This window comes from Ictalurus furcatus, chromosome 25, assembly GCF_023375685.1.
Source record: "Ictalurus furcatus strain D&B chromosome 25, Billie_1.0, whole genome shotgun sequence".
NCBI classification, from domain to species: Eukaryota; Metazoa; Chordata; class Actinopteri; order Siluriformes; family Ictaluridae; genus Ictalurus; species Ictalurus furcatus.
Window position 1 is genome coordinate 8,532,005 of NC_071279.1, and position 144,017 is coordinate 8,676,021.

At 37.1% G+C, this 144,017-nt stretch overlaps 4 protein-coding genes across 5 annotated transcripts; 1 reads left to right on the forward strand and 3 right to left on the reverse strand.

Moving 5' to 3' along the window:
- The first annotated feature begins 1,941 nt into the window (after positions 1 to 1,941).
- Positions 1,942 to 35,389, forward strand: si:dkey-71h2.2 (low density lipoprotein receptor adapter protein 1-B). The gene is made up of 10 exons (XM_053614389.1): positions 1,942 to 2,387; positions 13,099 to 13,241; positions 15,253 to 15,365; positions 23,041 to 23,155; positions 24,119 to 24,191; positions 24,424 to 24,504; positions 24,699 to 24,823; positions 28,095 to 28,129; positions 32,499 to 32,531; positions 34,769 to 35,389. The coding sequence occupies exons 1-10, from the start codon at positions 2,303 to 2,305 to the stop codon at positions 34,869 to 34,871; spliced, it is 906 nt and encodes a 301-aa protein (XP_053470364.1). The 5' UTR covers positions 1,942 to 2,302; the 3' UTR covers positions 34,872 to 35,389.
- A 5,707-nt stretch (positions 35,390 to 41,096) lies between these two features.
- On the reverse strand, positions 41,097 to 68,766 carry fndc4a (fibronectin type III domain containing 4a). The gene is made up of 6 exons (XM_053614640.1): positions 67,515 to 68,766; positions 54,592 to 54,707; positions 52,827 to 53,031; positions 47,026 to 47,115; positions 43,353 to 43,486; positions 41,097 to 41,177 (listed from the first exon to the last, which is right to left on the reverse strand). The coding sequence occupies exons 1-6, from the start codon at positions 67,588 to 67,590 to the stop codon at positions 41,136 to 41,138; spliced, it is 663 nt and encodes a 220-aa protein (XP_053470615.1). The 5' UTR covers positions 67,591 to 68,766; the 3' UTR covers positions 41,097 to 41,135.
- A 14,643-nt stretch (positions 68,767 to 83,409) lies between these two features.
- Positions 83,410 to 94,812, reverse strand: blk (BLK proto-oncogene, Src family tyrosine kinase). Of its 2 annotated transcripts, none has more exons than XM_053614372.1 (14): positions 94,301 to 94,812; positions 93,606 to 93,708; positions 93,296 to 93,380; positions 93,127 to 93,154; positions 92,684 to 92,777; positions 92,409 to 92,507; positions 92,197 to 92,300; positions 90,226 to 90,375; positions 89,425 to 89,577; positions 87,033 to 87,212; positions 86,853 to 86,929; positions 86,137 to 86,287; positions 84,634 to 84,765; positions 83,410 to 84,466 (listed from the first exon to the last, which is right to left on the reverse strand). In XM_053614372.1, exons 3-14 carry the CDS (start codon positions 93,377 to 93,379, stop codon positions 84,264 to 84,266), a joined length of 1,455 nt encoding a protein of 484 aa, XP_053470347.1. In that variant the 5' UTR covers position 93,380; positions 93,606 to 93,708; positions 94,301 to 94,812; the 3' UTR covers positions 83,410 to 84,263. The 2 variants fall into 2 exon arrangements, with proteins under 2 accessions (XP_053470347.1, XP_053470346.1); XM_053614371.1 differs by having other exon boundaries at positions 93,606 to 93,746.
- A 15,645-nt stretch (positions 94,813 to 110,457) lies between these two features.
- Positions 110,458 to 120,492, reverse strand: rp1l1b (rp1 like 1b). The gene has a single exon (XM_053614890.1). The coding sequence runs from the start codon at positions 120,232 to 120,234 to the stop codon at positions 110,458 to 110,460; it is 9,777 nt and encodes a 3,258-aa protein (XP_053470865.1). The 5' UTR covers positions 120,235 to 120,492.
- Positions 120,493 to 144,017: the final 23,525 nt, after the last annotated feature.

Genomic DNA, 144,017 nt, shown 5'->3' on the forward strand with positions numbered 1-144,017 from the left:
CTTTTCCATATGGTCTCCGTTGATGCAGAGTGGGGCCGGGTCTGCACTACGTCTCCTGAAGTCCAGAATGAGCTCTTTTGTTTTATTGGTATTCAGTGTCAGGTTGTTACATGAACACCACACTTCCAGTTTCTGGATCTGTGGCTGATTCATCCCCTCCTGAGATAAGTACAATAACTGCAGTGTCATCCGCAAACTTAATGATGGTGTTGGAGGGATGAGAAGAAGTACAGTCATATGTGTACAAGGAGTAGAGTAGAGGACTCGGCGCACAGCCTTGTGGTGAGCATGATTGTTGAAGAGAGGTAGGGGCCAAGCTTAACAGATTGTGGACGGTGTGTCAGGAAATCCTTTATCCAGGTACAGATGGGAGGAGAAAAGCCCAGTTTAGCTAGTTTGCTTACTAGCATATCTGGGATGATTGTGTTGAACACCGAGCTGTAATATATGGAGAGCATCTTTACATAGGTTCCCTGGAGTTCAAGGTGGCTCAGTGCAGTGTGAAGGATTATGGTGATAGCGTCTTCCGTAGACTTGTTTGCTTTGTACGCAAACTGATGTGGGTTGAAGGTGGAAGGAAGGCTGGATTTGATGTGCTGTGAGACCATTCTCTCAGAGCACTTCATGATTATTTATGTAAGTGCAACAGGTCTGTAGTCATTCAGGCTGTCGATAACTGGCTTTTTTGGAACAGGGATAATGGTAGCTGATTTTAAGCAGACTGGGATGGTGGCTAATGTCAGAGAGATTGAAAATATTCGTGAAGACCCCGGTGGGCTGGTTGGCACAGGCTTTGTGTACCTTACCAGATACACCGTCAGGGCCAGCGGCCTTCCTTGTATATATCTATCTAAGCACCCGTCTCACCTCATGTTCTTGTAGGGTGAGATGGCAGGTGCTGGGGATTGATGGAGGCAGTGGGTTTGTGACGGGCCTTGGGTTATTGTCTGTAAGATGAACTGCAATATTCCTCTTGTAGGCCTCCTGGGTGTGTTTAATGCCTCTATTCAGGTTGGTTCTAGCAGTGTTATACAGGGCCTTATCATCAGACCAGGCCGGTATTATTGGTGTCAGTCATACTGGTTCTCCTGATTTGTTGTTGCCGTAGTATCCAAAGCATGAGCTGTAAAGGCACAGCCCTCTTCTGGAAAGAGACACATGAAAACAGCATGTTTTTGCCTCCATCCAAAAAGAGGTTTACAGCATGGTATAATAAATGATCTGTGGGGTATTTTGAGCTGAAACGTCACAGACACATTCTGGGAACACCTGAGACTTATATTACATCTTGTAAAAAAGGGGCATAATAGGGCTCCTTTAAAGAAGATAACACAACAATAAGGCCAAGGTCATTCCTATGTTCCTAGGATCCATGTTCCCCAGTTCAGTATTCTGTTAACACACATTAAGTCAACTTTTCAAAAGGACCCATTTTCCCAGGGCCCTATTACCTTTTAACGTTAAACACCAAAGGCCCATTTAAATGAATAACCTCATACATTAGTTTATAATCCATCCTTCATCCACACTTAGAATATATGCAAATTATGATCTTGGAAAATGAACTAGTTTGCACATGCTGAACCCTCATTTGTGCTGCTCTAAAAATAGCTGTTAGTCTTTATTCATACAGTTCAACTCCATACATGAACAAGAGTGAAATGTATACACTAAACTGAAGAACATGCCATACTGTAGCCTGTAAAACGTGGCAAACGGTCATAAAATGAACAAAATGTTAAGTATGAACATGTCCCAGCTCTCACTTATTCTGAAGTCTAACTCCAGCTTTAAATCACCACGTGTTCATTATGTGCTATATAAATCTGGGGAACATAGGACCCTGGGAGCATGGACACGCTCCCCTTGACCAGTAACTGGGCCTGTGTTTTGTCAGCTGGAAGCTGGTCAGACCAAACTGGAGCTGAATTTTCAGCAGGCTTAGCCTATTTTTATTTGATTTTTTTAATTCCACCTTTGATTAATATGAACTGTTAGCTATTTTGTCAAACAGTGAAAAATTATTCGGCCAATATCTTTATCGTACAGTTATTTGGGGGATTTTTCAGGATATACACGACTACAGACTAGAATCCTCCCGCATCACGTCGCCGCCTTATCGCGTCATCCTGGAAATAGGCGTTGTTGTGTGCACGCGCACCTTTCCATCCGTATCCAGGCAGCGCACGCGCAGGGACGCATGGCTTGGTCCCACTCCACTGTTCAGAGAGGCGCAGCTCCGTTTAGCGCAGTTTCCTCTGACGCATTTATCACGGAGTAATAATAAACTACACACCTGAGCATGGACGCGTTAAAATCAGCCGGGAGAGCCATAATAAAAAGTCCTGGAGTTCCGCGGCACACATGGGGAACCGCCAAGCACGAAAGTAAGTCTTCAGATGTTTAAGAAACTATATGTATTAACTGGACATCCGAGTCTGTGATGCCTCATGTGATCACTGTATCTTGTATATTCTTGTATATTCAAAACTGAACGTGATAGCCCTTTATGACAGCCTTTGTAAATGTTTAGTACTGCAAGTAATGCAAAATTAACGGGGTTTTTTAAATGCAAATTTAACATTTCACTTATTATTTTGTCTTCTCATTTTATTATGCAAAGCTGATTTGATAGTGGTTCCCATCATTAAAAACTTTCCTTCAATGCCTGTTATTTCTTGGGAATTTAATAATGAGATATTCTTAAACTCATTAGATTCATTAAAGTCACTTAGAATTGTACATCTTTGACCTTGGTTCATCCATTACCTAATGACTGATCTGAGATCATCAGGTCTTTGTGTGTGAATGTGTTCTTGGCTTGGAGAGGAGAAGCAGAATGGTACCCTGTGTATTGTGGAAATCATTTATATAAATAAATCAATATTCAGAAGACCAGATCTATGCCAAATAAGTCGAGCTTTAGTGCAGTATTGCAGCTGGAGAGATGAGCATACACACACAGTATACCTCCACACATCTGTACCCACCAAGACAGGTGAACCGTTTATATACTGGTTGCATGGACAGGTATAAGCTCACAACCGCTCACTAAAACACACACACACACATGCACACCAAAGTCCACTTATACACACAAATGGCAGTTAGTTACCAGCTTAATACAAATCCACAGGAAATCCTTAATACAAATTTCACACAACTGATTATTGTATGTAGTGCAAATGATTAATTATTGAGCATCACTTAACTCTTATGCAGATAAATGCATTTTGTAGTTCCACACAATGTAAAGAGCTAGCTTAGGAAAGGGACTGTGTGTGATACAGAGTGATATTATGTGTTTTTGTGATACAGTGAGCTGGTGACATGTTGCCTGCTGTCCAAAACAGTCACATTAATGTGTCCGCTACGAGTCATTCTCTCATAGGAAATGCATATGTCCTGGGTGACACGGGGATTATTTTCTAAGAGACACATTGGAAAACTTGGACCTAAAATGAATTCCACTTTCACAGGATTTAATTTGGAATGATTTGCTAGGGTAACAAACAACTGTCACACAGTCTGTTTAATTGCTGTCGGTACAGGTTACATTGCTATACAGGGAGTCTCTTAACTGCTCGTTAGCTTACAGGTATTTAGCGGATAAACTCTTAAGGGCATGTTTGTTGCACTACACAGACCTCTGGCAGTCTTTAAAAATTTAATTGGGTCATAACATTACACCATTCTGAATGTGTGAAGCAAAAAATAAAACAATATAAAAACAATACTGCTGTTCATCCTCTCTGTTGTGCCCAAGCAAGGAAACCACCTCTATACATAGAGCAGCTTTAGCTTGTCTGATATATAACAGGGAAATAAAAGGCAGTGTGCTAGCATATGTGCACCATCTCCAAACTGTCACTTTTGACAGCTGAATGATCAAACTCAGGAATGTCAGTTTTGACAGCAGATGATGAAACCTAGTCCCTCCAAGTCAAGAGCTGGTTGTCATCTGCAGTCGGCTTACAGAAGCTGAGCGGATGCTGAGGGAATAACCTGAAAACCTCAATTCAACAGTTTAAATATCTGCATAGAAATCATGAATATACAAACTCCAGCCATGAGTCAGAACTGAACATGGCACCAGTTTTTCCACCCCAACTTAATAATTGCAGCTAGTGCTTATTGCCTTCGCAAACTTCAAAGCTGTGAAGTCCAGTGCCAAGAGAGAATATGAAAGCTGAACGTATCCTCCTGGTGCTCCTGATGGCGCTCATCTGTCGAGGTCATGGAGCTGGCATACAGTATGCAGTAATGAAGGGGCATGAGCTCCTGGAGAAGAGCTTCTGTCCCTTCTGATTGTATCATGGAATTGTGAGTGACCTTCAGAGGTTAATTTAACTGACATGCACGGTAGAAAAAACAGAGTTTGTTTAATATAACTTCATTTACAGTTGAGGTCATAAGCTTACATACACCTTGCAGAATCTGCAAAATGTAAGATCATAAACATTGCATTTAGTTTTTTATTAAGTACTGCCTTGAATAAACTATTTCACATAGCTATAGTACATATAGTATAGGGGATGAACAGGATGATTGGTGTAAATATATATTATTTTTGTCTTCTGGGAAACATGCAAATATATTATGCCGTTTCTGAAGGGCAGTACTAAATGAAAAAAAACAAGATCTTTAAACAAAATAATAACAAATTATGTTATTAATGTAAACTTATGACCGCAACAGTATGTAGCTATTAAATCCTTAACCAAAATAAAAAATGTTCTGCTGTGTGAAATCACACACTAAATATTTATGTATCATTTAACCCAAAATAATATTGAAAGTATAACTAGTGTAAGTATTAAATTAGTGTTAGAGGAGGAGTTACAGTTGATTTATTTATGTTTTCTTATTGCTAGCCTGCTACATCATATTACTAAGAGGTGATATAGTGGGTGACTGTGAATAGGGTGAAGGAGATTTTTTGGCTTTTATGAGGCAGAGGTTGACACACTGTTGTGTGGTCAGAGGCAGTTTTGAGTTTTGATGGTAATCGTATTAATCATGAACATGTGACTCACTAGTACTTTGTTAGTTCTAGGCAGAATGATACAGAATTGCATTCGGGACATATGAAATCACTCTGTGTTTTCTTTTCTTGGTTCCAGGTCCCCAAGTCTTGCTCACGCCAGCATGTCTGCTCTTGTACATTTGTATTTATAAGCTGAAGTTGTCCCTTGGCACCCCTAATATTGTCCTTGAAAGCTGAATGTGGCTGAATCATTTGAGGCTCTGGGAAGACAGGAGAGTCTGTACTAGATGGCAGATTTACAGAGTCGTCATGCATTTACAGTCCTGTAAAACTGTGACCAGCCCTGGATTTGCACATTTTAGTGTTTTCCTGCTCTAACACATCTACTCCAACTCAGTTATATGACTATTTTTTATGTGATATTATTAAAAGCACTTGTGTTGTTGGTTTAATACTCTGATGGAATGTGAATCTTTCTCTATAAGAACAGTACTGCACCTGTATGGACCTTTTTCCGCACTTCCTTGTTGACAGATACAGAAGCATAAGTAGTAGCGTTTCAATATGTCTGGTGAGATAATGCACAATGGTGGATCAGTGCAGTGTCTCTTAATGCACAAATAATTAAAGCAAACATTCATAATTGAGCTTTCACTTCTTTTCCACCAATATAGATGCAAAAGTTCTAACTTGCTTTTTACTGATGACCTTTTGATCCAAAATAGACCTCTAATAGATGGGTTAGTTTTGCTGTCACTCATTCATTTCAGTTCCCAATCAATGTTCAAAGTGACAACAGGAATGCTACTCTTCATTACAGGATATGACAACACAGTGGTTGTGAAAAAGATGCATTCAATTAGGCTTTTTAAAACTTCAAACAAAGTACAGATGTAGGCACTCTGTGGATTTCAACCCTGTACTCTTACAAAAAATATGAACATAAGAAGGAAAGTAACAATTCTGCCATCTGTTTGATAGACTTTCTTTTTATTCTTTGCCTTTTGTCACAATATTTTTTTTTCTCTCACATCAAGGTGTTCCTCTGAAACATAAATATTAGTAGTAGTATTCTATTTTTTCTTTTTCCCTCCTTATTTCTTTCTCATCTGTTTTTTCTCTTTCTCCATCTGGGCTATTATGGTTTTGTTCTAGTGGCTGGAGCCATCGGGGACCCCCTGCAATTTATCCCCTGCAGGCAGCGTATAAAAGAAGAAAATAGGATTCCGGAGATAATCACAGTGGGATACCCATATCTGCCAAACACACAGACATTAAACCAAGGCAAAGCTTCATGAAGATTAGACCCATTAGACTCAGGCTGTGAGATTAGAAACAAGCCAAAGACAACTTAATAGGGAGAGGTGCCACTCACTTTAAAGTCAAAAGTTCATATTTAACTAGATTTGTATTTCCTCAAGTTGATACACAATGATTGAAAGAAAGAATGAATGAAAGAAAGAAAGTAAGAGTAGTTGAAGGACAAATGAAGAAAACAGAAGGAAGTGGAAAATAACTAAGCAGTGGGGGTTGAATGGAGGGGGAAAAAAGAGAAATTAAGGAACAGTAATGGAGAATTTATGGGAGAGACAAAAAATGTGAGAAAAGAAGAAAAATAAAATAAGGGAATGGAAAAGAGAAACCAGTAGAAGAGAAACATAAATGGATACAAGATGGAAACAGAGTGTGAGGAAAATGAGAGATAAAAAGAGAGAAGAAAAAAAAACCAAAGATAAGCAAAAGATAGAAGAAGAAATATGGAAAGAAAGAAAAAAGAGAAGGAGACAAGATCGAAGAGAAGCAGATCCTACTGCAAATCTTTGATGGACCTAAATGTGAATTGACGTTCAGATTCCTGTTGTTTTCTTAGAATCCAGCAATTTCCAATAGCATGTAGCTTAAAATATTCAGAAAAAAGAGAGAGCTGAGTACAAAGTTTGAATAAGACTTGAAACTTTAATGACTTGTTATAATGTGAACCATACTTGAAGCCACAAAACTCATACAAACTCATATTTTGTCAAAACAATAAGATACTTAAAGAGAAAAAGAATGTATGTTCACGTAGGTGAGATTAGTCCTATATGAAAATCTTAAAAATGATGGTTTCAGGTAATGGACCTTAATGGAAATTGACTTTGCATCAGATTCCTGTAGATTTCCATTAGGAACCTCTGATGGCTGAACTGAAGTGTGTGCTGATGTTTCAGCACAATGGACAGTGACCGGCTCTACTGGATTGATTTCTCTTCTTTTATCATGTTTTCTTCAGTACTTCTGAGGGAGGTTGCTGAGAGAGAATCCATTATCTAACGTGTGCCAATATTCTACTCAGTCAACTGATGGTGCTTGTTAAATATTTTATGCAAATCTCCCTCAGTCAGATCTTACAGCATTGTGGAGTTGCGTGAAGGAGTCGAGTGAATTATGCACTCCAAAATAAATCATTCAGATTTCATTGTGCTTCAGTGCTGCAGCTGCTTTGTTTAAAAGGAGGACCCTTTAAGCCTTTCCTTTCTTTACTGTTCAGGACAGCTGTCAGAGACATATAGCACAACCCTGCCCGTTTTTCTCCTTTTCATTTTCTCAACTTGTCTTCTTTGCTCAGGTATGATGGGCTCAGCCTCCTCTCTCTTTGAAGATGCACCCTACTGTGAAAGCAGTCTTTTGATTCCTACCCTCCATTAGTTCAAGCAGTGGCTGTCCTTTGGACGGTTGAAGGTCTACATTCTCCACCCCTTCCTTTTTTGTCTCGGTTTCTTTTATTCTCTGACTTGCTTTTATAAGGAGAAGCCTTTATCATACTCAGGAAGCTCAAAGTGAAGCTCAAACTTTACTTATACCATCAAATACTGCATGCAGAAGACAAACATTAAACCGAAAGGTGGAATTTAAATAAAATAAAATAAAAATCTGGCCTCTAAAATACTTACATTGTAGTTCAAAAGAAGGTCTATCACTTTTTACCTCTTAATTATCTGCATTACGAAAGGCCCAGGAAATGTTTTATTGAATCTGTCTTTCATTTGCTTTTAAAAATAGTCATTTTTAAAAGGGGTTAAATGTTTGAATATAGCCTTCTTCTGTTGCTAAGTGGGGATCTATAGTGAGCAATTCCAGCATTATGGAGTTGACATTTGCAGTCAAAATATAAATATAAAATATAAATTCTCAGAGAATGTATTTATCAGTATATTTTCCTAAACCCCTGAGGATAGAATCCAGACTTCAGAAAAATATCAGTCTACACATTTTCTGTTTTAGATGAGGGACATATACCTGCATTACGGAAGTGACCAAAAAAGGACACGCCTTTTTGGGAGACAGCATACTTTGTACGAATTCTGTTAATTAAAATGCACAAACCAGAAGTAATAATACAAACCGAATGGAGAAGAGTTGGCTTTCCACAGAACATGAAATATTTATTTTATTTTAATATTCGTTTTCGCATTTATGATTAAAAACCATTGTTAAGGACGTGACAGTCAACACTTTACACTGAAAAATGTTAACAGAGATCTCTAGTGGGTATTTAAACCACGAAACCTCTGAGACATCAGTATGGTAAGGCCCAGGCAATGTTTCATTGCACCTGTCTTTCCTTTAAATTGCTTTTACAAATAATAATCTTTACAAACGATAAGTGATTCTGAATACAGTATATCCTTGTGTAGCTAAGTGGTGATTTACACTGTTGACCATAGCCACATCAGTGATACTGGCTGCTAAGGAGGCAACTTTAGTTAAGTGTAGACATGTAGTGCTTTGATTTGTGATTTAAGAACATTGCTGTACTTTATTTAGGCCTGTGGTGCTACTGTGTTGTGCTGCAATGGTCATGGATAAATAACAGTTCAAACTACACTGTATGCCCAAAGGTTTGTGGCCACCTGACCATAATACTAATATGTTCTTGTTGAACATCCCATTCCAGATTTAGGCCCCCTGTCCTGGTATAATAATGTCTACTCTTCTGTGAAGGCTTTCCACTAGATGTTGGAGCATGTAGGGATTTGCTCATTCAGCCACAACAGCTGAGGGCTCTTGTCAGGGCTCTGTGCAGGCCACGGGAGTTCTTCCACTCCAACCTTGGCAAACCATGTCTTCATGGACCTCACTTTGTACACCTGGACAATGGTATGTTGGAACAGGTTTGGGCTTCTTAGTTCCAGTGAAGGGAAATTGTAATGCTACAGCATACAACGACATTCTGTACATTTGTGTACTTTCAAGTTTGTGGCAACAGTTTGGGGAAGAGACACGTATAGCATGGTTGTGATGGTCATGTGTCCACATACTTTTGGCCATATAGCAGACTTTCTGTCTGCGAGGTCAGATTAAGCGTCACTATGAGCCAGGTGCAGTTTGTATGGTATTACTGCAGAGTTTTATTGCAGTCTATCTTACCATATAGTACTATGGCACTGGAAAATAAGTTCACTGGCAATACAACAATCCTAAATTCACCCGTGGGGTGGGTAATTTGTGCCTGTCACTTTTTCACATACAAGTAGCCAGTTGTAATATGATATCAAAGAGCTAAATGACTATTTATTGTTCTGACTCTTAAAATCTGGGTACTTGAGTTTCCTAAACATTAGGGATGGTTGATGACACTCAAAATGTACTAACAAACCATTTATGCTTGTTGATGCTTGATGTGCATTATATTCACTGGGTTACTAAATCAAACAGAAAGACTAATTAAGGATTTTGAAAAAACTCCTTTCATCGGCTAGAGTCTTATTTTCCCAGTGATAGGATAAATCTTTTATTTCTGTTCAATAATTGCACTTGTGCAATCATCTAGCATAATCACAGGCCTCCTGCAGGTATGAGTTAATTGAAAGTGTAAGAAATTAATTGGAATTTGAAATGAATTCAAATATAATAGCCGTCTACCCCTAAAGTATATTATCTGCATGCAATGAAATTGCGTTCTGGCTCTGGCATGACTCTGTGGATAGTTGTATTGATATGAGGTCTGGGAAATCGGATCACTGAATCTCTGATTGAACAAAGCTAAGAACATTTGGGTGAGAGGTGAGGAAATCCCATCTGTTCTCCTTCCGAAACTGGTGAAGGAACAAAGGCCTGGTCCTGGAAATTCCTACAGAATTTGGGTCCAGCATTAATGCAATACACTTGCTTCTGAATTTGGAGGGAAGTTAGATCTTCAGGAACATGGCTGGTGATCAGTAGTCTGAACTGACATATTGTACTTTAGCATTTTCTAGTACCAGGCACAAAATAAGAGAATTGATGAGATAGAGGTTGGCTGTTTGAAAACATTTGGTCTCCATTTACACCATTTCAGAATACGATTCCATTTTTACATTTACATGTACTCATTTGTCTAATGCTTCAAAGTGACTTACAATTGAGACTAGGTACAACTGAGAATTTGAGGGATTAAGATTGATCAAATGGCAGCTTGATGCTGGGATTTGAACATACAGTATGATCGTCCAATCAGTAGTCCAATGCCTTAACCTATGAGTTAACTCTACCCTAGTTGCATAATACAAAATTGGAAACTACCCTTCCTCGTGGTAAGGGAGTTAAATTGGTGTAATGTTTGTATCATATTTATACACATCTACATTTAAGTGCTTGTTTCCCATTTGGACGCCTAATATAATCTAATCAGTTCTTACAGGAATTGTCAACTCTAGCACATAATTGCATTTGTTGCTAAGCAGCAAAGCATGGTCAGTTTACTTGGGACAGCAGAATGCACAGACCAAAGAAGGGTGTAGAAGAAGAAGACCATTCAAAGAAGACCCTGCTTTGGTCTGTGCATTCTGCTGTCCCAAGTTAACTGATCTGACAGAGAGATGGAGCATATTAACCAAAAAAATGTTCAGTATATCAGGCTCAGTCTGTTTCTTTCCCTTTGCCATAGTCTCATAATGTCACCAGCATTCAACCCTTACTGAAGGGCTAATCACTCTGAGTTATTGATATCATTTCACTTGCACATGATAGAGGCTTGAGTTACTAAAATTAAATCAGTTTTGCCAATCAACTTGCTGCCCCCCATTTCCACCTTACTAAAGCCTCTTTATGTCCTATTTTCAGTGATGTCCTAGATACATTATTTAGAGATTTTAAATATCAGGGGATAGACACTTATTAGGTTTTTAGATTGTGGATTCGAAAACTTTTAGCATATTATTTGTTTCTTTTTTTAAACATATATTTTCCCTATGTGTTTCCTATACATTGAAATCTGAATTATATTGTGGTTCTGCTACTAAAATTGTGAATATTGGCAATGAAAATTCAGCCCCTGGCCATTTCACATCTGAGATGTTGGTTGCTAAGGGCAACAGTTTCATGGCTATTTGCAAATCTAAGTGTATTCCTTAAGCAAATCTGTCAGCATAAAAGATCCATCATTAGATCTGTGATGAGAATCACTGTTGCTTTCGAGTGCAAATGAGACCATCGAGCATTGTGAACTGTGGCAGTGACTAAATAAAAATGAGTAATCACTACTCAGATGTTTTTAAACGTCTTATTCATTTATCTGAATTAAGTTATGAGAACTCATTTACTGAACGTTGTTTGAAGAACTCATTTTTGTTGTTACTTCTTTTGTGTGTGAAATTTTAAGTACAACTCTCATGATTCAAGTTTTAATTACTCAAATAATATTAGTTGAAACCTAGACCTTGGCATGTTCTTTCACCTAACCTCAATTCAGTTAGTTAACAAATCGTGAGCAATGTAGGCCAGAGGTATTCAGTTAAAATGTGTAAATAAAAGTCCAATTTCATAAAATTCCTGCCCTCTTAAGGACTTGATAAGCGAGCATTATGACTGAAGGGTGACATCAGGTTACCTTTAAGGCTTGATTAATAATGATTAGTAAATGGCCAATAATCAAATAATACATGCGGCACTGTTGTGCAGGGGGAAGTGTTGCCTCCTTACAGCTCCCTGCTGCTCTTTATGCTATACTGCTTACAGTTCCACTATAGCAAATCAGCTTGCACCACCACATTTGTCTAATACAGACACAAGTATTCTTACAGTATGTCTCCTCCTTTGTAATCGTGCTTCATGTTTCAGCAAATTAGAGCTCTCTCTCTCTCTCTCTCTCTCTCTCTCTCTCTCTCACACACACACACACACCAACCAACCCAGATTCTCTTAAACCTCACTTTTCTCCTAATGCAGTCTACAGCAACCTTCTGTCTAGGCCAGTTCAAATCCCATTACTGTCTTTCTGATCTGTTACTGTCATTTACCCTCACTCAGTTCTTACAAACACATTGCCACAGACCAAGATTAGGAAAGGGTTTTGAAGTGTTAGTTGCTTCTGGGAGTAATTAATGGCCTGGAGCATCAACATGGACCTGTTGTGGATTTGTCAGGAGTTCATTTCTGGAGACTGGTCTAAGTGAGATAGTGCCCCTCTAGCTGCGAGGAAGAGTAATTTAAGGGTTCTCCATGCTTTTTCTGTAGCAGTGTTTTCTTGGCCCAGATTTTCCATGAGTGAGCATTTTGGGTTGTAGTGCAGACAACGTACAGGCAATGGTGGCTGAAAATAGAAATGGCTTACATGTCTGGTATAACTTTGGTTTATAATTGTTTTGGCCAGCCAGTCGTCTCACTTTTCTCAGGACCACAGCACTTTTGGAATGATATGGCAGTGGATAATTAACTTCCAACAGAGCAGTGATGGGAAGTATCATTTCATACTGCAAACAGCTGGTGCAGGCTGGCAGAGACAGATAGACACAACACGTCTCTATCAGAGCAACACAAAAATATACTCAAGCATTATTACAGGCAGACACTTTACTGCTATCTGCATGCTACTGTGCACATGCACAATATATACATTCCTTTATCACCACATGGCTGTTTCCTACACTTAGAAATCAGTCCACTAGCATGGATTCTCTATTTAAAGCTTGCCAAGTGACACAAAACCCCCATTTCTCCCCATTACACTCACAGTAAAACTACACCTAAATGGAACATATAATTAAACATTTGTTTAACTGATTAGGGACTTCAGTCTTTAGAGCCAAGAACTCTTGGTACTTTGTGCATTACACAAATTAGTTTGTAATTTTCACTCATTGTTTTTGTAGAGCTTCCAGAGAACTGGACGGACACTAAGGAGACCCTGCTGGAGGGAATGGTGTTCAATGTGAAGTACCTGGGCATGACGTTGGTGGGTCAGCCTAAAGGAGAGGAAATGGCTGCTGCAGCCATCCACAGGATTGTCTCAATGGTTAGTTTCCATCAATGAGTGAAGCTTATATATCCAGATGTCGTTTAAATTTGTACTTAAGAAAACCTGAATGGAAATGTAAGTTATCAGCTTTGTTCGAATTGTTGATCTTAAGAGGAGATGCTAAAAAAATTATTTAACCAATGACGGAGTACAAAACAGTAGTAACTAGGTGCAACAATTATTAAGACTTTAAACATATATTAAACAGTTTTAGATATCAAGCCATTTCTAAAAATGACATTTATTTTTCCTTTCTAAATAGCAAGGTACTTTCATTAGAACCACATGTTAAATATTACGTGAAGTAAATGAGAACTTCTAATAATACCAATTTCTTATTACACTATAAAGCTAATATACTGTATAGCCATCAGTAATGTTCAGTTATGTGTCTTAAACATTGAAGTGTAATTAATTTTCTCTTAATAGTGGTGACAAATTTGTTGTTAATTACTTTGCAGCATTAGTTTGCAGCAGTATCTCAGAATCGTATTGTTCAGATTTCATCAATGTCAAAGACTATTTGCTAGTATTTCTGTGAACTCCAGAAACACAATCTCACTCACACCTCTGTTGAACAGTACAGGATTTTGCAGAGTTCTTTTGTGATTGTTGCAGCCAAAAATGCTTGATTTTGCTGCAGTTTGTTTTTCAAAATTTGTGATGCAATTTGGAGTTTTTTGTGCATTTTTTTTGCGGAAAACTCTGAATTGGCGAAATTGCAGTTGCACGAAATGGTTTTGCACGGTCTTTCGCAGTGACGTTTGTTGGTAAATAAGATTTTGGAGCTGTAGTCATGTTCGACACGTTAATCGAAGAGGGGTTTGGCTAAATGCATGTTGTGATGATGTCGCATGACGTGTTTTGGCCCAAATCTGCAGATAATCTGCGGTAATTTTGAAAAATTGCAAGCTCCTTTGAATATCACTTGATTTTGCATGAAGATATAAAATTACAACACTGCCGTCTTCTTTTACTGACGTTCAGTTACGTAGTGACAAACGGCTGCAAGTGGAGAATTATTCGGGGCTAAAGAAAAATTTTTTGGGACAAAATGTTATTTTAAAAACGCATTTGACTTAATATTATTTTCTTAACAATAAATTTGTAATGCAAGCAATGTAATTTTATTGATATCAGTAACTGTAATCAAATTACACACATTTAAAATGCAATGCGTTACATTACTGCGTTATCAGAAAAAGTCATTAGATTACAGTTACACCCAACTCTGACTGAGAGGGTCTGTGGATTTTATGTTACACTTAAAGATGTCCCTGCCTACAAATTTGAGTCCCTGAGTCCTGCTGTAGTTAAAAGCAGAACTAAAGCTTAATGGTACAAGTTACCATTTTAAAGCTTACCTGAATATGAGGTTAGGATAGCATTGATCCATTTTAGAAGGAAAACCAGACAAGAATGTGTGTTCCTCAGTTGTGTCCCTCTTCCCATGGAGACACACCTTCTGAATGGGATTACATTACTTATTTAGAGCGGGATTCAGGACTAAGCAGAATGCATGCCAGAAGCAGATTTGTTTTCTCAGTGTGGTACAGCTGAATCCATGTCACAGAAAGACATTTTTTATGTCAAACAGACTCATGCTGCTAAGATCTGACTCCCAGAGATTACACACTGGCTCGAGTCTAGCTGCTAGCTAGTTTTTCCATTCCCGCACATTGACTGTTGTCTCATGGGCATAGTAAAGGCCCTCCAGATATAGTTTGCCTGATTTCCTCATTTTCTTTTGTCCTTGAGAAAATTCTCTCTATCTCTGTGCATTGAAACACACACTCCTTCCCCTATGCTCTATGGTACTGTTAGCGCTTGTGTATCTCAATAAACTGTTCCAGTGGGTTTTTAATTAGCTCACTTAAGCTTCTTACCGGCAGATTTGTACATACAAGTGAGGTGTTTTTGCTTAACTGAATTTGACAATCAAAAGATAACGCAACATATAATGTACTTATATATTCAGGCATTAGATTTGTTTCTCTGACTTTTACAGGCTCGATCCAGTGCAAAGAAATTTCGGAAGGTCACCCTCACCGTTTCCCCAAAAGGGATCATCATTACAGACACAGAGTCCAGCGATCTCATAGAGAACGTGTCTATTTACAGGTAGTAATGTATCGTTTCTTATAAGGGACCCTGTTGTAAACACCATGTTACATTTTAGAAACTAACAATACAAGAAATAGACAGCTCCAACCTGTTACAGTGGTTTTGAAAGGAAGTTGTTCAGTGTACTGATTTGCAGCACTTGCAAGTTTAAAAAAAGGAATTTATATGCTAGATAATTTATTCGAAGCTCGTCCTGGTTCTTCCGTGATTAATCATTGTGTTGTGTTCGAGTCAAGCTTCCGTCTATGATGTTTCTGGTCAAAATTGACTGTGCCCTTTTTAAACTTTTTATGAAGCATTTTAAAAATATGAATGATCACATTGTTACATTACACCCATTCTCATTAATTATTACAAGGTTTGCATTGCTTTTTGGAATTTGTATGTTTTATGTTTGATTGGTTTGGGGTACTGTAGTACAGAGACAAGAGATAAACCTTGCTGAGTAATTATCAAAGACTGATATTATTAATAAAGCTATTATACTTTATTATAGCTATTACACTTTATTATACTTTAGCTATTATACTTGCTTTTTAATCATTGCAAATTTAATCAGGTTAAAAGGTAAAACTATACGCCAAACACTCACCTAAAAAGCAAAAAGATTTTTATTAATCATTTAAATCATCTTAGAACTCGTAGCCATAATGTTCTTATTTGCTTCTTTTTATATTATTAGTTTTTAAAAAATTATTTGTTATTTATTTTATTTATCTTAATTATTTATTATTATAAAATTTATTTATTTTATAGTCAGCTCAGTTTTGTCCAGTTGTCTTGATTTGTTAATAATAAAATGTTTATATTACTTTGTAGGTTTTACCATTACACACTGTGTAATAAAGTAATGTATTTTAATTTATGTTGTTCAAAAGCATAAAAAAAAATAAATAACGATAATAAATCTATCACTATGGCGTTTCATCACACTGTTTGAGCCAAAAATGTTTATTTCAGTGCATCTGTACTTTTCTGTGATCACAATCATACAATGTTTTTATGTGCTGCTGAAGGTGTGGTGCTCTGGTGTTGTTTTCCACTGCAGGAGCTGAAGGAATATAGGAGCCTGATGCAAGAAAGGTGCTTGTGTGTGTAGAGATACTGTAGGTGTTGAGGAGTATTAAGTGGAGAGCAGGTCTCTGACTGCTGCTATGCTGATGTTTTCTTATCAGCGGTACCAGAGACACAGGGTGCTTCTAATTTCTTTAATCACGCCTCTTTGTTTCCTGTTTCCTTGCTTCACTTCCTCGTTTCTTAGCTCCTCTGTCTGAGGATGCAAGGAAAGCAAACAAGGTCAGGAGGACTCGAGGACCAATTAGTTTGTTTAATGTGACATCACTCTAAAGTGATTGACTTATTGATGATGTGCTGCACAGAGCATAAAGAGTCTGCGCATGCACAGCACCATGTTATTACCCATGCAAGAAACATCAATTAAAACAGCATTGCATGTGCACATCACATATTAAGTGTTGATGTTTTAGTCTATACAGTATTGAACTGGTTTCTCATATTTGCATTTTTAGGCTACGAATTTACATGTGGGGCGCATGGTGGCTTAGTGGTTAGCACGTTCGCCTCACACCTCCAGGGTCCGGGGTTCGATTGATCGGCCATGTGTGTGTGGAGTTTGCATATTCTCCCCGTGCTGCGGGGGTTTCTTCCGGGTACTCCGGTTTCCTCCCCCAGTCCAAAGACATGCGTGGTAGGCTGATTGGTGTGTCTAAAGTGTCCGTAGTATATGAATGGGTGTGTGAGTGTGTATGTGATTGTGCCCTGCGATGGACTGGCACCCTGTCCAGGGTGTACCCCGCCTTGTGCCCGATGCTCCCTGGGATTGGCTCCAGGTTCCCCTGCAACCCTGAAGAAGGAGTAAGCGGTAGAAGATGGATGGATGGATGGATGGAATTTACATGTATACCCGAGTAAGCTTGGGTATACATGTAAGCTTGGGAGAGATGAAGCATTTATGGTCATGTCCCTCACTACAATAAAGAAAATACCTCTTTGTAGGAAGCAATTGAGTTTATCATAAATCCAGAAGCATCCTTCATTAGCATCCTTACAAATGACAGACTTTGATCGATTTCCAGGTCAGAGGGTAACGAATGTATAGGAGTGATAAGAGATTAGTGTTTTCCCCCTCCCCCTCCATCCTGGTCATCACACTAGCTACACTCCTGTTGGTCACACCATGTGTCCTGCCAGACTCTTCACTTTTCTGTGGTCTTCTCTCTGCATTATTAATAGTCTAAGAAAATGAAAGGAGTGGAGTTGGAAATACACATAACTAGCCCCTCTAGATGTTTTTCTTCTCTTTTGCACTTGGCTTATTAGGATCCTCTCCTGAGGGAATGCAACACTCCCTGGAGCGCTGGATTTCTGTGTCAGATGCGGCCAGTGCAGACTTTGATCCCGGACTCAGCTAGATTTCAAAGAGACTTGAAAAGCAAGGTTTATTATTTGTTGATCAGTCAGAGAGGTACTTTGTCAGTCAGTTGGAGAGTAATGGTACAGGATATGTACTGCTGTACAAAATAATATTAAAATAATGTTAAAATATTACTAAAATACTATTGTTGTCCTGCCAAAAGTAAAATATAAATAATAATAAAAAAACAAACAAACAAAAAAACACCCATTAGGAATGTTCTGATGAACAATGACTAATTGATAGTTAATAGTAGAAAAATACATATAAGGGAAATGAATACATATACTGCATCCATGCAGTTATTCAAGCAAACAAGCCAGTTGGAGAGAGAGAGGGGGTGGGAGATTCCAGGAAAGAGCTTGGCTTTAATGATCTGTTTATGCATCCTTCTTCCTATTTATGTATCCAGCACCCATCTCTCTTCCAAAATAGTGCTTGCAAATAAAAGGCAAGAAAACAATTCTTTCTGTTTTTTGGCCAAGAATAAACTGTCTGTGATCTTTTTCACTTATGCGTGATATTTGTTTATATAACACAAGACTTCACATTTTCATTTTTTAAAAATCGCACCGTTTAGCACTTCATGATGTAGCATTGTGTTTATGGTTGTTTGCATTTATTCATTATTTATTCATAACTCTTTTATATAAGGTCTTTGTAGATTAAAGTAATTTGTTGGTGAGGTTGCGTATTGTTTGTTTTTTCCTAAAGCCTGACGTCTGCTCAGTGTTTGTGTAATGAGATTTGGCATGGCTCTCTATCAGCTGTGTGGGATTTCACTGACAGGTTAAAACTCGCTTTGGCTTTGCTCCCACTGTGCCAGTGCTAATGTATTCAGCCCTACTGTGTGTAACAGAACATAAGCAGGCAGACTCCCACTTCACTAAAGCAGTTAAACCTCTGCTAAAGCACACAAATCCTGTTCATAAATCTTGTTTTACTTTTGTTTTATGAGTAACCTGGATTTTTATTAAGATTAAAAATTCCTCAAAGGTCAATCCTGAAACACTGACAAAAAAAATTCCCCCCACATCTCCTTATGTTGATTCCTGAGGGAACAAGATACCCCAGTTTCTCAGTTTTGCAGCTTAGTCAGAGGTTTACTAATGCAAATCCGTTTGTGTGTCTTTATTGTTTATGACAGTTCTGCGTCGACTCACATGCACACCAAATGTCACTGTGTTGTGGCTGAAATTGTAAACACATGCCTTCCTGCCTGAAATCTGTGAATTGTTTTTTCCATTTCAGTGGAACATCACATGGGGCAGTTTGAGCTTGGCAGTTAAGGCTCTGGGTTACTGATCGGAAGGTCGGGGGTTCAAGCCCCAGCACTGCCAAGCTGTCACTGTTGGGCCCTTGAGCAAGGCCCTTAACCCTCTCTGCTCCAGGGGCGCTGTATCATGGCTGACCCTGCGCTCTGACCCCAACTTCCTGACATGCTGGGGTATGCGAAGAATTGAATTTCTCTGTGCATATGTATATGTGACCAATAAAGACTCATTATCACATGAAGTCAAATGAGAAATTTTGCTTACTTTTTGATGACTACCCCTCTTTTTCTGCTGTCAGAACAGCCTCAATTCTTCATGCCATGGATTCCACAAGGTGTTGGAAACATTGCTTTAAGAACCATGTTGACATGACTGCATCACAAAATCATTGCAGATTTGTCAGCTGCACATGCTGTGTGTCTCCCATTCTACCACATCCCAATGGTGATCTATTAGATTCACATGTGGTAACTGAAGAGGCCATTGAAGTACACTGAGCTTGTTGTCATGAAACCAGTTTGAAATTTGTGCTTTATGAAATGGCATATAACCATGCTGGAAGTAGTGATTGTGGCCATAAAGGGATACACATGATCAGCAGCATAGTCAGATAGACTGTGGCATTCAAATGCTTGATTGGTATTAATGAGCACAATGTGTGCCAAGAAAACATTCCCCACAACACCAGCCTGAACTGGTCCATACAGTAGATTCACACAGTTGATGCCAAATACTATCTGACCTTACTATCTGCATGTCTCAATAGAAATCAGACCAAGAGATGTTTTTCCACTTTTCAATTGTCCACTTTTGGTGGGCATGTGCCCACTGTAGCCTAATGTAGACTCCTGTTCTTGGCCGACTGGAATCAAACCCAATGTGGACTCCTGCTGTTGTAGCCCATCTGTCCCAAGGTTTGATGCTGAGTGGATAATTGCATAAATAAGCAGGTGTTCCTAATAAATTGACCAGTGCATGTAATGTCGAATGTCTGAATCTGAACTCCAGGACAATGTTTCCACTAAATTATTCAACAGGATTTGAATGGATATCATTTAAAATTCCAAGAGAACTTCAGTTAGTTAGGTGGAGAAACTTTATTTGGAATTTTACCCCGCCCCCTTGCTGTTTATAAAGTTTAGGACTGCATTACTGATGAAGATAAATAACAACTTGCCTCACGCATCATTACATGAAAGAAGAGTGAAAGAGGATGAGAAGGAGAGAGAATGAGAGAGATTAAGAGGGTGTCTTTGGCATTGCTATTTAGGTCGGATATCAGTAATAACGCAGGACGGTTATATATTGTGACCGGGAGAGCTAAGCCCTGGATTGATACACCAAATAGTTGACTCTTGCCTTTAGTGGTGCATCAGTTTTTCACCCCTATTTTATAGAAAATAGTTTGTGTATCCTATCAAGTGTTCCAGAGGCCTTGGAGGGAAAACGCCCCACATCACCACAGTTCCTCCACAATAATTAATAGAGGAGTTCTTTTATGAATAACCACCCTTGCTTTTATGGCATCTTGTTTTTTGTTGTATCATCTGACCATAGAACTCAATTTAAGTCAGATGCCTATGTCCAGCAAGAACTCCAGATTCTTACATTTGTGGTTAGATGAAAGAAAAGGCTTTCTTCTTGCATCAATTCCAAATATTTTGTTGGCATGGAGGTGGCATCCAATCCCAGATTTTGAGACTGGGTGACCCCCGAATGCTACAGTTTTCCACAACCATGCTCCTTGGAGAAGCTCCAACCACCCTCTTCACTGTGTGTATGGGCAATTTATACTTACATCCTCTTCCAGACAACCACATCATTACAATTTTTTTTTCTCTAAGAATGATTATCATTTTCAGTCATATCTATATGTGTCATATGTGTCACCTCATATTTATACTCCAGTGATGCAGGAAGCATCATAATTGATACATGTGGTTTAAAAATATATTTTCAATGAGATTTAAAAATAAAATTTTAAGATACATTTTTAATAAATATACATTAATTATAGGTTAGATTCTCTCATTTTCTCGCATTTAAGTACCCACAAGGTATTTTTTCATAGCCATTTCCTTCAGCCAAGTCTGACAATAATGTTGGAGTTGACTGAATGTTGACCAGAGTTTTCTCTGCTGATCATCCCAGCATCTCAAAGACATAATCCTACTTTATATTTTAATTGCACTATAGTTGGATTTAAAAGACAGGAAGGTAGGTCAAAAGTATGTGGACACCTGACCACTCACACCCACATGTGCTTGTTGAACATCCCATTAAAGATTCGGTCCTCCTTTACTGTTATAATAGCCTCCACACTTCAGGGAAGGCTTTCCACTAAATTCTGGAGTGTGGTTGTGGGGACGTGTTCATTCAACCACAAAAACATTAGTGAGTTCAGGCACTGATGTCAGGCGAGGAGTCCTGGGGTGCAGTCAGCATTCATTGGGGTTGAGTTCAGGGCTCTGTTCAGGACACTCGAGTTCTTTCACTCTAATCTTGTCAAATCATGTCTTCATAGAGTTTATTTTGCACTGTGATGCTGGAACAGGTTTAGGCCTTTTAGTTCCACTGAAGGGAAATTGTAATGCTACAACATGCAAGTACATCTAATACAGTTGTGTAACAGGGAAATTAGTGATATGATGTTCATGAATGATTCATTCATTTTGAATGAATCTTTATTATGACTCAAGAACAACGAGTTGTCAGAGAGTGATTCATTTCCGGACGGACAGACAGACAGACAGAGAGAAAGAGATTTTAATTATAGTCTCTGAAATGAATGAAAATGACTCGAAAAAATTTTCGTTCATTTTGCTGCACAAGATTCAAAGATCCGAGTCAGTAAAATGATCCAAATTTTCCATCACTAAGGTAAATCATATTTACATTTTAATTAATTATTTAGTTTTTACAATGAGAGCTTGGAACACTAAGGAGGTGGCTAGAGGAGCCAGAGGAAATGTTCCCAAGAAGATTACCAGCAAAGAATTGCACACCAGCACACAGCAAGTTTGACTCAAGACTGAGCATTGAGTGAGTGGAAAGCTGTTTTTAAATAGACTCAGCACAGGTGGTGATGATTCCCACTGATTATAATTAAGACCTTGCTCTCTGGCTCCCTCTGGTAACAGGAACCTGTCACCCAATATCTTTGGTTACTCTCTGCATCCCTCTATTGTTGGCACAACTGCGAACCAGCTGTCCCATGACTAATTGTGTGCGTCCAACTTTGTGGCAACAGTCTATGGAAGGCCCACTTATGGGTGTGACAATCAGGTGTCCACAAACTTTTGGCCATATAGTGTATAACTGGTATGTCTAGTGAGCAATCTGAAAGAATATCTTCTGTGGATTATATTCTATGGATTAGAGCTACTCCCAAACACAAGGTTTGTTGTTGATATTGCATTCATCACATTGCAGAAACAATGGACAAGTGGACTTTGTATGTACATGCTTCAATATAATTTACATTCTTATATTATATATCTTACATGATGAGTACAACAGGATTTAATGTGACTTTATACTGAGGACGTGAATTGGATATGTATGATTTTTCACCAAGGATCTTGACCTTACACATTATTTCAGCATTTATTTAAAAGTAACAGTTTTTTAACAGTAGTGATGAAGGACAGTTTGTCAAAGGCAGATTGCAGATGACAATCTTTTTATGTTTGCAAATCAATCAAATCTGCGTATACAGATATGTATGGGACACATACAGTGTCAGTGACACCCATCATGATTGGTAATCCTCATAATGAAGAAATCCTCAATTCTGTATTATTACTTGATCTTCTGGAATAAAGACAGACCTTCAGATAAGCCTCACATGTACACATAAACATCACTGTCTCTTTCAGAAGGATTTTCTTTACTCCTGTTATTAATTTTCTTCTTATGTACTAATTAATTACTAATTAATAAATGTTATTGCTTTTCTTTGTAGAATCTCCTACTGCACGGCTGATAAAACTCAGGATAAAGTCTTTGCCTACGTCTCACAGAGTGAGTTCAGTGAAACTCTGGAGTGCCATGCCTTCCTCTGCCAAAAGAAAAAAATTGTGAGTCTGTGTCTCAGATGAATGTGACTACAATTTGAGTGCAAAAGTTAATTACACCTTATTATAATTTATTGCCCCAATTATTATTTGTAAATTACCAGATAATGTATCATTATGTGTAAACACACCCACATGTACATGCAAATTACTTCTCTTTAATTGGGATATTGGCAAATTACTGTGTTTATATAAGAAACTGTACAACAATATTAGTATAAAATTGCCAAAGATATCCTATGTTAAGATATATCAAAAGTAAAAGGAAACAAAATATTACCAAAGTTAGTTATTTAATTTTATTTGAACTTCTTGTTGCACTAGATGTCTTGTAGATGAATTGTCAAATTTTCCTCTTTTTTTTTAAAAAAAAAAAACAACAGAAAACTCGTCTATTCCATTTTATTAAAATATTTCATCGGGGGTTCGATTCCCACCGTGGCCCTATGTGTGCAGAGTTTGCATGTTCTCCCCATGCTGTGGGGGTTTCCTCCGGGTACTCCGGTTTCCTCCCCCAGTCCAAAGACATCCATGGTAGGTTGATTGGCATGTCTAAAGTGTCCGTAGTGTATGAATGGGTTTGTGAATGTGTATGTGATTGTGCCCTGCGATGGATTGGCACCCTGTCCAGGGTGTACCCCTGGGATTGGCTCCAGGTTTCCCCGTGACCCTGAAGAAAGGATAAGCGGTATAGAAGATGGATGGATGGATTTTGTTACTAAGTTATGTAAATGAACATAAAAAGAATCACATTTTATATTTACTGCTGTTTCTTTTCCCCTGCCAACACTACTACTAGAGCTACAGAGGCAGTATACAGGAGTCAGTACTGAGTATTTATTATCAGGTGGACCGCTGATGCAACACAGTGTAGTGTGCTTTTCCTTGTGCTGTCCTCATGTGCTTATTTTCTCATACATTCTCATGCGACGAGGCTAATACTTCACCATGTTGTGTCTCCTGCAGGCCCAGGCAGTCACACTTACAGTAGCGCAGGCTTTTAAAGTTGCCTTGGACTTCTGGGAAATTGCCCAAGAAGGTAAGGACTTGAAATGATTATTATTATTATTTTATTTTATTTTTTTAAATATTTGAACCTTTTTGACATCATGGTCTCTGTTAGCACACTGAGATACAAAGCATGTAGAGTTTTGGGAATAAAAGTAAACATCTTTTTAATTAAGTTCTATGACGTATGTAACATGGTCTGTGATGCTTATGAATTCTGAACAGTAGTGACTTTACGCCTAATGTTTTGAAAATCTGTTCAGACAAAAGTAAGAAGGCTCGCACATGCTGTTCCTGTTCAGGCAGTGATCTTCATGTGGAAACACAACCTCACTCTGCTTCAGGTACTATAAATCTCCTGTTCATTATCCTATTCATGTTTCAGTTGTGAAATGGTCTATGAAATGTAATCAGTAACTTATGTATAATATGAGCCTTGGTGGAGGATTGGTTAGAAAGAGCAGTCTTATTTTAATGGTGTCTGTGTATATATTTATGTGTGTGTGTGTGTGTGTGTGTGTGTGTGTGTGTGGGACAGAGGCTGAAAAAACCCAGGCTCTGATGGAGCACAAACTACAGAAGCCCTTCCACTCCTCTTCCATCTATTCACCATCTCCATGCAGCAAGCTTGCCAGGAGACGGCCAGTTAAACAGGATTCCTGGGTATGACACTTTATAAGGAACACCTGTACCCCCGCTCATTCATGCAATGGTCCAAATGGAAGGCTATGGTATCTCACATAAGCGCTTTTTACAACCATGGTGAGCAGAAAAGCATCTCAGAATACAAAACACATCGAACCTTGAGGCAGAATCTGATGCTACATGAATCTTGATTTCTGCTGTGACATGCAGATGGTATGGTTAGAATTTGACATCAACAGCATGAATCTATAGACCCAACCTGCCATGTGTGCTGGTGGTATAATGGTGTGGGGAATGTTTTCTTGCCACACATTGGGCCCCTTAATAACCTTCAAATGTGAATGCCACAGCCAGGTTCCATGAACATAACAATGAGTTCAATGTACTTCACTGATCTCTCCACTCGTAGATTTGAATCCAATGGAATACCACCTGAATGGGGTATAACATTTCTTCTTTTTGAGCCATTCCTTGGTGGATTTGCTAGTGTGCTTAGGATCATTATCCTGTTGAAAGGTACACTTTTGATTAAACTTCAACTTACCTCACATTACCTTCAAGCACTCTTTGATATGATGCAGAATTCATAGTTGAATCAATGAATGCAATCTGTCCAGTCCCTGAAGCAGTGAAGCAACCCCAAACCATAACATTTCCACCACCGTGCTTCACAGTTAGTATGAGGTGCTTCTCCTGAAAAGCTGTTTTTGGTCTGCGACAAACATGTCTGCTGTTACTGTGGCCAAACAACTTTGATTCGTCTGTCCAGAGCAAATTATTCCAAAAGGCCTGGTCTTTGCCTATATGCTCATTGGGAAACTGTAGTCTTGCAAAGGCTTTTTCCTGACATGCCTCCCATGCAGGTCAAATTTGTGCAATCTCTTTCTGATTGTAGAAGCACGCACTTTGACACCAACAGTTGCAAGACTTACTAGCAGATCCTGTGATGAAATGTTGGGGTTCTTTGAACTTCTTTTTGCATCAGACGGTCTGCTCTTGGGCTGAATTTGTTGGGACGGCCAGTCCTGGACAAATTGGCAGTCATTTGAAAGCTGCACCATTTGTAGATTATTTTCCTTACAGTGGAATGATGTATTTCAAATCATTTGGAGATCTTTTTAAATCCCTTGCCAGACTCATAGGCATCCACAACATTTTTTCTGAATGCCTTACAGAACTCTTTAGATCTTGGCATGATGACACCACACACCTCAATAGCAAAGGAAACAACAGACACTAGATATGTGAGAGGAATAAATAAGACAGGTTCCACCTGCACTCCCTAAGCAGGTTCTAATCACTGGCACCCAATCTTCAACACCTGTTGTTTCTAATTTTATGGATTTGAAGGTGTGATAAATGTAGGGGTGTACTTATTTTTTCCATGTGAATGATCTGTTTTTTGTTCATTTAAATTGTGAAAATTACTACAAAATGTCAATTTTGATAGAGTGTATCACCTTTATTAATAGGCACTGTTTCAATGAGGATCAAACGTTTGCGTGTGCAAATATGTCAAAAAAGCCAACAATTTCCATGGGTTGTACTTATTTTTTCACACGACTGTGTGTGTGTGTGTGTATATATATATATATATATATATATATATATATATATATATATATATATATATATATATTACACATATGGGATCAAACATATAATGCTGCTGCTATAATTAACATTGTGAACAGTTTCTTATTAATATATATTTGCCATGACATACAGATGTACATCTGTACAAATTGTACTTTGTTCTTTCCCATACTCAAATTCTTGCTGAAAACAATGGATGCGTTTTTGCAGGTTGGTTCCACCAGGTGGTGGTGACTCTCTGCATGTTATAGTTAAGGTTTTTCTGGAGTATGCATTTAAACCACTAGGTGGAGACCTGAACTACTCCGTTCTCAGATTATACATTCATTCATTTATTCATACTGAGACTCATTTTCAGAGGTGCCCTACATATTGAAATACTATTAGGGATTTAAAACCTACAGCATATTATTGGACCTGGAGGTGATGATTAATAATTCAGCATTATTTAAAAAAATAATCAATAAAAAAAGTAATATTATTAGTATCTTTGAGGCTATTAGTAATTTTATTAATATACTGCCTATCATTAAAAGAAAAACATTAAATAATTTTTTGCACAGGTCTTGGCAGTTTTAAAGGTATGCGGTTTAAAGGAACTCCAATTTCCCGACTTGGAGAAATGTGAAAATTCATAAATTGTCTTTGAAAAAGTATGGATATGTTATTGTGATGTGATTGTATTGCAAGTCCTCTAAATCATAAGCTTTAAAATTCATTGTCTAAAAACCAACACAGCCTCCCTAATGCACTACCACAGCCTCCCTAATGCACTAGCACAGCATCCCTAATGCATAATGCCATTTCATGTTTTCCCTTTTAACGATGAAAAAAATGACCTTGTAAAACGAACAAAATAGACCATAGATATAATAGAATAGGATTGGTCCAAAATCATGTAATTTAAAATTAAAAATCAAACCCCAAAATAATTAAAACATGGATACTCATGCTTAACAGACCTGTTAACTGTAACCTGTTAAATAAATGATACTGTGATGTTTCGGTTAATTCTATTAATTATCTTCCATTTTATACAAAAATCAAGTTCCTCATGCGGGAATCTGCGGGGTTATCCAATCCTATGTGCAGGTACCATCTTAGTGATTTCTATATGAAGAAGGTTCTGTATGTTTTCATTTTCACTAGCATAACCTTGCTCACAAAAAAGAGAGAGTGCATTTGCCTCTGGATGTTTAGAGAGGAAAAACCCTCTTCCCTATAGAGACCAGAGTGATGCCTGGCCATTCTGTCACTTTTGATACAACAGTGCATTATGAAACGATGAATCGAAAGGTTTTACTATTGAGGGTCCGACCCGCTCATAAATAAATGAAGGGCAGACTGGCTTTAGACTCAAGCTGCAATATAATCACTCACCACGGAGTCCTTATACAAGATTACATTGATCAGCTACTTCAGCTGTACTCCCCGATAGACTCTCCTCTTGTTAATTGAATCTTTTTATGGTGATTGAATTCCCTTTATGGAAAGGACAGGAACTTGTTTACAATACAACCTCAGTCTGTAAAACACAGCATGATGTGCATGTAACAGTTAAATCACAGCGAGATCAGGCCATTCTTTATTGAGTATTGTGCTGTAGGTAGAACATATGATAGACATTTGCATTGCCATCAGAGCCTAGATATGTCAATGATAGCAATTCTCAGAATATCATTTCTTTTTTTAGGATATGGAAGAAGAAGGCCTCAACACATTCTCAAGGTACGTCCATTAAGTCTTCTTCCCAGTATTAGGAAGAGTTGTCTATACAAGGACTGCAGTACAAACTTTAATGGTTATCCATATATGAATGGTAGGAATATATTCATTGGTTTGAAATATTAATGCAATTGATGTACATTTTCTTTAGAAGAATAACATAATATGAAAGAGTGCATGCACTGATTAGTTCTCTTGATCACGTCCAGTGCTGTAAGGCTTGAAAGAATTTTGCGTACGACTGCAAAGGCTAATCCCAAAGCTTATTATTATCGACCACACGTTTAAGCTTGAGAGCATTCCAAGTGCAACACAGTTCACAAATTCACACTGTACAACTGTGATATTCAGAATGTTTAATGCGCCATATATGAGCGGTGTCTTTTTTTTCTCCCCAGGGAAAGTGATATGTCACTCTAAACACTTTTTTTTAATAATATGCCGCATAAACAGGCTTACAGCTTACCTGGGTCATGTGCAGTTATTTTCTTGTTTAGTATCAAGGAATGATGGGCCATATTGTCTTATTTTCTCCCTTAACTGGTGAGAGAGAGAGAGAGAGAGAGAGCGAGCGAGAGAGAGCAAGAGATTTAAAGCATCAGACATGAAGAATGTCTCAGTTTATTTGAGCATACCAATGCAAATCATCAGTAGCTTTGAATGAAAAAATATATGGGGTGGGTTTTACAGTATTTCAGATTCTCTCAATAATTTCTTGTTGCAAGTGTAGTATGTAGAAGGAGCGTGAAGGCTCTACAATTCGATGAACCTTTTTGCAGTTCGTCCGTGAATGTGAGTGTAAGCAAAATAGCAAAAGCCCATTTCCTTTTCTGATGGTTGCTATTACCATTGTGCACACCCAACAGGCAACATAGTAATTCCCCCATCTGGAAAAATCAATACTTTTAGGATAACTTAAACAGCACACATTCTTTAATAGCACTTTCCAAACTCTTGGAGTCAGACATTTTGTAAAGTGCTGTATTGTATTCTTTGTTTTTTAACAACACTGTATGATATGAAGCAGGCGCATGATGTCAATAACCTGATAGACTGATGATGCCACTTTAATTTATGCCCTTTCAGTTATGAAGCTGCTACATTACCATGATAATATAACAGATGTCTTTTCATGACTCCTTAAAAACAGCTCCTGTATGCAGTCATTTAAACATGAGAAATCTTTGCATCTCCTAAATGGTTTTCAGAGGTTTCTTCATAGAGCAGTTTTAGTGAAGTGCTTCATGTCAGGACTCATATCCTTACATACTGCACCTGCCAGCTCTAATATACTTACCTAATTGTAACTTTTCCCCATTGCAGTGGTGAATAAGATGCTAATCGTAGAGTTTGAGTTAGAGTTTGAGAAAGCCTATAGGGCAAAAAGCATAAATCCTACGAACACAATAAGAGCAAAGTGGTTCTGCTAAAATTGGGCTACAGTGTGTTTTAACAGTTTGCATAACCTTGTGCCTCGGGCACAAGTGGGGGAAATAAGTATGAGTATGATAGCATCAGCTTTTTTTCAGTAAATATATTTCCAATGAGGCTATTCACATGAAATTTTCTCCAGACATCAGTATTAATTGTATAAATCCACACACATAAAGAAATCCAAACATTAGAGTCGATAAATTAAGTTATGTGTAATAAAGCGGAATGACACAGGAAAAAAGTATTGAACACACTAAGTGAAATTTTATTTAATACTTAGTGGAGAAGTCTTTGTAATGACAGCTCCAAGATGCTTCCTGTATGAAGAAATTAATTGGCCGCAAGTCTGATTTACAGGTGTGATTTTGGCCCGTTCTTCTAAACATATTGTCTTTAAATCTTGTTTAATTGAATTCAAATCAGGTGATTGACTGGGCCATTCTAACACCTTGATTTTTTTTCTCTGAACCCAATTGAGAGTTTCCTTTGCTGCATGCTTTGGATCGTTGTCCTGCTGGAAGGTCCACCCACGTGTCATCTTCATCTTCCTGGTGGATGGCAGCAGATTCTTCTCAATAATCTCCCGGTAAAGGGCTGAATTCAGTTAAATGAAGTCTGCCAGTACTATGTGATGAAAAACAGCCCCACATCATGATGCTTCCACCTCCAAACTTCACTGTAGGTATAGTGTTTTTAGGGCCATGTGCAGTGTCATTTCTTCTCCAAACATGGTGTATAGTATGACATCCAAAAAGTTCATTTTTACTCGCATCTGACCAGACTGCATTCTCCCAGTATTTCATAGGCTTGTCCAAATGAGTTGTAGCAAACTTTAAACAAGCTTCGACATGCCTTTTCTTTAGTAATGGAGTCTTGCGGGGTGAGCGTGAGCAGTGGAGTGCATTGCCTGTTGTTTTCTCTGTGACGATGGCACGTGATGCCTCCAAGTGTTTCTGGAGCTCTTTCCGAGTGGTCCTTGGCTCTTGGGCTCTTCTTCTGACTCCCTGGTCAGAAATCTTCCGAGGAGCTCCTGTGCATGGCTGGTTGGTGATGGAGTGATGTTGCTTCCACTTGTGGATAATGGCCCCAATGGCGCTTACTGGAGGATTCAGAAGTTTTGAAATACGTCTGTATCTGATTCCATCAATATGTTTTGCAACAATAAGGTTGTGAAGGTCTTGGGAGAGCTCTTTGCTTTTACCCATCATTAGATGTTTCTTGTGTGACACATTGGTAACGAAAAGCCTTTTTACAGACCATCAATTTACTAAGCCAGCTGATATTAATTTGCACAGATAGGGGGTATAATTACTTATGGATTTCAGCTGGTTCCTTGCCTCACCTTGCCTTGGAGAACTGCTTTTTCTTAGTGTGTTCAATACTTTTTTCCCCGTATCATTCCACTTTATTGCACATAACTTTATTTATGGACTTTAATGTTGTGAATTCTTTATATTTCTGGATTTCTTGAGTTAATACTGATCTCTGGTGAAAATTTCATGTGAATAGACTCACTGCGAATATATTTACTGAAAAGAAATTTTGATGCGTTCAATACTAATTTCAATTTACTTATTATATATGTATAACTACTGATTGTGAAGAAATACATAAAGTCTATGTTCTACCAAAGTATGTTCTTTTCAATTTTTTTTTAATAATGAAAATGACATTCTTCTGCAGAAAAAATTATTGGAGAAGTCATTTAGATGAGCCGTTCTCACTGCTTTATTAGAAATGGTTCAGAAATTCTCTCTGTTAACTACTTAAAGTTGCAGGGCCCATCAGCATATCCAGACTTTCAATCCTCACTCTCAGAACTACATACCATTCTTATTAGTTTCACTGTAGTTACTGAATAAGTCACAGTATTTTATTAAATAATATACACTATATGGCCAAATGTATGTGGACACCAGACAATTACACCCATATGTTCTTATTGAACAACCCATCCCAGATTTAGTCCCCCTTTGTTGTTATAATAATTTCCACTCTTCTGGGAAGGCTTTCCACTAGATTTTGGAGAGTGGCTATGGGGATTTTATTTTTAAAATAGTTTTCCATGTATTTTAACAGCTGGATGGGTTTATAAAGGAGGAATAAAATATGATGGGCTTTGATGGGGAAACACGAGGTGGTGTGATAGGACCTGAAGCCAAGCCGATTGGTCAAAATCTTCTGACTAATCAGATTTGAGAATTCTGTGGTATAATGCTGTGGTATAAAAACAATTAAATTTCCAGATATTCATATACGGTTCCTTTGCCATAATATAATGATTAGGTTCTAGCATGCCTTAACACAGATGTAGGCACAACACCACAGGCAGCTCAGCTTATGGACCTGGAGAGTGAACACAGTCTAATTAGATATTAGATATTTAATCCTAGCTGATGATGCACAGAGAGACCGAGAGGCTGAGCACACTAAGCTAGGATCCTCTTGAGCAAACAGAAACTCTGTTTGTGTAATTGATCAGAGTGATTAATATTGTTCACTGCTGCCAATGGTGGCAGTCAACACTGGTGTCATGCCAGTGCATTAATATGCTTGGTCATCCAGCAGGTATAAATCATCTCACTCACCCTGGCAACAAGAGCCCACTGTCATTACTGTAATGTAATGAGGAACATGGCCAGGATCACTGATGTAAAAAAGCTTGCTGGCATAAATCTCTTCAAATGAGATCAGCCCAAATCGTTATCTCTCTCATTAATTTTGTCATCAAGCAGTATATAGACAGCTATCGTAAATATAGAGAAAATGCACGTAGTGATGCTCTCAGTAAAGCAGCAATCAAAGCATCATTTCAGTGTTTTTTATATACTTATACTGCTTATACCACAACGGCTAAGACATTTTGGAGCTAAGACATTATGTGATGGAATTACTGCCTAATTTTGCATGGATTTACACAGTCTTTGTCACTTGTCAGGCAGCAGTATGGGGCTGGAGGAGATGGACACAGGTAAGTGAGGTAATGGGGGGTTGTATATTGTGAATAAACAAATTTTGTACTGGGAGAAAATGTAGAGATCAGTGCTGGTTTGTGTAAGAGTGAGAATGGTGTAGGTGGTAGAGGTTGCATAGCTAAGTGGAGAACTGTTGACTAGTAGGGTCTGTGGAAAAATTAACTGAGGCAGATGGTGAAAAAACTAGGCTAAATGTGGGCTAATTTGTTCCTATAAACCTATTTCGGACAGGATGAAGCTAATTCTACAGTCAGCTCCACAAGACTATGCATGAAGTGGTGAGGAGTGCTTGTTTTTTAATCCCACTTCTGAAGAATTCCTCCCATAGTTAGATCATTCTGTTGTGACCAGCACTGTGTGAAAGAGCAGTTTCAAAGCCAAGGGTTGCAGATCATTAATCAATCCTACTCAGCTAAAGTCAGCTCAATCGTGCATGCCTGCTCAAAGAGGGTGATCCAGATTTGTTTTCTGATGCTACTGATGCCTGAGTTGGTGGAAAAACCACCTAGATGACACTGTAGATATTGCATCCTCCACCCAGCATTAAGCTGTAAAGAGCTTCTGCACTGTGTGGCGCACTCTCAGTTTCAGTATCGATGACCAGCTCATCCACACAAGTGCATTTTAACAATTGCTATTATATCCTTAAGTATAATATGAGTTAAATGTAATGTTACTGCTTGACTAGTAAAAATTAGTAACCGTGCAACCCCTATTAGCTATTAACATCAAAGTATGATCAAATCTATTCCATAAATGATACAAATAAGTTCAGAAAGCCAAGACATGATAGAAATGGCAGGAAGAAATAAGTAAGAAAACAACCAATAATAAATTCATAAGTAATAATATAAGTACATTTAGAAAACCAAGAAACAACATAAAAGTATGAGTAGCTATCCAGAAGTTGCAAGTAGATGCAAATTACAACGCACTATCATGGAGATGTGATGGTATCTAGATTGAAGGGAGAAGCTCTTTCCTCCATTCCGCTATTAGACACAGAAGGAATGAGATCATGCATTAAGAGCTCATGGATCATGCTTACATCCAAGAAAAGGACATGCCAGACACCCTTAGGTTAAAGTGTTGGCAGGCAGGTGTAGTTCTGAACCAGGAAACATAGATAATGTGGTGCAGAGCATACAAGAGATACGTGGAATACAAGGACAACAGTTTTATTTGATTCTTGCTGGAATGGAAAACCAGTGGATTCACCTGAGTAGGGGAGCTGCATGAGAGAACTCTGCGAAGATTGCAACCATGTACACAGCAGCATTCTGAATTATCTGCAAAAGAGATATCGCATATAAAGGAAGACCAGCAAGCAGAGAGTTACAGTAGTGAAACCTGGAAATAACTAATGCTTGTAAGAGCAATTGAGTGTGTCTGTAATCAGGAAAGATTGTATTTTGATGCTGTGAAGAAGAAATCCACAGGATCTGTTGGTTGATGTGATGTGATTGGTGGATTTAACCCTGGAAAGGGCATTGGATGGAAAAAAGATGTAGTATGTCATCAGTGTAGCACTTGTACGAGAAGCCCTGTGATCTAATCAGTTACCTAGCGATTTAGAATATATGGGAAAACAAGAGTGGACCGATTAGTAACACTGGGGAAATTCCAGCATTGAGGCGATAAGATGAAACTGAGTTCTATGTTTTTGGCAACAGCCGGGTCAGGTCAGGGCTCTTCCTCTATTTCCTCTACGTATTGTTCCATGCAGTGATTTTGCCATTAATGTTAGAAATCCTAAACAAATGTTTATTTAAAAAAACAAACAACTAAAAGCTAAAGCTAACAAGTTCATCGTGAACTTAACAAATCTCAATTCATTTTAGCACATTGATTTTCTAATAGATTGTTGTTCTCACTCCTCATATGTTATTCTTACTAGCAATATGGCTCTTTTGTGGGACACCATAGGAATTGAGGAATAGAATTTTGTAATAATTATAATCATCTTTCATCTTTCCCTGTAGAGTGCTATTAGTAATGATTGTGTTATGTCTAAACTGCTTTTGATTTCTGGGAGCTTCATTAGCACTCTAAATGGACAATATTCATGTCAATTGATTTGATATCAGTTGAATTGATTTGATATCAGTTGAATTGATTTGATCAGTTGTCACTCAATTTGAATCCAGTATTTATTCATTTGTATATGTTAATCTGTTGTTGTTGTTGTTGTTGTTGTTGTTGTTATTGTTGTTGCTTTTCTCTTCTCTGTTAGAATCAGACTGGCAGAGTCCTGCTCCAGAACAGTGTTTGAGGATGCAGCTGTGAGCCCACTGGAGGAGAACTGCATGTCTCTCAGCAGTGAAGAGACAGATTAATCACCCACCCACACACACACACACACACACATACATATATACACACACACACACATTGACAAAAAGAAAACTATCATTATCTACAAATGTAGAAGATACATCATGCACTGTAAGCACATAATACCAAATGGCAGCAACAAGAGTGCCCCATATATTTAATTAGCTTTTTCTAGTGTAACTGATCTATTAATTTATGTTTTCACAGCATTAGAAAGAAAAGGCTGCAGATCTCAGAGACACTATTATACTGTCCAACTAAACCACATTTTGCATTGTTTTCACAAAATGTGGTTCATTAGAATTACAGCCGTTCATACGAATCCATTTGCTCCCCGCTGAAAGTTTACAGATTTGCTGGTGTTTTTTTTCACCAGCAGACTATATTTTGCAGCCTTTCTGAAAATGTACATATAGAAAATGTATTACATTTATATCCACATTTTAATACAAAAAATTCATTATACTCTCAAAACTAAAGGTGCAATTCCATTTTTAGATTTGAAAATGAACATTTCACTGTAGGGGTCTGACAAATAATTTCCAACTATAAAAACCTTCTATATGATGTATGCTTTTATGATATTGTGAAACCAACAAAAAAAAATGGTCAAAGAATGATCAGTTAAATGCTTTTTTTTTTTTTTTTTTTTGAAGAACCAAAAATGTGGTCCTTTTACAGCAAAGAACCTTTCTAGCATCTTTGATTTTTCAGATCGTACTACTGAAATGGTCATTAAGTATGATCAATTCTGGCATTTTTAAAGACCTAAAGATTTTACAAGCCTAGGACTTGGTAATATGTCAAAAATATCATTACCTCAATACTTAGACATCTTTGTGATACACAATTTGTATCACAGCATTTAGTTTTGTTAAAGCACCATCAACAGTAGTGAAGCCATATTATAAAAGCTGTAAGTTTAGAGATGTTTTTTCTTTGAAGATTTACAGAAAAATGTAAGTTATTAGCTAGGGAAAACAACACACTCAGTCACATGTTTAATGTCCAATCAGGTACTTGTAACAATGAGTAACAATCAAGTAACAAAAACATTGACAATACTGATGATATGCACATGCAATACTCAGACAAGTGCATCATGATGTTATCTCATAGTCGTATCTCCCAACCCTACACTAGCCTTAGAGATGATTTTTAACACTGTGTTTAAACTGGTTTCTGCACATTCCCCCATCCCTGATACATAAGCTCATGGTAATGACAGATTTTTCTTATAAGGATAGCAGTCACTCTGATGCTGTCACTCTTTTAGCACTAATATACTGACAAAGCCTCAGGTGTGCCGGGTCACAGCTGTTCCAATGGAAATCCTTCAGAAACTCTTTATTATCCATGTGTTTATAACTATTATATGTATATTGCATTATATATAATCCTAGCAGCAAGTAATTATAATATTTGCAGTGTCTAAGTTTGTGAGATTTGTCCCATCATTTAGGTAGATTTATAGTTCTGCGAACTCTATTTGATGGCTTGCTTTTCATTTCATTTGAAACAAATGTGCATTATAGTGTTATATAGTTATTTTGCCATTTAATAGTTTCAAATACGAAATGTTTTCCTCAGTTTCCACCAGAAAGCAATTAATGTGAAATCCGTCTGTTGACTGCACAGTGAAAGCACCTCATTTAATGCCTGCTTCTCTGTCCTTTTTCTCCCAAGGTCAGACTATAATAGAAGCACAATAAAGATGAATTTCTTCCCTTTTCTCATGCAGTACAAAAGGTCAAACAGGTGGTTTTACTTCTCACTCAATTATTTTTCTTCATTGTTATGTTAGACTTATTTTTGTTACCTGCTTGCTGTTAGTATAAAAGACCGAATTGAGGTATTCCACCTTTTCTACAGTTTTGAATAGGCTTAATATGATTTTGGATTTTGGAATCATTTGAAATATATTTATTCATTTATGTCTGTCTTATAATATTTAGAATAATTAGGTTGCGTATCGTAATGGTTCGTATGACAGGTTATTTCAGCTTATTTTGTATAAATGAAGACACTTGTGCTCCACCAGCTTGCATGCACCATGTCAGTGCAGAGTCCTACATTTCTATGCATCCAATTTATACATATATGATGCATTCAATCTAATACAAGAAACTGGGATGATTCATACATGCTGGAGAGAAAAGTAATTATTTCCTGTGTAATTTTTAACATTTTGTGGATAACTGTGGTTAATTCATTTGATGGTGCTATTTTTATTTTAAAGACCTATGCAAAGTTTAAATTTACACAAACACAATATTATGTAACCTATTGTATATGGTATTCAAATCAATCAATAAAGCACCGAAAATGTAATATATGTACGGAATTGTGTTGAAAATGGAATCTGCTCAACATGACATTTTAAAGCATCAGAAATAATAAGAGCAGAACTTTCGAGTGATTCTTCACAAAACAAATGTAGAGTCATCCTTCTTGTTTCTGTTGTGAGCTCTCGAATATGTTCCCCAGATGGCTGCAGTGATAATTGGTGGAGAGATTTATGACTGTGTCAGACTGTATGATCTTTACTGACTCATGCTGGTCACCTGCAGTGCACTTCTACTGTTGAATCAATTTAGCAGCTCGAGTCAAAGTTTCCCCACTACGCCATGCAGCTGGTTCCTTCAGCACACTTCATTTCATTACAGCTCATTGACTTGTTGGTGCCAAATGGTTTATAGTAGATAACTATCTACTATAGTAGATAGAATATAACTTATAGCATATTCAGCTGAATGTGATAGTAGATGGGAGGGCATGACGATACCTTGACAATGATGTTGGGAAAACTATTAAATACACTGAAAGACAGATAAGCAGCTGCAGCCATAATTTCAGATAAAAAAAAAGTGTTTCAAGTCCATTATGACCTACTGGGTCAATTCCATGTTTCCTCCGAATACCAAACGTGAACAGTTGTAGTTCTTTAGATAATAATAATAATAATAATAATAATAATAAGACCTTTTTTGTCACTGATTGGGTTGACTGTAAATCAAAATCACACCTCAGGTCCTCAGATTTGGTGCATAGTTCCCTGTAATGGACTGAGATCCCATCCAGGGTTTACTCCTGCCTCACACAAAAATTTTAAAATAACGCTCTTACTAAACGTGAGTAATAAGATTCAGTATTGAATAATGATTTTGTTCAAATTAGTCAACACATAAAATTAGTCATTAGTTTGCCATTAACATCATTCAAAAACTTTGCTTTTATTTAAATTCTGTATTTGTGGCATAATATTCAATGAACAAAACCAAACAGCAGTCTATTATTCAGTAATCTTTATTGTAATTAATAATGTAGAAGAACAGAAGATAGCAAAATCTGATTATTTCAGATATAATTCTTCAAACAAGACAAAAACACCCCAGCAACAAATAAAGAAGAGAATTTAGTAGAATTTTGATGTGTAAACTCTCTTGTCTTGATCCTGGCAACTGTATAAATTATGATCAGTAGCCAAACTTGATTTACAGTAGATAAATTATAAGCATTAGCTGATGTACAGTCATTCACATAGCTCATATATATATATATATATATATATATATATATATATATATATATATATATATATATATATATATATATATATATATATATATAACTTCAGAGGCTGTCATAAAGTTAAGGCCAGTTTCTTGAAAGCATGGTAGTGTTTAAATAATGTTTTGTTTTTAAAAAAGATGATAAACTGTATATGTATTTATTGCTTTAAAATACTCATATAGCAATCAGTTGAATCACTTTTACTTTGCACAGGTACCGCTGAAGTGTTGCACGCAGTATTATTAGACAATATATACAAGCCAATGACTAACATGCATTCTAACTAATATTTCTGAGACATCACTTCAATATTTCTTCAGCTAGTTCTGAGTTTAAAACTGAAACATTCTCACACATAGTCCTACTAATATAACCAAAACCTTTAAATCTGTATATAAAAATCAAGGTCATTGGGGCTAGTGAGCAATTTGCAATGATCAGTAATGCTTTATGTATATTAAGATTCCCTTTAGTAACATTTACTATAAAATTGAACATTAACAAAACAAACTTCAACATTAATAAGCTGTAAATAATTTTAACTAAGCAACAAAACAACACATCAATTCATATTTTGGTAACACTGTATTTTAAGGAACACATATTAGCGAGTAATATAGATCTTGTTATTTGGTCAATAAAGCCAAAATTAGAAATGGTTTATTCACTAAGAATTAGATTTAATTCATCAACATTTCATAATTGGGGATGCGTTTTTTTAATGACTAAAACACATTATTAGTCAATAGTTTTATATGTAGTGATAATTTATTAAATGTCCATGTTGTGCAAATTATCGAGCATGAATTAATCATCAAAATTCACACCATATAAGTGCAAAACTGGCACTAATATGCTAAACCTGTAGAGTTTATGTTGTGTCAAGTGACTTCTGCAGACTTCTGAAAGCACGAATATTACATACTAATGATGTGTGTCCCATATTATAGTTTCATATACATTTCAATATTCATTCTTTCAAATAAAATTCAAATATTGTTTTGGTAAAGTTCTATAGCGTTATTTTTCATCAAAGATAAGATAATTGTTCTTTCATATAACATGTACCATAACAGTACAGATATATCTGTACTGACCATCTTTTTTTTAGCTTCTAATATGAGATAACTAAAACTCGACTTTACAATATAGAGCACGTTGTATTTGTGATTTATTCAGTTTTTCTAAGCTCCTAAAGTAAACTGCAGGTCACTTGATGCTCCACAGAATCTACTGTTATAACACGTCACCAATTGCAAACTAATAAGAGATGAATTTAGAGTAATTCATGCTTGATAATTTACATAGAGCTTTAACACAGCATTTATTGCACGTTATCAAAAACTAATAATACTAACAATCACATAACAGCTTACCAATCATGAACCAATACAAGTGGTGATGAGTAAAGTATAATTCTTAGTGAACAGTTCTGTTTTGGGAATTACAAGACTGATTTGGCGTTTGTGTTCCTTGTGTGTGTTCCTTAAAAGAAAATGCTTCTTGTGTTTATTTATTTATTTATTTATTACTAAATGCACCTGCATTATTTCTTTCAGGACTAACAATAATATAATATATTATACTGTAATATAAAGTCCACAAAAAATGACCAGAAATGAAATTACAACATTTTACTAAAGGTAATGAACTGAACTCAGGTCTCCAGGAGTAAATACTGGACTCCATCATTCAGCAATAGTTATGAATTTTACCAGTTAACCATTGAAAACATTAATACAGGCTTTATTCAAATTGATACATTTTTATATACAAATGAAATAAACATTACTCAGTGAAGATATTCATTATTTGGTTTATTTGCTTCATCATTATTATTATTACTTTTAAAAAGGCATTAATTACATATTTAACATTACTTATGGTGTATTGATGCTACATTTACAAAGCTAAAATGATGCTAGTTATGGGTGCCTTAATGCAAAATGTTACCCAAACTATCCATATATATATACGTTTAGTGCAAACAATGCATTTTTGTTCAAGTTGTAATCAGTTCTGCTGTATTCAAATCAAATGTACCTTCATTGTATATCCGACACATCAGTGACACATCCTTCTAATCTTTCTATAAGTATTTTCTAAGAAAACTTAGAAGGAACATGTGCTGAGCCTTTGAGCATCTTTATTTTTGGCCATGACGGCACAAGTGCGTACTTAAATTATGTCCCAGAATGCACACTTTGCTTCATTCAACAGTTTGAGGGGCTGTGAAAGGGGCACTCACACACACACACACACACACACACACACACAGACACGCACATGCGCAAGTACGTACACATGTACAAACGTGGAATCATAAAAAAAAACTGTTCTTCTACAATAGTCTTTCACAGGACCACACAATACCATATCAAAAATACAATGTAGTCGCAGGATCCCAGACTGAAAAGTGTGCACTGCAATCACACTGAATGAACATAAAAGCAGTGGGAATGAGCTCCCTTAATACAGCTCTACTTTACTTTATTTACAGTTACCCTACAGGAATAGACTCTCTTTTTTTTACACATTGAGCATGCGTGTGGGATGAAAAGTTCTAGCTTCAGTGGCAGCCAGTGCGATTAATGGTTCCTTGCACATGGCATCCTGACTCTGTGGTGGAGAAGGATTACAGCAATGTAGCATCATGTTAACAATGGGAAGAGCAGCCATCTTCACTCGTCCGATTAGACCTCTATGATGTTGATAGATGGCACAGACTGATGAAACTGCAGAGCACAGGGGAAATAAGAACAAGAGATATCACTCAAAGGACCAATTTCATTAAACTCACCATCATTTGTGCGCATGCAAGGAAAGAAGTGTCTGATCTGTCTGACAGCACTGTTAGATAGCTGTGGAAAAGAACGACTACACCAAACCATACATATTAACGTTATATAATGTTGGATATGCCTAATAAAGAAATTTTAATTCGGAGACTGGCCAATGAGGCATACAAGGAAAACTTGCTTGAGTACATAACTAAATAGGCACTGATATATAACAGAAAGGTTTAATGCCACTATGTCTGACATGCTGTTAATGTCTTTTTGAATCCTTTAAAAACGATAATGAATTTATCACTAAGATAACCACATACTTTGACCACACACTGATGTGCATAGACTACATATATGGACAGGCTGAAAAGGCAGCAGTATTTTTAAGAAGGGATGAAGTGCTTGGCATTCACAGAGAATTGGAGGCTGAAGAAGGAAATGGTGAAAAGATCAAAGGGCTTTATTGTCAGGTTTTGCTCCTCCTGGGTACGTGATCTACTTTAAAAGTAGGTCAGTATTATTGGAGTTTTTATGTTGAGACATTTGCAATGCTAAAACCATCTTGTTCTCATCACTAATAAGAGAGAAATACGCGCACCAGGGATGAAGCAAAAAAATAAAAAATCTGTATCATATCATACATCAGTTTCTGAAATTTAACAAGCATGGTAATTGTGTCAGCCTTTGCTAGCTATCAGTTACTGTTATCTCTGAAATTTACTGGTGGTTCAATATATTGAACTGTTTTTTTTTCTGCTTTTCAGTCCATGCCCTTGTGTGCATTCATCTTCATTCAATGGTTCTTGCAAAACACTAAATCTATAATAAATGTGTCATATTTAAAATAAACAACCCCAAAACAAACAGTGTTCTCTCTCTCTCTCTCTCTCTCCCCCCCCCCCTTTCTCTCTCTCTCTCTCTCTCTCTCTCTCTCTCTCTCTCTCTCTCTGTGTAACTCAGTATGGAAGATCACATCTTTAACCATTAGAAGTCATGATAGTCACTCCTTGTTCAGTCTCTGACTTTGTAATTAGTATTGCAAAGGACACAAGTATAAAACTGATCCTTGAAGACAGTCTTGGAAGAATAAAGTTAATCAGTTTGATAAGGAAATGTGTTTTGCAGCATTGATTTCACTGTTGCCTAAAGATGAAGAACTTATGGATCAGAAAAAAAAAATGTTTTATTTTAATTTTTTCCCTGATAGTGCAACAAGACTAAAGATGACCTCCCTAACATGAAACTTGATGTTCTGGACTCACATCATGTCCAGACTAGTGAATAACCAGGTAACAATATTTTTAAGGAATAAAACACAGCATGGTATAGTGTTATAGTAACATAATCCACAGCGGGGTGGTGTTATTACTTTCCTATAACAGCACATCACAAAAAGTTGATTTCTCTTATTTAAAGCAATTTGTCAGTAATTAATTCATAAACCATTTATAGTTACATTTAATGTTATAAAACTTCTGGGAGACAAGTTCGTTACTGACTTTTATTATAGTAGTTATCAAGAGTTATTTCCATCCACATCCTCTCTTTACGTCTCTTTTAGTTAATACGGTGAATAAAACCCACAGTTCCTTATGTTACTGACAAACTGGAAAGTGCAAAATGGTTTGTCCTGATGACTTTCACATAGCAGAAAATGGACTGTTATTTAGCTAAATGTATATCAAGTATGCATATTTCATTGTTAAATAACCACATTTACATTTTTTAAAACAAATATTATGAGCTTTAGATTATTGTGGAGCATCCACTCATACAAGTCCCTGTTAATAAGTTATGATAAAGTGTTCGAATGAGCCCATTAATATAAACCTGTGTTTCGAATTAGAAAATGAATTCAAATCAGAGAAAATTAATCAACACCTTCTGACCAATCAGATTCAAGAATTCAAGAGCACTGTGGTATAAAAAATGGTAACATCATGTTTAAAACAGGTCTTTAACTCACATACTATTAACAGGAACCCAATATATGAGAGTTTATTTCTGTCAACATTGTTACTAATAATGAAAAAGATCATATGATGAGCAATTGTTATAAAATCCAAAACAGTAGCTCGGGCCCCTGTGACATCCACTGCCGTGAACAGAACATTCCCTCACCTTGCTCCTGAGCAGTCCTCCGCTGTGGTGCTCTGGTGTGCTCCTCTCAGACAACGGCTTCACCTTCTCTTTGCTGTTACTGTTATCGTTGTCCTTGATAATGTCATACTGCCGGCAGAACAGTGCGATGACCGCTAAGAGGAGATAGCAATCGACATGCTTCAGCACCACACACAGTTTGCAGAGACAGAACTTCAAAGATCAATAAAGTCTCTATGAGTCCTTGTGAGGTATTGAGCTCACAGAGACAGCCATGCAGAGACCTTTGAGAATAATTTGCAAGTGCAATAGACATGGTGATGAGGTTGTATAAGCAAGCACCACTGATAAAACTTGCCCTTAGGAAATATTATATTGAATGGCACAGTGGCACAGCAGGTAGTGTTGCAACCTCACAGCTCCATGATCCCTGGTTTGATACTGAGCTTGTGTTATTGTCTTTGAAGTGTTTGCATATTATTAGGGGCCAAGCACTTAAGGTGCTTCTTCTGTTTCGTCTTCTTCTTCCGCTCTCGAGTCTATGGCAGCCCACAGAACAGCTTGCGGGAAAGTTATGAAATTTGGCACACAGATAGAGGACAGTCTCAACATTAACCAGAGCAATGGTCTCTATCTCAAAGTCTCTAGCGCCACCAACAGCTCAAATTTGCACCATACATTTATACAAATAACTTTTGAACCGTAAGGGCTAGAAGCAAGATTTTTTCCTCTGATTTTCTGTCATGAAAGTTTTTCCGCCATTTTGAATTTTCCGAAATAATTTACTTTTTCGAACTCCTCCAAGGCAATTTTCACCAAAATTTAATCAGATTTAAATGCTATCAAAAGCTTTTTGATAGACCCAACTATTCTCGTATAGTGCATCAACGACTTCAACGAAGAGCATGCCAAAATGGGCATGAGGCTGTTTCTTCACAACAGTTTGGCATATTTAGGTGAAACTACCTGTCATCACAACCGCTTAGTGGTCATGAGATATGAAAAATGGCTCATTTTGCTTATCACTTTTGAACAGGTTGAAAAAATCATGACACTTTTCTCATTAGATTCGGTACAGCATACCGAGTCAAACGGTACCCAATTTTCCCATGTCGGATATTTTGAATTTTGTAGTAAAATGCTAAATTTTTACAAATGCATTGGCATATTGTTACGCAACTTGGTAGGTGTCATCGGCACCATGCCTTGAAGGTACTCAAGAAGTTTCGAGACAGCACCACCTTGTGGTCAAAAAGTATAATGGAATTTTAAAAATGCTAATAGCTTTTGAATAATTTTGCCTATTGTAATGAAAGTGGTCTTGATAGATTCCGTGAGTGATGCCGAGAACAACGTTATCAATTATGCCATAGTCAATCAAACTTTCTGTCCGCCATTTTGAATTTCATTGAAAATCTACTTTTTTTAACTCCCCCTAGAACGCTGAACCGATTTTCACAAAATTCGATTCAAATCATCTTCAGACTATGCCAGCCAAAAGCTATCAAAAGCTTTTTAATAGACCAAACCATTCTCATTTAACGCATCAACAAAAATGATGGCATGATGCCAAAAAGAATCTGAGGCTGTAACTCTGCAACACTTTGGCATATTCACAACAAACTTTGTGTGTGGCATTGACACCCCACCCTTACTACCCCACATCAATTTGGTGACAGAGCTACCTATTGGTCAATCATGATAAGCAATTAAATCATATAACAATTGATTGCATTTATGACTTTTCAACCATTTTGCCTAAAACCATATAAATTTGTCTAAAATTGCTCTTTTTAACAGCTGTTTTTTATGCTCCCCTTAATTGCTGCTTGCAGCTATATTTCCTTTTGTTTTGCTTTGGTTTCCTCCGGATTTGCTGGTTTCCTCTCACCTCCCAAAAACTTCTCAGGTGTGTGTGTGTGTGTGCATGGTGATGTGCAATGGACTAGTTTCCCATACAGGGTGTATTCACACTTCACATATTAATTGTTCCTGGGATAGGCTCTGGATGCTCTGCAGTCTCGACCAGGATAAAGCAGTTACTGAAGATGAATGAATGAAGTTTTTCCCCTAGTCTTAAACTGTTTGATTAATAATATTTCAGATGTGGTATTTACTTTTCAACAATTCAACAATTTAGCATCTAACGATTAGGTACTAACAATTTAACATCATAAATTTTAGTATAGTATAGTGTAGTATAGTATAGTGCAGTGCAGAATAGTAGTGTAGTACAGCATAATATAGTATAGTGTAGTGTAATAAAGTATATTATAGTGTAGTGCAAAGTAGTATATTATAGCATAATATAGTATAGTAGAGTATAGTGTAGTGTAGTGTACTACAGTATAGTGTAGTGAAGTATATTATAGTGTAATGTAGTGTAGTATAGTTTAGTATAGTGTATTATATTATAGTATCTAGGCCTTTCAAAGTTATTACATAATTACTTTTTGTTGATCCTGATTATGATTATTTGACATAATTTATATTAAATGTTTTCATATAATTATGCAACAAAATATAGTTTCACATAAATGTATTTTAGAGGTCAAACAGAACATATTAGAAAACATGATTCACTGATATACAGTAATTGCTCAATCAAATTGTGCCCCAATATATTTCTACTAATTTTGGTGAGCATAGTTGAAAATTGACCAGGAAAAAGATGGCGACATTTTTAGCTGTACAATTTCAGTGAGCCTGTTCCACCTTCAGTCTCAGATTCCTGGAACCTGGTGATCTTCTGCTGTTGCAGTCCATCTGAGATGCTTTTCTGACTGATATTCAGTCACTCACTCAATCTTATTTTATTTTAGTGCCATTCTCTGTAAACTCTAGTATAAACTTCTGTGCGAAGATCTGCATTTTTAAAAATACTTAAACCATCCAATTTTAGCATCATCTACCATGTCACATTTTCCCCCATTCTGATATTTGATGAACATTAACCAAAGCTCTTGACCTGTATCTGCATTAGTGTATACACTGTGCTACTGCCACGATTGGCTGATTAGAAAATTGCATGAACAAGCAGGTGTTCCTAATATAGGGGTTGATGAGCATATATGTGGTATGTTTATTGTATGAATAGATCAAAATCAACATAAAAACATTAAATCTTTAATCACAATGTATAATAATTCATCATCAGAAAAAAAAAATCAGGACTGTAACAGGCATAATTATATCAGATTAATTATCTGTTTAAATGCTTTGTGAAAGTAAAATTCAGTCTGATTATACACTTTATGTTGTTCATTTTTTAAAGATTTATTAGGTCCTTTGACAAAAAGGTGGTCACACCGGCTTAGAGATACAAGTACAGTACAAATGAAGGATTACCTCTTACAAGTCCTTTTTAACAAATACTCAGTGCTATGCAGTAGGGTAATACTAATAGGTTAGGATAATACTAATAGGAACAGTGATGCTCTACAGAGCATTTATGTCAGAGGAGTTCTGTTAATTCTCTTAGGCAAATCATTAGGTTGGAACATAATTGATGCAAATCTCATCATTATTAATACCTGACACAATTTAAACCATATTATTACGGTGTTTTTAAGAAAGGTAACATTTATAGACAATTAACAATAATCTGAGGTCCATGCTTTAATACTTCCAGATGCTGTAATTCATAATCAATAGTCAGAAATAAAGACTGAATTTTAGATTTTTAACCTCATACCTGCCCACATAAGCAGCACCACCACAATGATGATCATCTCTCCTGTTTGTAGGTTTCTAGACTTGTCCAGACCTTCAACAGTTGGATCATCTATAAATTCAGAAACAGGTGGATTGGATTTTTTATTAAGCTATGACCTCATAGAAAACTGATGCACAAAATTTTTCATATCATAAATTGTAGACCAGAGGAACAACAAATAACCTTCTACTTTTGAAAGAAAGAGATTAAAATATGCTCTTTGTATGCGGGCTAAGGCTTTTGGTGATGAAATTTCTACATCAGCTTTTAGTATGTAGCATAGCACTGGTCAATTTTGCCAGCATCCTCATTCTGTCCAATCACCCAGAGCGTTAAAGAAGTGCTTTCCTAACCAACTATCTGTCTAACTCATTAATCCCATGTTAAATGAATTATCTTTAGCATTCTATCCTCTTCCTCCTATCTTTTATCCTGTGTGGAAGTGGTCCAGGGCATCACTTTATCTAATTGATCTTTCTTAGTGGATAAAGATGTAACTGGCTCTTATGTGCTGGCTGTCATAACTGTGAAAAGGAAAGGATGGGTGGAAGATGGTTTCGCCCGAGCAATTACGGAGAGAGGCCATTCATCATTTATATCACCTCAATTTCCAATTACGAGTGAGTAGTATTAAAACACTCTCGCTCTCCACTGATAAACAGCCAGAATGAGTGACAACCAAGCTATCTCTCTCATCACTTGCCTCGATAAATATTTATGACGCTGAATAGGAGATTTCCTGCATGTCTCTAGGAACACAGGAATTGACTTACTAATTTAAATGGAAAAGATGCTTAATGCTCTGCAGGTGTTCATCTACTTAGATAAGGAACCATACTCAATGTGTGGTGGTTTTTAGTTAGCATGGTAATGGCTGCTCAGCCAATTAGTGAGTAACTTTAGGTGTTTAGATAATACTAGGGTGTGCTAGCAACATAATGCTGCCTTGCTGCCTACTGACACCTATTCAGTGCTAAGCAGCTGTTCATTAGTTTCACTAGATTGAGATTTGTGCAAGGATTCAATCTGTGTGGGGCCCTAGAGAACACAAAACAAACTAATCAAAAAAAAAACACACACACACACACACACACACACACACACACACACACACACACAAACACACACAAACGGACAAACCAAAATATACAATATGATGGCAGCATAAATAAAATGCTTCACAGACACAGATATTATCTCAATGATTTGTTCACTGTAATGGCTATCACAAACAACATCACACGAAAAAGCTTGGGGAAAAGGTTTTCTCCTGCAGATGCAACACTTCTGATGTATTCAAATGGATCAAGGGAGAGTGGATATGAGTTTACCATTTTGAACACTTTCCAAGAGCAGCAAGTTACTTTAACAGACATGACAGTGCATCAAAATGGGGGCGGGATAGGCGATATCTGATCGTTTACAATATACCGGTAGAAATTCTCTACACAACAAGAATTAGTCTTCCCGCGATAATAACGATAAAGTCTAGTTGATGATATATTTCTGTGTGCGATGGCCTGCGACCCATCCGCAGCTCACGTGCAGAGCGAAAACAAGTATGGTGGGAGGCGGACATGAAGCTGAGGAGGAGTTTATCTCTGAAGGAGGAGATACTATACCTCTACAATCTGGAACTGATTTGGTTACAGAAAATCAGTTGTATTTTTAGATCAGTGGTTCTCAGCATGAGGGGCGTAGAGAGACTGGAAGGGGGGCATAAATTGTTTTCAAGAAAAAAAACACAGAAAGGGCATCAATTGGGTACTCGGTGTATTTTATTACTTTTCAAATAGAATGTGCATAAATGAAAAAAAAAAAACCTGTCTTCCCTCTCCCTCTGCATTTTCTTTTTGCTGGGGAGAGGCGGAGCTTAGCCTGCCTTTTATCTAGCCCTCAGTGCAGATCAGTGTTGCCAACTTAGAGGCTTTTCAGACCCCTTTAGCTACTTTTTTTTTGCGCAAAAAACAGTGCCTAGCGACTTTTTGGACAAACCTTAGCAACTTTCCAAATGTTGGCAGTACTGTCCTGCAAGCGTGAGGTCTTGCTTTCCTGCTGCACTCACACCTCTCTCTGCGTCTGCTCTGTTCAGTGAGGGGCTGAGAGCCGGAGATTTAACAATGTCATGGATAACGAGACACGCCCCGCGCCCTTCGTCCCAATTTACATCATTCATATGTGAATGTTTTTAGAACGCAAGATGATTGCAACATGTTTTACATGTAAAATAGTCCACATTTTTACAGCCTAGTCTCTTGTTCAAAGTAGTTATAGTGTTCAGAAACATTTTATATTATTCATGCTCCATACCTGTCTGTTATATAATTTTATAAAAGTCTTAAAAATGCATTCTATCAAAAACAGATTATATATTAGTTAATATATAGATAGATTTTATATAGAATAGATATTGGTCTCCTCCAATGGGGGGGGGGGGGGCGTGCCACATGATACGGGAGGCTTGGGGGGCTTTAGTTACACAAGGTTGGGAGCCTCTGTTTTAGATCAATGTTTGTGTTTCTGAGATTCTCAAGGTCACAGATATCACTTGTAGCCAAAAACAGTGGTGAATGTTACTATACTTCTATCATCACTGATATCGTTATCGCGATAAATACCAGAAAATATTGTGATATAGTTTTAATCTATATCGCCCATCCGTAATCAGGAGGATCGTCCTTCTTTATAACAACGAAAAGGAGGGTTTTCCCCCAGCTTTCAGTAATGATATCAAAGAACAATGGTATCTAATGGGAATCAGAATACATGACCAATATAACGTTTCACCAAGGAGGGTATCTAAAATACTGAATTAAGTCAGACTATGGGTAGCAATGAAACTATGTTTTAATACAATGCATTCTGGAACTTGCAGGTAATTCTGCAATCTGCATTAAGAACAAGGAAGAATGTGAGAATATGAAATGATAAATAAGAAAAATAATGAGCAATGTATTTAATATCTTATTTTGATTCCCAAACTAATTAAAATGCTTATCAGATGCTTATGTTCATAAAATGCTGATGTTCCTCAAATCAGTAAATCTTGAATGACTGTTTGGCCATTATTGTTGTTCCTAAATTAGTTTTGGGAAAGCTGAGAAACTGCAGCAAAATGTTTTTTGTTTTTTTTAAAGCATCATCATTGAAAAGCCCAAAGGCACATAAAACTACTGCGCCACTACTGTAGATAGCTCACTGTTTTACTGAGTTATGAAATATAGTTTGGGATGTACCAATGTAACCCTTTTTCTCCTTTCAATTCAATATCAGAGATCTGAGCATCAGCCAGTTTCCAATAATGGCACAATATTCCTAGCAAATCAGTTCACACTCTGCAATTTTTGTTGCCAGGTTATGCAAAAGAGGCCTCCTGACGTCTGGCTTTAAAACAAGTTTTGTCCTGTTCTCACGTGTCATGTGTCATCATATTCAATCTGGTCCAATACTGCTAGTTGTATAGCAGTAGTTGTACCGAATGGGTACATTTCTAATAATAGTTGATTGCACGTTATCCGTATAAACAGTGAGTTTTGTAAGTCAGTCTTTTATGTGAGTTCCTGTTTGCTAATCTTTAAAAAAAAAAAAAAAAAAGGAAAAAAAAAGAAAAAGCACTGAGGTGATGCAAGTGTTTTGTTTTTTTATTGTTAATATCTGGAGGATGGTAAAAGGAAAAAAAATCTCAGCACTATATTTATGTACCTTGATTCAAAAACAATGGGCCTCATTCATCAATCTTTTAGTAAGGATGTGTGTAAATGTTTGCGTAAGCTAAACCAAAATAAAAAATTCCACCAGATATGCAAAAGTTTCAGAAATGCTGATTTACTTTGTACCCGTATGAATATTTGATGAATGCCAATCATCGGTAAATTACAAGGCATAGTAATTTATGCATAGTAAACCCAACAACATCCAAGAGTTGAAGCTGTTCTGTACTGAGGAACGGGCTAAAATTCCTCCAAGCCGATGTGCAGGACTGATCAACAGTTACTGGAAACGTTTAGTTGCACAAGGGGTTCACACCAGATACTGAAAGCAAACGTTCACATACTTTTGCCACTCACAAATATTATTGGATCATTTTCTTTAAAAAAAAATCAATGACCAAGTATAATATTTTTGTTTCATTTGTTTAATTGGGTTTTGTTTATCTACCTTATCTACTTTTTTTGTGTTTAAAAATCGGATGATGTTCTAGGTCATATTTATGCAGAAATATAAAAAAAATTCTAATTCACAAACTTTCAATCACCACTGTAAAACCATTAATATTTGTTCTTTCAAAACTGTATCTAGCTGAATATAAACACCAACCATATGGATACTGTGGTCTCTCCTTTAGAAGGCTATTTAATACTAAGACCCCATTATTAGAGAGAATTATTGGCAAAGTGCAGTGTCAATTAGCTTCAAATAAGCACTTAGATGATGTTGTCAGGAAGTCTGGCCACATAAAGGAAATAAAAGCAGCCCTCACAAAATATTGACTATGTTCTAATAGAGATATGACCCCAAACAACCAAATAAATTACATTAAGATCCAATCTTATTCACTGACTGAATGCCCACTTGTATTCTCCATTTCCCCCATCAACATTCATCAACTTCTTCTTTACTTATTTGACTTAAGAAGAATTTGCTTGATACTTTTCTACAGCGATATTAAAAAAAAGTTGTGAATGGTCCAGAGTATGTGATTTGGGTTGCTATTTGTTTGCAAGAATAAATATAGTTATTTGAGTATTCTTATGACTTCTAAAAGAAATAGCTCTGCCTTTGTCTTGCTATTGTTTTGTTATTGTTCTACTCTTTTACTAACTTGGCAGAAAACAAAATGCAAAGCTTACACACACACACACACACACACACACACACACACACACACAAATTGCAAAGCAAAAGTTGTTAATGCAGTCAGCTGTATGGATCAATTGAGACCAATTCCTTAGCGCAGCGAGATATTAAATATAAAGTTCATTGCACTGAATGTCAGAAAGCTGATCAGAAACTACAGCAGAAGTAGAGATACATGATAGCTCTGTCTATAATTAAACAGGAGAAGGGAACAGAGAGACCTGTACCTGTAGAAGGATTCTCTCACACTCTTGTGCCCAGTTTTTACTTTTATATACTTGGTAACAAAATAGATTTTGTAAATAAAAGCTTTATGTAATGGGTCATTGTTAGGGTATGCAATCTTTGTTAACCTCAGTTTACTTGGTCAGTAAAGTAGTCAAACGTGTATCTTATTTCTGCAAGAACTATGAGTGGTTCACATTAAATTCAGACTGGGTTGCTGACATTACAACTTACTAGGACATGATATTTAATCAGGCTTTCTAATTAATTTTGTATCACTTCATTTTAATGAGTTCATTTCAAATTGCACTTGACTAAGCAGAGCAGTTTTAGACTGAATGTACGCAATGATCGATAGGGAGCCCTTAATTCAGTTATGAAGGGCATGGTAATTAGCTGATAAGTTGAATCAATTGTGCTGGAGCAGGAAGAAAAAAATTAGATTGTGCAGGCCCCCATGACTTAACTCATGTTAAGTTGTAACCCAGAGGTCTCACAGGCCTGCCCACAAAATACACACACATCCAAATTGTAAACTAACGTTCTATGGACTCTTCTTATTGTTTATGGGAATGTTCTATTATAGCAGCTATAATTAACATTCCCACACCTTACAAATATCGCAAACTGGAATATTTATAGAAAAAAAAAAGAAAACACTAATCACAACACAAATCTAAAGGCATAGGCTTCAGTACCTTGGTTCGAGCTATTGGAAGGGAAGCGGTCTGACTTCTTGAGGGTTTTAAAGTGGATACGCTTGCTGGCCTGACTTTCTCCATACAGGCCAATAGACTGGACCTGGACTATGTAGTCCGTCTCCTCCTCCAGGTCCCAAAGCACACAGGCCCTGCTGGTGGTGTTTATCTCCCGGATAAACCGCTGCATGTGGCCATCCTGCTTCTGAAACCACAGTAAACACAGTGGCCTTTAATTAGCCCTTTCTTTATTTTGATTTATTATTATAATAATATAATTTTTTGTGTTATAATCTCAACAATCCACCTTTTTATTGTTACATCTCCTTACACAGATTACAGCAACTCACATTTAAAAGACAAAAAAAAGGGTTGTATTAATGGTTTGGTTTTTAATGTGTAGAAAATATACTATATTCACACAATTGTCTAGAATGTCTTTGTATGCTTTAATATTAAGATTTCCCTTAACTGAAACTAAGAGGCCCAATGTGGCATTAAAATAAATGCCTTACATTTACGGGTACAGTAGCGAGTTCCAAAGCTCAGTAAATGTGGACAAGATAGTTTGTTCAAGCTCGCTGTCTCCCGGCATTAAGTGGATTGATGGAGGTACTTCATTAATGAATAATACTATCCAAAAAGCCAATCTTCAAAGCCATTACCACAGTTGGAGGCAGTTTTATTACATAACATGGCAAGCTGCTATATAGAGTATGTTATTGGTTAGATGCAGAATGCACTTGCCAGTCTGTACAGTTTCAAATGCAACATATAACAAAGAGAACTCAGTATGCAATGACTCAAAATAAAAAAAAGCAATGTTAAGTTATACTCAGTGTTTAGTACTGAAAGGTTTATTACATGAATTGTTACATACAGTAGCTGAATAAATTTCTTTAGTAGAGAAGGAGAAGAATGCAACAGAATGCATTTGGCTGCTTGATCAGTCTGATATCTGTATCCTACGGAGCGACACCTAGTTTTCAAATGGCCAGTCAGATATCTTTTTTCTTTTAAGGGAGGTGGCCATATGCATGACAAATCTGCCAATATTGCGCTATAGTACATGTTGAAATTGGCCAACTCTGTTTGAAATTGTTAACAGAAGAAAAAAAAAACGCCATATGTTTTAGTAAATGTGATCATTTATAAGCATCAGTTTGAACTGCCAAACTAGTGAACTTGGCTGACATAGCTATCTACAGATCGGTTTGTTTGGACATAGACATTAAATCTGTAATTGGTAGGTATTAGAATAAATACATTACTGTATATGACCAAAAGTATGTGGACTCCTGATTATCACACACATACTGTAGGTGGTTCATCCCCAAACTTTTGCCACAAAGTTGGATGCAGACTATTGTGTAGAATGTATTTGTATGTTGTAGTATTACAATTTCCCTTCACTGGAGCTAAGGGGCGTAAAAATATATGTTTAGCATGACAATGTCCCTGTGCACAAAGTGAGGTCCATGAAGACATGGTTTGCCAAGACTGGAGTGGAAGAACTCAAGTGGCCTGCACAGCACATTTGGTTGTGATGGTCATGTCTCCACATACTTTTGGCCATATAGTGTAGATATTTAATACATATTATCATGCAAGTGAACAAGTGAGTGTTCTTTTCATGGCCATGATCAGCAATTTATTTATCAGTTTACAACATCCTTACATCAATAATTATTATTATAAGACTATATGTTACAAGGAACCTTGGATGGATGGCATGAAAACCGTAGTAAAGTGATACAGTATTTACCTGCTGTAGGACTGAGAAGCCAATAATGATATCCCCCTCTGGAACTTCCCAGGTCACTGTGGCTGAATCAGCTCTCAGATTCATGACTGACACGTTGACTGGAGCAGGTGGGCGGTCTACAAAACAGGGAGGTTTGCACGTTATTCATTTGACCACTCAAATTAATTTAAATTAATGCCATTGTCAACCTTAAAGTTGACTGAAGTGTACAGCATAAAAAAGGACTATAGCTATGAAAAGCCATGCACCTCATTTCATTCAGTAATGGCTCAATTTATTATTAAGGCTCTTCAGCTCTGAGCTGCACACATTCATCTGCAGAACCGCTGAGTGCAGGATATTGGCCCTTACTTGTCAGTTTTGTAAAAGATTTAGAATTAAACACTAATGACGTGCGATATATATATATGCCATGTACGAGTGCAGTTGATGATTCAGCTTCAACCTTGTGGAAGTAAGAGTCCTTTAATTACATACTATATTATCTTTAAAAAAAAAATATTTATTTTTTTTTATATTAAAACTGTAGACCTCATTGCATGTGAAAATGACTGTTAATTTGAGGATTTCATGAGAATGAATGGTACTTAGGTCTCACAAAACTCCAAGGACATTCAAAGCTGCTAGAAAGTAAAATGGAGATTTCTGAAATTTCTGTCTTTTCTACCTCTCATACTGTATTGTGTCTTTTTTCTCAAAATGTGATTTTATTCTTATAGTATTGCACTATATTTTCAAATAATGGTCTGAATAACAGCAGACATTGGGAAACACCATCAGCTAAAAACTATACAGTAAAGCTAATCAGTAAAGGAAGTAGGCTACATAGAAGGAAGGAAAATCAAGAAGAAAAGAAAATACCTTTTTCTTACCTAAAAAAGGTAAGAAAAGACATTCCACAAACTTATCTCAAAGTGTTAATGTTCTGAACTATTTGATAGATTAGTAAGTGGTATTTTAGATATTTATTGATATCGATGATACTGAAAATAAGTGACAACTACAAATAATGGAATTATTTTAAAAATGTTATGCTCAGTTGAACATACTCTCTGATCAGTTTGAGCTACAGATAAGATTAAATATGAATACAAGAGATGGTCAGAGATGAAATTGATTGACTGATACTAGCAAAAGCCAACGACAAAGCTAGAAAATACTGTCAATGTTAATCTTTATATTTGGCCTTTTAACCTGATAATGGGATTTTGCTGTTTCTTTCAATATCGAGAATTCTGAAGATCGTTTTCATTACTAAACCCATTTTAATGACACCCTGTGTTAATAAGCATTTAGAGCTGTATTCTGAGTTGGCAACTCGAGTTAAAAAGTTAATATTTCTGCAGGAAAAGTTCTCCAAATTCAGAGTCAGCTTACACAGGTGTTTAAGTTGATTTTCTGACCTGATTCTTAAGATTATTAAAATGAACAAAGGTTTCCAGTTTTTATTATTATTATTATTATTATTATTATTATTGTTTTAAGAGTAGAGGCGGATAGAAAATGCAGCGTGTGCATCCACAACAATAAGACATTCTACAAAACCTCATGTTATACCCAATATATATATATATATTTCTCCAGTTCTATTATGATGCTTAAGTCATGGCTATCCATAAACCAAAAGGTACAATCTGAAACAAAACCAATCTTAAAAACTGTTTCCCAATTGTATTTATCAGTGGCATTGGTGTGGTTAGATGTTCTCCCTTTTTAATTTTCCTCTTTCACCTCATTCAAAGTGTGCATGCTTAGAATACATAGGAAAAAAAAGATAAGGATGAGCTGTAATCCAGTACATACTTACTAAAGTTGAAAAATGACTGCTCATCCAGCTATCGTTGAACAAGAAAATAAACGTGATTCATGAGGAATACTCGCTCAAGTTGTGTATTTTTGGTTGAATTGCATTCTGTGATTGAGTTTGATTGAATTCTGTACACTGTATCCTGTGCAGTGATTCCTGTTTTCTCTTTATTTCCAGCTTTGCAGCTGGGTGCTCTATCATGATTTAGCAGGCAATTGACAAGCTAATTAGTCTCACAAAAGGCAAACTCCTAGGCAGGCGAGCGTATATTGACAGATTCAATTCCAGGAAGCATGTCTCTAATTCTGAGGCCAGAAAATAGAAAGTAGGTGAACACAGAAAAGGCTTTTGAACCAAGCGTTTTAGCACTGGTATTTTTCAGCAGCTCCCCAAAACAGCACACTAATTGGCTTTACATGTTTGTGTAGATGACTGAAACAGGAGTTACCCTCTGTTTCTTTGCGAAAATGAAGCACTTTAATTGAATTATGTAACAGCTTTATGTAACAACCAGTGTTTTGACCATGTGTTTTAGTGAAATTTTCCTTCAGAAATTTTGTCATTTTTAGGTATGCAAGTCACTACAAGAAGGACATATCAAAGGACAAACACAGCAAATGGTTAGAAAAAGAATGTTTTATCTTTAACTGTGACCCCAATTCTATCACTGCAGGTAATCACAGCCAGTGCGAGACACACAATCACTGCCCAATTAAGACACTATGGGAGGTCTGGAGAGTCACAGTAAATATTGACAGTGTCAGTATTTCTTTCCAGTTCATGATTATACACTGAGAATAAGGTCAATTATACAGGATTCTCTGTTGCTGTGGTCAATAAAAAGCTATTGCTAGAATGTACACCGATCAGCCATAACATTAAAACCATTGATGTAAATAACATTGATTATTTCATTACAGTGGCACCTCTCAAGGGGCGGGAAATATTAGGCAGCAAGTGAACAGTCAGTTCTTAAAGTTGATTTGTTGGAAGCAGGAAAAAATTGTGATGGCTAGATGACTGGGTCGAAGTATCTCCAAAACAGCAGGTCTTATGGGGTGTTTCTGATATGCAGTGGTTAGTACCTAACAAAAGTGGTCCAATAAAGAACAAGTGGTGAACAGGCAACAGGGTCATGGGTACCCAAGACTTATTGATGCATGTGGGGAGTGAAGGCTAGCCCATCTGGTCCAATCCCATAGAAGAGCTGCTGTAGCACAAATTGCTGAAAATCTTAATGTTGGCTATGATAGAAAGGTTTCAGAACACACAGTGCATTGGAGCTTGCTGTGTACGGGACTGCTGCAGGATAATGCACTCTGCCACACTGCAAAAACTGTTCAGGAATGGTTTGTGGAACATGACAAAGAGTTCAAGGTGTTGACGTGGCCTCTAAATTCCCAGATCTCAATCTGATCGAGCATCTGTGGGATGTGCTGGACAAACAAGTCCGATCCATGGAGGCCTCATCTCGCAACTTACAAGACTCAAAGAATATACTGTTAATTTCTTGGTGCCAGATACCAAAACACACCTTCATAGATCTTGTGGAGTCCATGTCTCAATGGGTCAGAGTTGTTTTGGTGGCACAAGGGGAATCTACACAATATTAGGCAGATGGAATTAATGTTATGGCTGATCAGTGTATGAATCAGAATCCTGTGTGTTATGCCACAACCTCTGACACACCTTTGTAGCTACCACTATTTCAGAGCTGCCAACATTGATAACAACAAAATCCAAGCAGACAGAGTGTAATGGGTTTGTTAGATGTCCTGTAATCAGAAGCACCTTAACAACCTTGTGCACAGAGCGACAAAGAATGGGCTCAATAGAAGACAAAAGTGAGTGGCATGAGAGTAATGCTTCATGGAGAACTGGTTTTGAGAAATGAAATGGGAAAGTTCTCTTACACACTGAGCCACCAGGCAGAGGTAACAGAGGGTGTGGCAGGAACCACAAAAACTAGTTAAGTTAGAGAACAAACAGAATTAATTAAGAGAGAATGAGTATGCACTCTGTCACTGGGATCGAACCCAAAACCTCCTGGGCATAAGCAAGCACTCTAATGAGTGAGATATGGGGGAGGGGCAACAAGTGTATTGAAAGGGTTAGGCAAAAAAATGAGAACTAACTAAAAACAGATGCAGGAAAACATGATCAATCAAAAGAGGATGAAAATAAAGGCATTGCAAAAAGTAAACTACTAGAGTTTGTCCAATTACTTTTGGTCCCTGAAATATGAGGAAACCACATATATAAAGTGCTGTAATTTCTACACCTTTTACCTGATTTGGATGACATGTCTATATATGACTGGACCTCTGATATTTTGATGTATAATCTGGCCCCCTTTGGAAAATGTTTGGACACCAATGACCTAGATAAGGTAACCATTACCAGCAAAACATTGTGTCTTTCATAATCAACATCCTTTCCACTTCAGCAAATTGGCTTTTCTGCCAGTCAAATTTCATGTTTAGAGTGACCACTACTGTAGCTGAAAAAGCACAACAGTATAGTTCTTTAGTGTTTCTAAATATTGCCAGAGCAAGGACTTCACTTTTTTTTGCAAATATCACGTAAATAAAAATATGCTATAGTGACACACACACACGTGCACACACACACACACACACACACACACACACACACACACACACACACACACACACTTTGTACTTCATTGACGTCACCATAAAAGCGCTTCAGGGGGGCCAGAGGGCTTAGAGCACTATTACGGAAAGAGCCTAAAGGGAAAACAGCAAGCAGTTAGCACACAAATCTTCTTCTTCTATGGTGATCACGCCCTGTTTAGACCTTATGGTTGCATTGCTAAGTAGACTGTATCTTAAAAATAGCATAATTAGATTCAACCATCCTATCTTTGGACACGGAAAAGACCTTTGACAGGTTTGAACAGCTTTTTCCTTAAAAGATGTGATTCTATATACTCACACCCAACACCTGAAATATTGACAAATAGTGTGATCTTTAAAGTCATTAACTTCCACTAGACAACACTCGAAGTGGCACTTGACATTTTATTATACCTCTTCGACCTGAAGAATTGCAGCCAATCTCTACTATAAAATACATCATTGGTAAATTCTCTGGTTACAAAATAAACCAACCTTGTTACGGAATGACAGGGAAAGCTAAATACTAACAGTGACTCCAGCTGATTTTAGGTTCTCTTTCACTCAAGTTGCTTGTCACTTTCCTATTTATCAATTAAGATGATTTTGACCGTATATCACTAGCTAATTATCAATCCTCCTTAAACCTTTTTCTAAATATTTGGAAAGATGGAGATTATTACCCATTTCTCTAATAGCCTACATTAATATTCTTAACATGAATGTATTCCATAAAATGTGCAATGGCCTGGAAAAACTACAAGCTTTCCAAACTGAAATATCTCATAGCCATACAAATATTATATCTATTTCATAATTATCCACAGAATAAACCACAAATGATTGGCCATACAGCATATCACTAAAGACTGCAGTTTTTATTATGGGCATTTTCACAGTCAATATAATTACTGGAAGCAGCTCTCATAAGCTAATTGATATTTATATTCTAGAAGCAAAATGTCTGACAGCTTTTTGGAAAAGAACAGAAAGACCTCCTATTATGCAATTGCTAAACAATGCCTTCTTGTTTATCAATGGAACGATACGTGTGCCAACCGGGGGAAAACCATCAGATGTTGTGGCCAAAGATGATGGGTTTTCCCCCACCTATATTAATTTGGTTAAATGGGGTTTTAACCAGTTTTCTGCCAATAATATACACAATATGGCCAAATATACCTGTTCCAGCATGACAATGCCCCCCTGCACAAAGCAAAGTCTATGAAGACAAACATAATATGGCTTTCCAAGGTTGGAATGGAAGAAATTGGGTGTCCTGCACAGATCCTTGACCTCCACCCCACTAGAAACACCATCAAAACAGAGAAAAGCACTTATACTCTCTAAACGAAATGTAGGAAATAGAAAGGCAATGACATAGAAGGACAATTAAATAAAAATACAACATTTACACACACATCAGGCAGAATCAGAGCTCTCCAGGCATGGACTATTCTCAGGCAAACTAGGCAGACATGGTGAAGAGAAAAACATATTCCTGAGGACAGGGTTCAAAAACAGCACTCCATGTTGGGCCAAGTTATCAATGAGAGGATTTCAGGGGATATTATCATTCTAACTAATGAAATAGTTAACTGAGTTTTTTTTTCAGTAAAGTGCTAGATATTTTTTGACCTTTGAAGTGCTGTCAAAACACATCAAGGTGATCTGAAGCACTACCTGAAACATTCTATAGCATCTGAGGTGCACACAACAAAAAGGTGAGATGAAGGGCTTTGCAGGCTGATCTACCTTTCTTCCAGCATCAATCAATCTGAGAAAAGTGACTTCTGACAGTCGTCTAATATGTGCAGATATTAACTCTGCAAATCCAGAGACATTGTGTAATTTTGAGTGGGTAATGGAGCACAAACAGCAAGGAGCAACATTACAAATGAAGTGGGTAGGTCCATACTGAGTTCTCTTAAATATTAATGCCTTCATTAAAGTTAGGGACAAAGATAAATACATTTATGTCAATCACTGTAAACAAACTATTCCACTTCAACCCTAAGGACAGTTTTGGGAAAATTATTAAATAGAGTATGCAGAAAAAACTCACAATATTCTATGTACAGTGTTTGAATTTTTAAATATACAAATTTTAACATTAAATATTACAATTTAAATACACACATTTATTCTTTCAAAAATGTGGGAGTTTAAGCTGAAGTGTCCAGTTAGTAAATAGCAAAAAATGTGAGAGTGTTGTAATACATATACATGTGTATTTTTAAAACACTGCAGTATTTTTTGTTTAAACAGCTTCTGCAAACTGGCTTAACGCCTTTTACTTGTCAACACTGGATCTGTAAAGAGGGGAAAATCAGTGTTGCCACTGTTGATGCTAAGATTTAAGAGATTTTTCAGCATGCCTTAACCTTATTGACATATGTGTTTGAGATTTTGAACTTTGTCTTTTTTGATGGACATCCCAGGAGAACAGCAGTTTCTAAAAATACTCAATCTAGCCAGTCATCTTGCACCAACAAAAATGCCACAATCAAAGTCACTGAGATCACATTTTTCCCGATTCTGATGTTTGATGTGAACATTAAGTGAAGCTCTTGACTCATATCTGGATGATTTTATGCATTGTGCTGCTGCCACATGATAACTGCATGAATGAGCATGTGTCTAGTTGTTCCTAATAAAGTGGTTGGTGAGCATATGTACTTTATATGTATTATACAGTATGTATATGTAAGTTTATATGTATATTCAAGTTTGAAGCCCAGTTATACAAACAAATCTATAGGACACCCAGACCGCTGTAATTATCTTATTTTCATTCTTACCTTCTTGTCATGCCATAGAAATGGTCTGAAGATTCCATCTAAATCTACTGTATTTGACAGTGAGTTTGGTCATGTGAGGAAGATATTTATATTAAAAGCACCAATCAGATAGGTCCAAGTCAAGTGATAGGAATATTTCCTGTAAACTGTAAGTCTCATTTAGTGTTTACCTCTTTAATATTTCACATTAGGTTTTATTCAGCATGCAAACAAAATGTAAGAGGCATTAAAAAAAATGGATTTCATATTTGCAATAGGCATTTGCTATATTTCTATCTGTACATGTGAGTTTGTGTTCTGTATATTTTATCTCAAAACATTTTAATGCTGAATTTGTTTTAATAAGTCTAAAGATTAGAGTAAATAGACCTGGGTTTAGATGGTAAACCTGGGGTTTGTCATAGTCCAAAGACAAGGAGGTTAAGCAGTAGTTATTTTTAAATGCCATTGTTTTAGTACACAGATATAACAATTTAACCCACAAAAGTACTGGGCCACTTTAAGGTGTTATGTAAAAATACCACCCTCTTTGTATTCCTCTCAGTACATAGTTGTATTAGAAGGATTACTGACAGAGTTTTTTTCCTTTTTTGAAACCTGTTTGATCTTTTTTCACTAAAGATGGACACAGTGGTTCATAATCTTTTAAAATATTGCAAACTTAAAACTGGAATTCCATGCATTACAATTAGCAACTGTATTATTATTCCACCTCGTTTACTATTTTTATGTGGGTTAATGCTTCTATGACGCCTTTGTCCTGAATGGGTTCTTGGTAATCTTTCGCCAGTTCAGGTGCCTTAGCTTAACATTTTTTTCCTTTCTTAAGAAATTGTGTTTTCCCTCCTTTATTTACATTTACGTTTTCCTTTATTCATTTAGCAGACGCTTTTATCCAAAGTGACTTACAAATGAGGAAATACAAGTTTATCCCTAACTGCTGTCACTTATGTTTGTTATTATATTCTGGAAGTGTTTTTGATAAAATAACCATCCACTTCCTTTTTCACTAAATTCAGTGCAGATCTACAGTTATAGTTTGCACTTTTATGAGATTAGCCTTCGTGGGATTAGTTTTTTGAATTACATCTGCCACTTTGTAATCTATCTCTAGCTCCTGTGTGTTTAATACAATTTGACTTTTCCTAAAGGACAGAGAGTATGTGAGAAGACAAAGCCTCACAGGAAGACCTTTGCAGACTCCAAAAAAGTTCAGGCTTCGGCAAACCATTTACATTAGCCTTGAAGAAAATATTCATCAATTCACAAATTCTTAAATCAATATTGTACATACAGGCGCAGTTCTCTGATATAGCCTATGTAAGACATACAGTATTATTGAAATCTATTGAAACTGAAGTGCAGTTGTACAGCGTCGGCAGGGTGCTCTGTTATCTATAAATTGATATCCTTCAAAGTTTTTGCTAGAGGTGCTGTGCTATTGCCAGCTGTGCTATTTTAAATTCAGTTATGTGTGTCTAGAAATTGCAATCCTATTACATTTTGGTTGTTTTAGCTAGATTTATACAGTAGTCTTAGTGATCAAAGGCAGCACTAGTGTGTATTATTGTGTGTATAAATCTGAATAGATGGGTATGAATATGTTCCCTTTTCTTAATACCATTAGATGCTTACACTCTCTGGCTTTATGGGTGCCAAATGCTTCATCTTCCTGTGCACAGATAAAGTGAAGATCAGATATGTATAAGTATGCTGCACATACACACTCTTTGTATGGGGTCTGAGAACATCATACTTCAAACAGCTTTGTCTGCAAATGAAGAAAGGAACCTCTGCATACCATCTTCCTCTTTTCATTTTAACAAATGCAGATTAAACCTCATAATCTAACATTATGTAAATGCACTGGAGAAGAAAGACAATGACTGAACGATCTGGCTCAGCTCCATGCGTCATCATAAACAAAGGCACAAAGGGTCATTTTCACATTAATGCTGGATAACTGTGACATCAGGAGCGCTGCAGGTCACATGAATGCCACCATCTGTTTTACTGAAGCTCTGCATCCACAGCATGTGACTGTTTGAAGGGTTATAGTAAGGGCTACATGCAGCCTTGCTCAAAGACACACGTACCTCAGTCTATAAGAAAATGGAGAAAGTAGCATTCACTGACCTTTAACGCAATCAAGCCTTCAAAGTTAATTGTGCTGGAACGTATGGATTAGAGACAGCAGAACAATATATGTGTGTCACAAGCTCAAGAATGTTGCCACCTCTGCACTGGTATACTAGTACTTACAGTATATGCAGTCACCATATATGTTTATTTACTGCATGTCTATTTTCCCTCAGCTTTGTTTCACTATAACGTATGCTCTATGCTCTAGACTTCTGTAATTCTAATGTAGGTTTATTTTCAGATCAAATATGCATCTAAGCAAAGGATTGCCATAATACTAAAGACTGAATAAACCGGTAGCCCAGTGGTTACAGCTTTGGGTTGTGACACAAAAGGACCCATAAAGGCTGTGGAGCAAACCCTGACCTGCTTCTGGAAGTGATGACTGTATGTGCTAAGGCCTTGCTATTCAAACATAGCTTAAGACAAGCTGGCTGAATGGATTAAGACATTGGGATACTTATCAAAAGGTTGTGAGTTTAAAGCCTAGCATCACCAACCTCCCACTGTTGGGCCTTTGAACAAGGCCCTTATTTCCTCAACTACTCAGTTGTATTATAGTTGCAAATGCTTTGGATAAATGTGTCAGCCAAAGAGATAAAATGTAAATTTGGTGCAAATGGCACGAAGCAAGACACCACAGCAAGACAAGATCTACAAATCAGCTTAATCATGTTTACATTTACCTGACTGCTTTTATTTATTTATTTATTTATTTATTTATTTATTTATTTATTTAGTTAGTTAGTTAGTTAGTTAGTTTTATATACACTATACTGCCAAAAGTACGTGGACACCTGAGTATTGAACATTCCATTCCAAAATCATGGGCATTATGATTGAGTTGTCCCATCTTTGCTGCAAAAACAGCCTCCACTCTTCTGGGAAGGCTTTGAGGATTTGTGTCCATTCAGCCACAAGAGAGCAAGAGGTCGGGTACTAATGTTAGACCAGAATGCCTGGTGTGCTGCTATATGAAAATTTAATGTTCTCTAAGTAATAGGGGATGGGTCTAAGTGCCTATTTCTTCCTTGCAGCAAACAAAGAATAAACTATGTGCATGGATGGCCATAAACTCCTCCTGATGCAGGAAATGATTATTTGGATAGTAAAGCACAGGAGTTACAGCTTTCCAGTTAGTACCAACCATGTAGAGCTGCACTAAGCTTTCACAGGCTGACGGAATGAGTAGCAAGAACGAGTGTGTTTGTTTGAGATTAGGAAATCTTGGCATTGCTCACAACAAATCATTTATAATAATATCTGTTATTCAGAACTGTGTGTTGTTTCAGAGTAAATGGTGTGTAAATGCTTAATTTGGAGTGGTTGGTGGGCTTATATCTCTAACATGCTCTAGTCACACAGATAAGAAATCCTGTTTATGATGGAACTTTCATTATACGTGTTTGCTCTGGTACCAGCTTTTGCTCTACCTACATCCCATTTCACCATGTGAGACAGATGTACTTATATCTATTATGTAACATGCCATCAAAGCATCATAGTTAATTGATAATTAATAATTTAATTATCACGATTTAAAAATTTAATAACAAAAGAAAAATACATTCAAATCAGCTTCTTTGTAATTGCTATTTTTTAAAATTAATTTTATTTTTTTAATTATTAATTTTTAAGATCACATTACCTGTGATATCTCAGAAAAATGTATTGTAGCATAATTCATCATGATATCAATATTATTTAATCATATTGCTCAGCCCTATTGCATAGTGTGCCAGCATTTTTGCAAGAAAATCTTCCTGAATGCTCTAAATTCAATTCAACCACTGATGGCAACTATCTGAGAGCAGTGCAGAGAAGGTTTCAGGGAGCAGGTTCACTTTCTCAATTGTCTTTACTTTGTAATACATCTAATAGATGTTTGATCCTATCAGAGCTAAAATCAAAGTAAAACCACAGGTACCTATTCTACCAATATTCAACATGCCTATTGACCATTTTCTTTTTTTTTCTTATGGAGAAACAGAAAATGATGTTTATGCATATGGAGCTCTAATGGTAATTTTTCTCACTTGTGAGATTGGTGAGTGTCTGATGTATCATGTTTTATGAATGCCTGAATTTAATCCATGCCCATAGTCCTCTAGTCACCTATTTGCAACTCTCGTCACCTCTTACAGCGTTGACTTTGCTTTTGTCTCAGGTATAACCAAAAGCAATAAGAAAACAAATATTTAAGAACTACTACATTGTAGTGTTTCTCAAATCCACGTGCGTTTCAAACTGGCCAATCTCAATGAATCTGGTTCAAATTCGTGTTTATAGTACTTGGCAAGCATCTCAATATCTGTCAGTGTATCTTAGCGTGAGCAGACACCCATTTGTCAGTGCGGAAAACGTCAATGTTGCAGTGTTGCAGATTATTTAATGTTCTAAACTCTCAACAGTGAACATTCCACTACTCTAAGTCGTTTTGGACAAAGGTGTCTGTCAAATGTTGTACATGAAAATGTGCATGGTTGGGTTAAGTAAAATATCTTTAGCATATTCCCAATATACCCTGTGCAAGGTTATTAGATGTAGTGTTTGTTAATTATTATATGACTACTCTTACTCTGACATGTATTTTGTTTCTCTCAGCAGCTTTTAGTATATGATCCCATCTTAGATTAAAGATACAACCTTGCCAAGGGTTCAGAATAAAACAATTACCCGTGCGTGAGTAAGACACACCTGCAGACCACACAATCCCAGATCCCTTATCCCACAACATGGTCTCACACGTTCAAATCGCTTTCAGAGGGGAAAATGTGATCACTCCAGCAAGAACTGAGATTCATTCAGAATATAGACAGTTATGAGCAACTCAGTTATAATATAAATCAGCTATATAATTTGGGATTACATTGTCACTCCTGTCAAAAAGGAAAAATAAAATGATGTATATAGCAGAGGATTTAAAAAAAAAAAAAAAAAAAAATTTTCAAACTAACCTGTAGCTTAAAACCAAAAATACCCCTGGCTTTCTATCACATACAGTAGTGTGGTTATTCAGTCAGCTCTGTGATTGTGTATATTCTTTGTATTTGGTTTACCAAATGACTACATTTTTGTCAGCGATGCACAAAACTCTGCATTTTACAGATTACTACAGCAGCACTGTTACTATAGCTTTTGCAAATCACAAGCTTAATGACAACTTGATGCTATTAATACTCACCATAACAAGCTTTAACTCTTTCAACAAGGAATGACCGTGCTGTCCTGATTCTCTGCCAAATCTAAAAGATAATATTCTACCTCTCTCTCTCTCTCTCTCTCTCTCTCTCTCTCTCTCTCTCTCTCTTTAAAAGCTGGGATTCATTGTTATAGCTTTTTGTATTCAAGTCTCACAGGAAGGCAGGATGAGCGACCATTCCAGCTGCGTCTCAGTCAGTAACCTTTCAATGAAGCTGCAATCACGTGCATACAAACAGCTGGATTTGTCTACAGAACGGTAACAGACAGCGTACAACATGTGGCTGCAAGCAGTCATTAGTGTTTACAAAGCGAAGCTGACCATTAACTTACTTGCTCCGACCAAAAACATGTCAGTGCCAAAAAGCAACAGTGCGACAGAGTTAAGTAGAACGAAGAGGCGAGCCATGTTTCTCGACGGTGCTTGTGTTTCTTCAGACTCCAAATAGCTTCAGGCGCGCGCCTTCATCCGCTCCATCATTACTGAATATTGGCGCAATTAACCAAATATAAAGCAAGTCCGTCAACTTTATAGATTTCTCCCAAGCAGATCATGCTCTCTCTCTCACACACACTCACTCACATACACACACACACACACACACACACACTTGACGAGCTCCAGATGACGTCCATGTCGCGTTATGTCAGGTGTCTTGACTAATTTTCTTCATCTTCGACTGCTGGAATATAATTTTGCTTCTTCCAGTCTAGCAATAAAAGTCATAGGGTATTCCAGGTTTTCTCCATGCATCCTACAGCAAGTAGGATGAAGATCGCAGAGTTTGCCTCGTCTTCATACTTGGTGTTGAGCAGTGCATCTGTAAAGGCAACGCGCAACGCTAACGCTCACTCTTCATCCGCTCAGCGCTCTGGCTCAGTGTGGAGGGAAAAAATCCGCCCGTCTTTATTTATTAATGCATCCACAGACCGTTATACAGCTCGGTGATTAGGCACGAGACAGAAAGCCAGGCTTTAATGCAGCTCCAGTCCTCATGTTATTAGATTTGTAATTCCAGCACCAGTGCACGAGACTGTCACCTCTAACGCACGAGGGCAATGACAAGGAACCCTGGCTCTCTCTCAAATACAATAAGGCACAGTTGGAAATAAAAAGGAGACACATAGGATGGGAATCAAGGTGAATGAGAGGTCTGGGGGAAATGAAGCAGACAGAAAGTTTTCATGACACAATAAACACTGCCTCATTCATGGTTAAAAGCTGTTGCATTTTCAGAATGTTATTAGATCCCTGTGGAGCCCTGTTCATTTGGTTAACAATATTACACTGAATGTAATTCTGGTTTGGGTGCACGGTCTCTTAGTGCTTAGCACGTTCGCCTCAGACCTCCAGGGTCGGGGGTTCGATTCCCACCGTGACATGTTCTCCCTGTGCTGCGGGGGTTTCCTCCGGGTACTCCGGTTTCCTCCCCCAGTCCAAAGACATGCATGGTAGGCTGATTGGCGTGTCTAAAGTGTCCGTAGTGTATGAGTGGGTGTGTGAGTGTGTATGTGCTTGTGCCCTGCAATGGATTGGCACCCTGTCCAGGGTGTACCCCGCCTTGTGCCTGATGCTCCCTGGGATAGGCTGCAGGTTCCCTGTGACCCTGAAAAGGTATAGAGGATGGATGTGATTCCTGTTCAGTGGCCCAGTAGGAACTATATCTTACACCATGGCCATACTGTAGCTATGAGAACTTCCTCTTCATATTATTATTATTATTATTATTATTATTATTATTGTTGTTGTTGTTGTTGTTGTTATTATTATATATTTTTTTATTTTATCTTCTATTTAGTATCTCTTCGGGGTTGGAGGTTGGAATCCTGCCTCTGCCCTATGTGCACTGATTTTGCATGTTCTCCCCATGCATTGGGGGTTTCCATTAACATTAACATTATGACAATTAATTACTAATATTAAACGCCTATGTGACTGCATTTGCATTTCCCCCCATTGTCAAAACTTAAAACAATAAACACAAGCCAAATATGACTGATGTATAACTAAGCAAATCAAAGCACGTTTTTCAACAAAGTATTGTACTTAGATGAGCCAGCAGTGATATTTCCAAAGTGTTCCGATCACTGGATTGTAAAATTGGGGCCCTAGGATGCAGACTGTGCATAAGTCTGGCTCTGGAAGCCACAGATGAGACACTCTTACCGGATATTACTGAATTTGAAATAGAAAAAATACAGAGAAACACACAAACACCTCCTGATAATCACAAACAAGCTTATCACAAGTTCTCTAGCTAAAAGATTTTTCCAACTGGATAATGATACAAATCCCACAGTGGGGTTAAAACATCTGACTATCACCTTACTACCAAATTAGAGAACAAATAAATGCAGTGCTTGTTCAGTAAGAAAAACATCTATCATTCATTAGTCCTTTCACCTCCTATAATATTGACAATTCTTCTCAAAGATTCCAGTTTGGTTTGTTTACATTCTCCCAGTTTAAATACTCTCCCCTGGTTGGCTGCCAGCTCTGCCTTTTTTCATGCCTAATGCTACGGCATGCCTAATTTGTGTCTATTTACGTTTGACTGGCTATTCATGCAAAAATCCCACCAAGTCCAACAGGACACCCCTGACATTGCTCTGACTGTAAATAACTATTACAGGATTGTCAGAGTGAATCGCCGGAGCGATATAATAATTATTTATTATAGAGTAAATAATTGTTTGTTTTATATATATATATATATATATATATATATATATATATATATATAAATCTACACATTGTAGCTTTAAGTTTTGCATATCAACTCTTAGAATTAAATAAAGACAAACATTCTGAAACCACATGAATATTAAATTGCTAGAACCAGTGGAGTGACCAGGATTTTAGTTTAAAACTCATCCAGGAATTTTAAATAGCTGGGGGTTTTTAATATTGAAAAGAAATTGGATTTGTGGCAAACTCTTCTCGCTGTACTTAATTTCATTATTAAATTGGGTTTAGTTTGAATCATGAGTCATTTAAGTTTTTTGGCATGGATGTCAGAGCAACGAATCATGCTTACGGGTATTAGTCTCGTGCAGGAACATGCACTGATAGACCCCAGGAAGAACATGAACCCCTGCCCTTTTGCCTTCAGACTCTATGTGACTTTGGCTGTGTGAATAATAAATATATTTTATATGTCCGGAGAAAACATGTACCTCGGATTGTGACAGACTTGGGACTTGACACTGGCAGCAATGCTGAACAAATTCAGCTCCACAAAGGCAAAACTGTTTCATTCTCACCCAGGAATTTGTACTTTGGTCAACTTTGGTCAACTTTAGTAAACTTTGGTCAACTTCGGTCAACTTTATCGTTGTCGTTATCGTGATACAGCATCGGCTTATATTCACCCCATCAACTACAGACATAATCTGAAAACAATACCCTGTAAAAACATCACATGCTATCACATGCTATATTGCATTACATCACAGGTCTATAATGTCTCAAACAGTTAAAACACTGTACACTATGTTCTGCATAGAAATCTGATGCAGCATCTTGACAAATTTCTGTGGGATTCCTAAATACTGGTGTGTATGACCACTGAATGCCATTACACTGCATTATGAAGATTTTTATATATGACTGTGCTTGTCTAAATAACTCATCACTGAATGACTCTATTGCTTGAAAACATGTGCTTTTTTTTTTAATTTTTTTTTTTTATAGAAATGGAGTGTTTATGTGATCTTAGTAATAGAGTGCATGCATATTAATGCTTATTAATGTTTATTAGTGTTGTTTGTGAGGGGATTATGCCCTAAAACACTGGCACAGATTACATTGGTGACATAACCCACCATTGTGACATACAGAAAACATCCCACACTGAAAAGCATATCCTTCATTGCATTGTGCTTACTAACTGTAAAAAATGTTTAAAATATATAAGGTTCAACTGGTCAGATTGCTATATCTATATCAAGTTACCGATAATTCTGTTTGTTTTTTGTTTTTGTTTTTTTTTACAGTTTGGATTCCCAGCCCTGCATCTGGGAATTTATCCCCATCCGTGCTTCATTTTTAATCACACCTAGCTCTTTATAATCACATGCATCTTAAGGCATCTGATTTTTTTTTCAGGAGCACAGTTAAGCAAGTCTTCTTTTATGCAAATGCTGAACTGCTACAGAACTGATACTTCGTCTTGTTTAAATTGCTATAATATATTCAAATTACAAGCACGTACAACTATTGATTTTGCTACAACAGGCTACAAAATGATTCCATTTATCTCCCAGCATCAGCAAGTAGGCCCTTTGCTCACGTTCAGGATCAGAAAAGGCAAACTCTTCAGGTCACTAAGGGGTATAAATATGTATGTATCCTGTGTAACTTAAGCTTAAAAATACATTTAAAAAATTAAGTTAGTCTTGGCATAAAAAGGTTGGAAGAACTCACTGAGGCAAATAAATATTTATGCAATAGGCTGCATTCAGAGATCACTTGGACTTCATTTATATATATACATATATAAGTGTCAGTCAGAGAAGTATGAGACTTGGTTCTTTCCTAGTGCCATCTTAATGAGAGCACTAAAGCATCTCTGACTAAAGCATCGTCTGTGTTGTAAAAAGTGCTACATGCATAAATTCAAAGTCTAAATATTATTATGATCCTGGTTTGGGGGACCTGCTCAATCTGAAACGGATGTTTTAGATGCTTTTTAAAATGTTATTTTTATTTATTATTTATTTATTTTTAACTTGATTACAAATGTGGCCTATTGACTTCACTTATTTTGGAGCCAGCATTTGAGAGCTAAGCCAGTACAACTCTAGTATAGCCAACACAAAGTTAATCAAGAGAGCGAGTTTGTCATGTTCCAAACATTTCAAAGGCATTGGGACAAAAATCTGAGTCATTCATATCACCATGTGAGTATATAATTTATGATTGCTTTAATGTTAAATACAACAAGATAGAACTTGTAGAGAAAGTTGTGCATTGTGTAGAAACAACAACAACAACAACAACAACAACAACAACAATAATAATAATAATAAAACATTTATTATTATTATTATTATTATTATTATTATTATTAGTGCTTATTATTAAGCTTAATAATACTTATTATTTGAGCACATATCATGTATCATTTAGAATTTTGGCATGGAACATTCATTCAGATTCTCCATCCCATTGTAAAATGTCAATGTAGATTATAAATTGACCTCTATTGCCACATAAAAACTCTCAGCTCAGAACACTGTTTTGCATGCAAATGTTTGAAAATCTGGCTGTAGCTGAATCTTGTACCCATAATTTTGTATACTGAATCTTTGTATTCACTTTGCTGTCAAATTTGAGCATATACACATTTGAAATATGACTTAAAAGGGCCCACACATTTTCTAAAGTTCTTTGAAGACAGAAGGAGATGTCGTTATCTGGGTATCAATGTGCAAATGTGCTATTTGCTAAGAACATTATAGCCTACTCAAGCTCAGTGTTCACAGACTCATAATTGCTTAAGCATTTCTTTTCTCATGTGAGGTGCTCTGATCTGACAACTTCAAATGGTCCATGAACAGAATGTTCTTTTCCTTTCATTGAATGACGTATAATGTGTTAGCAACACTTCATTTGGTTTATTGATCTGTGCTAGTTCTGAAGCATAAATAACACTGCAACATGTGCAGGATTTATCAATTCAGCAGTGAAATATGGTCTGATGTGGTTCTTCTTTATTTCTCTATAGCTTAAAAGGGATGATAAGATGTCTACAGCCAAGTTAGGTAACTGCATACAAACTTGGCGCTGGGTCTGTAGAGTTCTGGCTTCCTCTAAAGAAAATCCATTAGTGAAATAATTTTCAATCTAAAAAAAGAAAAGGAAAATACTATCCTGCATATGTCTGCATTTTGAAGAGGTTTGTGAATTCAGTATTTCTCCGGCACCTTTATTACTTCCTGTTTGGCATTCATCCCATGTTCTCCTTTGTGATGGCAGGTAGCACACCCTCTCCCAGTGATTCTGAGAGAGATATTTTTGGTCTCAGGAGCATCTGGGGAGTACAAAAGAATGAAGTGTTGAGTCTCTGGTTGAATGATGAAGGTTAGATGCGAATAGAATCTCTAAGCAAACAGAGACCATCTGGATGTTTTGTTTAATTCTTTATATTGCAGCTCATGAATAAATTATGCATGAATGCATTTGTGCGACTTAGAAGTGCTTTTACGAGTAAAGATGCTGCATGCACAAGACTGTCTATTTATCTGTGTATCCTGAAATGACTCTCTATAAGGTTTTCAGGGTTGTGTTGATCTCTGTGGCTTGATTTAGTGCACTGAAGATGGCTATTACAGAAAATAATTTAAACATATTACAAGACTAGCGTCATTAGAACCTCTTTGGAAAGGATACTATAATAAATTGAGTTTATATGAGAACAGGGTAATCATAGTACATGTATAATCATAGTGCATGTACAATTCTATACAAACATAAGAGAAAGATATTAATATACGATAGGTAGGTTTCACATCAGCTTTTATGGTGTTATGTTGTTACTATGCCTAAGAACGTAAACAAAACTATTAGCACTAAACCTTTCAGATGCCTAAGTAAGCTAGCAACTAATAGTCATAAAGTTTGGCCATGACAGTGCAGACAAACAAAAATAAATTCCACCCTTGATTGACAACAATTTAAATACATGAATATATGAATGATCTCCTTTGGTGCTCACTTATCACCCTGCCACTAAAATTAAAACCCTGCCACTGTAATTATGCCTGAGCAGCACAGGGCGTAGCAGGTACCACTGCCGCCTCACATTCAGAGTTTTGTTTTCCCACCTCTTGCCCAGTGTTCCCAGATTTTTTCTCCGGATCCACCACTACACTGACCAGCATAAAGCAGTTACTGAAGATGAATGAATAAGTGAAAGTGAATACTTTAAACTTTAAAATCATCTACACTGATCCCAAGACTTATCTTGGAAAAGAACCTCAACTTATCCTCAGCAGATGGGACAAAAACATCAAAGACATGCTTATCAGGAGAGAAAAACAAAAACTATTATTCTGAAGCACGGAAGCATTCAAGATGTTCAATTTTACTAACACAGCCAATAAAATCACAGATATTAGCACTCATCCCTTCCCATCTCATTACTACTTTATCCACAATCACCTGTACACCTACTCATTCATGCAATTATGTGGCAGCAGCACAATACATAAAATCATGCCATTACAGGTCGAAATCTTCAGTCAGTGTTCACTTCAAACATCAGAATGGGGAAAAATGTGAGGTCCGTGATTTGGCGGCATGATTGTTGCTGTCAGAAGGGCTGGTTTGTGTATTTCAGAAATTACTTATCTCCTGGAATTTTTACACACAACAGTCTCTAGAGTTTACACATAATGGTGTGAAAAACAAACAAACAAACAAACAAACAAACAAACAAAAACATCTAGTGAGTGGCAGTTTTTTGGGTGTGAATGCATTGTTTATGAGGGCAGCATAAACAATGGCTACAATGGTAACAATGGCAGGAAGGCTACAGTAACTCAAATGAGCACTCTTTACAAATGTGGTGATCAGAAAAGCATCACACACCACGTTGAACCTTGAGGAGAATGGACTACAACAGCTGAAGCCCACATTGCATTCCACAATCAGTGCTTCTGAGAACTGTTCGGATAAAATCACCCTGATTTCCTTAATGCGTTAGAACATGGCAAAGATAAATTAATTTCCAGATATATATTGCATTTTGCATCAGATATTTTGGGTACAATTCACTTTTAAATGAACAGTATATAGCTTATGGATATAACTAAATATGAATACATTATTCAGATTGAACAGATAATAATGTGTTCTAAACAGATTTGAATACAAATATGAATAGGCAGCACACTATTGTTTTTGCCTTTGTTTTGTTTTGTTTATAGAATGGTTCACAAGACATCTGGACACGCATCCCAAGGGATGCAGTAAAAAAGTTGGACAAGCTGGAGAGTTTTTCTTTCACGCATGCCATCAGATATGAAGCTTGTGGGACAAAGATGGTGCTGTCAGAGCCAGAATTCACAGACCATGCTGACAGTCATGGCGTTTCTACCTCTGGATTTGTGTTCCGGTGTTTCTGGGGGCAGACTGGTATTTTTCATTTAAAAAATAAATAAATACTCAAACTTACAGTCTTGGTCACGCACACTTTTGGTTTAACTCTAAATTAATTTATGGCATTTGACAGATGCCCTTATCCAGAGCGACCTACAGAAGTGCTTTGAAGTCTCTATCAATAAATACATCCTGATGCTGGTTCACTAGGTCACGGACTAATAATACCATCAGTCTAGAAACTCTGTTGAGAGGTAATATAGTAAGAAAAGCACACATACAACACAATTAATTAATTATATATATATATATATATATATATATATATATATATATATATATATATATATATATATATAACTAGATTACCTTTCCATTCATGGCAGCCATCGCATCCTTTGTATCATCTGGATTTTCAAATATAACAAGGCTCTTTCAGTCTCTGGATCTGTGATGACATCAACTTTGGTGGAATACATATAAAATACTAGGATCTAGCTGGTTAAACTGAGAAAATTAGAATTTGTGTCTAACAAATGGGACACACACACACACATATTGTAGTCGACCCATACTTTGTACACAGCTGTGTTTTTTCTTTCGTTAAACCATTCATCCATACTTTCACATATTAGAATTCTAGATATTGATGAGGTAAATGAAACAGTAAAAAAAAAACAAAAAAAAACTAGGTTCCGAATCTGACCAAGTGATCCAGAATTTTCACAAACTTTTCTAGGTTTCATTTTTGGCATTTATGTCATTATATACTGTAAAACGTCTATATTGTGGTATATTTAGAAGGATGTGTTGATCTGTTTGCTCTGTTTAGCTGAAGTCAGATTGATTATAAATGTACACATGGCTAGACTGCATATTTTTCTGACTTTTGTTAAAATGCCTAGTAATTTTTGAGCAGTTGTCAGCTTTGTGCTGTCAGCGTTTTTCAGCTTTTCTTTCTACCAGTTTCACCTTGTATTGTTTGCTTATTAATGGAAAGCTAACTAATGCTACTATATGCATGTCTCTCCATGCTATTGAGATTAATTACATTACTCATCTTGTGTGATTGGTACAATACATCTCAGTAGAATAGTCGTGTAATTGGTTGTTGGAGCAGAGATGCTGGAAGCAGGTGGATTGTTCAGTTAGAATGAATGTGTCTGCACTGTGCTTTAGTTGTGAAGTGTCTTGTAACAGCTGGAGTCATGGCCCAGACCATTGACAGGCAAGACCACTGGGAAATCTCCCAATGACTAATCTGGACCTTCAATCAGCTGTGCATTGGGGAAACCAAGAAATATTACAGTAGCTGATTGTTTTGTTGAGCACCGTTGCACCATCAGAATGAAGGATTTCTCCTTTCCAATAGATATCACAACAAAAATGACATCTCTGTTTGCACTGCCAGTTTCTACAGCAGGCATGAATAACAATTATTTATGTAATCACCTATTTCAAATATCTACTGGGCTCACCTCCTATAGCTTCAGAACCACTTTTCTTGCACAGCTTATGGATCTTTTCCCTGAACACTTTTTTGTATTACTCCAATCTTTTTTCTTACAGTACATTTACAGTCTCTCTGCTGTTAAGACATAGATCTGTACACCTGCTCGTTCTCCAAAACTGGAGAGTTGAAGATTGGACAAACAAATGGTCTTTTCCCAGTGTTCACCTGCCCAATTTTGGTGTGCCTGTGCCCACTGTAGCCTCAGATTCCTGTTCTTTGCTGACAGGAATGATACCAGACGACATCTTCCGCTGTTCTTACCCATAGGCCTCAAGGTTTGATGTGTGTTCTGGGATGCTTTTCTTCTCACCACAGTTGTACAGAGTGGTTATTTAAGTTATCATGGCCTATCTGTCCAAAGGCTCAAACCAGTCTGGTTATTCTCCAATAACCTGTCTCATCAACAAGGTGTTTCTGCCGCTGCAGAACCACAGCTCACTAGATGTTTTTTGTTTTTTGCACAATTCTGTGTAAACCCTAGAGATTGTTTTGTGCGAAAATCTGCTTTAACGTCTGTTGCTATCTACTGCATATTGGAAGGTGGATTGTGATTGTTGCTTTGTTACAGATATGTACTGTATATGATAATTTTTACAGGTGACAGAAATATGATCATACGTTATACTGTATGCGCTGTCACGATTTTGATAGATTTTTTTTCGGCTGGAAACTGGCAGCAATATGGTAGGAGTTGCTGTAGGCTAAATGTAAAGTTGGATAGAAATGATCATAAACCACAATAAGGCTTGTCAGTTTAAAAAAGGTTGATGCATTAGTCTTAATGTTGTTCATCACCTGTTCCTGACATACACTCTGAGTACGATGATGGCAATTAATGGTCTTTTTTGCTGCTGCAAATGATGAAGACATATTATACTGTTTCACCATTGACAGTTTTCTAAAATAAATGAACTGAAATACTGATGATTGGCCAGATGTGCCAGCTGCAGCTCAGATATATGTTGTGCAAACTATTTGGCTTATGGTCAAAATTTTGACGTTGGGTTTTTTTTTGACAAGCTTTAAAGGCTTTTCAAGATCATAAAATTTAAATGCTAGCTCTTTTATTATTTTAAATTTGCTATTTTTTTTTAGTATGCTTATATTTCAGTAGGTATGTAGGCTTGTTTTACAGACTTATATATTGTTATATTTGCTGGTTTATGGACACATTTGTCTACCCCCATGCTATCACTTACTCACGTTTGTAGGAACAGTGTGTCAGTTCTGCCTCATTTACAACTTAGTGGGACACTGTTTTCATGTGTACATGCTTCCACATAACTCATATTTCATATTACCATGTATATGTCTATTTTTCTTGAAGTCTGATTTAGCACCCTGATACACTGTATTTACTTTTGGTGGGTCAGTTTATTAAAAGATTTGAAATGCATATTTTTTTATTGTTTAATAACAATATTCTCAGTCATTGATCTAGACCTTTCACAATTCTGTACTTCATGTTTTACACATCTAACACTGCACATGCTCCTAATTTTTCGCAAGATAATTTTTGTGGCCAGTTACACATTCAGTTTTTATTTTACACTTTGTTCAAATAAGCACTCTTTTTTTAAAAAAAAAAATCTGACTTTTTGCCTCTGTCATGTATCCTGTGTCATGTATCCTAATACAAAACACTGCCAGAGGTTTTTTACTAGTATAATGGATACATTAAAGCTGCAGTTCAGAACTTTTTTGGTTAAAATGAACAAAAATCAATTATTGAGCAAGTATGTAAAAAAAAGTCAGTATTCAAAACTGTCTCCTTGCCTTACCCCAATTAGCAACAGTAAGCTTATAATAATGATTTATAATTTGAGCTGTTGGGTCAGATTTTATGGGAAACGTCACTTTGACATTATTTGCCTTTACGTGATTACGTGGGTGTTGAGGATGGAGCGTTTCTAGCTTGTAATTACAACAGCTGCTTAGAATTTTGACTTGTCATCTAGATGGCTGCTTTTAATCTGGATCATTCTAAAAGCTTTTATTGTTAACAGCTGGGGAATCAGCTGTTGTCAAAACCAAGAAACCTTGAACTGCGGTGAGCCTGCAGTCAAAAAGGGAAAGCAACAGAGCCTGTGCTAAACTATAATAAATATTAGCACACTTGTTTGCATGATTCAGCTAGGTATCGAGTTTCCTGTGGGGTTTTTTTTTTTGTTGTTGTTGTTGCTATGGTCAATGTTGTAAATTCCGCTTATTTTCTGCTAGCTATGATAGAGAGCAACTCACCTCTATTCCAAGAAAACTGTATCCGCCAGCTCCATTGTAAAGTATTGCAGCTAATATACAACCCATAGGAACACCTCAAACCATCAGATTCCTCTGCGCAGAGGAGCAGTGAAGCACAACCCACATAAAAAAAAATTCTGACTTCACAAGTAACTTGCAGTTTTATGTTTCAAAGAGAGATGGCGATAGAGAGTCAAAAGTTCAGTACTGCAGCTTTAAGGAGAACTCGAACCCCACCAAAATGTTTTCTGACTGAAATATGTTGTCTTCCTTTGGGAGATTATTTATTACTTATTCTATTTTTAGGCAAATATAGTGGACTACTGTAGTTCTGTTTGTTTGTTTATATATATATATATATATATATATAGATATATATATATGTATATATATATATAACCATCAAGAGAATAGTATCCATCAAACTTAAAATGAGTTGTTCTGGAGTAAAACAAAATGAGGCAGATGAGATGAAATGAAGACTACCAGCAGTATTCATGTCTACTTGAGGAGCTGGAATATGTGTGATAAAAAAACAAACAAACAAACAAAAAAACATAGATGGAGAAATATAAAGTGCTTATTATGCCCTAATCCTTCTCAAAATATGTCATGGCATTACTGTCAGGCTCACTTTTGAACAAAATTAGTTACACTGCCAGAGGCAGTGAGAATCCCCCGGATACCTTCTTGTACTCATGCACATGCATGCTGAAAGAAACAAAGTCACATGATGTACAACCCAGGATTTGCAATAAATACTGCTGTTATACAGCCATCTTTCCCCGGACACTTCCTGCAGAGTTCTCATCAGGTTAATGTTTGTTCTGAGTTGTTTTTTTTTTGTGCAAATTTGGAAATAGTGCTTTTTACAACCCCAATTCCAAAAAAGTTGGGACAAGTTGTGTAAAATGTAAATAAAAACAGAATGCAATGATTTGCAAATCTCATAAACCCATATGGTATTCACAATAGAACATAGAAAACATATCAAATGTTTAAAATTAGGAAATGTACAATTTAAAAAAACATAAAAGATCATTTTGAATTTGATGACCGCAACACGTCTCAAAAAAGTTGGGACGGGGAAACAAAGGCTGGAAAAGTAAGTGTTACTAAAAAGAAACAGCTGGAGAAACATGGTACAACTAATTATGTTAATTGGTAACAGGTCAGTAACATGATTGGGTATAAAAAGAGTATTTTAGAGAGTCAGAGACTCTCAGAAGTAAACATGTGATGGGATCTGGATGGAAGCATATATTGCTCTAAAACATAAATTACCTTATTTTTACCCTTACAACGGTACATTTCCTCAGTTTATACATTTGAGATGTTTTCTACTGTCTATTGTGAAAAACATATGGGTTTATGAGCTTTGCAAATCACTGCATTCTGTTTTAATTTACATTTTACACAGTGTCCCAACTTTTTTGGAATTGGGGTTGTACCTGTTGAGACCACCAGTTATCAAGCATCAGCCCTCAGTGGCAAGAATGTGGCCTAGACTGACCTGCCTGTGATCTGCATAGCGCTGCTTAGCTAGAAAAAACAAAAAAAACAAAACACCACTGTGGTTGGGTGTGGTTGAACTGTGGTTGGGTTATGAGGAGCTGTGAAATCCTTTAAATTGTCAAAAATATCCTTACACTGTAACGTAGAAGAAATTGCCATGACCAGTGCTGTGCAAAAGACCACTTTCCATGCAGTGGGTTTTATACATTTATCCAATCCCACTTTTTGTGTAAACTTACCAAGTGGCTACTTTAGAGCCTGTCTGTGGTGGTGATACCCGCAAACTAGCAAAGGATGACCCACAACCACTTAAGGATGTTGAGGAGGCCATTCAACTGCTAGGTCAATTTCAGCATGGAAGAATTACCTAGACTTGCTTATAGATATAGCATCTTTATAGCATCCTTATACTCCTTTGATATAGAACAGTCACTATACTATAATGCTTCACTAGAAAAGGTGCTCACATTGTATATGAAATTACCAAGGTGATAAAGACAAGATGACAAGGGCAGGCTATTGCCAGCTTTACGGGATAGCTGCTATCAGGACATATCGTACAGGAAAGATGACTGTATGACAGCAGAATTTACTGAAAATATTGAGGTATACATCAATTCAAATCAATTAATTTTTAATATATAACATTTTCACAAAGCAACCTTGTAGAAATCCAAATATAGATATACTGAAGAATCTGGATATACTGTACATCATGACCTTGTTGGAAAGTCTCGGCATGCACACACACATGCACATGAAGGTATCCAGGTGATTCTCACAGCTCCTGGTGACTGAGATGTGTGAACATCATTCAATCATTCGACGATTGTTTGAACTTCCATTGTTATTAAATACCTAAATGTAGTTATTTTTAAGCTTTCTTGAGACATGAAATGTATGGAAAATTATTTATTCAGGAGAAATGCTAAGTGACTAGGTGTAGAGTGGGACTGAGTTAAAGTAAAGATATTAGCAGAAATGCTCAGTGAGAGATTGGAATCATAATACAAAGCATGACTAAAGAAAGATCACATTTTTCACACTCAAGAAGTAGTCTGACTCAAACATAGCAGACATGACCAGGAGTTCAAATCTAATCTGTGAACCCGAGACTAACAAATATTATTCTGTTGAGTTTGTGCTGTCCATAAGCCTGGTTCTGCATTGTAAATCGGAGAGTACACTTGACCTTGACACATACCTCTTGCACCCTTAAGTGCAGGTTGCCCTCTGGTGGTTGTAAAAGGCATGACTTTATAAAGGCAAACAAAAACAAATCCTTCACAACTGAAAATAGAATGACCCAAATATTTCAGAGTAATCCTAGAAAGTCTGGCGTCCACACTGAAACAGTGTTTAATGTGTAAGTCTGTGCTGCATATGTGAAATATAGTTATCAAAATACACTCATAGAGCGCTTTTCATTTCATGTTCTTGTACCATTTCTCAGTGCGGCGTCTAGAAATCAATGGATTATTTAAGGAACTGAAAGTGAATACCCCAATTCCATTATGAAGATACTGACAAAAGTTCTGTTTTACAAAATATTCATGGGTTACTTGGAGCTATTTTTTGAGAAACACTGGTGGATTTTCAGTCTCATGCTGGTGGTACAATGTCATGTCACACTTATAACCTTCTCTGTGGCTGCTTAAGTATTTTTTCTGTGCAAATGTACAGGGATTAATGATAGCCTGATTATAATCCTGGATCAATGTAGAAAGTTACTGACTAGTGTCAACAACTAGTCAGCTAGTCAAACTAGTCTTTTATCAGGGGTAAGACTTTACAATAAGAGTACATGAATACATGAGTCTTATGAATTCCTGTGTGAATAACGACCACCTTAAGTGCATGTTAGTACATGTTGTTAGTTGATGTATTAATTAACATGTAGTGTTAAACTAAATCAAACATTCTCTATACGAATAAACATCAATTAATATTGCATAATTTCAAATTTCCATATGCAGCTGTTCACACAAACATCACTGGATGGATAGTTTCATAATTTACATTAGTGTGTCTTTCTATACTTGATAAGGAGGATCACTGTAAATTATGAAAGTAATCCAGTGCCATCCAGTGATGTTTGTACCCCCTGCCTCTCCTCAACTCCTCCTTCAATCCTCTGCATGGGGCCACCATCTTCTCTGAGTTGGACCTGCACTTGTACGTTGTAAGTTGTACGCTTCCGACTTGCCTCGCGTTTGCTTTCTTAGCGTTTACTCCTCGTGTTCCAGGTCCACAGCTCACATGACAGCCAGCTCTCCCTCGGCTCACTTCCTACTATGCCCCTCAACTCTCACTCTAACGCTTTTCATCAGAAAAGTTGGTTACTCTATCACAACTTTTGGTAAAATGTATTTATTTACTTTTATCAAATGTATAATGCTTCAAATCACATACAGTATACACATTTTAAGCTTAAGGAACACATTTGTAACTGTACACCTCAAGGTTTCCCAAATGCAAAGTAAGGCCATATTACAGTGGCTCTGTTTGGAATTCCAGGCTCAGCAGCACTTATCGTTGGCTGGCAAATGTGTTCTCTTGCAGTGGCATGAGAGGAATGCTTACTCATGGCTTCCTGTTTCTGCTAAGCAGGAAACCTAAGGAGCAGCTCTGGGGAATTGGTGTCATTTTCATTTCTTATCTACAAACATGGCTCAGCCTCATGGGGAACTCCAAGAGAGGGAAGGGAGGAGTGCTTTAGGTGTGTCTTAAACACAAATTTGAGTACAACTTTTGAGACTGGATTCTATCTCTCTGTATCAGAGTAGTTTCAACCCCAAAGTAGTCAATTATTCAATCAAGCATTTACACAGATTAAAAATATAATAATAATAATAGTAAATATAATAATAATAATAATAATAATAATAATAATAGTATTGGAAATATATGGTTTTACAAAGAAGGAGACACTTAAGGTAGTAGATACTACTAAAATATACGTGCTAACACTGCCAATGGATCTTTCAATGTTTGTTTGGGGTTTTTTTTTTTTCAAAATATGTTATGGTCTTGATACATTAGATTACAATGTTACATAGCAAATATTCAGAAAATTAACTGATTATTGTTCTGCTTTGGCATAAGTTCACAATGGTTCGTTCACAGGCTATTTTACGCTACAGGCCAACTTCAGTTCCATGCTTTTTAATTTAATACATTTGAGTATAGTTAACTTTAAAACATTTAACTAGAAAAAGACATCACAGATATATTGAAATTTGCTAAATGTATACATGTATATAAAATCTAATAAATCTCTTCAGTGATAAACTTCAGTGATATCCTTGCTGAAGCGTTTCTGTTTCCCTGCAGTGCCACACCTGGCAGATCTTTAAGGAGACAACGGATTGATGTGCACATTAGCAGGTCAGTAATAATGATGATCCACACCTTTTCTTCAAAGTGCCACAGTTGGTGCATGACCTCAACGTTGCAAAATGTGCAAACATGATGTGTCCAGAATGTGCTTATAGTACATGAATATTGTCCCAAAGGTAAAGCCATTAACTGAATTAGTTACTCAAGGCTTTCCTGAACAAAAATGAAATCTTATACATCATATTTGTAAATTGTATGTCATGGTTTGGATATAATATCAAAAGCATGAGGGCCTGTGAACTAAATTCCAAAGAGTGCCATAATTTTCCTTGTATCCTATCCATTTGTCTGTTTGGACCGGATGCGGGAGCTATGGCTGCATCTCATACTGGCCCTCAGTGGCAATGTAGAAGTCATTGAGTGTGTCTTGCAGGTACTCAAAAGTGGGTCTGTCCTCTGCCTTTTCTCTCCAGCATGCCATCATTATGTCATAGAGTTCTTCAGGACAGTCATCTGGACATGGCATTCTGTACCTCTTGTCCAGGTTACGGATCACCTCCGGATTCGTCATTCCTATAGCAAAGCACAGGCAATGTTATATGTCGAAATTGTAAAAGGTGGGGAAAAAAAAAATGTTCTCAGTACTTGGTATATGCTGTATATCAAGGCAGGATGTTGCAGATGAAAGTGATCAGACATGTTCATGAAGATCATTTTAAAGGCTTAAGACTACATGTTACCTGGATAAGGCACTCTTCCATAGGTTACTATCTCAGTCAAGAGAATGCCAAAGGACCAGACATCTGACTTGATGCTGAACGTCCCAAAATTGATCGCTTCTGGAGCGGTCCACTTAATTGGAAACTTTGCACCTAATTATTACACAAAGACAAATAATAATATTTGTATTTATTTCTGGTGTGTGTGTGTGTGTGTGTGTGTGTGCTAGTTTTCCTGTGTGGGGGAATGGAAGAGACAAAGATGTGTTCCATAGTTAAGATTAGATCTAATATATATATATATATATATATATATATATATATATATATATATATATATATATATATATATATGTAAACTTTCCAACACACAATTATACCATGTACATGCTGACATCGTTTGCATTAAATTCCAGAATCTTAGAATTAGTCATTAACCAACTCTCTCTTAAACTCTTTGCTTTTTTCAACCCATCTTTCATATTAAAGCATAGGCTATTATTCAGTAACTAATTTGACTTATTCTGTAACTACAGTAAAACGATCATGAAACCATGTAGTTACAAGAGCACTCCCCAATGCATTATGTGAGTCTACACCCCTGGGCAAAAAAAGGGGGCCAAGCCCAAAATAGCAAAATATTAATCTTTTAATGCTCTTAACAATAAATCATTGGTCAGAAGATTAGGAAGAATTAAGCAAATGCACTCCTGAGACGTCCTGAGACGTCCTCATTTACTTTTACTGCAGTGAACTGTAGAAACAGGGGAAACGCTAGAAACAGGGAAATTCACTTATATAGTCTTTTTGTATGTAAAGGTAATCAAGATAAAATCAAGATAATGATTCAAATGTTTGATGTAAAAATCCAAACTAACACATGTCTGGGTGTACAAAATCAAGTAAAAAATATTTAATTAAATAAAAATAAACTATCTGCAAGTTTACCCATAAGGCTTAAATATTTAAAGAAATCAAAGGGAAAAACTGTACCATACTAAGTTACTTTATCTATTTGTTACATTTTTGCTAATTTCCTGACCAATTATTTGTTGTTAAGACCATTAAAAACTTAATATTTTGGCATTTTTATTTGCCCAGGAATGTAAGGGGGTAACATATAACAGTGACACATGCCCCCCACTCCCACCCCACTTTGGCTAGAACTTAAGCTATTTCTCAATATTCAGCTAATTATTATATCACATCAAACACATTATTATATTTTTAGCCAAAGGATTTAAGACTATGGGAACATAGCTACTAAATTAGGATTATCTATGCTTTAGTCTACATAAATGTATATTATCAATGTTGTAAATCGTACTACGACTGTAATGAAATATTCACTCAGAGCAACAAAATTTTAGTCATCAAATTATTTCCTGAGGAAACTTTTCTAAATAACTCACATTTGAAGTTATTATCAAAGGGTGGTTTTGCATAACCTTAGTTGGATGATATTTGCAGAGTGCAAAGTGAAAACAGTCTGAAAGGGATGCAGGAAGAATGAAGCAGACATACCTTCCTGTGCCGTGTACTCAGTCTCTATAATCCTGGCCAGGCCAAAGTCAGCTATTTTACAATGCAGGGTTTCTGACACCAATATGTTGGCAGCGCGAAGGTCTCTGTGAATGTAGTTTTTTCTTTCTATAAAGGCCATACCCTCTGCAATCTGTTATAAAAGAGTGGGTAATTTTTTTTAAATAGTTGTATACACAAACTGACAAATAATTTTAGACACAATATACATTTAAAACTTTCAGCAGAGTATCTATGAAGATTATGAGTCTGAAGTCTTTCAATAACGTAGTATAAGTAAGTATAAACTCCCTTTTTTATTCACAGTGCAGATATTGACCAGGACTGGTTTAGAGAATTCAAAACGGAAATTCACCCTCATTCTGCATTAGCAAACTGTCTCAGGAAAGGGGGTAAGATGGAAAAAGTGATGTCATTTCTGGTCAGGAAGTTAATCAGGTTGCTTAAAGCACATGCGCATAGCCTGACCACAAACTGATCATAGGCGTTTTCCACTAACTTTACAACACAACATTGACATACCCTGGCTCTAAAAATAGCACAAGTAGTCTGCAGTGTGTATCTAAACATTTTGGTTGTTATTTAAAAAAAAAAAATCAATATACAACAAACTAAAACCATTAAGTACTTTTTCTGACAGTTCAAGGATAAATGAACACGTAACAAGACTGATGTGAAAATAAACAAGCTGTACCAACCTGAGCTGCCATATCTATCAGCTTGGGCAGTTTTAGTTTTCTGCCATCGTCCGTTTTCAGAAAGTCTAATAAGCTCCCTGAAATTAGTTCAATGAAAATTAATCAATGGTAAATAATACTTTAAATGGATATCCTTCAGTCTACTTCTACTCAGACATATAATGCTGAAAATATCCTCACCATTTGCCATGAACTCTGTGACTATGAGGATGGGTTCCTTTGTGACTACAGCATGCAGTTTCACCAGTCTTTCATGCTGCAGCTTCTTCATGAGATTAGCCTCCTGCAGGAAGGCCTTTGGCTCCATGCTGCCCTCTTTTAGAGTCTTAATGGCCACCTTCTGGTTGTTTTTATAGTATCCTGAAATACATATACAATAGATGATCAACACTCTCAATACGTACTGTAAAAGTTTTACAGTGAAACAATTCATTTGGTGTTTAGACTGAGTAGTGGGAAAATTGTCACAGTAGATAAACTGCTGTGTCAAAGAGGTCTTAACAGTTTCCGGTGAATACTTTTGTGAAGTACACCCATAATGTGTCTGAATGTTATTTCATTTCGTTATTTATGTGTATCAGTGCCTCCCAAGAAGCTAATTCCGGTCATTCGCTATCAGTATCAGTATCAGTAATCATCACAAATAAACACAAGTATCCTAGATAGCAAAATGTTACACACTATGATTTCTTCTTAAAGAAGAACCTTCTTTAAAATTAGCTTGCTTTTTCTTTTTGGAGATGAGGAGCTTCTCGGATGAGTCTTATCTCTTAACCAGATTCTATCTTATATACAGTAATATCACATCTGCTTTTTTCCCCCTCTACTAATTAATTTCTCCCTCTACTGATTAGCCACAACTTTAGCTCTGTGATCAGACTTTGGTTAGTCCATCTCAACTGCTCCAAAAATTGTAAAGTTGGTTGCTTGACTGTTTTTAAATTTTCTTCTTTTTTTTTTTTTAAACTGTTGTTACTTACTGCTTTATCACAAGAAAAACAACACCACAGCTCTGTTTATGACATTGTTCATTTGTTAAACACCCAACTGAACACTGTAATTCCAAATTTGGATCAAATCTATTCATGCATACCAACTGTACACCTGTACCAACATGACAGATCAGGCTGGTTCTTCAAATCTGGCCCTTGAGGTCCACTGTCCTTCTGAGTTTAGCTCCAACCCTAATCAAACAAACCTGAACAGGCTAAGCAAGGTCTTCAGGATTACTAGAAAATTACAGGCAGATGAGTTTGGAAGTTGGAGCTGAATGTTACAGATTTGAGTAACATTTCAAACCTCATTGATGAGCATAAGCTATTGTATGTCAATCATAAGCATAATAATTGTAAAATACTGTTCATTTTTAAATTATTTTTATATTGCTTTTCCCCAGATTTCTACTAGCCCTAGCTCTGTAACCAGTGGAATCTCAAACAAAATTTTTTTACGGCAGAATGCTACTATAGAGCAATTATTTCTGTGAAAATTTCAGGTTCATATCTGGTCCCCCACCAGAGATATTCAACCCGAAATTGAGGGGAATTTTTAAAAAATTGCACTTTCTCGCCCCCATACAAAAGAAAGAGAATCTCAAACCTGAAATGTCCTGCATGCACACTATACTTACCTAGGTACCCCTAAAAAATTTATACTGAGACATAAACCCTTTCCATTATAAATTAACCCTAAAATTGGAACTGTGAGCAATCATGACCATTATATGTGGGCTTAAGTTCTAAGTATAGGAATGTGCAAAATGTTCATATGTACCTTATAATGTGCTCTAGAGAACAGTTTTTGTTCCAAGGAGCTAGAATCAGCCTGAGCCGAGATATTGAGGTTTCTGTAAACAGCTGTATAACCAAAATTTGTTGTTTGCCATGACACAAAGATGGCCATCATAGTTAAACCAAGTAAAATAAAATAAGGAAAAATGGTGGTTTTGCAATGCCAATACATGATGTAATCACTCCAAAAAAAAAAGGAAAACAAAAAATGGATGAGCAACCTGCATTGGACCACTTGAGATAGAATGACACTCTTAGGTATGCTTCCGAAAGCCATAAAGCGAAGATCTAACAGCACTAAACAGACACTAACATTACAGGTGGACTAAAAGTAGATTAATATGTCTTTTGGGATAAAATGGTGAGGTACTTGAAACAGTAACCAATGATAAGTACTGTCTAACAGTCTTTAGCTTACCAGCTATAGCATAAATCCTTCATCTGGAGAGTGGAAATAAAGTTTGCAAAAAATACATTAACTAGGGCAGTCTGTAACATTTACATTCAATGCCTAGACACTAATTGGTTACAGGATACATTTGGGCTTTTACAGTAAGTTGACATAACCTGTAAACCCCTGTTTTTTCAGTCAGTCGCGCTATTGGTACCCCTTTTAGCACATAATCAATCAGGGGGCAGATATTTATTTATTTATTTATTTTTAGGATAATAGTCCCGCTCCAGGTTTCCCCGTGACCCTGAAAAGGATAAAGCGGTATAGAAGATGGATGGATGGATGGATGGATGGATGGATGGATAATAGTGACCTGCTTCTTACTTACCCATCCAGACCTCTCCAAACTGCCCAGCACCCAGCTTCTTCACCATCTTTAATGTTTCCCTTGGGATCTCCCACTCATCCTCACCCCAGGGCCTCTGAGGAGCAGCAGATCTACAGGGGCTTCCCAGCCTCTGACACAGACCATCTGCTGATCCTGCAAACATGTACAGACAAAAAAAAAAACCACACACACAGGTGGAAAGATTCTTATTAGCTACATATAATTTCCACATGCTGATTATAAAATGTATGGTGTGTGAACAAAGCAAGTATGATAGGTTGGGAAGGATTATTTGAGAGCAACACTCCATGTAACATACTGAGTACACAATTTAATTTATATGTCTTAAAAGTTAGTTTAAAGTTTTAAACTAACAACATGCACGGAAATAGGAAAATAGACATATTTAGACATTAGGCCTATTTTTTTAACTTATCACATCTAAGACGTGAGTGTTTCTAGGCAAAGTGTGATTATCCGGTGGTTTCAAAAAAAAAAAAAGAAAAACATTTAGAGGCATGACAGGAAGTGCGCACAGTAGCTGAGATGAGGGTCTCCTGCTCAAGAGATAAGAAGTTTCATAGCTTATTTCACTCCAGTGATTAGTGTACAGGATTGTACAGAAATTGGTATGCCACATAAAACTAGAACTAGAAATCTGAAAATGAAGTAGAGTTTCCATTAGCAGCTGTAAGAACCTCTGAAAATATTGTAAGAGTCTGACAACAAAAAATGCATGAACATAATACTGTCAAGATGACAATTAAGTATTTGTTGAATAACAGGATTGGTTTTACTCACTTGAGTAATGCTGTATTAGTTCCTGCAGAGACGTGAAGGTCAGGGAGGGGGAGATGTAGTATCCACCTTTATCAAGTGTACGGATCTTATAGTGCTTGACTACATCACCATGCTCTGGTGCCACATCTCTTATAGAAAGGGAGAAAGCACCTGTGGGTAACATTTTGGGAAAACCTTGGTTAAACAAAACTCTGTCTGGGTTTTTGATAAGATTTTGTCATACTATGGTTGGACATAGCTTTTTAGACATTTTTTCTTTGTCCTTCTTTGTACCACATCTGCTATCCCATTTACACAAATGTTTTTTCCCCCGTGACAACAATCTGAATCCGTTGTTTCAATCTGGTGTCTGATTATCATATATCCGCCTGTTTATCCAAGATTGACATTTTTTCATAGCCCTCATAGTTTCATAGCACCACTATTAAACAGAACTATTATTGAAATGCAATTTTTAGTCTTTCTTTTTTTTTGTAAATTAAACATATGTAAAATTATAAGCAACAACAACAACAAAAAAAAACTGTTACAATAAATGACTACAACAGAGGTGTAATGCACACCCTGACATATGCTTATTTATGCTGTTGAAAGTCTAAGTACATGGCATAATTACAAATAATAAATGTTACGTTAATAATAAATGGTAAGTTCACTTTCAGAAAAAAAGTTGCTTAACGGTACATTAAGCAATTCCTTGTTGCTGGAGTAGTCCTCTCACATACTAAAGGCTCATTTAGTATGTATCATAAACCTGATAAGGTGAATGTATTGTACTTTTAAACTTTACCTTATGCACCTTAAATAATTTTTAAAAATACTTTATATTCATATTTCCAGATGAATGTTACATACTAAGGAACAAAAGATGCACTCCAGAGGATAACACCTCAGCAACAAAAATATACCATTCGGTAACTTGCTTTAAAAAAAAAAGGTTTCAGCTGTGAGGTGCTAATATATAAGTCACAGACACGTAAATAAGCAGTATAGCCAGGCATTTCTATGCCAAGGAAAGCATTTCAAACTCAAATTAGGTTAGCTAGCTAGCAAGAAATGACAAGCTAGCTAAAATAGTTTGGTATATACAGCGCTAGCAACAAGTTTAGTCCGTCTATAAATACATTAAATACACCAAATCGCTACAGATATTATTACCTATCAATAAAGATTAAAACTGGCACAAAGTGAAAACAAATTTTGTTGAATATACAATTCGCATTTCTATTTAAACAAATGTATACAGTAAAATCTCCCAGTTAAGTGTCTCATGCTAAACTCCAGAAATGGGTCCCTGAAAAATCTGAAATGAGTTAGCTATCACTACTTTTTTCTTCAGAGGTCAATAAAAGTTGTACATGGTCCCTGAGACGTTGTGTTTATGGAGATCTGCCAGAATTTACAGAACTTTTTTCTTCTCCTTTCGTGTCTCAATACTTGCTCGATATGCAAGTTTGCTGTGGTTTAGATTGCTGTGGTTCAGTGGCAGCCATTACAGACTGAGTAACAAGGTTTAAGCATTCACTCATGGTGTAAAATTTAGACTATATGAAATGGAGGGTGTTTTTAACGTGAAAGACTATATTATTCTCTTTGAAGGTGTTGTTGATATTATATATAATTATATATATATATATATATATATATATATATATATATATATATATATATATATATATATATATATATATATTAGTCTATGTGTATACCAGTGACTGCAGTGTAAGAAGGACCTGTACTCGTGGATCTCAAGAACAATTCATGAGTTCTCCTTATCCAAGTCCAAGATCATTCATTTACAGTCTACATATTATGATTATATCCACTGTGTCATAAGGTCACTGTAATGACTATAGCCAAAATGAAAGATCTGTGGATTAGAACCTGTTGGTGTATGATATATTTTGAAATATACCACACATTACATGAAATTGGCTAATACTGGTAGAAAACCAGTGCTCTAGTCCTGACCTGGAGTTGTCTCGCTCTCTCTTACGAGAAATGAGCCGATCCTGTTCCCCGGGGCTAGCAGAAGACGTTCTGTCTGTCTGCGGCTCAAATTTTTGAAAAACCATCTAGAGAAAGCAGAATAAATGATCTCATGAATATAGATTACAACAAGTAGCATATTTACACAAGTAGCATATTTACATGAGTAGGATGAAAGAAAGCCAATTACATACTTTTCAACCTCCAGTGTGTGAGCTCGGGCAACATACGTGCTTGGTATGTATCCCTCATCCCCAGTAATCAGAGATTTAGCCAACCACCAGTCCCCATTTCTTTAATACAATAAAAAGCCATAGTTAGTCAAGTTTGGTAGGCCACAGTGCTTTTCAATTTAATTCCTTGATATTGCTCTCCTTGTATTAATTCATAATGTTGGATCTTCTTGATATTGGATCAGTATGCCTTGTGTAATTTAATATACAGTCCTGTATATGTAAATATTACTCACTCATGTATTATCTTGAGTTTCTCTCCTTTCTTAAATGGAAGGTCGCTATCGTTGGTTGGGTTGAAATCATGTTGCGCAATGACAATGTCTTCATCTTCATATAAAATCAAATGGTAAGCATATTCACATCATTAAATTTTATCAAACTACTTTGAAAACTCAACTGACATACATTCTGTGTAACAATAATAAATACTTAATAATTGACTGATGCACTAACACTTAAATGAATCGTACAACAATATAATTTTGAATTTGCTACCGCAAATGCTGAGGTACACCTCCATTTTAGAAGGAGACTACTTATATTCTGTAGGCTAAAAGTATATAATGGAGCATAAATGGAGTTTATGTTTGTCAGCTACTGTGTTCACATTCACGATAACAAAAATTGTTACAGTTTATTGGAGTGACTTTTTGGAAAAAACTGTCAAAGACATTACCAAAGTTTGCCCCACTGTGTGCGCTTTGCTGAAAATAAATTTAGAAGAAACAAAAAATAAATAAATTGGGCAACAAGCAACAGTTGATACATGCACTGCAAAAAAACTGACTATGATTTACTGTCACTATGATTTTATGAATTTTATATTTCACTCTCGCAGTACTTACATGGGAGTTATAGGCGGCTGCTGAATTGTTATTTGAGTGGTGTCTTTCTTTATGTTTATTCTCATCACTGCAAATGCAACCCATCCTTGAAAGACAGAGAGAAAAACATTATAAATTCTTCAATCCTCTGAATTTTGCTCCTTTTTGAAGGAATTATGTTTTTTATTTTTGTTTGTTTTTTTTCAAAGGAAGTAACCATCCTTATTTCTGGTACTATACTAGAATATATTTACCTATACTAGTATAACGGAGTATAATATTCAGAGGTGTTCTCAGTATATTTAAACGTAACATTGAAATATAAACATACCTGCTAGTGAACAGCTGCGCTTTAACACAGAAGTGTCAGTCTCCACTAATGTCAGCACTCAGCTCTCTAGTCCATATGATCATCTGTACCTTCATACTGAGGGCTAATCAAGACAACATGCTCCGCATAGATGAATAACTCCTTACAATAAAACATAAAACACAATAAAGATGCATAGAAAACAGAAAAAAGACAAAATACATGAAAGGAATTGAAATTTTTGTATCTTAACTTTACAAGCATGAGCATGAATTGGAATGATTCTCAGAATTTCATGTTTCATTTTTTGACATGAACCACATCTAAACTAGTTACATAAACACAGGATGAAAAATATATGACTGTTAGCAATAATGTAGCATAGGTTACATTCAGTTACAGAAAGTGAAACAAAACAAAGGAATCACAAATGTTAGAAACAGACATATGTCAAAATAAATAAATAAATAAAAATAAATTCTTGGTTTTTTTAAAATGAAGCTTCAAGATGTCAGTAGGACAGTAAATATAATACAACATAATCTGAGGCTGCATTGGTCATTGAAGAATAAAAACTTGCATATCTCGAAGGGCCTGGTATTAAAAATAAATTTAAAATGTTAATGGAATTAACTTTGAGATAGATCTAACTTCACATTTAATTTCTAAATGTTCATAACTAATATCAGATCATGTATAGTCGCTTATTTACTTACATTTTCTTTGGAGACAACTCAAGGACAGAATCCAATTTGAAGTACCCAAAGACCTTCATCAGATATCTCTCTTTCAGCATCTGTTTCTTACTGGCTCACACACACACACACACACACACACACACACACACACACACACACACACACACACACGCACACACGCACACACATACACACACACACGCTCAGTCTATACACTGAGACCAAGTGTAAGCCCTGTGAGACCACATTAGCTGAAACAGATAAATGTACCACCGTTGTCTTTATTTAGTCTGCTAATCTCCTCCTTTTCCTCTTCACTACTGCTCAATTCACAAACTTTTCTTCTTTTAGACTTCATACAGAATGAAAATGTAAGTAAAATATGGAACAAGTCATTGGTATTGTACTGGGTAACAAATGGCTATTTAACACTGTACAGAAGAAATGATACTGTCTAAGAGCCTAGAATCTTCAAGAAAAGGTTCATGAGCACAGCAGGAAAGCAGGAACACTATATAAATTGTTACGAATTAGAATGTACTCCAGTATATCTCTTCTCAATTACAGGATGTTGTTTAGTAAGTCACGCAAATATATTTCCTGCTTTCGGTCACTGTGGTCTTCGTACTGTGACATTAAATGCTTTTATGTAAACTCTTCTTGGTTTCACTTGTTTTCACTATATGCATCCTTCTATAACACTTTATTACTTTTTTTTTAATTAACATTAATGGATATAATAAGTAAACTGACAACCACAGGATCACACTATCACTATTAATAACACACAAAGTTGACACTGTGGATTGTTTTAATTTTACTGTGAATGTGATTCTACATATTTTATGGGTTTCAGTTTTGGAGAAATATCTTCATTTTCATTTAGAGGAATTAGAGATATTTGTTTGTTTGTTTGTTTGTTTGTTTGTTTGTTTGTTTTTTGACTTTTAAATACCCACTAGAGGGTAGCAAAGCTCACAAATCAAGATAGTACAGACTAACAGTAGCAGAACATCAAATAACCCCAGCTTTACTTTAATTTCAGTGCAACTCTTATAATGATGGTGTGATGAACACCATACAGTCTCAGACTGTATGTAGTTTTTTCTCTAATGTTCAATATTCTTTGTATTTTTCCCCTCATAATCTTGCACTTGCACAATTGTCATTTAAGATTTTTTTTCCCCTTTTACAATTACTAATGAACCTTACTACTAAGTTCACATTTGAAAATACTTCATACCTCTCTCTGTACAAAGACAAAGCTTAGCACATTAGTTCATTCCATGCTAAATACACTACAACTACCAAAACCCACACCATATCCTCAAAAGTTTGTGGACACCTCACAATCACACCTATATGTGCTTTTGAACATCCCATTCCTAGTACTCCTTTTCTGTTTTAATAACCTCCACTCTTCAGAGAGGGCTTTCCACTAGATTTTGGAGCGTGGCTGTGAGGATTAGTGTTCATTCAGCCACAAGCGCATTAATGAGGTGAGGCACTGACATCGAGCGAGAAGGCCTGGTGCACAGTCGGCATTCCAGTTCATCCCAAAGGTGTTCAGTGGGATTGAGAACAGGGCTCTGTGCAGGGCACTCAAGTTCTTCTACTCCAACCATGGCAAACCATATCTTCATGGAGCTCGCTTTGCACACAGGGACATTGTCATGCTGGAACAGGTTTGAGCCTCTTACTTCCCATTAAGTGAAATTATAATGCTACATTATCCAAAGACAGCCAATTCAATTATGTGCTTCCAACTTTGCTGCGACATTCTGGAGAAGAACAACATTTCTTTCTGTGATGGTCAGGGATCTACATACTGTACTTTTGGCCATATGGTGTACAAACATGTATTAAAATAGTCTTTTAACAAAATACTAGCACTATGTTTCTGTGAAACTTCCATCATCTTGTCAAATAGAACATAATGACATGTTTATTATATTTATTTAGTTGTATTGTATTTTGTATTATAATTGTCGATCTTCCCCATTGATTGTGTTGCAAACAGAATGGCACATCTTGCAGTAATTGAAGAGGATATATCATATACAGTATAACAGAAACAAAAACAAAAATCATGAACATAACAGAATAAACTAACTTGAGCATAAGCTTTCAAGTCTCTAATGTGTGCTTAAGTAACTGAGAAAGTGAGAGAATTTTTGAATGGACTGAAAATCAGTATGTGACTGCATGAGGACACTGAAATGCTTTGTCCCAACTCTCATGTTGTCCTTGCTAGGCCCAAGCCTTCCATACAGGCCATCAGAAATGAGTCACTCTGTATTATACAATATAGTTTGATTCTGGGTTTGTGGTATGATATTCCTGCACACACTGACACTGAACATTTCCGTGGCCCTTTTTAAGGTTGTGATTTACAGCATTTGAGTAAATTATTTGCTATTTAGCTAAGTGCTATTAATTTGAAATCCCTCCATACATGCATTTGGTTTTGAAGGTAAATGTAAACAGTTTTGAAATAAAGTATGTGCATGTGTCATTTAAGAATTGGGCTTTAGAGATATATAGTTTTTCTGGTAGAAACAAGTGAAAAATTTATGCAGGGATTTTGAAGACTGCGTGAAGAGTTTTCATTCATTCATCCTTGAAAAGCTTTTTATCCTGGTCAGGGTTCTGGTGGATCTGGAGACTATCCTGGGAAACGTTGGATGCAAGATGGGTGTCATTCACACCCAATCACACATAGGGGGGCAATTCAGCATTGCCAATCCAAACTGTCCATGATACTCATCAGGAGGTGTCTAGTATATGAAATTTAAATGTTGTATGATCACATATTACAGGCAAAATAATTTCTGAATGGGGTTTTAGTTCATAATAAAACATAAGGCATTGTTCTCCATGTGCATACTTATTGTAACTAATTTCCTAGTCAGTCACTTATGAGGTGAAATCATTAATCTTGATGTGTTTCATGTTCACACATCTGAGGGATTCCATAAGAAACAGAGGGAAGGAAATCACACAGTAAACAATGAGTACTGATGAATGAATGAATGAATGAATGTTTTCATCCTAAACAAACGTCTTTCCAAACAAACGTATTTTCCTTCAAACCAGGAAGACATCTATCAGATTAATATGAAAACTTACATGAACAATATGATATCAAGGAACAATCAAACTTGCTTCCTATGCATTTTTTTTTTCTTATGGGAATCATTATTCATTGCATGCTCACAGAAAAGAAGCATGCCTTTATGGCCAAGCTACCATAGGTTTGTGGGAGACCACCTGTGTTTGTGATGTTCAGCGAGAGGGGCCTCTCTGACAGCATCTGTTGCAGGTGTGTGATGGGAGCTTTGTTGAGGGTGTCCTGGTTATAGATGCTTTTTTTCCACACTGATTTTCCCAGGGTTTGCGGATACTGTGTCCCTACAACTCAGGTCCCCAGGCGCTGCATCCTGTTCCCCAGTATAACCTGAATAGCACTGGAAAATAGGGAAGAAAGAAATAGAAAAGAAGAGAAAGAGAAAGACTCTGCATATTGTCAAGCATGTGCTAACACAGCAAAATTTGCCCTTCTGTTGCTCCATTTCATTGTGTGTGTATGTGTGTGTGTCTGTGTGTGTGTGTGTGTGTGTGTATGTGTATGTGTGTGTGTGTGTGAGTGTGCGTGTGCATGTGTGTGTGTGTGTGTGCATGTGTGTGTATGTTACATCTGTGATTATGTCTTCAGGCCATACTAGCAAACTAAGCAAACTGATTGATATCAGCTTTATTAATGAGCCCATTGGTGTTTGTGAATGTTGGACAGGAGGCATAACCTTTCAAAGAACAATAAGGAATAGCCTGGTAAAAGTGAAGTTGTGCTTTCTCATCCACATCACCTTCACATACTCACGCACCTACTGCAAACTGTGCCAATCTTCCTCCATCGGAGGACAAAGGCAGAGAAACCCCATTCATAACTGTGCTTGGTGCTTCCTAAATGGAAGGGGGGGAGAAACTACATAGTGTGAGACCATTTTCACTCTTCCTCTCACCGTGTGGGAAAACTCCTCTGACCGTCTCACACATCAAACCGGACAGGCTCTCGGTCATTCATTCTCCCTTTATTATATGAGACGATGGACAAATCAGCTCGGCAATAAACTGGACAATGTGCTCGAGGGGCAGTTGTTTAGCTGTTACTCCGAGGACAACCTCACACATCGCTCTTCCTCTGTGGAATCGCTCTTTGTCTACAGCTGATGGCTTGAGGAGACATGACCTTGGAAATGGGCCCATATTATAAAAAAAACAAAGGTCAGGCGATGCCAGCTTTGACACTGTAATATAACTTGAAAGCACACAGTACTGTTCTGAAGAACATTATTACCTAGCACAACACGAAGTATGTAGTAAGGCATAAAGGCCAAGAATGCCAGGGAATCCAGAGCACTGAGTAACTGCCCTGCACTTGTGACATCCACCTGTGCAATTCATTAAGCTTAAAGCAGGAAATTCTGTCACAGATGCTCACGTGTCACCGCTCCCCATCAACAGGCTGGCATACTTGTTTGTGTGAAACATCTGGAGGCCTGGGAGTGTGGGGATGCAGGTTGCACATCTGTGCAGCTGGACACTGGCACTGTACTTAAAAGGTAAACAGGGAAAATGGGGGAAAGCCCCCTGTGTTATTCACCGGAATAGAGCTCTACGTCTCCCAGCACTGAGGGTGGAAATAGCTCCTCGTCAGCAAGCAGGTGCTTCCTCCTGCATTTTGTCTTATTTGTCTACATTTCCAGACAGGCCTGGGCAACCATAGATACCAAGTTTCAATCCCAAATGCTTAAACCTTAACAGCAGTCAGTTCACACAGTTCTTAGCCTTTTCACAGGCAAAGTGCCTGAATATATATTCCTATATCTTGCAAATGTGACTTTAATCTGTCCTGAAAGTCTTACGAGAAAGCTTGCTAGGTGATTATCAGATAACACACAAAGGAAGTGTTTTTCAAGATTAGTTTTGAACACAGTGTGAGTGTGTCTATGTTGAAACATTTTACACCTGCAATTAACCCGGTGCGGAACTTTTTCCCCCCATGCTATTGAAGACTCATGTTCAAATCATATCTACACTGTTCCATTCACTGATGCACATGCAAAAACATTACTCTTTTAAATTCAATTAAAGCATTTTTAGCATCTACTAATCTCTATTGCCTTGTGGCAGCCTGGGAAAACCCTTCACATGTTGAAATATAGTCCTGAAAACTACAGGCTTTCATTTCACTGAAATGTTTTTCTCTTTTGCATGTACCCCAGCCAGAAGTAAAGTTATGGCATTTTTAAGAATGTGATAAGCCACAAAAATGGATAGGGAGAAAATTGCATTTAAAGAGTCTATTGTGACTGCAGAACAGGAACATCACAGAATATTTTGAGTTGATATCTGATTACAAAATGAGCTGATTAGGTCCTTTCCTCTATGGCAAGTATCTATCCAACAACTTGATCAAAGCATGAAATTCATTGTGTGAGAGAATCACACAACTAACGATATTTTAGACATCTTCAGGCAAAATGTCTGCATTTACTGTGAAGTTTTTCAAACTGGCTCCTTACCCAACATGATCTTTGCAGGAAAATAGCTAAGCATAAAACTAAATAAAAATATTTCAATTTGATTTGGGGCGATATATTCAGGGTTGCTTAAGGTTAAGTTATAAGTTAAATAGCTATTTAACCATAGCATCATCTGACATCTTTTTCCAGACCATCACACATACTGTATGTGCAGTTACCACAGACTATAATTTCAGGACTTGTCCCTGAACAATAGAAACCCTATATACTGAGAAAGTTGACATGAAAATGTAAAACAAAAATGTATGTTTACTGTACATGAGCACATATTTTCATGATTTTTCAGTCAGCTGTCTTTGTGAATCGCGATCTAAATCTGTATTATTCATAGCAGAGTATATATATATATATATATATATATATATATATATATATATATATATATATATATATATATATACATATATATATATATCTGTATTATCAGACTACTTTTTCAGAAATTTGTGGTTATAGTTTAGCAACGTAACGGCATATGTCTGGATGTGCCTCAGCTTTTGCCTGAACTTGCATTGAAACTTCAAGGAAGGCATATGAAAACTAATTATTTCTAACTGTATTGCTCCAGCATTACATTGTTTAAGAAAACTAAATAGGAGTGGGCACAGTGGTTAGTGGTTAGCACGTTTGCCTCACATCTCCGCGTTGGAGGTTTGAATCCTGCCCTGTGTCTGGGGAGATTGCATGTTCTCCCTGTGTTTCGGGGTTTCTTCCGGGGATTCCAGTTTCCTCCCCCTCTCCAAAGACATGCGTTGTAGGCTGATTGGCATTTCTCAATTATCCTTATAGTGTGTGCGGTTGTTTGTTGGCACCCCATCCATGGTGTCCCCCACCTTGTAACCCAAGTTCCCTGGAATAGGATCCAAACTCCCTCAAGACCATACATATAATGGATGGATGGATAAAATTAAATAGGTTTAGCTATGATAGGAATTTGCTCATGTCTGTCTCATCCTAAGATGTTTATTGTGAATTAACTGTTACGTCTAATGGTTGCAGCATTAAATATACACTAGCCATTATTCTTAAGTATTAATGTATAGAGAAGCATTGTAATTATTGCACAAATACAGTGGATAGACTACTGTATAAATACTATAATATAAATCAAGAATGCACAAAATACACTAATAAAATTTTTTGGATATCCCTTTAATATATGTTAATATGTTGGTTAATACTTTTTTGTTTATAATATTTAATATATATATATGATGTAATATCCATGTTTTCACCTATTTCAAAAATGTTTTTTTTTTAAATTTATTTTATTTTTTTTTTAGTTATATGGAAAATTGCTGTTCTCCAACTATTTACTGGCCAGGTAAGAATATTATCTATGCCATCAATACTAGATTTCCCTGTGAAAGCATTCTCAGATGTGGGGAGGGGACTGAGCTCTAATATGCGAGTTGCTCTAGCCCCTTCTCCAAATGTGTGGCACTCGGTCGATGGGAGTGACACCAATTATTTATGTCACATCCCCTCCGGAAGCAGTGGATGGAAACTCACAGAGAGAGGACTATCCATCAAACTGGTGCAGCAGGGCTGTACACCTCTGAGGCAGAGAATGAAATCTCCTAGGACAGTTTTAAATACACAGCCACACACTTACCATGTGTCAGAGGCAGAGATTAATTAAAACTTTCCAAATATATATATTAACCTTTTATTTAGTTAGATAGACATCAGCAGCAATGTAATGAAAGGAAGGTGAAGGTTTAATAGAATGATTAGAATGACTAGTTAAACTAGCATAGCTTAAATTTTTACATGCATGCTCATTTGAATTAAATAGAGTCTAGTAGTCTATAGAGTCTAATATGATAAAAGAAGTTAGCTAAAATAAGTAAGGTAAAGTATAAAAAACTAAAGAGATGCCTCTATCAAATATTCACTGACTATCCATTAAGACAGGCTTGCTTATGTCCGTACAGTGCTGGGTGTCCTGAGTAATTGCTGTTGTCATGTTACTGGATCCTTGGGTTCTGCCCCCCATTCAATAAACTGACCAGTCTGTTAAAACAACCAGGTTAGGGAACAAAAAGGATATTGCAGCTTCAGGTGTCACAAAGGCTGGGAATTGACTCATAACTAGGGGTACGCCAGTTGATGGATGAGGTGGGGCAAATTAATAATAGTTTGCTGATTTTCTCCTTCAATATTTTTGGGAGACATTTTTTATTTTGTCATAGATGTCATGCCATGATCTATTGGAGGTTCAGAAATAAAGTCTGTGCTGGTGGAATAATTACTTACTTAATTTAAACTTGGGAACGATAGAAAAATAATAGTGTGATGTGAATAGGTGAGGTTTACTTCTTGCAAAATAGAACTGATAACAGATTTACAGGTGGTATTAAGCATTAATGTGTTAATTGAATGATAAAAATAGTATGGTCTGTAACTCTGAAAAAAGACTTTGAAATTGCTCCAATAAATCTCCAAATTGCTATAGCATTTTTATCAATCACATTATACATTTGATATGCACAAAAATATGCTCAAAATAGTGGACTGTACAGTATATTGATTATGGATTATTTTGTCTGTGCACTCCCATTCTATATGAGTGATTTCTGTTGATCTTAGTTTACAGTGATCTGCACCTCTCATAAGAATTATTTCAGGTTATGTAATTCATCTAATATGTAAGAATAGCAAGTCCTTTCTGAAACTATTGGAATGGCAAGGCCAATTAATTCATTTGTTTTTACTGTAGACTTAAGAAATTTGGGTTTGAGATCAAAAGATGAATATGAGAGTTTAGAATTTCAGTTTCATTTCCTGTTATTTGTATGTAGATGTGTTAACCACCATAGAACATAACACATTTTGTATCAGAGCACCCAATTTGTAGGCGAACAAAAATATTTGAACATGTGACTGACAGGTGTTTCTTGTTTCCCATGTGTGTCCTGTCTTGTTTAAACAATAAATAGTTCTGATCATCTACTCTTGGATTTAGCCATCAGTTTTACCTGTGAAGACTGCATTTGTAGTTAAAAAGGATAAGCCAACATAAAGTTCAGAGCTCTGTCTATGTGACAAAAGCAAACCATTTTGTAGCTGAGTAAAGAGGGAAAATCAATCAAAGGCATTGCACAAATTGCACACTGGGCATAGCCAATACAACAATTTGGAATGTCCTGAAAAAGAAAGAAACCACTGGTGTACTGAGCAACAGACACCGAATGGATCGGCCAAGGAAAACAACAACAGCTGATGACAGAAACATTGTGAGAGCTGTAAAGAAAAACCCCAAAACAACAGTCAGTGACATCACGAACAACCTCCACAGGGCAGAGGAGAAGGTATCACAATCCACCATGCGAAGATAACTTTGAGAGCAGAAATATAGAGGCCATACCACAAGATGCAAACCACTCATCAGCAGTAAGAATCAGAAAGCCAGACTTCACAAAGAATTACAGAGACGAGCCACAAAAGTTCTGGAACCAGGATTAACCTCTGCTCATGATCCAAAATATACAAGCTCATCTGTGAAACATGGTAGAGGTAGTGCCATGGCTTGGGCTTGCATGGCTGCTTCTGGAACAGGCTCGCTAATCTTAATTGATGATGTAAGTCATGATGGTAGCAGCAGTTTGAATTCAGAAGTTTACAGGAACATTTTGTCTGCCAATTTACAGAGAAATTCATCCAAATTAATCGGGAAGAACTTTATCATGCAGCAAGATGATCCATACCACACTGCCAACTCAACAAAGGACTTTATTGGGGGGGAAAGTGACAGAGCTTAACCCAATTGAGCAGCATTTCACCTCCTGAAGAGGAGACTGAAAGGCGAAACCCCCCAAAACTAATAACAACTGAAAGAGGCTATAGTAAAAGCATCACAAAAGAAGAAACCAACAATTTGGTGATGTCAGAGTCACAGGCTTGATGCAGTTATTGCAAGCAAGGTATATGCATCCAAATATTAAGTGTTATTTACTTTAATAACACTTATCTGTATAAACCTAAATGTCTTTGTTATTTAGCACAAACAACTGAATTGGCCTTGCCATTCCAATAGTTTCGGAGGGGACTGTATTTGAGGTTGAAATGTACTGCATATTATGAATACATTCACTCAATAGGAACACCTGTACACCTGCTCATTCATGCAATTATGCAATCAGCCAATCACTTGCCAGCAGCACAATGCATACATTTTCTTTTCTAATAACACTCTCATGAAGTAGGCATAAAATAGACACATAAGTGGTACCTAAGACCTTTGGGGATGTTTTTCTGTTCTTTATTACTTTCATACTGCTTACCAACAAAAAAATGAAAATGTCAAATATATAATATGACTTAAATGACATATTAAGTTAGCATAAAGTTACATACATAATATTTTCACTTATCAATCCCATCACATCTAAACCAGATATTTGCATAAGTATATACTGCATGTAATTTCACGATTTAACATACACTCACTGTCCAATTTAATACGAACACAAAAACAAACAAAAAAACGTCTGGGTTACCCATGTAACCCTGTTCCCTGAGAAAGGAACGAGACATTGTGTGAGCTTCACGCTGGGGGAAGTGCCCTCACATGTGACCGGTATCTGAAGCTTGTATGAAAGCATGCCAATTTATAGGCCTGCCATGGTCAGGTGATGTGGCAATTAAACGCGTTGTGTGATTATAAAAATGCCACCTGTGAACCACGCCATCAGCCTCTATTAGCTGAAGTGAAGACACAATTCACAGGCATGCCACAGTATGACAAAGCTAGGCACCATCTCTTTCCCTTCTCAGGGAACAGGGTTACATGTGTAACCCAGATGTTCCCTTTCAAAGGGAACTCAGCGTTGCACGAGCTTCACGCTGTGGAAATGAGAATACCCACTCCGTCATACTGAGGGTATGACCTGTTCAAAAGATCCAAGACCAAGGATCACTGCAAGAGACTTGAGCCCGGGGTGGAATGCATGTCCAGACTGTAATATCGAATGAATCTGTGCGGCGTAGACCACCCTACCCCAGCACACACATCCTGAAAGGGTATCCCTTTGGATAAAGCCTTCGAGGAGGCGACAACCCCTAGTGGAATGAGCCCTTATGCCCAGATGTGTAGCGAGACCGCATGCCTCAAAAGCGATAGAGATTGCTTCCACTATCCAAATTGAGATGTGCTGCTTTGACACAGCATCACCTCTACTGTTGCCACCAAAGCAGACCAGCATCTGCTCCGACTTACGCCACTGGCTGGAGTGGTGGATGTAAGTACAGAGTGCCCTTACTGGACACAGTAAGTGCAATTTCTCTTGTTCCAGTGTGAGAAAAGGAGTAGGGCAGAAAGCCTGCAACACTACCGACTGGGCAGCAGATGTGGCACAACTATAATCCAGCCTAGGATATAGAAAGGCCTTGGCTAATCTAGGGGCAAAGTCAAGGCAGGAAGGGGCAACAGAGAGAGCTTGTAGATCTCCTAATCACTTGAGAGATGTCAGGCCCAGCAGAAGAGCTACCTTTAGAGTCAGAAGCTTCTCTGAGGCTGAGTCTAAGGGCTCAAATGGAGCATGACCGACCTTCCAGGACCACAGAAAGGTCCCAAGAAGGTATGCGTGGTCTGCAGGTGGGCCACAGCCACCTGACATCACGCATAAACCTCGATGTTAGAAGATGTTGCCCCACAGAGGCTCCATCAATAGGGGAATGGCTGGCCGAAATGGCAGCCACATAGACCCTGATTATAGAAGGAGCCAACCATGCTGAGAAATGTCCTTGTAAGGACTGTAGCTATTGCTCAGTTTACCGGGTCTAACTGACGTTCCTCACAATATGAGACAAAAAGTCGCCACTTGAGCACATACAGTTTTCTCATGGATGATGCTCTATCATTCAGCATGGTCTATACAACCTCAGTTGAGAGACCAGCATCTATGAGCTGGTGCCCCTCAGGGACCAGGCCCACAGTTTCCATATTTCTGGCCGAGGGTGATAAATCAACCCTCTGGCTTGAGGCAGTAGATCCTTGAGAATGGGAATCTCTCAGGGAGTGTCTAGCAGGGATATTATCTCTGAGAACCATATTCAAGCTGGCTAATAGGGTGCTACTAGCAGCAGACGTAGACAGTCTTGTTAAATTCTCGCTAAAACCTGTGGGAGCAGAGCGATCGGGGAAAACTGTATAGACATGACCTCGGCCACGTGTACACCATGGCGTCCAAACCCAATGGTGCGGGAGGAGTGAGGGCGAACCACAGCAGGCAGTGTGTTGTCTCCTTGGATGTGAACACATCCACTTCTGCTTGGCCGAACCTCCGCCATACAGACTCCACCACTTGTGGATGGATCCTCCAATGCCTGGGCCTCAACCCCTGCCTCGACAGGATGTCTGCCCCCACATTCTGGTTGCCCGGAATGCACATTGCACTCACTGATAAAAAACTTTCTCTCTGCCCAGAAAAGAATTAGTTGCACCTCCCTGAACAGGAGGTGCGAACGTGACCCTCCCTGGTGGTTGATATATGAGACCACTACTGTGTTGTCTGCCACAACTAACACCTGGGGACCTCTCAACTGAGAAAGAAATAATTTCAGTGCTAGAAATATGGCCCGAATTTCTAGGCAATTTATATGCCACTCAGGATGTGGGCTGCTCCAGAGACTGTGAGCTGGACAGCCGTCTAAGACCGCACCCAGACCACGAGGGAGGCATCTGTCATTACCATCTTGTGATAAGGAGACGCCCAAGAGTGTGACCCGGGCTTGAAACTGGGGACACCCCCAAATTTTCAGAGCACGTAGGCATCACCATGTGACACCGGCTTTTCAGCCACCACTGAAACAGTCTCATGTGCAATAGGCTCAACGGTATGATGTTGGCTGCTGCTGCCATAAGCCCCAACAGTCTCTTGTAGAGACTGGAGGGGATGCCCAGAGCCAGCTTTATCTTGATCAATGTTGATAGGATTGATCCTATGGATGTTGGGGATAGAAATGCCCTCATCCTAGTAGAATCCCATATAACCCCTAGAAAAGTTGTCCTCTGTACTGGAGAAAGCATATTTTTCTTGAGGTTCAACCTGAGCCACAAGCTCCTCATGTGGCGAGAACAACATCTCGGTGTTGAATCGCAAGTTCTCTGGATCATGCTGGAATTAGCCAGTCATCCAGGTAATTTAGTACACAGATGCCATGGAGTCGCAAGGGAGCCAGAGTGAAGGTGCGAGGTGATAAAGCTAGACTGAAGGGAAGAACCCAAAATTGAGATACGCTGCCACCAAACGTGAACCTCAGGAACTTCCTGTGACTGAGCAATATTTCTATGTGGAAATATGTGTCTTTTAGATCTATCGTCACAAACCAGTCCTCGAACTGAATCTGTGGAACGATAAGTTTGAGCGTCAGCATCTTGAACCTGTATGTCTGAAGAGTATGGTTCAGGTGACACAGATCTAAAATTGACCACATACTACCATCTTTTTTGTGGACCAGGAAACAACTGCTGTAAAAACCTCCCTCCACCAGGGAACGGGGTACATGTTTTATGGCCAATTTGTCAAAGAGGGATCTAACTTCCTGCACTAACATCAGGCTCTGCAATGTGCTGACTACTGTGGTGAGAACACCCCAGGGAAACTGGGGAGGTTGAGCTCTGAACTGGACCTGGTAACCATTGTCTGTGGTGGCCAGAACACATGGAGACACATTTGGCAGTAGTTTCCATGCTGCTAGATGGTCTTTTAGTGATGTTAATTCTAGCACATCAGATTTTCATTGCCCTGTGACAGCTTGCTGACCAGAGAAGACTGAAAACTTGGGACAACATTGGCTAGGGGAGGCCCTACAGTAATACTGGGGCTAACTGTCCTAACAACCCCATGTCCCCTGATACTTCACTCCGTGGCCCATCAGGACTGCTCCTTCTTTGTCTTCTTGGTCTTTATGATCGTTCTCAGATTGGGTCTATTAGCAGGCTGCGACTGTGGCCACCCTGTCACCCTGGCTCTCCCCGGGGGAAGGCGGGCTGCCACACTCGCCTTCTGTGCCTCCCTAACACTAGTGCTGGCCTGGGCTCCACTTGTGGATGCCCGGCCAAACTCAACGTGAAGGGGAAGGAACTGGCTGAACTCTGCCGTTTGCTGTTTCGCCTCACAAAACCTGTTGGTGATGGCATTAACCGCTCTGCCGAACAGGCCAGAAGGTTCAACAGGGGCGTCCAGCAGGGAAACCTTATCTTTATCCCCCATCCCTGAGAGGTTGAGCCATAGGTGCCTCTCCGCCGCAACCAAGCTACCCATTGAACGGCCGATATGACGGGCTGTTTGCTTGGTCGCCCGGAGAGATAAATCCGTGGCGCGACGAAGCTCCACCACTGCCTCGGGTCCAATTCCCTCCCCATTGTGGAGCTCACTCAACAGATCTGCTTGGTAGGCCTGCAACACTGCCATTGTATGCAGTGACCCACAAGCAAGACCCGCTGCCACATAGGCTTTGCCAACCAATGCCGAGGTGGCCTTACATGGCTTGGATGGCAAAGCCGGCCCCCCTAAATTTCCTGCCGTCGACGGAGAGAGGTAGCTCGCAAGCGCCTCCTCCACCTTTGGCATAGCTAAATACCCGTGCTGTTCATTCCCCACGATGGCTGAATAATCCAATGTCGCAGGGTTATAAATACGACTAGTGTATGGTTTTCCCCAGAAGCGTGATATTTCATCATGCACTTCTGGAAAAAAGGGGAGTTTTCTGCAGTGTGATGGAGATTTATTTTCACTGGGGAGATAGTGCTCGTCCAGCCTGCTATGAGCCACTTCCTCTTCCCCGGGCCAGTCAAGATTGAGTTTTTCTACTGCCCTAGTAATCACTTCAAGCAGCTCTTTATATGCTTGTGTGCTGCTCTCCGTTTTTGGTGCAGTGGCTCCCCCCTCTAGCTCCTCAGAGGCAGAGAGGGTGTTTGGGCTTTCCATAATAGAAGCAGGAGTCACGACATGAGTTTCAAAATCCGGCGGAGATCCGGACCCAGATGACAGAGCAAGAGATAGAGCAGAGCTCGTCTCCGGCTCCTCTTCCAGATCCATGCGAGATCCCCAGGACCTGAGCCGGCTGGCTGCCTCGGCAGCGGCTGGCCCAGATCCGCAAGGCTCTGAAACCCAACTCCCTTCGGCCGAGAAGAGAGCAAGCCGTGAGCGGAGCTGCCTGATTGTAAAGCGCTCACAATGCACGCAGTCAGCCCCCTCAACGGCTGCTGTGGCATGCTCCACCCCAAGACACTTCACACAGAAAGTGTGTCCATCCGTCCCTGTAATAAAACGAGGGCAAGGCGTGACACACTTCCTGAATTCTCTCTCACTCATACTTTTCTCTTTTTCTTTTTTAAAGAGACAGAAATGTAAAGAGATTTTTTTTTAAATACAGAGGAAATGAAGAGTCTTTTTGCAGGCATTCACACAAAACGACCGCCATGCAGTCTCACTAAAGATAATAAGGCTGACGGTGTGGTTCACAGCTGAAATTTTTATAATCACTCAACATGCTTAATTGCCACGTCACCTGACCATGGCAGGCCTATAAATAGGTATGATTTCACACAAGCTTCAGATACCGGTCACCCACGAGGACGCTTCCCACAGCATGAAGCTCATGCAACGTTGAGTTCCCTTTCAAAGGGAACACTGAATCAGTGACAGTTCTGTGGGTAGAAATGCTTTGTTGATAAGGGAGGTCAGAGGAAAATGGCCAGATTGGTTAGAGCTACTAGGAAGGATATAGTAACTAAAATAATCACTCTTTACAACTGTGGTGAGCAGAAAAGCATCTCAGCATGCGCAAAACATCAAACTACAGGATGAGCTACAATAGCAGAAGACCACATTGGGTTCCACTCCTGTCAGCCAAGAACAGTAATCTGAGGCTATCATGGGCTCAGACTCACTCAAACTGGACAGATTAGAAAAAAATAATCACTTTTTCCAGTTTTCAACTATACAGTTTCGATGAGCCTGTGCCTATGATAGCACATAGTTATTGTGCATAGTTAATTAATTCCCCATAGGGATATATTATTGTTAGTTGTGTAGCAAACATAATGTACTTCCTATTGCAAAATATTATATATATAAATAAGTTAATGCAGCTCAATATTAAAATTTTAAATACAATTATCTTATTGTAATCACAAAAGGAAAATGTTCCCTTGTTCAATGTTAAAATTTCTTAAAATGTTGTGCAAATATTAAAGAATAAAGTGCATAATACGGAATAACTTTTTTTTTTTTTTTAGTTTTCAGTATACACAGACACTGTCACCTTTTGTGCGTATTGGTTCTCTTTAACCGAGCTTGCAGTGTCATACATTTAGTTTTTCAGCATGAAATTTTTCTGGCTTCTCAACTAATCAGAAAGAACCTATTACAGTGAAACTGCCTGAAAAATGATGGATGACTTACTTATCAATCTGATCAAGTTATCTCTCTGGTTCTATCTTTCTAGTTCTCCTGTTCTACAGTAAAATCTCCTTTTTTTCCTCCACACACAATTCGTGAAATATTTGCACTTCACTTCCTCTTTATTGTTATCCACTGAAGTTCCAGTGACAGAATCTTAACCGTCTTCCTCATTTTCAACACTGCCACCCTTGTTGTGTACTTCAGTTTCTGACTCTTCACCATCAGCATCTTCCCCATCCTCAGAAGCTGGGTACATTTTCACAGCAGAATCAAATGGTGCTATTGTCCTTTCATCAGCATGGACATCTTTATGCAGTGACCATTTTGTAGACTGCATAGCAGGAATTTTTAGCCCTTGATAAAAAGCTCTTTCATCTGTTTCAACAATAGGTTCAGTTTCATCCTCAGCTTCATCTCCTCCTTCATCTGACTCTCTATTGTTTACCGAATAGATATTTACATTATATCTGTTACTTTCCAACATCTCTGCATCTTGATTTATACTCATCATCTCTGAGTTTTGTTTTGTTTTAACATTGTGAGAATTGATGACTGCTTCATCAGTGTTTTTTTCATGTGTTTCTCCATTCACTTCTCCAGCTGTTTCTCCATTTTCTAAACTTTCAATATCATCTGTTTGGTCATACACTTCTATTCTTCCTTTAGCAATTTCTCCATTCTGTGCTATTTCATTTTCAGAAAGCTCTTCATCTTCTGCTTTTCTCTCATCAGCTGTATCTCCATCTTCTATTGTTCCATTATCAGCTGTTTCTATATCTTCTCCTGTTTCAGCCTCAGCTGTCTCTTCATTCTCTTCATTTTCAGTTCCAGTGATTGCTTCATCATCAGTTACTTCATCACCTATCTGTCCGTCTGTTCTTCCATCATCATCTTTTTCTCCATCCTCTGCTGTTTCAGCTTCAGTTGTCTCATCAACCTCTTCCATGCCATACTTCTCTGCTGTTCCATCATTAGCTGTATTGTTATTTGGTGTTTCTCCATGTTCTGCTCTTCCATCATCAGCTATTTCTCCAATGTCTGCTTCATCATCAGCTGTTTCACCATCTTCTTCACTTTGATTTCTATCCATCTCTGTATCTTCTGCAGTTTCATCATTTGCATTTTCATCATTTGTTTGTTCACCTTCAGTTTTCTGTACATTGTCAATGTTCATTTTGTCTCCAACAAACTGCTTTAAAGCTTTAGTATGTGCTTCTCCAGCTTCAATTATTTCACTATCAACTGTCTCTTCTGCTACTTTAGTTTTAGCCCCCTCTGGCTCTTCTGTGCTTTCATCATCATTATTATTTTCGCTTTCTTCTGTTGCTTCAGCTGTCTCTTCATTATCTGCCACTACAGCTCCAGCAGAGTCTCCATCTTCTGATGTTCCATCGTCATGTGTTTCTTCATATTCTGTGGCTTTCTTCATATTATGTGGCTTCATATTCTTGGCTTTAGCTGTGACTCCATTATCTACTGTTTCATTACAAAACATTTCTTCAATTTCTGATATTTCATCATCATCTGTATCTCTATCATCTGCTGTTTCAGTGTCACCTGTCACTCCATCAGCTGCTCCTGCATCGTTAGCAATTTCATCATCAGTTACCTCTCCATCTTCAGAGATTTTAGCTTTAGGTGTTTCTCCATTTTCTGCTGTTTCATCATCTGATGTATTTTCTGCTGTTTGAGCTTTACTTGTTTCTGCATCTTCTGCACTTTCATAATCATTGTCTTCTGCTGCGTTAGCTTCACTCGTTTCTCCAACATCTGCAACTTTGTCTACAGACATCTCTCCATCTTTGGTTGTTACATTATTATTTGTTTCTCCAATTTCTGCAGTCTTGACTTTAATTATCTCTGTTCTATCTAATGCACCATCATAAAAGTTTTCTCTATATTCAGCTGTTTCATTATCAGCTAGTTCTTCATCTGCTGCTGTTTCAGTTTTGGTTGTCTTTCCTTCAGCATCTAATTCATCATTGTCTGTTTCTCCTTTTTCTGATTCATTGTTGATTGGATTAGCCTCTTCTGCAGACTCATGATCAGTTATATCTCCATCTTCTTCAGGTTCACTGATCATTTCCTCATCGAATAAGTCATCTTCACCACTCTCTTTGCTTGTTTTCTTTATAGATACATCTTCCTCAGCTGACTCGTTCTTCTCATCTGTTTCTTCATTATCTGTACTTTCACTTTTCTCTGCCTCTGCAGTATCATCTTCTTCATCTGTTCCATCTTCTAGATACATTATTCCATCTGATTTATGTTCAGCTTCTTTTACATCCTCTATTATTTCAGACTTTATTTTTGGCTCCTCTGTTGCAATTGTAGCTACTTCTTTCCCAGCTGCATCCCCTTTAGTTGATTCTGCCTCTACTGCTATATCAGGTTTCACTAGCATGTTCTTCCATGTAGTTTCAGTTTTAGCATCCTCATGCTTCTCTTTTTCCTCATCAGGTATTTCTCCTTCTTCCTCAGGTTCAGATTCAGAAATGTCCCCTTCTGCAGCCTCATTGTCTTCACTTGTACTTTCTCCCATTGACTCTTTTTTGTCTAATGTTTTATCTTCAGCTGTCTCATCTCCTGTTTCAGCATCTGATGTTTGAACTTCAGTCCCTTTTCCCCCTGTTGATTCTCCTTCAGTTACTTCATGTTCTCCAACTGTACCAACCTCAATTGCCATATTATCTTTTGCAGTTCCAGCTTCTAGTGTGTGCTCTTCTCTTACAGTTTCATCTTCCACAGACTCTTGTCCCTCAGGCAGTTCATCACAAACTTCCTCCACAGCCTCTGTTATTTTAATTTCAGTTACCATATCTGCTAGTCCACTCTGAGCATTTTCATCTTCTGTAGTTGGATCTGCATTAGTTCCATTTCTTAATTCCACATGGTCCCCAAGCTCCCCACCAACTATAGGGCTTTCTTGTTCAAGAGCCCTAGAGGTATTATTGCCCTCTCTCATTGGCTGATCATTGTTCTGTTGTTCAGATTTATTTGGTTGTGTATTAGAAGCATCCTCAATGTCAGTTTCCTTCACATTTTCTTTGCTATTTGAGGGAGCTTTTCTTTTAAAATTGAGAATTTTTCTCAAATCAAAGTCTGTCATCAGTGGAGCATGTGGAGCAAAATTTAAGACCTCCATTGCTAATGCAGGCTTTGATGACGTTTTCTTTTTCATGCAAGTGTCACATGGGCAGTATTCATCATCATTTCCTTGATTACCTAAATCATTCATCAGTATTCCTGATCCTGTATCTATGGACTGGTTGAGATGTACTTTTAGACGCCTGCGCCTTTGTTCGGTTAAAATACTTGATTCACGTGACATGGTTTCTTTTGGTGGTCTAGGTCTTCCTGTATGACCCTGAAATTTTCTGAGTTCATTGTTTATGCTGGCTTGTATTCTTTTATGGACTTCATCTCTTAATTCACATATCATGGCATCAAGCTGCTCATTGTCATTTAAGTTCCAACGTACCTTAAATTCAGCCATTGCAGTGATATAATGTGTCATAAACTGCTTTTCTATTTTATTTAAGAGATTCAGAACCCAAACAGGATCAGGATCTTGTGAAACCTTTTCTGTTAACTGAGCCATTTGCTCTAATGATGGGGATTCTGAACTTGTGTCTTCCTCATGATCAGTTAGCTTTTGATTAGCATTACTGTCATTTCCAGAGCTCTTGTTTGATATGGATACTGTGTCAGGTGGTTCTCTTGGACTATAATCGTTTCTTATTGTGAAATCTGAGACAGCTGAAAGAATGTTGCTGTCTTGCAAATTTTCTTCTGCCTCATTCTCTGGTGTCCACTGGACCCGACTTGCAATATCTGGGGTAGCTGAATCAGATTTCGTTTCTATCCCTTCAAAAACTGTCTCTGTTTTATCAATCTCATGTACCTTTGTCAGTATCTCAATGTCTTCACCCTCTATATTTGTTCGAGATTTTTGAGTCACTGTGCTCTCATTAACACTGCTTGTTCCAGAGTCTTGGGAGCTACTGGTAATATCTACCCCTGAGGATGGCTTGACATTGAATTCTTCATCCTTAAACTGTTGATTGTTAAATTTGCTTTTCTGTGTGATGGCCACTCTGTCAGAAGTGTCACAAAGCCAAAGGGACTGAAGCGTGTCCATGAGATCATTGTACTTTTCAGCTTTGCCATTTACATCATTCGGATCCAAATCTAGCAACTGAAGGTTTACAAGGCTGTCTAAAAATCCTCTTGCTGACGTGCTAAGTTTTCTTCCATACACAGGAGATACCTCTGGTAAACTATTACATCTGTCAAGTTTGGGACTAAGTAAAATTCTCATAAGTTGGACAGAAGAAGGGACATCAGGAAAAGTGCAGGGTTGAATGTTTTCTACAACCGCCACGTCTTTGGCAGTTTCCTTCACGTCACCTACTTTGCTCTCATTATTCTCAATTTCTTCAACTCCTAGTTGTTCATTTTGTGGCCTGAGCACAGCTGCATCAGTATCTCCCTCACTTCCCTTCCCTCTTTCATACTGTGTCACTTTTCCTGACATCTTTAATAGTTCTTCTTCCTCACAGTTCTCATGGAATTCATCCCCAACATCATATAAATCACTATCTAGTGGAATTTTCTTCAACCATTCATTCACTACTTCAGTAGGAGAAGAGCTAGGTAAGATAGATGGGACTAACTCAGAGGAGTTATTATCTACCTCCTGTGTCATAGAGCTGCTGCTGTGTCTGCAACTGGAGTTACTGTTTTTTTCACTTTTGTTATCACTGACGTCCCTACTACAATCTGTAGAAACCAAGGACCCATTACAGGTTCTACCACATACATTTAAATCTCTGGTTGTATTCAATTTGTTGGCATTTTCATTTGAGGGAGATGATCGACGATTAGAGACATCAACGGAAATAACAGGCTCGTTATCTGTTGAAACTGAGGTAATAAGCACAGCTGTTGAATGCAGCCTTGAAATCTCTTCCTCATCACTTGATAGATTGCTTTTTGAACGCTCACCTACACTGTTACATTTAGCATTAGCACTTTGTCCATTTACTTCCAAATGTAACATTGTATTGGACATATTACTTTTTGGTCTGTCAGTCACTGCTGGAGAATTTCTGTCTTTAGTTTTAGATGAATCAAAATCTGAATGAGCAGACCTGCTACACAAACTGCGACTGGAAGATTTCTTTGTGTTCTTTTTTATAGATTTATTGTTTGCCATCTCATTGTCTGTTACTGGCTGGGAACAGTTCTTGTGAGTACATTCAGATTCCTTGGATTTGTCTGAGACAATTGTCTCTGCTGTCAATGAACTTTTAGCTCTGTCATCTGGTGTTTGCATGCATTGCTGATTTTTGTTTTCAATCATTTTTGATGAATCTTTGCAATACACATCAGTTTTTGACTTTAATTGTGGAGTAGAATTTACTGAGGCCAGAGAAACACTGTTGTCCTCTTCAGCATAATCAACATCATATTCATCTACAATCCCAATGGATACTGAAGTGCTTGCTGGAGTTAAAACTCTTTCAGAAGTGTGGTGCACTGAACTGGTATTAGATTTTTTAGACAAAGCACTGGAAGCCCTCCCTTCATTATAAGCATTATTTAAGTTTTCTGTCATAGATATCTTTAAACCAGACAGCACACTATCAGATTTTTCATTCAAACTTACACCGACAGTCTGTCCACCATCCAAAGCTGAAATATTAGATTTCACCGATCTAGATGATACACTGGATTTGGGAGACATGTCAGACATATCCCAGGTTTTCTCAGATTTGACATCAACCTTTGGAGAATTATTTGATATTATAGAAAAGTCAAGTTTTTCATCTTTGGCAGAAGTACTAGATTTAGGAGAAATGGTGATATGATGTATTTTGTCCATTGGCCTGTTTGATTGTGTATCTGACTCCTTTGATCTGACTGAGGTGTTAGATTTAGCAGAGAGTGCACTAGGAGATCTTTCTACCAATTCTTCCTTCTTTTTCTTTGATGTTTTAGATGTATTTGATTTTCCAGACATGGCACTTAGAGTTCTCTCTGTATGTTGATTTTCCATTTCTGCAGGAGATACAACTGCTAAAGATTCATTCTTTTTAGATCTTGCAGACATACTGAAGTTGGGTGAAGCTGAAATGGAAATTCTTTCATGCTTTTCTTCACCTTCATCCTTAGATTGGTCCATCTTTGAGTTTTTAGGTTTTATAGAAACCTTAGATTTTTCTGACATAGAGGTTGGTGCTCTTTCCTGGGTTACGTCTTTGGACTTGTTGGATAGAGAGGACATTTGAGATTTAGAAGACATAGCACTTGCAGCCCTGTCATCTTTTGTTTCCTCATATGCACTTTCAGTTTCCTTAAGTAAATCTTCAGTTGATCCTGTATTATCTACCCCATCAGGTGCAAGGTTAGATCTATCTGAAAGAATGGATATACAAGACATGGCGCTTTGTGCTCGTTCTCTATTGTCTTCATTGCCAGTGTTTGTTCTAGAAGCCTCTGATGCTTTTGACTCTCTAGATCTTTGAGATCTTACTGACAATGCATTTTGAGATTTTCTACCAGTTTGTTTTGTTTCTTCCTCCTCATGTTCACATGGGGCATCAGAAACTACTGACCTCTTAGATTTAACTGATGTACTGGATATAATGCCTGCTGGTCTCTCTTCTGAATGGTCACATGCTTGTACTGCTTCTGAAATCATACATTTTTCTGATTTTTTGGATTTTGAAGATGTTGCAGTTAGAGGTCTTTCCTCTTTTTCCCCCATACCCATTTCTAACATTTCTGACTTGTTTGATTTTGTAGGGGTATTTGACATCGTGGCCATTGTGCTAGGAGCCTGCTCTTCTGAGTTGTCTTCAAAATCACCAGACTTGTCCAGTGTAGCCTCAAAAGTTTTAGTTTTCTTAGATAGTTCTGAATCACTGGGTTTAGAAGGCATAACCCTTGTTATGTATCTGTCTTGCAATTGCTCTGTCTTTTCAGCTGTAATATCATCTTTTTCATCTCTCAGTTTGGATTTTGTTGATCTTAGAGAAGCAGCAGATTTAGAAGACCTGACACTTGAGGGGCTTTTTAACCTTTTCTCCTCTACAACATCTGCTTCTTCAGGGGCCACTAGTGAAATCTTCGATGCATTTGACCTTGATGAGGTATTGGACTTATTGGACTTTGCGCTTGGAGCACGGTCCTCTGGTGCCTCTTCTACTACATTACTATCATGAGGGCTGATGTCCAAAATATTTGATGTTTTAGATTTTACAGAAACATCAGATTTAGAAGACATGACACTTGAGGGTCTTTTTAACCTTTTCTCCTCTACAACATCTGCTTCTTCAGGGGCCACTAGTGAAATCTTCGATGCATTTGACCTTGATGAGGTATTGGACTTATTGGACTTTGCGCTTGGAGCACGGTCCTCTGGTGCCTCTTCTACTACATTACTATCATGAGGGCTGATGTCCAAAATATTTGATGTTTTAGATTTTACAGAAACATCAGATTTAGAGGACATGACACTTGAGGGTCTTTTTAACCTTTTCTCCTCTACAACATCTGCTTCTTCAGGGGCCACTAGTGAAATCTTTGATGCATTTGACCTTGATGAGGTATTGGACTTATTTGACTTTGCGCTTGGAGCACGGTCCTCTGTTGCCTCTTCTACTACATTACTATCATGAGGGCTGATGTCCAAAATATTTGATGTTTTAGATTTTACAGAAACATCAGATTTAGAAGACATGACACTTGAGGGTCTTTTTAACCTTTTCTCCTCTACAACATCTGCTTCTTCTGTGGCCACTAGTGAAATCTTTGATGCATTTGACCTTGATGAGGTATTGGACTTATTTGACTTTGTGCTTGGAGCACGGTCCTCTGTTGCCTCTTCTGCTACATTACTATCATGAGGGCTGATGTCCAAAATATTTGATGTTTTAGATTTTATAGAAACATCAGATTTAGCAGACATGGCAGTTGGTACTCGCTCCATTAACAGTCTATTATCCATGTCTACTGGTGTTCCTTCTGATATTTTTGATGTTATTGATTCAACTGATATGTTGGTTGACAAAGAACTTGTTAGACTTTCAGACGACTGTACTTTCACAAGTTTTACAGGAGTGGATTCTGATATACTAGATTTTACAAACATGATGCTAGGAGATCTGTCTTCTATTTGGTCTTCCATTTCTCTTAACTCAGAGGTCTCCAGGTCTGACATTTTTGATGATCTTGATATCTTTGACAACGCACAAGGCATTACCTCCTCTGTCTGGTCTTCAGTCTCATTATCTAGTAGTTCTGAAACTGTTGACTGTTTTGAGATTGTAGATGCATTGGAATGTACAGACATTACACTCTGGGCACTTTCCCCTTTTTGTAGTTCAGCTGTCTTTCTTTCTTTACATGCCACCTCTGACAATCTGGACCTGCTTGATCTTGCTGAAACATTTGATTTAGGTGACATGGCAATTGCTACTTTCTCTTCATGAGTGACGTCAGCTGATTCTTCAGTTTTGTTTTTTGCATGTCCTACAGTTGGATCTTTCAAATTCCCAAATTCTTGTTCAGTTACAACACAAGTATTGGATATAGTTAAGTCTGCATGTGGATTTGGTGGTGTAGACATGGCACTTGATCTTCCCTTTTCATTTGTTTGAGAACGTTCTATAGTATAATCTGAAGTATCATCACATGTTTTTGACAAATCAGATACTGATTTTTGAGCTCTCACGTCAGTTTCTGTATCAAGGACATCAGTTTCATCTAAGATATCTTCTGATTGATTAATTGCCTCCAATTTCTCTTCAGTTGTGTCATCTGTTGATTCTTTATGTTGACACCTATGTGGTGTAGATGACGGTGTATTGTTTTTATCTCGGTTCACATTTTCCTGTGTTTCTGTGACTACAAACTTTCTGAGGGTTTTTGATTTCACCGAACAACATGAAGCGGTGCTTGATGTCCTATGTGATAATGACTGCTTTGGAGATCCCAGTGGCTTACAAGGTATGAATGAATATGAGCTCACTACAGCATTTTTGGTTTGTTCATCATTCTCCTTACTACTTTGGGATGCTCTGGAATTACTTGGAGAGAGATCAGTTTCCTCATTATCTTCATCCTCTTTAAGAGATGCCAGGATATCTGAGGAATTGGTTTCAACTGATAAAGGCCTTTCATCTTCTGTTGAAACCTGGGTAATCGGGACACTCATCTGATCTTGCTTTAAATCTTTAGATGGAACAGGTCTTTTCTCCTCTTCAGCAAATCCATGAATGCTTTCATTTTTTCCATACTTCTCATCAGTATAGCCTGCTTTCTTTGCCTTTGCAGAAACTGAATACACTTCACTACGACTAGAGCAACGACTAATGGTACAGTATTGAACTGTGGTGTCACCCTTGTCCCCCTCCCCAACAGTCTGCTGAATGCAGGTTGCCTTTTCTACTACCTGCTCAGTGTATTCCTCACATGACGTGGTATGCACACTGTCGACAGATCCCTTTTTGCATTTTATTTTATGTGATGGTGCACTTGAGCTAGTGGACCCAATGTGTCTCAGAGATTCCTGTTCACTATGGGCTGGATTTTTCCAAATGTCATACTCCTGACAGTGAGTGCAGCAGTGTTGACAGTGTGGCGCCTCCAAATGCTTCTGGTAAAGTTTGGTAATGTAAACATCATCAGCTTCACTAGCAGACAGGGACTCTGCCTCTGAACAACTTTCACCATGGCCACATTGGGGATAGTACACATTGTCTTGTCCCGGAAAGGACACATTAAAAGTGCATGAGGATTTCTTAATTTCAGTAGAGCAGTGCAATGTCTCGTCATTTAGCAGTCGAAACCGTACTTTCATCTCCATTGACAAGCTACCATCTTTATTGACAAGCACCCGCTTCTCGATGTCATCATCCAGCATATTCCCTCTGGCTTTAGGAAAAGGGCCTGGTGGAACGCTTTTCTTGGATTTTAGTCCAAAGTTGACTATAAATGAAAGACAAATATGACAGTAAATATAGGTGTGAGGATTTATGGTATTTGAAATTATTTCATGTTTGAAATGTTGGGTGCAAAAACCACTGTGGATTAAAGGAATACAATTTAACTATTAAGTGCAAATATCCTTTTCTGGATGAAGGACTGTCCTCTACGTGTGTCACCAACTTTTACTGGATCATTATTCTCTCCATGGGAGAAATCACTGAATTTTAAAATGGGTTTACCAATAATTTTTCACTTCTTAAGAAAATGTTGTATGTCTGAAAAAATAATTAAACTCAAAATGGCACTCATAGAATGTATTATTACCTTTTGCATGCATTTTCACTCATTTTGATCATTCTTCAGTACTGTAACTCTAATAAGCTCTTAGTAAAGTAGTCAGCTTGCCAACACTGGCAAAAGACAACATACTGTGGACTACTTGCTTAACTGAACTGTACTTTTATTTATTTTTCAAAAGGAAGAGGATTTTTTTTTTTTTTTTTTTTAAACAAAACAACAGTTGCCAAGACTATATGTTCTGGCATTTGGCAACTGGGTGAATTATATTTTTGGTGAATAGTAAATAACTGTATGATATTCATTAACATTCAGATTATGTTTTATACAATAATAGACATATAACATATCAAATGTGAGAACGGTTCAGACTGCAATGCATTTCCATTTCCATATCCATACAAATAACCTTTTAAGTTTTACCTTTTAATTTAGACACTAAAAGACCAGCTTTTCAACTAAGCAACATTAATTGTACCATAAATATCCCATTTCTGATTTCTGATCAGAAAATGCTTTCATTCAAAATATTAATTAACATACCATTTTTCTTGTACCCTTGATCCTCATTGCAGGTACTGGACTGTGACTTCAAGATAAGTTTTGGAAGTTTATCTTCAGAATTTTTCTGGAAACTGTCCAATAAATGTGGGTGGAAGGGTTCACGACCCACACAAACCAAGATACTGGGGCCCTGTAAGAGATTCTGAACGCTGTCGACCTGAAACAGAGTACAGCATTTTAGATGTGGAAAAAAGGTTAGATTAGCAACCAGGAAAAAGGATACATTCAGAATAACTTTAGTGTTTCAATAGAAAGGGGAAAAACATTAAACTAACATAGGACCTGGTGAGGAACTACAGCATAGTGGATTAAAACCGTACACATTGAATGCTGCCAGGAAGTGCAAACATCTGTGCTACTAATTTCCCCACACTGTCTCACTAATCATTTCGACATCGGGTTAATACCAGCAATGATATTTATATATCAGCCTACTTAAAAAATAATTAGCATGACACATAGAAGATGGTGATTCTGTTGAATACAGCAGTTATCTTGTATTTTTATAGAAATAGTCAGGCATAGTTTCTATGTTTTGATATATTTTTACATTGTTTCAGTGTGATTAACATATTTATGCAGTAACATAGTATTTTACATATTCACAAAAGCATACAGTCTACAGTATGTAAATAATAAGGTGATATGCATTATATGAGATAATGAAATAATAGCTGAAGTTCATTCAGGTGAATAGGATGATGAACTGAATTAGAACTCAGTGCTACTGTTGCTGCTGCTCACATTAGTATTGTTATTATTATTTAAGTATTGATAATGGTACCTTGGGTATGAAACTGTTAATATGTATAAAACAACACTCAACTGATCTATTGTTTCACTGCAGCTCAAAAGTGTTACTCATGTAAATATTAGAATATTAGAATATCAGAAGTAGCATTTAACTTTTTAATGCCAAATATGCTTGCTTTGAAAAGAATACCCTTGAAAGATACGATTCTGAGCACCTCACACTGTATGTTTGCAATGCATTGACCTGGTTCTGTTGGTTCAAAATAGCTCTGATTTGAGCAAGATTAATAGTTATTCTCAGCATGTTGGAATATCAGTACAGGAGAAAATTCAACTACAATGCAAAATACAAACATACAATATATTAGATGGTTCAAGCAACAACCATCAAGAGTAAGGCTGAAATGAAAAATAAATATCTTTTAAATGTCTATAAAAATTCTGACTTATATCTTTTTAATTTTATATCTGCAAGTATTCCTCCTTTCACGAAATTGTTCAAGACCATTTTACTCTTGAAAACATTCTAGAACTAGCTAGCACATTTAGTCTAGCCATATAAATAACATTCTTCAATATAATCTAGTAAACAGATTAAAATCCAAAGCATATAAAAGAACTGTATAAATAAGAAAATCATAATTATATAACAGCTTAAAACATAAGCTACACTACTGAGCAGCAACATAACAGCAGTAGTAACACAACATATGTCAGGTGACACATTTTGTTGTGTACCACTTAATTCTGCAATATCCTATATCTTGCTCTCCAAGGTCAACTTTTAACTGCTGTCAACAAAGTTGTGTCTCGAGCCTTTGTAAGATTTACTGCTGCACTGCACTTGTGCCATTCCTACTGGCATTTTTGTATCAATCAGGCCCCTGTGGAGAGGTGTGTTCTGCTTTACAGCATGTTTTCTCTGGGAAGTACATGCCTGTAGCCAGAAATGCCAAGCAAAAGCCAGAGAGGTCGACTGAGTTCAGTCCTGATTAGCAGGAAAAGCCTGGATCAGCTCCAGACATGTTCTACACTACAGACCAGGTCCTTACTTAAAGCAACAGCCCTCTAACTTTGCCCTCAATGACAAGGTGAAAGTCTGTATTAGTTAAAACCTCATAATATGTGTGTGGAAATACTTCAGTTTGTGGGATGACAAATAAAGTGTAATATAAAGATTATAACACTATTACCACTGTTAGTGTCTATTTCTTCTCTGTTTCTCATCTTACTCCTCTTGTACTAGACATTCACAATGAACCTGAGGCTTCCCACCTTAGCCACGCCTGCTATAGCACCTCTTTATAGACCTCAGGCCACAATTTCCTTCTATCGACCTAAATCACCCTCTGGCAGTAGTTATTCCCTCTTGTACAGTTTATTTATAGCATTTACCCTTGTGTCATAGTGTAAGTCATATTACCCCTTTAACATTAACACAACCAGCCTAGGTAGTGCAAATTTTTTTTTTTTTTTTTTGCTTTGTGGGAATTAGAAAAAGCTAAAAGATGTTAAAGATGTTACAAGGAATTACAGATAATAAACAATGTAAATGGAGACTAAACAACAAAACACTTTACAGTTTTCACCACAAGAGGCCTCTGTATAGCAGTGGGTTGTTTCTTACTGCGTTACTATATAGATTATTTACATAAAACAGGTGCAATTAAGGCATTCCATTTCTGTTGTTTTCACTTGAAAATACATTATGGCTCATAAATTAACAGTGAACAAATGTACAATTAGGTAAATACATATGACTCAAACACAAGACATGTCTGCTGGATTTTTTTTTTTCTTCAAGAGGCAATAACCCCATCTTGCCCATGTCATAATTTTTTACACTTAATAAAAGTTTGCCACAATATGAATATACAGGGCATCCCAAAAGTCTCCATACATAGGGGAAAGTAACACTTTCTAGTAAAAAAAAATATATATATTATATTTATATATTTATTTCAGATAGCCTTTAAGAATGCCTTTGACAAAAGAAGAGCGTATTGAAATCAGTCTCATGGCTGGATCGGGAAGCTGTTGCAAGGTTGCGATGGACTTTCACTGAAAACATGGCAAGCACATCACACACGATACTGTTTGCCAGCTTATTAACTTATTCACAAATTCAAAAACACTGGAAGTGTTGTGGATGCAAACATAGTCCCCTGTGTATGGACACTTTTGGGACACCATGTATATCTCATGTAACTACACCCATACAAATCTAAAGAACACCCACAGTAAGCGGTCTTACTTTGTGGCCATCCAGTGTGTACAGCTTTCTGATGAGACACTGCATGAGTTCAGATACATCATCCATAAAGACACCAAGGCTGTGCAAAGGCTTGCGGTACAGCAGAATGGTTTTTTGGATGGACGGGTTACTATTCTTCACAAGCACAATCGTCTTGCAGTGCCGGTGGGTGTGGCATTGGTGGTGATGGCTGTGGTGGTGATGTGCAAGACCGTCTACTGGATCAACCTCTGGTCGCATGGGCCTTCTAGGTGTATGCTGTTGGATTGGGCTTTGGGTTTGGTACCATGAAGCAGACTGATTGCCTGAGATTTCTGAAGTCACTGGCTTGGCCTGCTGGGATTCTGAACACAGGGAGCATCTATGATTCTCTAGTTGCTCCCAGTGTGTTGAGGTAAAAGAGCTTCTGTGGGGTAATGCAAAGTTATGCCTAGCAGGTAAAGATGGCTTTTCCACTACAGCATCAAAACACTGAAAGCTGTGCTTGTGGGACGTCATCATGCCCAGTGGTTAAAAGCATCGATGAGTTAGGGGTCCTGAGCCAAAAAGTAAGAGTCACATCAGAACAGGGCAGGTTATTTTACTCTGGGAGGCAGGTGTTGTTAGTTTCCTCCTACACATCTGTAGCCAGACAGTCCACATACACCCACTCTGTTCTCTGAAAAAAATAGCAATTAGTTTAGGTAATTCATGTTTTAAATTATTGTGTGTTATCTGATTTTAGTGATATGTCCTATGAAACAGAATAATATGGCCAATTAATAGAGCACAAAACATGCATGCATCTTACAACCAATACATTTATAGCATATTGTTAAATAATAACTGTTCATTCATTCATCTTCAGTTATCACTTTATCCTGACCAGGGTGATATACCAGGAAGACTGGGCATGAGATGGGAATGTTATGCTAGTCCATTGTACACATATGCTTATAGAAGTTATAGAAAGGAATTATTTATAATCGCACTATCCGGTGTTGCCCAGATGAGGATGGGTTTCCTTTTGAGTCTCGTTTCTCTCAAGGTTTCTTCCTCACATCATCTCAGGGAGATTTTTCTTGCCACCGTCACCTCTGGCTTGCTCATAAGTGATAAATTAATCAATTTAAAATTTAGATCTGAAATTTATATATTTCTGTAAAGCTATTTTGTGACAATGTCCATTGTTAAAAGCACTATACAAATAAAACTGAATTGAATTGAATATGCACACCTAGGGTTAGGTTTGAGTAGCCAATTTCCTATACAATCAATGTTTTTGAGAGGAAACCCATGTGGACACAGGGAGAACATGTGAAACTCCACACAGACAGTAGCCTGAGCTCAGGATCGAACCAGTTACTCTGAACCTGTGAGGTAACAATGCTTTATGCTGTGCCAGTGTACTAAAAAAGTTCACTTAACCCTGATATAGCATCTTCAAGCCTAATGAGATTAAAGATTACTTCAGAGATTCTGTGAACACAAAATGTTTCCTGTTCTAAACAGATTAGCAGTTTGTGTTTAGGACAAAAAAAAAATGTTTACTACTTGTTTACAAAAAGATAAATTTATGATACTAATAATAATAATAATAATAATAATAATAATAATAATAATAATAATAATAAATGAATAAAAGGTTGTGCATAGTAAAAAGTTTATACATATTTTGTTATGTTTCTGTATTTCTGTATTGGGTTAGGGTTAGTTGCTATACATTATAATGCTATATATTAAACACAAATAATTGTAAGTTAATTTCACTAATTGTAAAGCCAGAGCTAGCAAACACAAAACAAATGAAAGCAAATTACATTAAGTATTATGTGATGCTTGATTCCTGCACTACAGCCAAACAAACCACTGAAGTATCAGAGATGAGAGACTAAAAGTATCAAGGGATTAAAAAGCAGATATGTAGCTTTGTCCACTTAAAAGCTTACCTTCAATTACAAGCTATATATATATATATATATACGTAACACTCTGAGGCTGCAGAAAATGCTTGTAGGCTACCAAAGGACAAGGACATGTTATATAATCAACCAAAATACTAAACATTAGGTTGATTCCAGTGGCCTGGCCTACACATAGCTTGTCTTATCTTATCTTATCTTATCTTATCTTATCTTATCTTATTCTCAGAGCTAAAATAAACAAAAAAAATCATATGAATATTAAAGGAAAGTTATTTTGAATATATTTTCCTTTTATATAATCAGCACCCTATTTTTTAATACAATAGTTATTGTTATATTAAATTATTAATATATGTCTTTATTTTATTACTTCTACAATATTGAGTGATTACTAAAAAAATTTATATTTCCAAACATTACTTTAAAAAAAAAAAAAATTAAAGGGAAAAAATATAATTTATTTTTTTTTTGTATGTAAAGGAAGACTTTTTTTATTAAAACATAATGAAGGCTGCTGGGTTTTATTTAGAAAAAATAAATAAAAAGAAAAAAAAGAAGAAGCAAGTGTGAGAGTCAGAGTCTCCAGAAGAACTGGGACAGATTCTCCAAGATGCTCAGTGAAAATTATCAGCTAATTTCCTTATAATACTGCACAAGTTGTACCTGAGACTACAATAATAATAATAAAAAAAAGGGTTGCCTCCAGTGTTGGGTAAGTTAATCAAAAAATTAATTCACTACAGATCAATAATTACTACTTTAAAATTGCAATTTGATTACTTTACTGATTGCTGCATGTAAAAAGTAATCAGATTACTAATTACTTTACTTTCAAATTACTTTCAAAACCTATCAAACCTACAAAAAATACACTGCAAAGTGAAACTCAGTTCTTTCAGTCATTTTAATGCACATCAATGTATGACATGATCAGAAAAAGTTGGATTTATCATACAACTTGCCTTGGGTGTTGTCCCTGTTTGTAGGACTACCAGACCGATAAAATATAAAGCATTTCTAACTAGGCTAGTTCAGTGTCGCTAGCCAAGGGGAGGCACAGCTTATCTATCACTGTATGGGTTTAGCTCCTACAGAGCCATGCAAAGTACATTATCTTTCCTTATGCGCTGCTCATATCAGGAACTCATATAGACATTTACACACATTGTTTTCCTGCTCAGCATCAGAGGATGTTACTGTTTCAGTTTCAACACCTCTACTGGTTAAAAAAAAAGCGAATGTCCATTTTTCCTCACACTGACTGTGAGCTAGTGTTTGGCAGATCTGAGACCTGTTCAGCCAATAAGACACGAGTGTTTCCATGTATTGTCCTGTAAACCCTGTCTGATTCAATGCCTCCATTCGCTGAAGATATAAAATTACAACAAAGTCTTCTTTTACCGACGTTCAGTTACGTAGTGACAAACCGCTCCAAGCGGAGAATTATTCGGGGCTAAAGAAAAATTATTTGGGGCTACAGCCCTGAATGCCCAGGCCAGGTGACGCCCCTTTCAGCTGTGAAAAAAATGTGATTTATTTTAAAAATGCATTTTATTTAATATTCTTTTCTTAACAATAAATTTGTAATGCAAGTAACAATTTTATTCACATCAGTAACTGTAATCAAATTACATACATTGAAAATGTAATGCAGTACATTACTGTGTTATCAGAAAAAGTCATTAGATTACAGTAACACATTACTTTGTAGCGTTATATCCAGCTCTGGTTGCCTCACCAAATATTAACTTTGTTTAGTTTATTACGGTTTACTGCTGTGCATACTTTTTTATGCAGAAATGTTCATTAATGTTCATAAATATAATTATACAGCAGTTAGTTTCAGTCCACTAAATTGATTGGACGAGCGATGTTCCAAGAGTGCTGATATTTAGAATAACAGCACTAAGTCATTTCATTATTCATGTCACTCTGCTTGTCTGTGTTCACCACATAAAATTCCAAATTCTACCAATAGTTTGTCAGTCTGTGTGTAGGTTGCATGGTATCATGCACTGTGCTGACCAGTTATGGCTTCTTTGGGAACTATTTTCATTGCTAGAGCAAAACTATGAAAATATTTGTCCATATTGCATCTGAAATGTCAGTTACTGTACATATATTAATTTCTTTATTTAAAAACTGTTTTATAAAATCAATATCAATAGCACAATCATGCTGTTGTACTGAATAATCACACTGCATACTTACTTGTGTGATATTGCTTAATTATACATTTAAAATGTTCTATGATAGCACATATACCATCACTTAAAAACTGTGTGTTAATTAGACTTCAAACAAAAACTTCCAGATTATCTGATTTTGCCTGATATTCCTCTCAGATTTACTCCAGAAAAAAAGAAAAAAGAAAAAAAAAAAACCTTTACAAGTTTTCACAATCCCTACAATTCCAAAAGCTGTTGCAGTAAATGTTTTTTTTGCAAGGTTAACTCACCTCGAATTTTTTCGAAATTTTTAAATAGGCACAGAATGAATCACAATAAAGTACTCACTGTGTAAACAACCATGGTGTATCAGTTGCTAAAGAAATTAGAGAAACCGGTCCACAGATGGAATGACTGTCTTAAAATGTTCCTACGTGCAGTGAGAAAGAACTGCAGCAAACACCAGGTTCAAAAGCATTGCTTCATCTGAGGGCTTCCCTGCTCATCCGGGCCTTGAGATGCTAAGGATAGAACTAAAAGCCCTGCTAATTACCCTGATGGTATTAAAATCTGCTGAGGCTTTGAGCACATGGCAAGCCCTACACCATACCGTAATGAGGCGACATTAGGTGCAGGTCCTGACAAATGAGAATTAATGACAGCAGACAACAAAGCATTTGAGAGTAAGTAACAAACCATAAGTAATTGGAGCACGTTTACATATGTGAATAATTCAACTAATGACAAGCTCAGGCATACGTCACCTTTCTAGTAACTTGTTATCAAGCAAGAACTCAAATATAGCAATGACAGCAACAAAGACCACGAAAGAGGATGACCCAAGAATGCTTTAATCATGAAGCATTTTACATTTACGGCAATTGGCGGACGCCCTTATCCAGAGTGACTTACATTTATCTCATTTATACAACTGAGCATTTGAGGGATAAGGCCTTGCTCAAGGGCCCAGCAGTGGCAGCTTAGTACTGCTGGGATTTGAACTCACAACCTTCCATTCAGAAGTCCAACATCTTAAGGGAAACCCAGCTGTTAAACATAGTTGTGTCAAAGTAATTGTGTAAAGACTACCATAAGAGAAAAATTCTAAAGGTTTACCACAAGGCATAATCGGGCGGCTGTGGTTCAGGTGGTAGAGTGGTTGTCCACTAATCGTAGGGTTGGCGGTTCGATTCCCGGCCCATGTGGCTCCACGTACTGAAGTGTCCTTGGGCAAGACACTGAACCCCAAGTTGCTCCCAATGGCAAGTTAGTGCCTTGCATGGCAGCTCTGCTACCATTGGTGTGTGAGTGGGTGAATGAGACACAGTGTAAAGTGCTTTGGATAAAAGCACCATATAAGTGCACCATTTACAATCCACTAGCATTTTTTTGAGGGGTAAGGGAATTTGGGAAAGGGAAGAAAAGTGCTTATTCACCAATGAGTCTCCATTCCTATAGAGACACATTCTGTATGTAGCCTATCATAATTAACTTGGCCAAGCAAAATGGGATAGTAGATTTTTATTTTTTTGGAGGGTCACCGTCTGAGTCAGACGAAGAATCTGACAAAAGAATTAAGAAAAATAGATACCTATAGACTTACCTATAGATCACTGGTTAAAAAAGACAGGAAATGTTTATAGTCAGTAATGATTCAGTGTTTAAGGCCCTGAACAAAAGCACCTTCCAAGTGAGTAAAGGATGAGTAAAGAAACTGCAGCTCTCAACTGGAATGGGTTTCCTTCTATTTATTCACTCTTTCATTTTCTCAACAAGAGACCTAGTTCTCAGGCCCAACACGTGTCACTCGGGCTTAGCCACTGCTGCCACCGTCAGTACGTCAGACCTGATTACTAAGAAGTCCTTAAATGAGCTCCTGCTTGTCATTGCCTTTTCTTTATTTTACCCCCTGTATGATGCTTTATATTCATGATTGAAGGGTGAATTTATGCAACTGCTTTTTGATGCCTATTAAGAAACTACAGTAAGAATTTTTAAATGTTTTTGCCTTCTTATTACAGTAGAGATTTGTTTTTGTTTTTTTTTAGAAAAATGCATCTGTCTGTACATTTCCAATAAAAATGGACATTGAAATAATACATAATCAATATGCCCAAAAGGTTAGGTAAAGACTAAACACTAAAGTAAAGGTAACACAAGTGTTATCACATTTAAATTTCTGTGATTGTTATACTAAAGAAAATACCAAATATACTATACTATACTATTAGTGTAGAAACCCTCACCTCACTAACCTGTCATGCAATTTAAATAATCCATGGCAAATACAATGCATCACATACAATGTACATTATTTCCTCACTGTTACATTTTCTGTTATCTAATTCTGTAAGGTCTGTTTGTTTTCAAAATAAATTTGCTGTACAATCATCTTACCTATTGCAAACTGAAACAAGTTTTTCCAACAACCTACCACTGATTAGTCTGTTTACATGCCTAAAACATTGGCCTGTGTTCAATTTTACAAGTAATCACACCCATGGCTCGAAAATCTGCAGTCGGTCATTGTGTGGAATTCGTTTCCATGATGAAGTTTCCAACCTTGGGCCAATTTCAGTGCAGAAATTTTCAAGGTATGGGTGTATGGATAATGCTGATAGGGAGCCATCGGCCTGTGTGTAATTGGTGCTACAGTTAGCGCTGAACCTGTTCAGAACAGATGTCAAAATAGGCATAATGAATGTACTATAACTTCAACTACTGTACCTGATAAACTAAGTGAATATAACTAACAGGTATTCCTAAACACTTTACCCTACCTAAAGTGTCTAGCTAGCTAGCTAGTTTATTGCTAGCTAGGTATTCCAGTTTAACAATGTTTTGTAGCCAAACTTAATTTTACACAATATTTAGAACTGCTGTAGCCATAACTTTTTATTAAGGTTTATATAATTGCAGTTTTGTGCATATGAAAATATTTCTGAGACCTCAGCTAATCTAAATTGACTAATTAAAATGAATGAATGAATGAATGAATGTTTTCTCTGATGTCTAAAGTGATAGTAAGAAGTGTAAAGTGACAGCTGATCGTCCTTGCAGTGGAAAATTACATGTAACCGTGTGTCCCCCCAGACGTGATCGAGAACCTGCAAATGCCTTGGTGGAAGAGTGGAGTAACATCTCACAGCAAGAACTGACAAATCTGGTGCCTTCCATGAGGATGAGATGCACTGTAGTACTTAAAGCAGCTGGAGGTCACCAGATACTGACTGTTACTTTTAATATTGACCCCCCAGCTGTTCAGGGACTCATTATTCCATTTCTGTTCCTCAAATGTCTGTGAAGCTTGTTCAGTTTATGTCTCAGTTGTTGAATTTTTTTTATGTTAATACAAATATTTATATATGTTAAGAAATTAGCTGGAAATAAAAGCAGTTGAATGTGAGAGGACATTCCTCTCTTTTTTTCTGAGTTTATATATTATATATATATATAATGGGGGAGAATACTTATGTAATCATAACTTTAACAAGTTATATTTGTATCTTTCAGAAAAATGCCAATAAATGAATACATTAAGGATGAGATTTTTATTAAATCTAAACAAGAATAAAGAAAAATAAAGTTAATGTTTTGGAATGGCCAATTCAATGACCTTAATACAATAGAAATGTTATGGAAGGACCTGAAGCAAGCAGTTCATGTGAGGAAACCCAACAACATCCCTGAGTTGAAGCTGCTCTGTACTGAGGAATGGGATAAAATTCCTCCAAGCCAATGTACAGGACTGATCAACAGTTACCGGAAACATTTAGTTGCAGTTATTGCTGCACACAGGGGTCACACCAGATACTGAGTGTTCACATACTTTTGCCACTCACTGGTATGTAATATTGGATCATTTTCCTCAATAAATAAGAGACCAAGTAAAATAGTTTTGTCTTAATTGAGGTCTTTTTATGTACTTTTAGGACTTGTGTGAAAATCTGATCATGTTTTAGGTCATATTTACACAGAAATGTAGAAAATTCTAAAGGGTTCACAAACTTTCAAACACCAATGTAGATCCATTTTCTCTTTTTTTACGATATTAAAAGTTCTAGCACTTACTTCATTGAATGGAGCAAAATATTCATTGTGTTCAAAATGAAAGTGACAAAAAGCAATGACAGATTCACAGTGGATGTGGTGCCTCAGAAAGTGTGCCAGCAGAGTCTCTTTTGCAGGTGAAAACAACAGACCAGCTCCAAAGCAGAAGAAAATAGGCATGAGCTGTATCCGAAGGATATGAATGTACCCATACATACATCCATACAATGTATGCAAAGCTATGGCCACATAACACAATATATTGTGTTAATTATAATACATTTTTTTGCAATACAAATTTTCAGTATAAAGAGTGCACAAGTCTTTATGTAATTAATGTTACAACACTCAAAATAAGCATATGTAATACTATGCGTTAATTAATGCCTGGTCTGTACGCCAATGAACAGTAGTTCAACAATAATGCATAATGAATATACATTGTGTGTGACAAAAACAACTATAACGTAAATTAGTTCTTGTCCTGTAATAGGAAATTTTATTAATGTTAAGCTTATTACACAATTAATCCTTTGGGTTTCACTTTCAATTATTATTACAGATTGAAAAATCATGATGCTACGTGTGACCACACGTAATTGGTTGGTCAACTGTGGATGTACATTTTAAACTCAGAATGTAACAGAAGACAATAAAAGAAGCAGAGTATAGAATAATATTATTTTAAATAAAAACATACATATTTAACAATGTATTTTGTATTTTTGTCTGAGGTCAATACTTATAAATCCTGTTGTGTTTTTTTTTCTTTCTTCTTTTTTAAGCAGTTTGTTATTGGGTCTATCCAGGAGGCCGTGGGACAGGAGAGGGGTCTTTTCAGAAAGCCAGGTAGCGGGAGTGGCTAGAAGCCTCCCTGAAGAAACAGTTTAATTGATGGATGAATGTCAATAAAAGCTATCAGAGAGGATACAGCATGTTAGTCATTGCAGAGGTGGATTTCTGTTGGGATACATCTCATCCGACTAAAGCCACCTGTAAAGCGACACTTCAACACTTCCAACACCTGGAGCTCCAGACGTGTGTGACATCACATTTCAACCTACATGTCGCCATACAGTATTTATTTTGCAAACTGATTTTTGAAGTATGAATATTTAAATTTTGGCATGCATACTTAAAATTCTAGTATGCATACTTATTTTTTTTAAGTATGTCCATACTTAAATTGTGCACAACTTTATAAAAATAAATAAATAAATAAATAAAAATAAAAAGCATACTTATTTTGCATACTTATTGTTTAGTATTTGTACATATTTTTACTGATTTATACTTTCATATTTCTTTGCTTAAAGAATTCTATGTATTAGTAAATTCGGTAAACGTTGCTTAGTTAATTAATCCATAGGGTAAGCTAGTTAAACTTTAGCTGGCTCGTGCAACTCTGACCAGGATGAATAAATTGGATGAATTAAGCGTTTCACCACGATTCAGATGCTCAAACTGAAATATAAGGAATAGTAAAAACCTAAGGTTTGATGAATGACTGCAGTGGTGAGTTGGCATAATGGGTAGATTTAATACTTCATGTTCCAATGGTTGCAGGTTCAGTACTGAACTGTGGTCACTTCTGTAGTATTTCCCAGTTCCTCCTGGGCCTGTGTGGATTTCCTAGAGTAAATGATCTATGTCACTAAAAAGCACAAACCTTCTTTTTGTAATGCATTGTCAGTTGGTTATCATAGGCTAGTTAATTGCACAATACCTGCTCTTGAGCTGGCATATACATTTTATTGGAAGGTCTGTTCATGGTTTAACTCCTTCAGCTTAAGTGCTACCTTTAAGCGGGACCAGATTTAGCTAACCTACAAAAAGTGGCTTTGCAGTGCCCTAGCAATTTCCACATGCCCTGCCTGCATAATCAAGAATAGCTACACAATCTGCTTCTCAAAGAGAATCCCACCTATTTTCATGGACTGAGCTTATTTTAAGAACAAAATACATGCGGGCCTACTTAACATAAAACAGCAACTTGTCATCCTACTCACATGTGTGCTGAAAAAACATTTATACAATATTAAATGTAAAGTGATGAAAAAAATCTGTTTATATACAGTGTGCATACATAATCATCATAAAATCTGAAATGGTGCTAATACATAAGTCAGTGTAAGTAAATGCACAGCATACTATTGTCTACAGGCAAAATGGTGCCAGCTTTAGGTATGTAGTATTGTATTTCTGTATGCAGCTGGTGTTGGTGACTACATGTTGCCTTACAGACTGATATCATATTGTTTTCTCAAACTTTGGTGGTCATTCTTTGGAGTGGTCAAGGTACATACATTTCAGATCTACAAATTTTAATGACTCATTGGCTCAAGACATTCACTAAATATTTTGGCACTAATTCTTTACATTCTTGCAAAAAGTATGACAAAATATGGAGTTCACAACTTGCGTCAAAAAGTTTACATCCTGTTTTGCACCTGCCAAGATGCTGTCATGGAACACTGTCAGACTTATGGGGATATTATGACTCATTTCCAGGAGTCTCATTTGATGTGAAGTCTTAAAGGAAATGAGCCTGAGCATCCACCAGGAAGAGATTCCTAACAGACATCAACAACATCCAGACATCAACAACATCCATACAAAATGCCTGCACATATGTGGGGAAGTACTGCTACTTTGTGTATTGGCCAAGGTCAGCATGCTACTGCTGCTGCTGCTGTTGCCACACATAAACACATAAGATCAAGGCATTGCTGCCTCAAATATTCAAAAAAATATTTGAATGTGGATGTTTGCATCTTGATGTTTTGCAAGATCTACATATTCAAGTTCAGGAGCATAATGACTTAGTTATTCTATGAGTTATTCAGCCTTCCATTCCAGCATTATTAAAATCCAATTTTGTGATTTTAATTTAATTACAAAACTATGTTAATATTGCATTTATATATAGTCTAAGATAGAGTGTAGACCATACTGTGAATTTGATGTGTCTAGAACAAACAGCACTACCCATGTCAGTCAATGGCAGGATGGAACATTTTAAAGCACCACTCATCACAGTCATTAATACCACTGTGAGAAATTAGTCAAGTAAACAACGTACAATAATATGCCATAACATTAAAAAAAGTGAACTCAGGTAAACCCATCATATGAAAAATATGTGAATACATGAAAAATAATTATTTGTAAGAGAGAATCAAATCTGAAAAATGAAACCGCATGCCCTACACGTGACAAATTATTTCAAATTTTTTCCCCAATTTCATCACCTGCCATTCCAACCCCCCAGCCAGTTCTTTACATATCATACCTCAGCTACCAACCAGGGACGATGCTTCCTCTGAGACATGTTAAGCCAGCCAACCACAACTTTTCGAACTGCTGTTCATGTTGCGTCACACGGCAGAGTACAGGTTCTTTCACACTGAGCGCGATTATGTTTGACGCTCTTGAATTGAAACAATAGATCCCTATGGAGCTGTTCACACCAGGCGCGATCATTCGCGGTGCAACAAAGCGATACTTTTTTTTTCATCCAGTTTTTATTAGAAATAAAAATTTCCAATTTGAAAATAAATACACATGCGCTACATGTGAAATGTCCCCCACATGTGAAAAATGTGTAACACACAACATGTGAAGGGTCTAAAACATATGGGAAACAAATTTGTGTGAAGAACCTTAGCCTTTACAGTGCTGTGAAAAAGTATTTGCCCCATCTTTCTGTTCTTGTGTGCATTTCATACTAAATTGTTTCAGAAATCTAAGATAAAACAAAGGCAACCTGAGCTAACAGACAATACAGTTTTTAAATGATAATGTTATTTATTGAAGAAAAAAAGTTATCCAATACTAACTGGGCCTGTGTGAAAATGTATTTGCCCCATAGTTACTAATTCCCCAAATCTATGAAACTGCATTCAAGGCTCGCCTGAATTTGCCAAAACACACCTTGATGATCCTCAAACCTTTTGGGAGAATGTTCTGTGGATTGATGAGTCTGTTTGGAAGACGGGCTCCCGTTACATCTGGTGTAAACCAAACACAGAATTACACAAAAAGATGATCATACCTACAGTCAAGCATGGTGGTGGAAGTGCGATGGTGTGGGGATGCTTTCCTGGGCAACTTGCAATAATTGAGGGAAGCATAAATTCTGCTCTCTACCAGAAAATCCTAAAGGAGAAAGTCTGGTCTTCAGTATGTAAGTTGAAACTCAAGCGCAACTGGATTATGCAGCAAGACAATGATCCAAAGGATAGGAGTAAGTCCTAGTCCTGGAAGTAAGTGGAAGACTGAGCTGCAGTTATCGGAAGCATTTGGTTGCAGTTATTGCTGCTAAAGGTGGCACAACCAGATTTTAAGTTTAAGGGGGCAATTAATTTTCACATTGGTGATAGGTGCTAGATAACTTTTTTCACTTCAATAAATAAAACTATACTGTGTGTTTACTCAGGTTGCCTTTGTTTTATGTTGAATTTCATTTGAAGATCTAAAACTATTTAGTATGAGATGTACACAAAAACTGAAAAAATAAGCAAATACTTTTTCACAGCACTGTATGTAAGTAAATGAAATTAAACATGCATTATTGCAAAGGTATCATACTGTATCATATTACAGGAAGCTGGAAAGTTCACTGAGCAGAGGCACAATGCCAGGTCTCAGAAGAAGGGTAAAGATATTTAAACATAAAGCTCTCCAATATCTTCAAACCCTGCAATAGCAGCTTATTGTTTGTAGTGACACCACTATTGTATGGAATCTAAAACAACTACAGTTTAATTACTTGCACAGGAAATTAATGCTTTCCTAGCTTCCTTTTGAATCAAAATTATAAGGGAAGGCCATGAACAATCAGAATTTCTTCACATTAATATCTGAAAGCAGCTTCAATAAACAGCCTTTCAAATGTTTTCAGTACTTTCACTTACTTGTAACAGTTCACATTAGACATTCAGGTTGATTAAAATGATTAGATAAATTATTGGAAACTATGCAATTCCAGTATGTGAATGCATCTGCCCATGGGAGAACAGGACACGACACAAGTTTTTCACTGGCCAAATAAAAGATCCACACTGCAATTAGGAAGCACAATAGGAACATCCTCCTCCATGTAGGGGTTAAAGAGTTACGGCCCCGTGGGGAGATCCTGTTCTGTGCAAAAACAAACCTGCAGCTTCTGCTGTTTACATGTATTGACCCTGGTAGGACGTGTATTGACTGAATTAATATTTTCAGTCATTTTCTAAGTGTATGCCTCTGTGGTACTATTTACCCATGTCATTTTGAGAGTGAAGATCCTGATGTGTCTCAGAAATTGAGAGAGAACAATTTTTTTTTTTTTTATCAGGGTCAGAATTTCTAAAACAGACTTTTAATCCATTTGCAAAAACTGCATTTTCTTATTATGCTTAGTATGTATACATATCATGTATTTTAACTAGGTTAAATTTAAATCCGAATATTCCCATAATTGGTATGCATCTCAAGCCTACTGGAATAAGCAGGAGAAAACAAGGTGTGCAATGTTGATGCTGGAATCGCTTTTTTTTCTGAAACGGTAACTGAAGATCCCAGAGTTGGCAGAAGAACACCAGCCTTATTTTCCCAGTTAATGGCACCCTTCGGTATCTGCAGAAAACATGTGTCCTACTCTATACGGCTGGTGTATTCATATGCAGGTACAGGTGGGTGTCCGTTGGCCGGCTTCATCGTCCCTCAAGTTTTCCAGGGGTCCCCATCTGTACCTGTGTGCTGGCTCTACCACATGGCACACAGCCCTGGGCCCGATCTGCTCCATTCTTCAACCAGCCATGCTCCACGCCTGCACTAACACTGCTTGCCGAGTCTGTTGTTCCTGCACAATGAGCAGGAGAATGACTTGCCTTATAATCCCCAGCCACCAGTAATCAATGCCAAGTATGAGCAGTAAACAGGTTATTATTACCCTCTATCCCTTTTGGATTAATATGATAGTGTGAGGAGTGACCACAATAGACAAACTACTGATCAACTTGGGAATGAAAAGGTATGTCCGAGTGGAAAGAGTGAATAAAAAAAGTGATGTAATTAAGGATAAATGGTCGTTAAAGGAAAAATTCACCTGAAATGTATTTAAATATTTTTATATTGAAATATTCATGACGTGCTTAATGGTCCTGGTGCTAATTTGTTGGTTTGTGCTGTAATTCCATTATTCCCATGAGAAATTAGTGGTTGTCTGTAACACTGATGGCACAATGGCATTTACAATGGCATTTACACAATGGCATTTACAAGAAAATATTTTCAGCAATCTCAAACATAAGAGATAAAGTGTAGGTGTCACTGTCAGCTCCTAAAAACAAAAGAGTTTATTTTCTCATTCACCATTTTCTAATGACATTCGGTGTCATATTCATGAGAAATCAAATGCAGAAGTAGTGGAGATAGCAAACGTTGCGCTCCACAATCCGGAATACAATGCAGTTCTCTGATACAGTTGATCAAAGTTACTGCAAAAAACTCGACTCAGCTAGTTAGCAATCTACAAGATGGTGAGCGTAATGGCACTGATGGTGGTGTTAGCATTAAATATACAGCTTTGGAACATCATCTGTTTGAGCAGAGTGTACAGTTGATGAGGTGAGAGAGCTGAAGAGTAGGATTAAAGCACTGCTGCAACAATCGCTAGAGATGAAACAAGAGATAAATTCCAGCTGGATCACCATCAGCAGGCAGTCACGTGGCATTGTGGGTGATATACAGAACCGTTAACCAAAAGGACAACAGGCCAACATGTCACTTAAATAAGTAACACCATTGAAGATTATGAAGATCGTGTGTTAATTTAAAGATCAATACGCAAGTTGTGAGGATGGATTTTTTCCTTTAAGAAGACAGTTTGATACTATCACACTGTCAATTACCTGCAACAGAAAAAAAATAATCTCAAGTGCCCAGAATTTACAGCAGATTATTTAGTAACATGCACCAGTCATCATTCCCATAATCTACAATGAGCCGCGATTCTACACTCATGACACATACTTCCAATATGTCATTTCCTTTAGGTTCCAGACTTCCTTTAATACCGGCACTATATGCTGTTTATCATACTCATTTCCGCATGAGGCCCCATGCTATCGTTCAGCTTTTCCCCACACCCAGGCAGGCATGGAGAAGCCAGTGTGTCTCCAGTAGGGATGTCATTAAGCATGATCGCCTCTCCCGGTGGATACTTAATATTTTAGCCAGATGTGCTCACCAGGGCCGCCCAAATGCTGTCACAGCATCATGTACCTGCAAAGGTCACCTTGTTTATTTGCTTGGTGATGTGACGTCACCATGGAGGAAACAGGAAATAGTTGAGACTACCTGACAGTCTCTGGCCTGACACTGGACCTGATCCAGGGAGCAATCATGGAGAAAAAAACAAGAAGAGGTCATTAAAAAAGGGAAATTTGTTTACTCAGCCTGTTTCCTGCAGACACAAATGTGGCACATCTTAAGGAGTCTAAAATAAATATTAATGTGGAGATAAATATAAATATTACAGAAATGCAATATACCAAGTAAAAGGTAAATATGAAAGTTACAGTATGTGAAGTATTAAATGTATTTTCTTTAAAATTAAAAAGTGACAATAGATGTATATAAACTCAGCAAAAAAAGAAAAGTCCTCTCACATTGAACTGCTTTTATTTCCAGCAAATTTCTTAACATATATAAATATTTGTATTAACATAAAAACATTCAACAACTGAGACATAAACTGAGTTTCACAGACATTTGAGGAACAGAAATGGAATAATGAGTCCCTGAACAAAGGGGGGGCAATATCAAAAGTAACAGTCAGTATCTGGTGATTTCCAGCTGCTTTAAGCACTACAGTGCATTTCATCCTCATGGACTGCACCAGATTTGTCAGTTCTTGCTGTGAGTTGTTAGTCCACTCTTCCACCAAGGCATTTGCAGGTTCTTGATCACGTCTGGGGGGACACACGGTTACATGTAATTTTCCACTGCAAGGACGATCAGCTGTCCTTCTTGTCTCCCTGTAGCACTGTCTTAGGCGTCTTACATTACAGACATTGCAGTTTATTGCTCTGGCCACATCTGCAGTCCTCATGTCTCCCTGCAGCAGGCCTATGGTATGTTCCCGCAGGTGAGCAGGAACCCTAGGCATCTTTCTTCTGGTGTTTTTCAGAGTCAGTAGAAAGGCCTCTTTAGTGTCCTAAGTTATTGTAATTGTGACCTTAATTGCCTACTGCCTGTAAAATTTTTGTGTCTTAAGGACTGTTCCACAGGTGCATGTGCAATAATTGTTTATGGTTCACTGAACAAGCATGAAAAACATTGTTTAAACCCTTTCCAATAAAGATCTGTAAAGCTTATTTGGATTTTACAAAATGATCTTTAATATACACACTCCTGAAAAAGGGACATTTCTTTTTTTTTTTTGCTGAGTTTATTAGGGTGGTGCAAATTATTGTTAAATTTTGTTGCTATTAACATCACTTTGAGAATGTGCTTAAAGTATTGAAACTCATTGAAATATGATTCAAATATGCTGTTACACAACATTTTCCATGATATGTTCATTATTTTAAATGAAATGAAAAACGGAAATATGCAGATTGAATAAATATTCAAGCTTTGTGGAAATTCCTAGTTTACCCAAATGTAAAGCAATTCCATAATACTTGCAGATTATTGGATGTAGGCTAATTTCTAATTTAATTTTGGTTTCTGTGTATTGCTACAAATATCTAAGTAAAAAACACTTACAGAAGTTAAGATGTTAAGCTTAAACGAATGAGAAAATTAAACATTAAGGCTAACTTAGCTGAATTAAATCTAGCCTTTTGGATCCCTTATTGAGTACAACAACAAAAACAACAACAATAATAATAATAATAATAATAATAATAATAATAATAATAATAATTCCTTAGATATATATAGTGCTTTTCAAGGCACTAAAAGTGCTCAACTCCTCAACCACCACCAGTGTGTAGCATCCACCTGGATGATGCGACGGCGGCAATAGTGTGCCAGAACACCCACCACACACCAGCTATTATTGGAGAGGAGAGAAGAGGAGAGTGATGTAGCCAATTCAGGGCTGGAGATTCAAAGGCGATTGATTTAATACTACACAGGAAGCCGGGCCCATTTCATTAAAATGCAGCAATGAAATGTGTCTGTATTATTCATCACTCTTGGTGAAATCCAACAGTTTAGCGAAATGACTTATCAAATACTTCACTGCAATATTACTCTGGTTGTTCATTTAACACAAAGTGGTTTTGTTGGACAGCACAGCTTGCGGGAAAATCCCCTTTAACTCCGTGAAAATCCGTAAAACTCCAGTGAAGCCCAGTTTCTATGGATTCTATGGCAAATTCAAATACATTGTATTTTAATGGGAGAAAATATTAACATTATTGTTAATGCCATAACATTCTGTCAGACTGCATTTTGTCTAAAAGGACAAGCAATCTTAATAAATCTTAATACAATTTAAATTAAGAGTGGATAGACAATCTCTAGCAAAAGAACATATCTTCTAATAACATGAAACTTGGGTAAAAGTCCAGCATGAATCATGTAAAAATGCAGGTGTAGATCATTCCAAGACCAGTGTAATAATGTCACAAAAAGAAGGTGAATGTCCAATAGTCTTGTCTGACTTCAATCCCTCTAAGACTCTATTCTAAATTACAATCCACAAGCGTCATTCAAGCAACCTGAACAACTTTCTGCAAATCTACCTAGTGAAGACAAACATTCATTTCCAGTGAGTGCAGTAACACATATTTTTGTTAAATATTAATAAGTGAGGTGTGAATACTCATGAAAGTTGCATATGTCAGAGTTGGGTATAATGCTACAAAGTAACGCTTTACTGTATTCTAATAACACATTACATTTGAAATGTATGTAATTTGATTACAGTTACTGATGTCTATAAAATTACGTTACTTGCATTACAAATTTATTGTTAAGAAAACAATCTTAAGTAAAATGCATTTTTAAAATAAATCACATGAAACAGTAACATCCTCTGATGCTAAGCAGGAAAACAAGGTGTGTAAATGTCTATATGAGTTCCAGTTTATGTGACCATGATATGAGCAGAGCATAAGGAAAGATAATGTACTTTGAATGGCACTGTAGCAGCTAAACCCATACAATGATTAGTTGGGCCTCTTCTTGCCTAGCGACACCAAACTAGCCTAGTTAGAAAAGTTTTATATTGTATCGGTCTGATAGTCCTACAAACAGTGACAACACCTGAAGTTTTATGATAAATCCAACTTTTTCTGATCATGTCATACATTGACGCATGCTAAAATTACTGAAAGAACTGAGTTTCACTTTGCAGTGTATTTTTTGTAGGTTTGATAGGTTTTGAAAGTAATGTGAAAGTAAAGTAATTAGTAATCTGATTACTTTTTAAATGCAATAATCAGTTAGGTAATCAGTTTGCAATTTAAAAGTAGTAATTATTAATCTGTAGTGGATTGCTTTTTTTTATTAACTTACCCAACACTGGCATTTACAAATGACTTTTTTTATGGTATTAAATTCAAAATGAAAATACTGATTGGAAAATGTGTACCATTTGTATTCTAGAAAATTATGAGATTTTATGTTAAGGAAATCTAAAACATTTAACATGTCGAGATTATTATTAATCCATCCATTTTCTGCTTATCCTGCACAAGGTTGCAGGAAGCCTTGAGCCTATCCCAGGATACTCAGATGGACCCATTCGTACACTACAGACGATTTGGAAATGCCAATCAGCCTACAGCACATGTGTTTGGACTGGGGGAGGAAACCAGAGCACCCGAAGGAAAGCCCCGAAGCAAACGTGCTAACCACAGAGCCACCATGTCCCCCATTGTTATTATTTATTATTATTTATTATATATATTATTATTTGCTGCTATTTTTAGCCTATTTAAAGGATGTGGAAATAGGGGCTACTCTTAAGGTGACACTGTGAATAATGTATTCTTGGCCCATGTTATATTGAGCCAAAACTGACAAAGACTGAAGCAGATGAGCTGAACGTTTGCCCTCATTTCCTGAGAGAAAGCAGGATCCTTGATATCCTCTATCCTCTATACAACACACATCAGTGGCTTGGTCACGAGTGTGACCTATTACTGAAAACGTTAATTCCTTACATTCATAGGCACCTTTTGTAGCTAAATACCTTTCCAATTAGTTGCACTACTTACTGAATAATTGAGGGTAAATACTGAATGCTTTAAAATGAATAATTGAAGTTAAAGATGCCAGTTTAAGGGTTAAAATATATGTTCTTATGTTGTGTTTAAAAGTGAATTATACAGTCCAGTCATAATAATAGCAACTACTACATTTTTTTTAACACAAACAAAAACATTATAATAAAAAAGAAAACATGTATTGTCTAGATAAAAGTCTGTCCCAAGTCATTAGACTGTGAAAATATTTGTTGTTTAGTATGCCACCATGCCCTGAGCACTTGAGATGTTTGAAGCCATGAGTGAGACACAGGCCTGAGGCTCCCTGACCCAAAATCCCCATTGTCCCAAACACCATCTCCTTTTAAGCATATGGCCACAGGCAAGAGGGATAACAATCTTTCTCCGCTGAAATAATTTTCCGATGTTGACACATGATAAATGTTGTTTAATGTACTGTAATCAGAATTAACAAGGGATCAGAAATTTATGTTATGGTCAAAGATTTGAATATGCTT

What these genes read in the sequence shown, in the direction of transcription:
- si:dkey-71h2.2 (XM_053614389.1), top strand. Translation starts at nt 2,303, where the DNA reads ATGGACGCGTTAAAATCAGCCGGGAGAGCCATAATAAAAAGTCCTGGA. An exon ending in CTGGGAAATTGCCCAAGAAG is followed by an intron (nt 24,192 to 24,423) that starts GTAAGGACTTGA and finishes AAATCTGTTCAG; the next exon opens with ACAAAAGTAAGAAGGCTCGC. An exon ending in GCTGGAGGAGATGGACACAG is followed by an intron (nt 32,532 to 34,768) that starts GTAAGTGAGGTA and finishes CTTCTCTGTTAG; the next exon opens with AATCAGACTGGCAGAGTCCT.
- fndc4a (XM_053614640.1), bottom strand. Translation starts at nt 67,590, where the DNA reads ATGGCTCGCCTCTTCGTTCTACTTAACTCTGTCGCACTGTTGCTTTTT. An exon ending in GCTTCTCAGTCCTACAGCAG is followed by an intron (nt 53,032 to 54,591) that starts GTAAATACTGTA and finishes CTGTGGTTTCAG; the next exon opens with AAGCAGGATGGCCACATGCA. An exon ending in GGTGCTGCTTATGTGGGCAG is followed by an intron (nt 43,487 to 47,025) that starts GTATGAGGTTAA and finishes ATCTCCTCTTAG; the next exon opens with CGGTCATCGCACTGTTCTGC.
- blk (XM_053614372.1), bottom strand. Translation starts at nt 93,379, where the DNA reads ATGGGTTGCATTTGCAGTGATGAGAATAAACATAAAGAAAGACACCAC. An exon ending in CAGCCGCCTATAACTCCCAT is followed by an intron (nt 93,155 to 93,295) that starts GTAAGTACTGCG and finishes ATTTATTTTCAG; the next exon opens with CAAAGCGCACACAGTGGGGC. An exon ending in TGGAAGAGTGCCTTATCCAG is followed by an intron (nt 84,467 to 84,633) that starts GTAACATGTAGT and finishes GCTTTGCTATAG; the next exon opens with GAATGACGAATCCGGAGGTG.
- rp1l1b (XM_053614890.1), bottom strand. Translation starts at nt 120,234, where the DNA reads ATGCTGGATGATGACATCGAGAAGCGGGTGCTTGTCAATAAAGATGGT.